General features: G+C 35.5%; 4 protein-coding genes across 6 annotated transcripts; 3 read left to right on the plus strand and 1 right to left on the minus strand.

Moving 5' to 3' along the window:
- The first annotated feature begins 4023 nt into the window (after window positions 1-4023).
- Window positions 4024-45602, plus strand: LOC139687937 (putative fatty acyl-CoA reductase CG8306). The gene is made up of 9 exons (XM_071585296.1): window positions 4024-4298; window positions 28657-28905; window positions 33725-33976; window positions 34233-34378; window positions 35585-35694; window positions 37619-37811; window positions 40309-40548; window positions 41736-41996; window positions 42942-45602. Exons 2-9 carry the CDS (start codon window positions 28675-28677, stop codon window positions 43078-43080), a joined length of 1572 nt encoding a protein of 523 aa, XP_071441397.1. The 5' UTR covers window positions 4024-4298; window positions 28657-28674; the 3' UTR covers window positions 43081-45602.
- A 17000-nt stretch (window positions 45603-62602) lies between these two features.
- Cmtr1 (Cap methyltransferase 1) lies at window positions 62603-99658 on the minus strand. Of its 2 annotated transcripts, XM_071585327.1 has the most exons (17): window positions 99612-99658; window positions 94723-95033; window positions 93330-93485; window positions 93021-93188; window positions 89326-89493; window positions 87718-87907; window positions 86802-86920; window positions 84871-84967; window positions 81441-81573; window positions 78942-79121; window positions 78229-78419; window positions 74893-75021; window positions 73172-73403; window positions 70688-70804; window positions 68596-68714; window positions 64009-64114; window positions 62603-63244 (listed from the first exon to the last, which is right to left on the minus strand). In XM_071585327.1, exons 1-17 carry the CDS (start codon window positions 99622-99624, stop codon window positions 63013-63015), a joined length of 2661 nt encoding a protein of 886 aa, XP_071441428.1. In that variant the 5' UTR covers window positions 99625-99658; the 3' UTR covers window positions 62603-63012. The 2 variants fall into 2 exon arrangements, 1 of the variants encoding a protein (XP_071441428.1); XR_011700707.1 differs by lacking the exon at window positions 62603-63244 and having other exon boundaries at window positions 64011-64114; window positions 68596-68755.
- A 2446-nt stretch (window positions 99659-102104) lies between these two features.
- LOC139687693 (cytochrome b-c1 complex subunit 7-like) lies at window positions 102105-102798 on the plus strand. The gene is made up of 4 exons (XM_071584941.1): window positions 102105-102168; window positions 102263-102319; window positions 102397-102563; window positions 102638-102798. Exons 1-4 carry the CDS (start codon window positions 102135-102137, stop codon window positions 102713-102715), a joined length of 336 nt encoding a protein of 111 aa, XP_071441042.1. The 5' UTR covers window positions 102105-102134; the 3' UTR covers window positions 102716-102798.
- Window positions 102799-110280: 7482 nt separating this feature from the next.
- On the plus strand, window positions 110281-128145 carry Snx17 (sorting nexin 17). 2 transcript variants are annotated; one of them, XM_071585070.1, is made up of 9 exons: window positions 110281-110542; window positions 110619-110811; window positions 110904-111109; window positions 111328-111418; window positions 115398-115482; window positions 117164-117575; window positions 120820-121116; window positions 122028-122171; window positions 126532-128145. In XM_071585070.1, exons 1-9 carry the CDS (start codon window positions 110483-110485, stop codon window positions 126730-126732), a joined length of 1689 nt encoding a protein of 562 aa, XP_071441171.1. In that variant the 5' UTR covers window positions 110281-110482; the 3' UTR covers window positions 126733-128145. The 2 variants fall into 2 exon arrangements, with proteins under 2 accessions (XP_071441171.1, XP_071441173.1); XM_071585072.1 differs by lacking the exon at window positions 120820-121116.
- The last annotated feature ends 8089 nt before the right edge of the window (window positions 128146-136234 follow it).

Here is a 136234-nt window from a genome sequence, read left to right on the forward strand (position 1 = left end):
TGGGATCCTCAAGAAGTTGGATTGATTGCCGAGTTGTATCGCGTGCAGCGTAGAGGAGCTAGATTTGTAAAACGAGTCCACGTATTCAGAGCCTAATACCCAGTATCTAATCCTGTTGCTTGAGGTGAATATTTACTTTCAAAACTCCAGATTCTCCTAATGAGCCAGAAATGTATGTACGTTGTCAAAAGAAAAATTTGCCGTAAAAACTGTCCAAAAGCTCAGCGATATGTTTAAAAGATAATGAAAAATCGTGATGGCGCATAAAATTAAATATGAATATTGGAGGATAAGGCTTACTTCCACCCTTACCCATTTTGCATTCAGACACGCACATGAGCGCCAGAATATTCTATGGTGAACGTGTAGTTAGCCAATTTATGAAATGACACTGTGAAATCCAAACCATTTTAAAAATGTCTCGCACTGAAGTGACCAGAAGGAAGTCCAATTATGGATTCTTAAAATTCGCTTAGTTTTTTAATTACGTATTATACGAGTAAAGAACACTTTTTCCCCTTTCGTCATGGCTGCATTAAAAAAACTAATCTTTCGGCCTCCTTCAAAATGTTGGAATGATAAAATACAGGTATACCGAATTTATGATTTGTCAAGCAAATGCAAACAAGCTCCATTCACCAATTTGCCGGCAACTCATCTAAATTCAAGTAATTGTAACGCCGATTGGAAAACATTTTTCGAATATTGTGAGAACTGGATAGACTTTTGAGAACTCTTCGAGCAGTAAGTGGCTACAACAAGGCAATTGGCTGGTAGAAAGTTTTAAAATCGGTCAGAGAATACGAGGTCTGTTCAAAAAGTATCGCGACTTTTGTGTTTGTTTTAAAATTATTTATTTATCCATGAATATCTATTTTTCCTCTTCAAAGTAATCCCCATTAGATATTATACACTTGTGCCAATGTTTTTCCTAACACTCGAAGCACTTTGAAAAAATCATTTTTTGTGATCTTGTTCAGCTCCTCCTACGATGCAGTATTTATCTCGTCAATCGTAGCGTAGTGCCGTCCTTTCATGGGCCTCTTCAGTTTCGGGAACAAGAAAAAGTCACTGGGGGCCAGATCTGGGGAATACGGTGGCTGCGGCATCATTAATGTGTTGTTTTGGGCCATAAATTCGCGCACAAGTAACGATGTGTGAGTAGGGGCGTTGTCATGGTGCATAAGCCAATTTTTGTTCTTCCACAAATCCGGGCGTTTGTGGCGGATTGCTACGGGCCAAATGCGCAAAACTTGCAGGTAATATTCCTTATATACCGTTCTACCCTGTGGCAAGAACTCATGATACACCCCGATGCACCCCTGCAATTGAAGACAACTGTAAGCAAAACGTTCTCATTCGACCGAACTTGGCGCGCTTTTTTCGGTCTTGGCTCGTGCTGCAGCTTCCATTGGGATGATTGAGCTTTAGTTTCCACGTCATAAAAATAAACCTATGATTCGTCACCAGTTATGACCTTTTGGAGCAAATTTGCGTCGTCGCGGACAGAGTCCAACACCTCACCAGCAATGCTAATGCGTTGCTGTTTTTGGTCGAAATTGAGCAATTTTGGTACGAATTTCGCGGCGACCCGTGTCACGCCCAAATCATCGATAAAAAATCAAAGTGCACGAGCCAATCGATATGTTTAGGTCCTCAGCAACCTCTCTATTGGTGATTCGACTCCCTATTTTCTTCACTTCATCAATGTGTTCGTCTGTTGTTGACGTGCTCGGCCGTCCGGCACGCTCTTCGTCCTTCAAATCTTCTAGACCCTCTGAGAACATTTTGTACCAACGATAAACGTTACTTCGATCCAAGGTAGCTTCTCCATATGCCACAGTCAACATTTGGAATGCGCCCGCGCACTTAATTACGTTTTCACACAAAATTTTATACAGATTCTTTGATCCATTTTTTGGAACAGGCAAAAATCGAAGACAAGCCAAAACACGTCCAAGCAAAACAGCTATCAACAATTAACTGAACATTCAAAATGACCGAACTTTTCGGCTTACGTGAGAGACATAAGTACCAATATAACACCACAAAAAAATCGAAAATCAAATATACGCAACCCGCGAAAATTCAAAATTCGCGATACTTTTTAACAGACCTCGTATTTGGACGCAATAGTGACCAAATGAAAAGAAGGACAAAGAGCACACAAGTGAGCCATCATCCAATGTTCATGCTCTTTAACATCTCGGAACATCAAACTCCCGGAACATGCGATAAAGATGCACCTGACTTATCCAAGGTATTTGATCAACTCAAGAAGTGTATTTATTTGAAATCCCCAGCATTAAGACTTTCCATTTGGTTGACCTGTCTCTGGTAAAACCAGCTCCATACAAATTTTATTACGTAACATTGCGGAAGCACCAGAAGCATTTAAAGCCATTGATGTGCTGGCTAAGTCTTCTACTCTCAAAACTCTGGAAGTGAATTTTTTTTGAAAGTTTTCCCGTTTTGTGATAATACCGTTGGATCGGAGTCTGGTAAGATCGAATTTCTCATTTAGTTGCATCAGCTGACTCTTTAAGACGTGTATGTATGAAATAGTCAACTGTTGAATATCGATACGAACACGAAGTTAAAACTATAGTAGATTTAGGAGAAGAAAACTAAAACATTATGCACATTATTGGAGTCCTTAAAATTGTAAGTAAAGTAAAAAAGTAGATAATTTAATGAATGAGTTTTTTGCACTCTACAAATTTAATACAAACTACAAGAATTTATTCGTATACTACATCCGTCAGTTTTCCATTTTGTATCAGCGAGAAAACTTTCATGATGACCTTGAAGATTACGACGTGTGTCTCACTATTAAGTACTTTATAGAGAATATTTGCAACAAGTTCGCCATCAAATATTGCTCTGGGCATTGGTGGTGCTATTTAAAGTAAATCGCTCCAAATAAAGTTAAGGCTGATATCAGCAATAAAAATGTGGAAAAAATATTTTATATCATATTACTTAAATTAGTGAGTTAGTTTACTGGTTGTGCGTATTTACTTTTAGGATCTGCTCAAGCAAATTATTTAGCGCACAATAGTTCTCACTTATATGTAGCATCCAATTCATCCGTACACTATGGACCAAAAATTACAATAAATTGTAAAATGTATCAAACGGTACATTAGCACAGAGTATTTCATAAGCCGTCACATAAGAAAAAAATACATAAATAGTAAAAAGCACAAGAAATTTCATAAATCCCAGGCAGATAAAAAGCACTTTTAATGATTGGAACAAATTATTAAATCTCGCTTCACTCTCTAAATATATGTTTCAAGAAATATAACTCGTATCACCTTACTATTGACTTGGCTAAATTTTTTGTTTCCTATTTCCGCATTTTTACTGAATTTTTTTATTAATTAAGCTTCTTCTGCTTACAATTATCTATATTTAAAAATAATGACTACTTTTATTTAAATAATGGAGCTAAATAGGTCACTCTAATAAATCCCTGTAAGTATTCCGTAAGAGGCGATCCGTGTTATTCTGTAATCATATCGCTAAACTTTATTAAATTAATCGTCTTATAATTATTATTGATTGTTGCAGGACCCAAAAAACATTTCCAATGTAAAAATATGCATTGAAGAACAACTACAGGAAGGGGCGCGTTATTCCTGCGGTCAGAGCGCTCGGCGATCAATCGGAGAGCCCAGATTCGATTCCGAGGGACTCCTCTGAACATCCTCACCTTAACCCGTGCTATGTGATTTGCGGAAATTGCTATTTATTAAAGGTCGTTTTCCACTCGCATAGTCGATATTAAATTCGCATTCGCATCGAATGAAAGGTCGAAGAAAGACGATTTACGGCTCGTCTCGTCTTGGGCGACGTAGGTCGCTCATCGATGAATGGAGAGAAATACGTGGCGTAGTTGATCGTTCAAGCCGTCGGAGGCGCCCACATCGCCCCATGGTGCCTAACGCGAGAGGGAGGGAGGGTGGACTGGGATCCCGTCTCGCTGAGAGGGTCTGAGTTAGTCGGAGCAGAGAAAGCTCTGTGGAGAGCCAGTTCGGTAAACGGGAGCGGCGGGAAGTGATTGGTTTGTCCCGAGGCTTAAGACGGGAGTGCGCGCGAGTGAGTGAGTTTTCACGCGGTTCGTCGACGGCGACATTCCCTTCCATCCGCGGATCGACCCGCCCTGATCCTGAGGAGAGAGACTTCGAGAGAAGAAATCTCTTACACGCACCTTTTTTTCCCCTCGAAGCGGCCCAGCAGACGAAGGGGCGCAGCCGCGGACCTGGAGGCATCGTCGAAGTCTCCCTGCACATGTGAGTGTTTATTTTTTTGGAAATCTCTGCAGCAGTTGATACAGAAGTTAATTTATTCCTCGGAAAATACGACCTTGTGCATTGATTTTCTGGAAAAGATTCGTGGAATTCAACTAACCCGCAATACACGCCCTTTTGTTGGGAGACAACAAAATTCCGACGACCCCTTGGATTTTGGGGTTGATTCTGTATACATGGCAATTATTTCGCGTTGAAATGTTAGAAATTCGCTTCATCTGATGAATATTTGTGGATTCGCTTGAATATCTGGGGACTTAAATCGAGGCTATGAAGAGTATGAACGTTAGTTATACCAGTAATGGGTATCCAACTTAAAACTGTTGATAAGAGCATGTTCATGGGGAAAACAAGTATTGTATAAAAAGAATAGATACTAAAATCAGTATTTTTAGGGATCATCTTTTCTTCGAAAAATACGTGATAGCATTAATATTAAGGTTCTTACTTACAATTCCTAAAGCCCTGTTCCATTCACTATCCCGTTAAAATTAGTTTTTGTTCCATCTATCTAATTACGCTGGGCAACAGGTGGAATGCGCATAAAAGGAGCTACTAAGTAATCGCTGTTCTTACTATGATTGAAATATTCACGAAAATATTGTTCACTCGGAGAAGCAATGAACCAAATTATTGGACATGACTCTAAAATTCTATTGCATTTGGAGCCACTTGCTTTGGTTGAATCATAATTAAATGCATTCAAACATTAATGGAAACATGATAGCTTTTCTAATCTAGTCCTATGTTTTTTTTATCAACCTTGAAATTTTATGATGACAAACAGATCAAGTTACCAATTTAGTGGATTAAAAGTAGAAACAGACACTGTGTACTCTAAAAATAAAAACTTTAGACGTATTTAATATTTTTGCTGACATAAAGTACTTACTCCAAAGAAACTGTGGGAGATGCCGCAACAGTAACTTTAAATTAACAGTAGCAGTAACTCTAATTGTTGCATTTAAGTACTTACGTATAAATTTCTTTTTTATAGATTCTAGGGTGAACACTTGTTGATATATGCGCTCAAGAACGGTGCATTTACATTCACTCGAATGAAGGGAAACAGTTTTTTCCCTCAACTGGAATATATAGTGGTTTGCTTATTCTTCGTGTTCCACCTTACATTCAGTGAATCTATTTCTTTTCTAGCCAAGAGATTCCGCAACTTGAGAAAGTGCTAATAACCCTGAGATGGTGAGGAAATTGCATAGAGAGTATGAAACTTGAAACGAAATGTAAAGTTATGCTGGAAACTTGATATAGCTATTAAAACTGCTGACGCTATTTTTTTAATAGTCCTCCACGAGTTCATTCCCAACGTTCTTTCTTCTAGGCTGAGCACAATTAGTGAAGAGACCACTAAGGACGATTAGCGACCAACATGAGCGTTCTCCCGCGGCAAACGAGAGAGTTCAACGAAATATCAAGTGCTTACCACCGTTTCAAGTAATTTACAACTGGATATTATCATTAGGGGACCAATTTTTCCCAGAAAGGGCTTTCTATATATTCTGGTTAAGAGTATAAATCGTCTTCTTCTGGAAATCCCTGGGAATGTAGTGCACAATAGAGGAAAACCGGCTATCTTGCAATTAATTTAATAGCAGTCGTTAAAAATTCCGTTGTGATGGCATAATTCCCACCAAGTTCCTCATCCAATAGGTATGCTCGCTGTAACTGTAACAGTCAGATTTGGATAGCAACTGTAATTCACGTATACTTCAGACATCTCGTATAAATTGAACTACCATTTTACACCAAGTAACAAAAAATGGTGTAAACAATATAAACCTGATTCTATTACAAAGATAAAACACGTATTCAAACAGCAATTTGAGAGTATAACGGAAGTACTGGCGTCATATCTCGCATTGTCCACAATGGAATTACTCTCATGGCTCAGTTGCTGTGATTGTTTGGGCTGATATTATTCTTACATCTACCGTCTAAATAAAAGAACGTTTGTGAAGGCTTAAGCTAAAATCTAAAAATATAACCTACAACCCACCGTCAGGACGTTGGCGAGGGGTCATGCGTAATTATTGGTTCATAAATGCTGTTCGCAAAACTTCGTGAAAGACGTAAGCAAAAAAGATAAGTCCGGTTATCCCGTAGTCAATTTCGGAAAGATTTTCCTCATGTTTCCCTGTAAATCACTGCCATGCTGTGTGGCAGGGGATGATTACACAGCAGATATACATTATCATAAATTATAATTTTCCCTTTTTTTAGCTACAGTGCGTGTGAGTGTATTTATACGCGCACGTATAAATATACACACGTGTCCGAGTTCTCTACGGGTATGAGGGATACTACAGGGTCGCACCCAAAAGTGGTAGGACTGATTTTTTTACAAGAATTTTATAGATGATATACTTACATCGACTTAATAATCTTCAAAGTATGCTCCTTGAGCTGCTACACAATTATTATAACGTTGCTCCCATTCCCCGTACGCCCGCTGGAAATTTTCTTTGGGGATGCCGTTGATGACCCTCGTCGAAGCCTCTTGAACGGCCTTTATCGAGTCAAAACGTCGTCCCTTGAGCTGTCTTTTCATCAGGGGGAAGAAGAAGAAGTCCGGTGGTGCCAGATCGGGAGAATAGGGCGGGTGCGGCAACGTGGCAACGCCGTATTTGGCCGTTGCCTGTTGGTCGACACTCAGAATTTTCGGCACCATCTTGGCGCACACCTTGCGCATGGCCAAATCCTGTGAAATAATGCGTTGGACGTTGGATGCAGACAGACCCAACTGGTCTGCGATTTATTCACTGGTTAAGCGTCGGTCTGTGTTCAGCAGTGTCCTCACTCTGTCCACATTCGTGTCGGTTCTTGCCATCGACGGCCGTCCGGAGCGATGGTAATCTTCAACGAGCTCCATACCGTCTTTAAACAACTTGTGCCACTCAAATACTGTGGAACGGCTTAAGGCTGTGTCCCCATAAGCCTGCTTGATCATATCGAGGGTCTCAGTTGCCGTCTTCCCGAGTTTCGCACAAAACTTCACGGAATAACGTTGCTCTAAATTCAGATTCATTTTGTTTTTCGACGCGGACAAAAAACTCCCTTCCCTAAAAACGGTGTCCTCACTCAACGACAGCCCGCAGGCGACTGAAGTTGGTGTCGGTCTGTTGCTAAGAGCCCCCTCCACCTTACCCTGCAAGGCAGACCCCCCTCCACCGCTCGCGCCAGAGAAAATCAGTCCTACCAGTTTTGGGTGCGACCCTGTACTAGCAACAAGAAGGACAGTAACTAAAGTTAGATGAGATAATAACAACACACCAGACTATTTAAAAGGAAAAAATACGTTTTCAAACTTAATTAAGACACTTCTTTCCTCAATGGTCGAGGCAATATTCCCGTGGCTGCGCCACGACGCATCATACTATCGCGGCCTAGATAGTACATACCTAATTACAATGGAAAAAAGGTCTGGAATAATAAAACATCACACTTAGGTGTGTAGGCCTTTTTTCCACTTCTCCTAGTAACACTTGTTATTTCCGTAACAGATGCCTACGTACTTTATGGGATAACTGGTATTACTCAGATATTGCTAGAATAACTCGTGTATTCCGTCTCGTAGTTCAATACTACAGTTCAAAAAATCAGTATTGATTGTAACTAATTGTAATATATTGTCCGTAGACCTGTTACATATTTCATTATATATCAAATTCAAATTCTAAGAGTTTCATGACTTAAGGGTTTTAATATCCATAAAAATATTTTTGCTATTAAGACAAAGCTCCTCCAGTAGGTATTAATTTACTACCTAAAAATATTTGTTTATTTAATGCGATGAAAATGTGGGACATCTACATTAAAGTTTTTATAATTTCTCAGTTTTTAAATTTGTGAGTGCGAAATTTTTACGACCTTTATGATAATACAGTGTAGACATTTGATACTTAAGTAATAACTAATCAATATTAAGATCTAATTTATTTATTGTCCTTGCTACTAACAGCTCCTCTCGAATACATATAGAAGTGTGTCTTACTTAGACACCGTATTAGGAATGATCAAGAAAACTACACTAACTGTACTTAGTGTAGTTGATCTTCCATATTTGTATTAATTAACATAAATATATTCCAACTAAAAATTAAGAAAAACTTAATTTTTTTTGTTATATACCTGGCGTGTAGTCACCTCATGTCACAATCCCCAGTGGTGACTAGCAGGGTACCACGTAAAATAGAATAGATATTCGCGTAGTTCCGCCGAGTATTTTAGCTGTTATTCCTTTCCTATGAAATGATTGATTATGAAATAGTTCAGAAAAAAACCCTGCCACATATAAGTATAATGCATTGTTCTCGTCCTCTATTAATACTATAGGCTTTAGAAAATTTTGACTCATCAATTTATCATCAGACATCATTTATTGACTATTGAAACCTTTTACGTAAAGTAGTGTGCACACTTCCGCAACGTAACCTTGGATGAATTAATGACATAATAATTCGTAAAACACACGAGAGCGAGCGAACAATGTGAAAGTTCGGCGAAGGCCGGTGACTTGTCTCAGCAGTTGATCCCTTTGCGTGACGTCACTAGGTGCCGGTGTAATTATCAGCTGAGCCCGTGAGCACTGAGGCGTCCATTGACCTGAGCAAAGATCGTGCCGACTGGAAAAAAACGCTTCGATTTTATTTAAAGATATTATTAGATATCGCTTAGGCAACAGAAGCAGCAAGCTATATTCAATTATTTTTCTCGATTACTCCGTCATTTTAATGTGTTTACAGGCAGCCTACGCAGTACTTTTTATTATAAAGGAAAGGAAAAATAAAGGAAAAATATTAGAGATCATAGATATTAGTGAGGGTTTGCATTTTCATGGACAAGAACATTATTTTACCATTAATATCTGTTTTTACCATTTCTCAAAATAAGATATAGGAATATAATAACATTGTCCGACTTTGGTAGGGGTAAAAATATTCGGGTCAAAATTATTCTGGTGTGTCATCACTCTCTTCCATACACCCTAGCAGTGGCTTTGCAGAGTACTAAAAAATACAAACACATTCCGATAGAGGCTTCCAAGTTGAAACCCATTCGTGTCGCATCTAAGTAAAAGCGCGGACAACATTGTCACACTTGAACTTGACCAAATTGAATTAGTGACGAGTTTTATAGAGTTAAATTTGACATATCCAATGGCGACGATGAATCTTTGAATAATGAATTGGTGATATGCACCATTTTACTCGCGAATACTTTTGGAATAACACATTTTTAAAACTTGTATATTTTTCTACCACATATTATGTCATAAAAATGTCATTACATGCGGATTGAACCTTCCATTAATCGACCCTACAAAACTCTATTTCACTTACCTAACTAATAAAATCAGTAAATAAGGAAGAAAACGGAGTTTTCTCATGGTAAAAATTAAATGAAGTATAGCCAAATGAATATTTTGAAATAAAAGTAATCAGGATGAGCTTTTTTAGGATCATAAACATGTTTACACCAGGAAAAATAATGGTTTATTGTTCAAAGGTAAGAGTATAAACCCTTCTCAATATTGCAATTCGTCCCATTGTATTTATTGAGAAGATTCTACTCATGTTATCCATTGTGAGTATGAGTTATGACTGCATTTAAAAACATTTCTAATTCCACTTCTTTACATTATAGATACTGACGATACAATAAATCACGCCAAGCTCACAAAAATGTTCATTATAAATGTCATCAGGCACATTTGAAAATATGGTCAATTTTTTATGCATTGAGGCAGCATTTTGCAATTTCATGGTCTTCAACTCAAGTTCTTTACGCGTATTGGCGTGTGTGCTCATAGATGAGGTCATCGGTGGGAATGACAGGCATATTTCTTTAACTGCCTAGACTCTTAACTCTTTTGACCTTCTTTTATGTCACGGCAATAGATAGTATGATTATAATGTTTTTATTTGGTTTCCATCCGAGCACTGGCACTATTCTGCACCGTTAGGGTAATTGCGCAATCAATGGTAATCACCGCAGCACACCATCGCGCAGGAAAACACTTCCGAATCTTGGATGACTGGGTTTTCTGTCAAGGTTACATATTGAATTCGATGGTTTCAGGCTCTACTTCGTGAATATTCATGATCACTGAATACGTACATTTTGTATTTTTTCACAGAAATTTTATAACACTTCTCCCGGTTTCAACGAAAAGGCAATACCTGATGACCATCATAGGTAAGATCATACCTGATGATGTCGCCTATACGCAGAAACTGGCAGTAATGTAATCAAGTTTTTGTGATAAGGTTTAAAGTTTACTGATTCAGTGAGGGTTATATATCTATCGGAAAAAACACAATATAATCTTAAAAATCAGAAAGACGTTTAATGGACTAATTTTCCTGTGAAGGATTACTTTCTGATATTTTCAGTAAAAAAATTGAATTCACAATTAGCTGAAAGTATTTTCATAATATCAGGCATTTCTAAAAATATCTAATGCTTAATTCTGGGTATATTGTTGACCCTCTTAGTCGATTGGCTGGTGCTTAACCGGCTATAATGGTTTTGATGGACTATATTCCATGAATTCGATATCCTCACTCTTATTGGATGTTTTCGTTCAACTGAAAGCAATGAGTCAATCATAGGCGATCATGGTACAATATTTGATAATAGTTTCATCTACCTTAAATATTATATAACCATAACTCTCTTAAAAGTAATACATATAAAATACAGGTTATTTAAAATCAATATGCAAAATGGGGTACATAGAAGTATACATTACATTTCCGTTTATGCCAGTTCTAGATATATATCTGCGTGGTACCCTGGAAGCCACCGCTATAGTTTATGTTAGGAGTTATTATTACATAACAGACATGCAAAATCAAAAATTAAGTTTTTCTTTATTGTTAGCCGCTTACTGCATTGCAAGTCAATTACTCAAATAAGATAGCTCATGATTACTAAAAGAACATATATTACAGTACCTATGGTAAGTGAGCCATACTTGTCTACGCATACGGAACGAGCAGTAGGTAACAAAGACAATGACTAAAGCTAGATTAGATATTCGTAAAGGCAATACACAAGGCCACTTGGAGTGAAAAAAGAAAAATACTCCTAGCGCGGTCGTATGGAGTTATTCTCATCCCTTATCGTTCGTTCAGCGTACATATTAAAATAGGCAAATTTAATGAATGTTAAATCTAATTCTTCGTCTACTCTAGCAATATATCTAAGATCACATTAGGAGAGACGAAAAAGATTCCGAATTAATCCGCACCAGGTAGGACAACAATAACAGAAAATATCTAGAGCCTATAAGGTATGCGGTATGTCTTCTAGGCAATCTTTGAGACACCCCTCAAACGTATTGGTAAAACAAAACATTCGATGTGCCACCAAATTGTTTTAAGGTCTTAAAACGTTTTAATCGCATCGGATACACCATCATAATCATACCTAATTATCAGCCATAAAGTTTGAAGTACTTGTACATCTACATCCACACAGTAGCCCACAATCCCTGGTAAGGACTTGTGGTAGGGTCATTACGGCACCGACCTTACATGCATTTTAATATACATGTACGAGTATACTAGCTAATATACAAAAAGCTTGTATTCAAGCACCATTAAAATATAATCTTTTGAAAGTAATTGGTGGAAAGATTGTAAAACGTGAGGCGGAGGCTAATTTATTGGCATTTATAGTTGAAATCTAGGTTTAAAGTGCACACAGAACGCATGACCAGTGCAACTAGTAGTACAGCATTTTATAATATGTACTCCCTGTCTTAATTTTCACCTTGACTTTTTTGTATCACTAGTCCAGTGTTTCCAGCTAAGCAGATTTGGAGAATAACATTTCGACGTCACTGAAAATATTATGCTGTGGTTGCAAATATATCCGCAAGCCAAGAGTACCCTTTCTCCTTATAGCCTCAGACAAAAAGAGACGTATTTCGCTCTCACGGGTTAAATATGTTTGCAAATATGGACATGCGCATTTTGTGGTGAGCCACTAGCTTCATTTAAGGTTAACTTTGCCGCACAAGTATCCATAGAGCATTTTATGCACACATTATTATTTCAATATGACTACGCTCCCTTACTTTTGAGATAGAGTCCTTCGGAGACCTTTATGGCTTGAATTTATCTATCTGCATGGTACCCTGCAAACCACCGTTTGAGTGTGTGGTAAGGGTTGATTACACATTCGGCAATCAGCATCAAGAACTAATTTTTCTTAATTGATAGCCACAATGTATGCATATGTGTGAATAAAAAACAGATATAATATGTATTTCAATTATTCAAATAATATAGCAAATGATCAGTACAGGTTCATAACGGTATAGCTGTAGGTGAGAAAAGTTTGAAAATATATTTTTATCCCCATCGCACTACGGTAGAAGAGATCATGTTAATAAAATTCGAGAGATGAAGTGTATAACGGATAAATTAAAATTTAATTTTTCCCTAAGATAAGGGATGAGAATAATGTGGTCCGACCGCACTGAGAGAAGGTTTTACGAGTCGAAAGTAATGTTGTATCGTGTAATCACGCCTTGCCAAATACCCTAGCGATGGCTTGCAGGGTACATTGTAATAATAAAAATAAAAAAAGAAGTACACCAACTAAAGGTAGATGAGATGAATACCTCATGCTGGGAATGAAAAAAGAAAAATACTTTTCCCCCATAAGGCGGTCGGATAGTGCTATCCCTCTTGTCTTGGAGTAGAATTGTTTACTGCAGACTATTGGCATAAAATATATGGCAAAGAGTTGGTGATTTCTTTTCGTTTTTCATGCAAGCACGCCTGTAACAAAGCGTATTAAAGGATACATTTGGAAACATAGAAGATGTGGGGTAGTTGAGTATAGCTGTCAATATCGATTCGGATGTGAAACATTGTAAATTATAAAGAAGCTTATGTACAGCCTATATAATTAATTCGGTAAGAGATTCGTGGAAAAACGTATCATGAAATGGTAAGGGAGGGATGTAGAAAATAGGAAGCATTAAGCAGATATGTCCGAATAGTCGCGCCATTTAACGAGGCCGTCGGAATAACACCAGCAGAATCTCTTATTTGTGGTATAAATTTTCGGATCGATTTATTTCTTTGGTAAATATCCTGCAATCCATCGCTAGTGTGTGTGGCAGGGAGTGATTACACACCAGGCTACTATTGACGCAAGATAATTTTCCCCGTCACGCGGTAGGATAATGTTATTCTGACCCCTTATCGTCCATGAGAAAAATGACACCTTAAATCTATCTGTTTTACAATTAATCTATCTAATTTTTATTTACATGGTCTCTCCTACCGCAGGGCGATGGGGCTAATAATACATTTTCAAAATCATAGCTAAAGAGACATCCTTCCAATTTATGCAAGAGGATTAATCTGTAATATAGCCTTCACTGCGTGAGTAATTCTCCACCCACCTTAGTATTTTCCTATTATCAAGGAATCTCATTATGTTACTGTCAATAATAAGTATTTTGGAACAACGTAAGAGAAGCAGAAGGTATACAGAACTAAAGAAAGAGTTATTTTTTTCGTACCTCCAAGCCACCACTAGGGTGTGTGGCAGGTGTGAATGCACACCAAACTAATTTTTAACCAAATACTTTTACCTCTACCACGGTCGAAAAATTTTATTCGGAGCCCTTATCGTTCAAGGAAAAATGGCATCTTCTATTTTTTCTACACTTAATTTCTCGAATTGTATTGACGTGATCTCTCCTACCGTAGTATGTTTACGGCAATAATACATATTCAATATCATTGCTAAAGACACTTCCTTCCGATTCATGCAAGAGATTTAATCTTTAATTTAACCTTCGCTCTGCGAGCGATTCCCAGGTTAGCTCCTCTTATATTTTGGTCTCGCCACTCATTTTATCACGGCAATGTTTTACAAATCTAGCTCCTCTACGCTGCACGCGATACAATTCGGCAATCAATCCAACTTCGTGAGGATCCCATATACTTGCAGCATATTCTAAATGAGGCCTAACCAGCGAAATAAAATATTTCTCTTCAACCTTTTCATCACATTTACCCAGTAGTCTTCTGATAAATTTGAATTTTTTCTCATCTTATCCGCATATTCCCCGTACGTGTTTCTCCAAGGAGAGGTCGTTGAAGAGGTGTTCCTGATACAGTAGGCGTTCAGGGGGATATCGCTCTTCAGCCAAAAATTCATCACTACGCCCCTTTTAAGTTTAATTCTAATTGCCATGTGTTACACCAGAGTTGTATAGCCATTAGGTTAAAGAGCGCTAAAGCTGCTTTATCCTCAGGGTTACGGATAGCTCTGTATACAACTGCATCATTGGCAAATAAACGTATCTTACTGGCGGAGTTAACGTCGTTAACGTAAAGTAGGAATAAAAGAGGTCCGATAACACTTCCCTGGGGAACACCTGAAGTGACCCTTACTGCTTCTGAGCTAATTCCATCTTTGACTAATCTTTCAACCCGACAATTCAAAAAGTCTTTTATCCAACCCCAGATATTTGTATATATGCCATGTGCTTCTAGTTTCGTGAGTAGTTTACTGTGGGGTACTTTTTCGAAAGCTTTTTTTAACTGGAAAAACTGCGTACACTGGAACATAGCTCTCTCCCGTACTAAGGATATCATGAACAAAAAGCGCAAGTTGTCTCTCGCAGGATTACCCTTTCGACCTTGCATGAAGTGAATGTGGGGGAAATAGGTATGTGATTGCTCGGTTCCTCCTTGTCTCCAATTTTAAATATTGCTTTTACGTTAGCCGTTTTCCAAACCCTGGGAACCTTGCGATCCGCTAGTGGTTTCTTAAATATTATTTGAAGATACGGTGAATTTTCCGAAGCTAGATCATTAAATATACGAGCGGGTATTACATCGAGCCCCGGAGGATTTATCAGGCTCAATATTTTTCAGATCTTATTATATAACGTGGAAAGGATTTGAGGATATATTGTGCCACCTTAGTCGGATTTAAGGAGTAAATTAGTGGTTAGTGCCAGGGTTCATGGAAAACCTACCCTAACTTGGTAGACCACGACTCGTGCTGCCAAAAATAATAACAGGTTATTTTTCCGCGGATGTTTATAACATGTTGCTATCGGGCTTTTATTTTAGTGTCCTAAATTTGATTTCTAAAACCATAAAAGAATTTTTGCCCTCCTAATTCTTGCCAGCGAGCATTTAGTTTATAACATTATTCGAGGGATGTATCCTTACGTGCCTAGTAACGCCATTTGGCAGGCTGGTGATTATATGAGCACAACCAGGATTGGAATGGCGGATATTAGCCGGTGATGATTTCCGGGATATTATGGAAATCTTCTGAGAGTGCACCTCTCTTTGTGGTGAAAGAATACGTACTTACATCTGTTTGCTACTTGTAGCCACGCTATGCCGCTTTCACTCCCAGGTTGAACGTTGGCTCTTATACGATAGAAATCACTTCGCCGAGCTCAGACTGGAAAACACGAAAATTACAGGGATAAACGAGAAACATCCGGTTGCCACTTTCCGTGAGTAAAATGTCCCTTCTCACATATACACTCACACACGATTTCCTTCTTTTAATTCTTCCGCCTTATCCGGTAAAAATCGTTTATCAATCATTTGATGTATTCTAGACCTTAAGCTCTTCATTATTAGGTTGCCCCGTATTCAACATACCTACCCAATTAGATTTCGCTGGTTGCAAACAAAACTGTTTTTTATGGAAGGGGCTGGGAAAAGAAAGAATTTTCAGCTCAGACTACTTTACATAGGATATTTATCATCTGTGACGCAGGTCTTTTCAGAGCTCGGCGCATAAAAACTTAGCCAAACAGCCCATGCTTGCTAAGTTTTAGAGTTCAGTTATCGCAATTTACGAGTATTATCGTTTCGAAGACATTCAAAACTCCTTTCTTACCCATTCCGTTCCAGAGGCGACTCTACACGCCCCTATATGCCACACTTATTTCCTCATTTGCGTATGACTTCGTGTTCATACATTTTACTTGATTTTTCCTATTTGTTCCTTTGCGTTCCCTTAGATTTTCAATTTTTTTTCCTTCAAACTACGAGTAAAATCATGAAATATATCACAGGTTATATTTTCCGTCTGTTTTTTCGCGGGATGTCCTATTATGAGTGCATATGAATTTACACTAAAGATACAGCCATGAAATAAGGGATAGTAACATACAGTACCCGAATGAAAAAGAGAATAATGAGCGTCACTTTCGCGCTACTTGGACCTTGTCATGAATTTGACTTTACCATTAGTGACCGCTTGGCGAAAGTTTCGCTTTTTAATATAGGAATGCAAAATGCAAATGTAAGCTGCTAGTGCCATTAAAACGTCTCAGCGCCGGGTAAGAAAGCGTTAAGCGATTATTAGAAACCCTAGCGTCGGAGCCACATGAACGGAAAAATTGCAAGCAGTTAACTTGAAAAAAAATAAATCTCAAACAGTTTAAACGCTGATATGACAGTTTTAAGGGAAGAAGGCGAGGAAATATTAATTCTTTGACAAAAGGTGATGAATTTTGTGAACTTGTCCTGGGAACAAATCCTGTGAACCTTTCAGAGGAAATACATGAGTCTTAAATTGTATTTTCAATCGTTATTACCTTAACGAATTTGTAACTTTTCCCGTTCTTCCAATTTATCTATAACAGGAGAAAAACTTGCCTCACATTCCAATGCTTGCCTCAAATTACACCATATTTATCTCTTCATCCACCTTCTTAATTTTAAGCCTGCGTGGAAAATTCGAATTTGGCGAGTTTCACACTGAAACTAACAAAATAATGCCGGTCTCAAATCAATATTAGAAGATGAGATCACGAGACGTTTAGCACCGACGATGAAGGCATTTCTTTTTCCCCACACAAGTATCCAAGCTCCGTCCGGGCCCGATACGGCTTAACTGCGGTGATATTCAATCAATATGGCTTCACTGCCGTAATACTTACTTAACAAACCAACCAGAGGTTGGTTCTATGAGTATCTCAAATTTTAGTTTCTGCCACGTTAAACTTTATCGTACGCAAACTGATAGAATCATAACGTGAAAAAATATTAAAGACTTTATTTTGCACGATTCATCGAGTCATTAAAACATTGTTTTCTTACCTTTTCCATGGTGATTGGCTAAGTAAACAACCAGAAAGGAGAAGAGAACTTATTTAAAAAATAGTACAAGGGGGAAATTCACTCGCGCAGTCGAGGAAAGAGGAGTTTGATGGGAAAATGCCCTTTGGTAAAACATGCTCTCCGTAAGGAAATTGGTGCATAATAAGTAGTTGTCGTCAAGTCTCTCCTTTTGTGCTTTTCCTGTGCACTTCAACTTATGTACTTCATTTCCATTACCTTCTTCTCAGCAACCCGCACGTTACAGCATTGATAAGGAGCTTTTCCTAGCACTATAAAAGCTGCTAATGTATTATGTACAAGTACACTATCTAGAAATCGGGAACTAGTGCCGCCCTAGGGTGTATTCCTATCCAAGTTTTCTGAACACGTCATTTCCTTCCTTCTAAAACTCTTCCAGCAACCATGGAAATTTGTTTTTAAATCAAAAAAATAATGAATGATATCGACAAAAACGGAGAATATTCTCATTTACTTGAATATTCTACATACCTGGGTTAACGGTTATTTCCGACGATTGTCGGACTATAAAACTGAAACAGTAGAATGATATTAAGAGGCGATTCTGAAAACGGCTTCTGCATTGCTCATTATCTGACGTGGAATTTGAAACCTGAAATTATATTTACGTTGATGGTAATCACAAAGATCATTTGCATTTAAAGTATTCTCCAACTCCACACAATGCTGAGTCGCATAGCCGCAGTCACATAGGCCGACTGTAGATATCACTAACTGACTACGATCATCGGCTGAAATAAATAGCAGAATTGAATGAAATGAGTTAATTCTACTATCCCAATAAGAATGAATGTCTAAAGAGCAAAGGAATCTTACAAATGCAAAAATATTGAATTTGAAATTTTGCAATGTCATATACGCAACAATTGAATCATGATGGTCAGTCTTAAATAATCAGTAGCCTTTTCACGTCCGAGATGGAAAATCATCCATTAATATAATTCAGTCCCACGATAAGTTGGAACTATAAAAGCTTCCGAAGGGCCCCATGCTAGCAATTAGTGTGGTCATATTGATATTGTCACGTGAGCATAAAATGCAATAGGAATGCCTGTGCTGGCAAAGTTAACCAAAGATGAATCATGTGAACCAACCCAAATGAGCATGTCCATGTTAGCAAAGTCCATGTTTTCAAACATATTTAAACCGTTAGAGAGAAGTACGACTCTTTTTTCCCGAGGTCATTATCGAAAGGGCACACTCTTGGCTTGTCGATAAACTCGCATCGATAGTGATGTTTAGTTGTTATTTTCAAGGTCTGTTTTACCGGAAATTCTTGATTTTTTTATCACGGAAAGTTCAGGAGATAATAAAAACACGGCGTATATATTATAAAATACCGTAGAATTAGTTGCACTGACCAAGTTATCGGCGTGCACTTTAAACGCAGATTCAAACAATAAAAGTCTCTCACCAATTTCACCTCCCGTCTATTATTTTGAAATGATACCGACCTAGAGCACAGACTACTCCTTTAAAAGTATGACTGTATTTAATGACACTTTATCCGTCAGGTGTGCCACCATTGCGATAAGATTAAAAAAAGGTTACTGATTGTTATATCATCACAAGCTCCTACATTTTATCTCCCTTTAAAGTTAAATTTAAATACTAGACCCATTTCTCTCTGTGAACTATCTGGTATATAGAAGAAGTTTAAACGTCATTTAAATGGATCACCTCCGAAAAATAGTCTTAATATCTCATTTTCCATCAATCCTCCACTGCTTCGCTTAACGTTAAATTTGAAAATATTGTCTCCCTTTGATGTGACCTGGTTGGACACACCTGGTTATGATTGGATGAATAATTCAATCGTCAAATCTAATAACTATGCAGATTTTGACAAAATGTCCAAAACCTTTGGATTAGCCGGAAAGGTAAGTTATCCATTGCAATTATCCGATAAAATTGTAAAAATAGTATATGGATTTAATTAATAACGAGAGAATCGCTGTTCTATAAAGGAGTCTTTAGATAAGTCAAAACTGCGCCACAAAAACTCATAGCTGAAGACTCGGCAGGCCTTTCAACGTTTTAACATTCACTTTTATACAGAGATAGGTATTATTACTGACCTGGTTAGCCCGTTGAGTAGCTACATCGCCGAGGTCACTGGAACAGATTCAGTAGCAATGAATCATGTTTTAATATAATCCCACACTCGTTTTCATTCCTCGATTGAATCAGGAAGCTTATATTAAACCATATCTGTTCTCGATATATTTTTGTACGTATCAATGAAAATTTTCTCTTCAACTTACGTCTCGCCCAAACATTATTACAGAAAAGAGTATACACACACCCATATATGTGTAAATTATCGTAAAACATTAGCAATAAAACATCCGCTTTTAGATAGCCTAAAAAAATAATGACTTTCTAACAACGCCACTCCCTTGTTGGAAAAACATGGGCTAATAGAGATAATACTCTTTACGTGTAAAAAAATATGCCTATCATTCCAAATGGTGGCCTCAATTCTGATCATACCTCGTCATTAATATGCTTGGAGGCAAAAGTGTTTTTTCTATCTGAAAGCTGTAAACAAAGAGCAAGTAATTGTATCAGTTGTGAGTCCTATCAGAACTGTATGCAGTAAAATTTTACCTGATTTCATAATGCTTGTTGGTTATAATTCTTTATGTCAGCTATTATCTTTTATGGGTAAAAGGGGCATTATGTCATTATGTAAGTTGGTACTTTTGCCATCAAACAATGAGACTTCCCCGATTTTTTCATTGGATCATAAATACAATTTTTATTTGGACATTTCCTTTGTAAGTGGCCAAGGATTGCATAATTTTGTTGTTTTATTCCCTAATGCCTTTTTCCAACAAATATAATTATGCTTTTTCAATATAATTTGAATTGTATCAAAAGAAGCATATACAGGTATGTCCCTTATGTATATACCTGTATGTCCCTTATGGAGGGAGGAGTATTTTGGATCAAAGGTAGTCTTATATTGTGTAATTACCCCCTGCCACATACCATAGCGATGGCTTATTGGGTGCGATGTAAAAAAGCAAAAATTAAAAAAATCGCATTTGGGCAACATTCAAGATTCTTTTAGCACAAATTATTTTGTAAAAATTGTAATTTTTTCTAGTGCTATCAACAATGCGTGGAATTTCGATCAAAGTTTAAAACGATATGTGGGGAGACTTAACGAGAACCTGAGCGAATGTGACTTGTTTCCAATGGCTACCTGTCATTAATTCTTTATGTCTAGTTGCCCGTGAATATCTTACGAGCTTGAAAAATAAATATTTTTCATGAGCATCAATAGTTCCGCGTCACCTCGATCAGTTGTAGGGTTACAAACAAATTTGTTAAAGTGCCATGAGAAGTGAGTAAGCTTGTCTAGTATGTTGGAAGAATTAGATTGGAAACCACTTGATTCACGAAAAGAGCAGGCAAGAGAGTTTTAAAACGTATGGGATACATGAGTTTTCTTGAAGCACTAAGGGAATTATTTTGGTCCCTAATTTTAATGGTAGATTCAACCACCATGATAAAATAAGAGAGATAGGTGGCGTTACCGACAGATGACAGTACTCATTCTTCCCTCGTACGACACAGTTATTGCAAAATTGAACCCAAGTGCCCGTATTTTTTTACTTAAAGACAAAAAATAATTTAGTCATACACGTCCTTATGTCATGGTGTAAATAGGTATATATGTGTGCGTGTGTACGAGTGTTTGTGTATATGAGCAAGTACGGGTATATATTAGGATGCATGTTAAAACTAATATTTTTGCATGCTTGACTGGCGTCCTAATATGCCCTTATGGCGATTTAAGTGATATCGAGTAGATTCAGATGTCGATTTAGGTTCTCTCGCCTTGCTAAACTCCGAGAGAGAATGTATATTGTGGAGATTAAGGAAATGGCAACGAATTGGGTTGAAGTGAACTATATTCAGCATTAAAGCCTAGAGGTTTGCTAGGTCGAACATATTTCCGTTTGGAAGTTTTCGGAAAAACTCGGAAACGCTTGATTTCATACCATAGAAGAGTACATGTCCTAAGACTATGCGATTGCGTTCTTCATGCCAAAATTTCCTCACCCTGGCTCTCACGAAGAGTTCACAGATAATTGTTATCACCACATCTTAATATGTTCGTTCTCCCACATCCCACCTAACTCATCAAATCTCGGGTTTTTGACCGGAGGAAAGAAATCTTTCATCTGAAATTGCACAATGCCCTTGAAGCATTGATCTCCTTGACCTGTAAATGTCTTTTCCTTGAGTGTGTATGCCGTGTAACAGGTGGGTGAAAACTACGTCACCAAACATAAATGACGTGAATTGTATTCAATGTTCTCGGGTGTCCGACTACGTTTAATGCATTGTTTAGCGCATCATCCACATGTAGTGACATTCCTTTTCACTGTTATTCTATGATTTTTGGATTTATTCTTTAAAAATGTTGAAAACTATATGGCGTTATTTGTTAACACTAGATTTCCTATGAAACGCTGATTTCCTATCCGCAACCTTGAGTCTAAATTCGACCAATGGAACTTTTTTGGGGTCGTATGTTGTAATATAAATTTCAAAGAGTTTAGGTGAACAACCTAGAGTTTTTTCGATGTTTTAGATGCCTCACATCCTTCATATGCTTTATCCAAATACATTGCACAGAGACGATAATACTACTCCTTCGTTCTTATAACCTAATGAGTTCAGTGATAAAAATACGCATTATGTGCATACACTCAAGTTAATCGAGATCAGCGTCAAATACTAATTACACTATTGTGATGACAACTCCAATGTGTCAAAAATCAAATTTAAATTTAACAGTTAATGCAAAACTATCCAATGATCATATTTAGTTCAGGTAGGAACATTCCTATACTAGATTCTGTTACAGAAGAATCAATTCAAGGAAATAAAATTCCAGAATCTTGTTGTAAGGAAAAACAATATTTTGCACTCGACACTGGCGCAACAGCAGGATGGTAAAATAGTATCGTCGGTGTCCAATTTTCAGCAACTGAGCCACCTGCATTACCATATCTTGGGATATTTAATTACTCGGTATGAGTATGATCAATCCGTAACAAAAATTTTGAAATTCCTATACTATCTTCTCTTGTGTGTGACGCCGTGTTCTCTTTTACCGCATAAAAGACGTTTTCATTTCCTCTCCTGGTGTATTTGTGCCACCTGAGGCCTACATCCAGATTTCCCCCCGCCCCCCTCCCCCATCCCGCTCGATACTCCCTGGGAGGAGACGAGCACACGAAGCAACTTTCCTCTTCCACCACGAAACCGGTTGCACAGCGACTCTTTCTCGAGCGGGGTCTTTTAAGAGCAGTTAACCTGTAGGTGGCTTCCAAGTGAAGAAGCCCTGAGGTTAGTTCGTTTTATTGCGATATCTAATCCGAAGCACGAGTTTTAACTCCATTCATTCCAAGGACTATCTCAGGCTAGTTATGAGCGATAATGGCTCCTGCGACAATAGCCGCGCGACCCTCCTGCGTTCACGGCTTCACTCGCGATTTAAAAAAAAGGGCCATTAACAAAAATACGAACTTTCGATTTAATAGTAACTGAGTACTTGGATTCCACTTTTGATTCACATGATTTCTATTCAACAATTTTATTCCGCTGAATATGGCTTCCTAGCATTGGTTCCCCTTCCTAAATTAACCAATAATATTGTTAAATTCCAAAGAAACTGCGGGAGATGCCGCAACAGTAACTTTTAACGGAGTCATCCGCTAATGTGCATTTCAATGCAACAATTTCAAGGCGAATGATTTTTACACTCTGAAATTGTTGCATTGAAATGCACATTAGCGGATGACTCCGTTAAAAGTTACTGTTGCGGCATCTCCCGCAGTTTCTTTGGAATTTGTCAAAGTATTAACACCATAAGTGTTTAAAGTTGGCTTTAACCTCGTGGACAGTGGCGCCTCGCGCACGACTACGAATGCATGTGACATTGTATGTACGGTATATCGTCACAACATCTAGTTACTTTAAAAGCCCCAAAATTTCAGAGTTTAAGAGGACGCCTCGGTAGCTTAAGTGGCTAAAGCACTCGACCGGATATTGAGGGATCTGGGTTCGAGTCCCAGTCAAGGCGAATGATTTTTACACTCTGAAATTGTTGCATTGGAATAATATTGTTGTTGAATTCAATGGCTTTAGACTCAACTATGTGAATATTCATGATTACTGAATGAGTAAAACTTCGTATATTTTCACGTATTTAAAAATATACAAATTTTAATTATTCGGTGAATATGGCTGCTAATCAGCGATTAAATTATACGACATACGGGTAAAATAATACGCAGGAAACTTTCTACTGCCGACCGCTTCTTAAACATTCATATTACAGCCGCATGACCAAAATGTTAGAATACTGTTGTAAATCACACCTCAGGGTTCATTCAGGTCTCCGGATGAAGTTTGCGTAGCGGTAAAAATGGTCTTTCTTGCGAATTCCTAATATAATTGATATCCCTATGCGTCGATTGGGATGCGGGACAAAAATCTGAGGAGCAGTTACCCAACAGATGGATAACTCCAACATTTTTGGTTTGTGAAAAGGAGAGATTATGCTAAATTCAAGGTTTTTAGTTGGTAGAATCGGAGGAAGAAACTCCTGGATTCATATTTCGATCAATAGAGTTCACCATTAACGGGGAAAAATTTCTTTAGAGCTTGACACCTGGAAGACACCATTGCAATGTCCACTTCCATTCGGATTTGATTTGAGATTTTGGGGTCAGAAGACAGTTTTCATGATGGTCTCGGAGCTGTTTGTCCATTTCTAAAATAGTTACATGTTTACAGTTCCTTCCAGTTGTACCTAGAGTAATGGCAGCAACTGCTCAAACATTCTCAATGAACAAGATGGCGTGTTACAGGATCGGCATTTTCTATATGCACATCGTAGAGGGTGACTGGTAGGCTTGTTGCGCCACATTTAACGAAAGTGACTGAAGTCATTTCCAGCAATATATAAAGAAAGCCAGTATTCTGTGATTTGGTGGATAGTGAGAACAACTTCACATGATCCCAGTTAATCATGAATAATTTTGTCTCCGAGAATGCCATTGGTATTCATTAAGCACACGTGAATATGTTATTTCAAAGTACTGCTTCAAATATAAAGACCGGAAATCGACCTGGCCCGATGATCCACTTGGAGAATTTCTCGATGCGATTCAAATTTTGGTTTCGTTCTGTTGAGTCACGTCCATATGCCTCGCAGCATGGAGCTCGATTCACTTATAGCTAGACCGTAATTTATGACCCGTGGGCGGGGTTCACACTTTTATACATAAGTGTCGAAAAGAACATCTATTGAAATTTGCCTCGGGCGCAGCAAAAAAAAGCGTAAATGTATGGAGAGAGGTCATAATAAGCCGACTTGAATCAGTGGTCTGACGGTGACGAGAAATAAACTCAATAAAGGAAAATAGCAAGCACCGAAACATAAAATCGGTGATGATGAAAATCTTTTTTTTCATAGTTCCACTATTCTTCTCGTTAAACTTGGGAAAAAAACCCCTTGCACTCCGGTGTACGACACTCCGTCGAAATCGGGGACTCTTTCATGTTGGAGAATACTTGATGATATTAGTGACGCCTGCACGACTCGCACCTTAGACATGCTCTACTAGTGTCCGACTGTCTGGTAATGGTTGCCTTTTAGAAAGGCAGATGTGATCAAATTAGAGAGAGAGTATGCTGACTTTTTACCGAGATAGGGAGGAGAAGTTGAACTTCGAAGATATAATTTTTCCGCGATAATTTTCTGGTTTTTACAACGCGTAGGATGACACAGCATAATGCGGAAACCCGTAAACGAAGAAGTAATTACGCGCGCTAAGCTAATTTATTTTTAAAGCTGATTAATATGCACAGTGCTGTTGGTGAGCCTCTATAGTTCCCTTTTTTCTGTTTATAGTAGAAAAAATTAATCACTAATTAGCAATAAATGATCACAAATTAGTTTTACCATTTGCTTTACCATTTGGAAATGTTTATTGAGAGGATATGTTTTTTTCTTGGCTATTTCTTAATCTTTTTTTAATTTTCTTCAATGCTATTGTTCGATTATTATTCGGGTTAAATTTTTTTTAAACTGTTGTTGTCAATTTGATTTTTAGTTTAGCAACTGGCAACTGACATACGTATGCTCTTATATATTATTTGTGGCATATATATAATGGGAAATGTACAACAGCTCATTTATACGATTTTCACTATATTATATTTGTATTGGCACCTATGCATTTTTCATTTTGGAAAAAAGGGCAGTGGCCCGTTAATAAACATTATTATTATTTTAAAATAACAGAAAAAAGATACGTATCCTTACGCCACCGTTCTCATTTCCTTATCAAAGGAAACACGCTCATATGCTTTGTGATCTAACATTATTATATCCAAATGCGTAGTATGACGCAGGGTAAAAAGTATTTTATGCAAAACTTTGACGGACATATTCCCTAAGGCAATATATTTCTCTATGTCCTCAGAAAATTTTTAAACTATTATAAATTTATTTTGCAGTTTCGCGTATTTATAAAGCTGTCTTGTAGGCATTTCAATTCAATTGGAAAGTGCATGATCAATTTAGTTCCTAATGAGATAGTTGGATAGATCCCTTCTTCGACGCATAATTAGTATCAATCCTAACATTAGTAGCGGAGCTAGTATTGGCCTACAAAGGTGAACTGGCGCCATTTGGATGAATTTTATGATTATGAATCATATTTTAAAACGAAATTCTGTAACAGTAAATTTTAGGGAACTTTGGCGCCATTTCGATCGTGAATTAGGGCACACCTTAGTCCACCACCTAATAGATATCCGAGGTTCTGTAAACTCCTCGAGTGCTTCAAATATCCTCAACACCCAGCGCTATTTCCGAAGGCCATTTCAGCTCGACTGTTTAATTCCATTCAAGATCTATTTGTTTATATTGCGAAGGCTTTTAACCGTGTCACGGCGAGCTGGGTTATCTGGAATCTCTTTGCGATGGCACGCACTATTTCTATACATGAAGAGCTCATCCGTGAACAACGTGACTCACTTCGGAGTAGAGGATGGAGTTATTATGAGAGTGGCTGAAAGTCACAAGGCGGAAATTTTGACAGGAGAAAATGAAGAAAGTTGATGTACTGCTCACCAATGCTTTATAGAAACTCTTGGTTTCATTTTCTTCGTCCCCTTTATCAAAATGTCACAAAACCCTCAGTGCCGGCATGTGCAATTAATTTGATCTCCTCCGGGTAGATGAGAGGTGTGCTTGAACATCCTTCACATATCACCCACTTTTTCTCAGTAAAATTTCTTAGTCTCTTAAAGAAGCATCTGGGATTTGTTTTCGGGGGAGGGGAAAGGTATGTTTTTGTCACCCCTCTCCTAACTGCTTCATCCACACTCTCTACCGCAGATGCAAAGCCAGCCTTAGTTATGCCATTTTTTATTCTTGTTGCAAGGTTTTTTGCCTGGGAAAAATTTCGAAGAAATATTTGGCAAATGCTTTCCTAATGAAAACACATTTCCACATAATAAGATTAAATATTCCCCTTTGCTTCTGGAGGTGCCTGGTGGATATGTTTGCAACCCTGCATTTATTATGAGCATGTAATCGTATTCGTCAATAACCAAGAATGAATCACAGCAAAAGGTACATAAAGTAATTTGAGTGTCATGTGTTGAATGAGGTCGGAAGGAGAGTTTAATAAATTCTGATGAAATAGTATTTTTGGGCTACATTAACGCTTAACCATTACAGTATGGCTTTATGTATATTATCAAAATTTTAAATTTAAGAAAAACGTCTTTTTTCCCAAAAATATTTCAGAAACAATGTGAGTATAGAAATAATTTATTCCATAATTAGTTGACTTTGGAAACATGGTAGCCCAGTGGGTAGAGCGTTGGTCTCCTGGCTAGTGGGCCCAGGTTTGATTTGTCACACATCTGTGATTGTAGTGTGCTAACATAATCACACAGGTGTATTCATTTTTGGGTACCAGCAGTGTGGGCCACCCAACCCAGATGTGTGAATGTCACACACCATTGGGCCTAATACTAGTTGAGCTCTACCCTCACTCTTTAACTTCGGGTTGATTGTGGTTACATACGAGGGTCATCCGGAAAGTAGTACCCGTTCGTGAAATAAAGACACAAAAGTAAATATTAACAAACATAAAAAATTTTATTTGAAAGAGGATACTTTAAACTACTTCTCAACATAATCTCCAAGCAAATTAAGGCATTTGTCATAACGTGTGACAAGTTTCTGTATTCCTGCTGCATAGTCCTTCGCCGCCAGCTCATTGAGATACGCGAGGGACCCATCTTGCACAAATTTTTGCATAATGCAGATGGTGTTTAACAATTTCATGAACAATTGTTCGAGAAACATTGGGAAAATGCTCACAGATGTCATCAATTGTGACGCGCCGATCGTTCCTCACGAATTCGTCAACTGAGCTCACCAGTTGGTCTGTAATGACAGACGGTCTCTCCGAACGCTCATCGTCGTGTGTGTTCCCCCTCCCCATGTTGAAGTTGCGACACCACCGCCGAACAGACGACTCGTCCATTACATTGTCTCCATACACCTCCTTTAATTGGCGATGAATATCACATGGGCGAACGTTTCTTGCATTGAGGAATTTAATCACTGCCCTCACTTCACAACTGGCGGCGTTCTCAATTTTTTTAAACATTGTAAACAATCACAGAAACAACACAGGCAATGCTAGCGTCACGCAACTTGGCTCAGAGAAGGCAGACAAGCCACTGAAGCTATCTGACCTCGTCCAGCGGCTACTCGCGTCGTCAGCACTTCATGCGGCACGAACGGGTACTACTTTCCGGATGACCCTCGTACATAGTTAATATTTATATATAAAATTTTACATTAAATTTAGAGATGTATTTTACTTGAATTACATCTACCAATAAAATTTCACACATATGCAATTATCTAATAAATTGTTTACATCTTTTTTTCATATACATTACTTGTGAAGGGCTTGAATAGTTGTTTAGTTAGATTATTCCAGTCAATGATTGTTTTGTTCAGAAATGCAAACTTTATATTAAATTTTAGCTAAAATTGTTACATTTCTTTTAGTTGAGCTTTTTCTTAATGACTTGGTATCTCAAATTTTCAGAACTCGCCTGGCCCAGAAATGGCTACAGAAATGATCAGCCCGATCCAGAAATTCATGGCGGGCATTGGAGATGAGGATGAAAGAGGAGGAAGAAATATACTAATTACAGGAGCAACTGGATTTCTTGGCATGGCCCTTATAGAAAAGCTCCTCCGAACATGCCCAGGGATCGGCACTATTTACATTTTGGTTCGGCAGAAGAAAGGAAAGGAACCAAAGACGCGGGCAGAAGAACTATCAAAAAACCTGGTAAATCATTCTTAAATTTGATTCACTTTCAAAAATATTAACATTTGGTTATTAGGTATACTTCATGTGAAGGTGTTTGTTACCTGCACAAACCTTTCCCTATGAAACAATGAATCTTTTGTAGATAAGCTTATGGTTTTAGTTATATAATTTCATTCAGTTAAACCAGAGTCAATAGCAAGAATAGAAGGAAGAATAGTGACTACGCAATAGTTCCAGAAGGAAAAATATCTCCATATTAAGCTGGCTAAATCAATTGGTATTGATTTTATAGTAAAAATAAAATAAAAAATTATTACCATTTTTTACTAGTAAATAATTTTCCTCTTAAAGGTTAATCACAGTTTAGAAAAGGAAGAAAGTAATTTCAAATAAAATGGGCAATGAAATACAGGCGTTTGTTGAATGATAAAAAAATTCATAGCCAGAAATAAACTACTCAATAAAAATTTTTGTTTCAAAGTTTTCTTTACACAAAAATTTTCAGTACAAGAAAAACTCAATTCAAAAATATATCCTAATTGATACTAACAACATTTGAAAAAATATATATTAACACATAATAATCACCTCTTGAACAGACTCTTACTATCACACCACACACTCGCTCAAATGGCACTCACTCACTTCTATCCCTAGAGTTATTGAGAGGCATTTGTGATGTGCTGAAAGTGGCCGAATCTTAAATTAAACATCTTAAATAGGGTCAAAAGAGATTTTTTACAACACTATTAATTAATGAACCTTCATTCAGCAAGAGTTTTATTTGAAAATCGTTGCACTCAGCGGGAGAAGGAAGATTTAGCTCATAAAAGGTAATACAGGGTTGTACCCAAAAGTGGTAGGGCTGATTTTCTCTGGCGCGAACGGAGTGGTGGAGGGGGGTCTGCCTTGCAGGGTAAGGTGGAGGGGGCTCTTAGCAACAGACCGACACCAACTTCAGTCGCCTGCGGGCTGTCGTTGAGTGAGGACACCGTTTTTAATGAAGGGAGTTTTTTGTCCGCGTCGAAAAACAAAATGAATATGAATTTAGAGCAACATTATTCCGTGAAGTTTTGTGCGAAACTCGGGAAGACGGCAACTGAGACCCTCGATATGATCAAGCAGGCTTATGGGGACACTGCCTTAAGCCGTTCCACAGTATTTGAGTGGCACAAGTTGTTTAAAGAGGGTAGGGAGCTCGTTGAAGACGCCCATCGCTCCGGACGGCCGTCGACGGCAAGAACCGACACGAATGTGGACAGAGTGAGGACACTGCTGAACACAGACCGACGCTTAACCAGTGAATAAATCGCAGACCAGTTGGGTCTGTCTGCATCCAACGTCCAACGCATTATTTCACAGGATTTGGCCATGCGCAAGGTGTGCGCCAAGATGGTGCCGAAAATTCTGAGTGTCGACCAACAGGCAACGGCCAAATACGGCGTTGCCACGTTGCCGCACCCGCCCTATTCTCCCGATCTGGCACCACCGGACTTCTTCTTCTTCCCCCTGATAAAAAGACAGCTCAAGGGACGACGTTTTGACTCGATAAAGGCCGTTCAAGAGGCTTCGACGAGGGTCATCAACGGCATCCCCAAAGAAAATTTCCAGCGGGCGTACGGGGAATGGGAGCAACGTTATACTAAGTGTGTAGCAGCTCAAGGAGCATACTTTGAAGATTAATAAGTCGATGTAAGTATATCGTCAATAAAATTCTTGTAAAAAAATCAGTCCTACCACTTTTGGGTGCGTCCCTGTACTTTTTTATCACTAATTAGTTGCCTTATTGAGAGAGGGCAGGAGAGACTCAAAATCAAGATTTGGACCACAGTTTCCACCTTTAGCTTGCTGCTGTGGGAGAGAAAGTAGAAAATAAATAATTAAATACTACTTTAAAATTTATTGTGGATTCTTGAAGGTTATGCATGTACACCAGTTTAATGTCTGGGACTTTTTTAATAACTTTCTTTTAAGTGAGCCTTATGTGGCTTATAGCTTCATTCCCCAGAATTAAGAATGCCTTGCAAAATGGACAGGTTAATCAAATTTTTTTAGGTAATACATATCTTTTGATACTTGATCTGTGAAAATATACATTCAAAATTGCAAAATAAATAGTAAAATAAATAAACATAGAAAAATAGAGTGATAAATGTGCCACTCATTTTTTTGCTTGGTGTCCCAGGCGACTATAAATATGCAAAATGAAATAAATCAAGAAAGAGTAGAGTTCAAAATATTTGTCAATGAAGTAGAGAGATTACGTAGTATTTGATAACACATAAAAGCCTGTTGTCTATAATAATTCAAAGCCCTATTTCAAGGCCGGCTGAATTACACAGCATATTGTAGTATTGAGACACACACTCTTAGATTATACAGGTATGTGCATACTTATTAACCTAATGAGGGAATCATGGGAGCCCTATTTTGCCTTAGTATCATGAATATTTACATAAGTCCAGGTCGAGTTGACATATTTTCCTTAGTATGCAATAGAGTTTAAAATATGTAGGTACAAACTATATAAGGTCTGTCCAGAAAGGATCCCTTCATGCAATATTTTGAAAACTATAGCCTACGTAGAACAATAAGACCTTAGTCTCTTTCGAAGTACTCCCCTTGGGACCTCTCACACTCATCCCATGAAAAATACAGCGAGGCAGCTGATTACAATGCTGAAAAATAACTTTGCCTATTGTTTTAAAAAGTAGAAGAGATGCTAGTATATGTGTGTGAGGTCCCAAGCAGAGTACTTTGAAAAGGACTAAGAACTCATTGTTCTAGGAAGGCTATTTTCCTCAAAATATTGCATTGCTGGATAGTTTCCAGACAGACCTTGTATAATGCCATAATTCTTGTCCCATCAATGAGTGATCTACATCATTGAATAGGACTAGAACTGGGCAAAACTCAGGTCAACTTTTCCTGAAACAAGAATATTAGTTTTATACCCAAGGCATGCCACCAGAGTCACCTGCCTTTGAGACTGGATTAGAAAAAAGCATAGTATGTGATGATTAAATGGTCCTTACTCACTCATAGTGTTAGTTAATCAATTAAAAACAGTTGTCTGGTGAGTTTTTTTACAAGGAGATGAATAATATGAGCATATACTCCCTGTTAATGGGGTCAAGATGAAATCCAAGGGGTTTGAACAAGTCAGTTCTATGTACTATAGGTATTAAAAAGAGCGCAAAAATAACAATAATGCATTTATTTGTCCAGAGATTTGTTGCATATTCATACATACACAAATATAGGACATGCAAGATTTCATGGGGAACTTAAGCCCATTGCTTCAGGCCCATGAGCATTATTTTGTCTTCTGACAAATGGCTGGTGCAGGTCATTGCAGTACCTTATATAGTGACTATGGTAATTGTAGTTGGAGTTTTACTGAGAAATATTACCCTTTGCATGCAAGACAGCATTAAATATATATATGCAAGGTACTGGAAATAAACCAAGTCATTTGAAGGGAGGTTTACATGGTGCATCACAAGGAGCATTGCTCATAATACATATACTCGTAATCCTCTTTTGGATTTTGAAGATGATGCCCACATGTGGAGAGGAACCCCAGAAAACTATGCTAAAAGTAACACGAGAATAAAGTTCACCATACTAAATAAATATAAGGACTTCTAAATTTACAGAATATCTAATATTTCTAATGAGGAAGCATAGGGAACTTAACTTTCTACGTAATTTGAAAATGTATTCCTCCCAAGACCTGTTTTTATGCAGGATAACTCCTAGGAATTGTGTACTGGAATTTCGGGGAATGCTTACACCTCCTACATCTACTTAGATTGCAGTGGAATAGTGTTCTAAGTGGATTCATAAATAGAATATATGCAGAATATGCCATTGGCTCATGCTAGAGCAACATGGACATATATACATGTACCCTGTGGATTCCAGAGACCATTATAATTATTCAAGGATTATATTTCATGAGCAAAGAAGACACTGCAAATGGTTACATTATATAAAAAGTTATTTATCATCACCAAAAAAAGTATGGGTGCAAAGTACAAAACCTTGTAGCTCTATATATATAGCAATAATGAATTCTAACGTTTTACTATTAACTCATGTCATATGTTTTTGATTGGTGAAATGATAAATTTTAGTCCCACATCCAGAAACCATAGAACTGTAACTTTTCCTTAAAAATGGCATGGTCAACACAATCAAAAGCAGAATATTAGTCACAAAGGGTGAGTAACAGGCTTTCTTTTCAAAAGTCAAGAGAACTTCATTTATAATGTATTCAATTGTATGAGAAGCAGATCTACTGGGATAAAAACCAAACTGATTTGGTACAAAGATATCTAGTTGCAAAACCAAGACTTCGAGTGGGTACAAGGGTTCCAAAAACTTTGGTATATGGAGAAGTTATTTAAATCAGGTAATATTGATAGCAATAACATAGCTTCCCAGGAGGTTGAATTATGATTTCCCTATTTCATGAAGTCACTTGAGATAACTTAAGAGTCACTTTTGTTCAGAAGTTATTGACTATATTTTAACAAACTCTTGGTACCTCTACCTTTTATTAAGTATGCCTTCCATTTAACATAAGACACAGTGAAGTACCTACTTATGTCTATAATTTTTATTATGAATTCACATTTTGTATGATATTTATTCTACACTTATCATAATTGCTAAATCTGCTAAGCATATATCTATTAATACCAAGTGAAATTTAATTTTGCAACAACTCCAGAATTAATCTTTGGGTAAGGATGGCTTAACAAGTAAAATCTTTAAGCATTGAAAGTATCCTATGACTGTTCCTAAAATTATCTATTTCTTCATATTTTAGGTGTTTGAAAGACTGCATGATGAATGTCCAGGGATATATGAAAAAAAAATTAGAGCTATCTATGGTGATGTTGGTGAGGATAATCTAGGATTATCCACAAATGACCGTGAAATTCTTTGCCGGGAGGTTTCTGTTGTCTTTCACTCAGCTGCAACACTTGATTTCGAGTCTGGTTTAAAATTGACTATTGATGTAAATCTCCTAGGAACTCGAAGAATTATTGAGCTATGCAAAAATATGCCAAAACTCAAGGTAGATATATACATTTATCAATACTTCTACAAACGTTCTTGTGAATTTTGCCAGAATTATAAATTTTATTAACTTAAAATTATTCAATTAACATTGGATATATTCTTACCACCAACACATGACATTGTTTCTCTACTAAATGATCCTTGCAAGTAATAATTCATAATTTTAATAAGAATTCCACGAAGCAATAAAATTTCTGAATGACAGGTAAATTCTGGTAATAGGAAATCAAAGTGTAAAAATGTCATTGCAGGTTTTAGTCCATGTTTCCAGTGCATTTGTAAATTGTACCAGAAAGAGTGCTGAAGAAAAATTATATCCTGTTGGACAGACTGCTGATAAGCTAATTGGACTGTCACAATCCATGCCTGCTGAGGCTTTTGAGAAACTAGCTCCTACGTAAGTGAATTCATGCAAATTAATTTTTTAGCATCAAGGTATCATACAATGGTAAAACTAAGCAATAGTCCATACTACTCATAGCAAAAGTATTATCATTTTCATAATTGTACCTACAAAATGTGTTATGAGTACAATTTAAAAATATTCTTAGAAACATTGTTCAAATCTCAAAATATCTAGGTAATCAACTTAAAGGATACTGAAAGAGTTGAAGTTTGACTTCATAAGAATAGAAATGACTCAGAATATATTTGACTTTTTTCAACTCCAAGAATTTTGTAGAGGCCTTTAGGAACACTTTGCTCGACTGTCATAAGTATTTTAAAAGGATGGACATTACAGTTTAGCTGATTTTTAGCTTATTTACTATGACCAGGATTTAATAAATTATTCTTCTGATTCTAATGCCTATGGAGTCCTCACTGTATCCTTATGTACACAACACATATGACATAGGCAAATATTGTCCTCATTCTCAGTAAATTAAAGTAGGTGCCTACCCTTATTGGACACAAATGACAAATTTTGATCGCTACATCCCATCAGATTTTACCAAATATGTTGTTCTATTTGTCAGTAGTTTTGCCTCTATTCTTCGTAGCAATTTTAGATCTTTGTAATGGTATTTTTCAGCATGTGCTATTTCAGTTAGCATTTTCAACAGTAATCTAGATGGTATCTCCAAGCTGAAGGAACCAGCAGGAAGACTTAGGGTGTCAGAGAACCTGTTTGGCCTAAAAATACCAGCTGGCATGCCACAAAACTGTTGATAATCAAACCATTATATGCAAATAAATCTGGTAGAATAAAATGAATACTGCCTACCTGCAACAGAAGCCATTGCACAGACTTGTAAATTTCGTTTTAAATTGATTCTGCTTTAATTATTGATGACATTTGGGTGAAAAAATGTCGTGCTTCCAAATGTATAGCAAATCAGTATCATCAGTATACATAGATGTGACCACTGAAAATTAAAGTTCAATGTACACCATTTATGTCAAATCTTCCAGGAGTATATTTTCAATCTAAATTGAGGATTTTCCATATTATCAGTAGGTACTGTAATAATAATGTACTCACTAGAAAAATAATTACAGTTCAGATACGATGTGGGAAACAAATTCTCTTTACGTATATATTTAATTTATTTTGCCCCACCAATTCTATATTTTACTAGATTCTCTTCACAATCTATTGCAGATTGATGGGGGGTCACCCCAACACTTATACATTAACCAAGGCTTTAGCAGAATATGAAGTGGATGCAGCAGCTGCTTTCTTCCCCGCTGTAATTGTTCGTCCTTCAATGAGTGAGTCAACAATGATAAATTTGAAGGTTAAATATCAAAGGAAATGCTTTGTACATGGAAATTCACTTCAAATGCTATTTTGATTTCATCAGAATCCATAAACTGGATCTTCCAATTGCTATTTAGGGATGCCAAGCAGTTGCTTGGCCATTAAGTCATCTTATTTCAAAATGAATTTTCAAGAAAATTTATGAAAACTCAAGCGTGCCACTTGCAATAAACTATTGAGTACCTAGTCGTAAGTAAGGCTGGGTAAAAAACGTTTATGCAGAAGAAAAAACAATGAAAATTCTCACATTAATCAATTAAACAATAATCTTAAGGAGAATAGATATCATAGTATTCATAATAGGTATAAAATAAGGATAGATGACTGGTAATATTTTTCAAGGAGTGATATTTTTGCCCATAACTATTTAAAAAGTACTTAAAGCTTCATATGAACACAACATGATTATTTCTACCAAAATTTGTTTTTCCACTCTTTATTGAAGCATTCTTATAATTACAGTTCATGATAGTACTCCTTAGATTATTGGGCAATTACGCTCAGTGTTCAATATGATATAGAATTTCATATACAAGTTTAAGTAATTATATATATATATATATATATATATATATATATATATATATATATATATATATATATATATATATATATATATATATATATATATTTTTTTTTTTCATACCTAATATACGAATTGAGTGGGTGCCTACCCACTCAATGCTCATAGTAGTTTGTTTCATGATGAAACATAGCTTGGAAACATCCAGTTTTTATCAGCTGTATTTCCTGCAAGTTTCCATCTCTCCATTATAAAAATTTTTATTAGAAGCACCTTAAGCTTTTATGTCAATAGATCAATACAATTTATAAATGTCAAATAATAAAAATGAATACATGAAACCACATAGGTGAATATCAATTAACAAATCACAAAATTCCAGTGGAAAATACTTATGCTAATCTGTTGGTCATATTTTAAGGCAACAGAAACAACTAAATAAATTTTGGCTAATTGCCAGAGTGCAATTTTGTATCTACTCTGTTGTAAAGGATTGAAATATAGCTCTTAATTAGATTGCAAGTAATTAAAAAGAACTTTTTTTACTTGATGTAATCATGCCAGATAGTTAATAAAACATTGCTTTTATTTTTATATACTGTAGCAATCAAATTGATATAATCTAGTAGGTATGACCTCAGAATGATGGCCAGCCGTTAGAAGTTATAATATTGCTTATTGTACAATATTCAGGGATTATTGTAAAGATATAGCCAGTCAAATATAACAGCTTGTTGTACTCTCATTATATGAATCTCAAGTTAGTTGACTTTTTGGAAAATATTATTATTATTTATTTTATCCTGTGAATTTGAGCAATATTAGAAAAGTGAAATGTTCTATAATATCTGCTGAATTAAATACATTTATGAGCTATAGTTTTGAATTGATATTTTAGATAGAGGGTGAGAAAATCAGAAGGAATTCCAAGCTCTCCGCTTTTAAAGTGGATATGAACCACATCTGAGTTTTTATTTTAAAAATAAAATAATGAGGGATGAATATTCATAATGAACAGTTTTGTAACTTTATTATTTATAAAAAATACACATACAATAAATTTTTGCATCTTTCATTAATGTGCTGTTGTTCTTCATAATCTTAATACAGAAAAATTCCATATCAGTGAGTAGGTACCTTGAGAAAAAAACTAAATGAATGCAGTCCCTTTCAGTAGAGGGTATTGGATTTGTTGGTATATGCCTCTAAGAGTAGTTTTTCAAAGTTAAAATACTCTATAGCAAATGATTTTGATCTTGCACCAACCTAACACTTGCATTTATGTGCTTCTTCTAAACTTTTATCAGTTCATTTCATGTACTTATTTAATAAAAGACATACTTTATTAATAGTTACTGGTGCATGGAAGGAGCCTAAGCCTGGATGGATAGCTTCAATGAATGGTCCAGCAGGGTTTTTAACAGGTGCAGCCAAAGGGGTATTACGCCGCCTTCCATTAGATCATAATCTTGTTACAGATTACATACCAGTGGATTCTGTAGTTAGTGAAATGATAGCAGCTGCATGGCATACTGCAACGACCAAGTGAGCAACTACTCAAATTATTTGCTTTCATGAAAAACTTAATTTTACATGAAAACTTTTTCGAGTCTTTATTTTAATTCTATCATTTAAATTAATTGAATTAAATGATGAGTTTCTCCAGCATTTTATTTCTATGTCCATTGTAGTAGACATCTTACATATAAGCCAGGCATATTTGTATTCATGCATGTATCATTTTAGAAATAGTTACCTAAGTGTGTAATGCCAATAGAAACACCATTTAGTAGGAATAATGGCCAAATATTGTTTTCAAATTCAAGTGACAGAGAGTTACTTGGAAAACCTTATATAGCATTTGGATAGATAGATAAATAGATAGATTTATTCAACATAAAACAAAAATAGTAATAATAGTAATTGTATGGCCTTCATGATAATATCAAATTTACAAATATATTAGATAACATTGTAATAGCTCTTTTTATATATTCTTAGGCACTATCAAAACATTTTTCCAAGAAAGTCTTTTAACATTTTTTTGAAAATATTTCGTAAATGAATGTTTTACTTTATCTCTTCAGGAAATCAATTAAGTTTTTCATAAACTTCTGGGTTTTTTTTAAACTGCTACTCAGCAATGGCCATCATAGAGAAAAATTTACCGCCCCCGATGTCTTTTGTAAACACCCTATTTCTGACCAAAGAACATATACATACATATATATATATATATATATATATATATATATATATATATATATATATATATATATATATATATATATATATATATATATATATATATATTTATACATATAAGTTGCGTTCCGAAAGTAATGCAAATGAATATCCTGCATTGCTCATATTGGTTGGAGTGGGAATTGAACCACTTGGAGTTAATGAGGGTGGGCTAAGTTTTGCTACAAAACTGGTCGCAGTGCTCCTCAAGTAGTGGAAGGGGCAGGATGTCAGTTATTATAAACCTCTGCATGCCGACCATGTCACGAAAGACCAACCAAGCAGAAATTCCAAGTAAACTTTTGCAATGTGTTGAAAATGAATCTGATTATTTTGACTACGTCATCTCTGGTGTAAAAAAACTAAAGTTTTTTAATGCGACCAAGAAACAAATGCCAAAGTTCTAAGTGGAACATCGACCAGTCCCCCAGCCGAAAAAGGCAAGAATGAGCAAATCAAAAGTGAAAACAATGCTCATTGTCTTTTTCAACTTTAAAGGAGTGGTCCATAAGAAGTTTGTCCATCAAGGACAGCCATTTAACGCTGCCTACTACATGAATGTGCTGGAAAGACTCCAAAATAGGGTCATCAGGATGAGAAAAGACATCTCCACTACCTGGCAATTCCATCAAGACAGTGCGCTAGGAGTCCGCGACTTCATAGCCAAACACCAGGTGCCGATGCTGCTCTATCCCCTTATAGTCCTGACGTCACCCCAGCAGACTTCTATGTGTTCCCTCGGATTAAGGAAGCCCTGAAAGGAATCCGTTTTTCATCCATAGAAGAGATCCTATCAGCAGTGACGATGACCTAGCGAGAAGACCCCGAAGTCCCCTTCACGGGCACGTACCGGCTATGGTAGAGTCACTGGAAAAAATTTATGGAGGCCCAAGGACAGTACTATGAAGAATTTTAAGTGCTTGTGCAAATCTGTACAATAATACTTTTAAAAAAGTTATTGCATTACTTTCGGAACGTACTCTGTACATACACGCACACACAGGGCTGGGAATGGTCATGTTTTTGTGGTAGAAACATTCTTCATGCAAATATATTCTGCCTAGCTTTGTTTGGTATCCATATTTTGGTTACTCATTCCATAATTGTACTAATGCCTAGACTAAGATGATTGGACTGAATTGAAATGCTAATTTTTTTGTTGATATAAATTGATTTTATAGTGTCTCAGAAAAGATTATTTTTGTAATGCTTGAAGAGATCTAGAGCTTTATTCACTAATTTGATTATTGCTTCACCCAGCCATCCTGAGACAGACAAATGTTGTAAATGTCCTCACCCCTCCCTCATTGCTAGTTTTGTTTATGAAAAACCACTTATTAATATAAATTTTGAGCGTTTGATTTTATCTGAGTGATGCTTCTGATTCTGTCCCTCTAAAGTCTTGTAGCTATACCAAGATGAGCCCTAAAAAATTTTAACTAAAATTAGGGAATATTATTCACCAAGAAAAAAAATAGATATTCTTTCCTTCAAACACATCTTCATTAAAACTTTTCTGGCCGAATGATTATTTTGTAAATATTATAGTAGAATATTGGGACCTCATATTTTCATCAAATGAGTATGCTAAACCTTCTGCCACAGAGATCTTGTTGTAAGTGAATAATATGGATACTTAGATATACATACCTAGCAAGGTATTTTTATGTGTGGGTAGCCCATTAAATGTTGCCAGAACAACCTCAGAGCAATGCCATTAATTTCATTTCAATACTGTTATCAAGCATTATTTTAGATTTCATTGCATTTTTATGTTGTTTCTTGTTGTTATTTGCAGGCCTAATACTCTGTCAGTGTATCACTGTACCACCAGCACACAGAATCCATTTAGATGGGCAAGTATAGAGAGAAGAGTTGGATACTATATGCACCTTTACCCACTGAAATCAGCTGTGTGGTATCCCTATCTGAAGTTCCTACCATCACTACTGCTTTTCCAAATCTCTTCAATTTTTGTACACTTTCTGCCAGCAATATTTTTGGATGCATTGACAAAATTATTTGGAGGGCGTCCCATGTAAGTACTGTCATTCACTCATTTGGCCAACTGCTAGATTTAATTTAAAGGTATATTTTTCACTAGCAACTCATAATTCATTATTACATGCATTTTGAGAATATCAGATGAACTTGTCAATGGCAAGTAATAGTTACTGTAATAACACGCCATTTCCCTAGTTATAGTCTCCCCTTTTTCCTCAAAATACTGTTAGAAAAAGCAATGAGGGAGCACTAGTCTTATTAGAAAAGATAAGCAATAAAAATAAAATATACCAGCAGTGGGTACTGGTAACACTTAACTGTTCTTGCTTGATTTTAGTGTTTCACAAGTAATTTATTTAGGTATTGAAACAAGAAAAACTAATTGAAATGAAAATCCTATTTTGTCCAGCTAGATTAAAATTATATTTCACTGGGCAATGGCAACTTAACCGACATTGAGTGAAAAATATTGGGAAAATCAGGATAATATAAGTGTCCAAAAATATTTATCAAAATGGGAGTGACTCAGTAGGGTAAGTATAAATATGATTGCCTTTTCCTTCTTTCATATTATGCAGTGGGCATGACTTAATTGATATACTATATAGTGCTAGTGCATATCTAGTATGCAGTATAGTGCTGTGTGGCTATGGAAAGATAATTTTGATTCATCCAAGTTGGAAGGAGGGTAATATTGGTACTCCAAACACTAGGTATTTTCCAAACACTAAGTATTTTCCAAATACAAGGTGCTCTCCAGACACATGGCACTCATAAAAGCAATACCGGCACATGATGAGTAAGGAAATTAATTATACATACATTAAGTGCAAACAGGATTTTTGGTTAATACTCATGCGAGACATTTCTTTTCTCTACATAGAACAAATTATTGAATCTTTGCTATTTAAATTGAATGACATAGGAGAGGTATTATCACAATGCAAAATCCACTTCAGTTTTATCTTGCTGTCCTGTAATTAGAGTCCTCCTTATATGGACATTGTTTTAATTAATATATGCATGCATGTATTATACTCCCTTTAGAAATAATGCTAATATGAACCAAATGCAACATATTTTATGATTTTCTCACATGAAAAGGGAATGAGTAACTAAATTAAGAAAAAATGTTTAATTCCACTGGTTTAGATTATATGTCTCAATTCTTATTAATTAGGCATATGCTTTATCAATTGTTCTCTTTTATCTTTCTTCTAGATTGATTAAACTTCATTCTCGTGTGAATTCTTCCCTTGGTCGCCTTAAATTCTTTATCTTCAATGAGTGGTTCTTTGATAACAGTCAGACAATACGACTCACCAGTGAATTATCACCATTGGATAGGAAACTATTTGGAGAGATGAATGTTGGGAAGCTCATCTGGGAAACTTATTTTGACAATTTTGTCTATGGAGTTCGAAGGTACAATAATAAAGAAGGGGTTGAAACTCTTGAAGCAGGAAGACGTCATGACAGAAGGTTTGTGAACTTTGCACCTTGCACCTTGAAGATTAACTTTTTAACATTTAATGGTACCAATGCTAATATTGTATGGTGTAAAATGACCAAGTGGCTACCACTGATGAAATACAAATGCACTCAGATAAAAAATTTGCAAGCAGTTCATTTCAGTTAATCATTTAATAAAGTAAAATAGATATGTAAAATATTATAATAGGGAAACCAAATTGACTAAATGATGATATAATGTGTGTGTGCGTGTGAAAGTAAGTACAAATAATCATACATTAAGCTACTTAGTACATCTAAAAATAAGAGCTGGGAGGTACCCATTAATTGTATAGTATATTTATAAATGGCAGGATTAGGTAACAAATTTTCAGAAAAGTATTTGAGACTGAGATTAGTCAGCTGTGCTGTTTTATGTTCTACCTTGTAGTTTATTCTCTGGCAACAAAAATAGGCTACGTGTCATAATCAAATTGTTGCTAATAATTTTACGCTATATTTATTACTTTGAATTATCGTTCACTTGAATCTGGCTCAAGTAGTTTTCTCATTAATTCATTGCCATCAGTCAGCATCATACATATATAGACTCAGTTCAAAAACAGGTGACAATAAGACAAGTTTTCTTGGTGGCATGAATTTTTTTGTAATCTCAACTTTAAAATGAAGCGATATTAGTGTTCTTAATTACAATATTTCCTGTAATAGCAATACTTAGTCAGCAATGCTAAGGGTATCATAAAAATTTCTTATGATAAAGCTCTTTGAGGCAAATAAAGGTAGTAGTTTTTATGGTAGCTACTCACCTTTAGAACATGTTCCTAGCAATACATTACACATTATTAGAACTTTATCAATGCTTATTTTCACCTTTTATAAAAAATATCAGTTCATGCATTTCATTACTGGAAGAGCTGCTAACAAGAAATTAATTAAAATTTGTCCTTATTTCAGGCTTTTTGTAGCCCATATTCTTTTCCAAATTGGAATCCATGTGCTGGTTTGGTGGCTGACAGCAACAATTACTGGGACAGCTATGCTGACATCAGTGTGGATTGTTCCTTGTTTCTATATATTATTTTCATTTTTGTGAATAATAATTCTCTTGTGATATGGCATGTTAAGGGATCACCAGAATTTCACTCAATTCATAATTCACTATTCTTGATGTAGCATCATATATTTAATCGTCCCTTCATCATTGTTATGAATTTCTTGAAGCAATACCATTGAATTTAGTGGTAGGAATAAAAAAAATGCTTTAAACTAAATTGCAACTGGAGTTATATAAAACAAAGCTATTATTAAGCTATAGAAGAATTGAATCAAAAACAGGTGTGATAGATTAGTCGGTAGAGTGAATAATTACTGCCTGCAAAGCTAATTTTCAACCCTAGATCATTCTAGAAAACCCGAACTGTTTTTTTTAGGGTATCAGATCTTCATTGGAAGTTGCAGACAGCACAGGGAAAGAAACTTGCCCTCCTACCACGATATGTTAATTTCATACCCCCATGGCTTATTACAATGTGAGATCTACCTTCATCTGCCAAACAAGTCTTTGTTGATTCCTGTGTAGAGATCTCAAAATGAAACTAATTAAGACTTAAATATTATCCCATTAAACTAACGCAGAGACATCTTTGAACAATTTCTTGCAGTAGGGGAGTTCATTCCAGTCAACCAGAAAAATGCAGATGATTAACTTGCCAAAATTAAAAAAGTTACACATTAAATATTACCCAGTTGGGTTAATCCATTATCTAATACCACCAATTTCTAAACCTTAATTAAAGGAGACCTATTTGGCAATGGAACAAAAAATTAGTAATGAAAAATATGTCAGGAGACACTCATAAGAAAGATGCACAAAAGATATTCTTATACTAGGGGCATTCTTAAGCACTTGATATATTTTTGCTAAAATCCATGTAAAATCATGTTGTCTCACAACAGTTTTCAATTTCCAATTTTTTTAGCATTGAGCTCTTTTGTCACCATGGGAACAATTTTAGATCTTATGAACAACTGTGAACATCCAAGTAGTTCAGGGGGTAGGCTACCGTGAACATACCTTTTCACCCTCTCTGTAGAACGCTATCATACTTTGACATTTTATAAAAACTATGTTCGTCAAAATAAATTAATAAAAATTTTCCAATTAATACACATTGAATCTAGATTATTTTTATTGTTTCCATATTTTTATTATTTAGAATGTTTTATTAACCTGGGAGTAATAAAGCTTACGGAGATACAATACGCATTTTTGCTGCATGTTAGAAGTAAGATTCCAGAGAATGAACTGCAGCAAAATGGATAGGATGCATTTTGATTGGTGCCATTTTTTCCACTAAAATTTTATCAATGTATAGTTAGTTTCAATGCTTAGGCATCATCTTTTGAAATAAAACTTTACAGGAGATAGTGTGCATAGTCCACTCTTATAAAATTGTCTTACCAGTGGAAGCCTCCATCCTGTACCACCTAGACGTCCAAACCCCTCTTCCTCCTCCCTCTTTTCCCTCTACAGAGAAGTAACTATACCTCTGCCAACTAATATAAAATACTACACCTGTATATTGATACAATATCTTCAAAATATGTTGTTGTACCTGAATGCAGGTACAATTACATATTTGTACAATACAGCCAGTTCTATATTTTTCCAGTTGCATTCTTTAAAAAGCATAATAAGATTGAGTGTCATACTGCAACAAATATTTTGTAATCATTCACTATCACTCAACTGACTGCTTTTAAGCAAAATTCACCCTTCATTTTGATATAATTCTTAGATTCTATGTTTTCAGGCTTAACTTCATTTAAGATATATCTTTATGTTTACTTCAGTGATGATTCTTAGAGTTTGTCCCTAAAACTTTTTAAATTTTCTAAAACAATATGGATGCCCTTTCAAACTAGATGAAATTACAACATTTTCTGTTTCTTTGAGAAAAGACTTTATAGACTGAATTATGTGAAAAGCTTTGGATTTGCAATGCATTCACATCCACCCTTTGCCCGATCTTGCCTAAAAAGGTTAGGTTTTTGCTACAGTATGCAAAATATGATTTCAAAAGTAAATTTGTCCATATTTATGAAGCTATTTATTTGAATGGTGGGTGGCATGTTTCTCTAAATATGTTGTTACTCCCATGTTTGACTCTAATCACACGAGTGATATACCACTAATTTATTTTAAAATGTGAATTATACATTTAAAATCTTTCATAGATGTCCTATATAGAGATATGATCTTTGCCCTTCGTTCTCCAGAATTTATTTGCACTAAGCCTTAGATTCTAAGATTTATTTAGCTAGGCCTCAATGGAAAGCCCATGAAATATAAAGGGAAAGATATAAACAATTTTTGTGGAGTGCATATGGATTTAATCATCAAGATTAGGACAGAGTGAGTTCATTTTTTACTGCATTTCTTGTGAGATTTGTTCACTCAGAGCTAAGTTTTAGTCATTTAACTACTGAATTCCTGTATTAATAAGCCAAACTTCTTGCAGTGTTCTTTTTTCATACTATGTTAACTCTCATTTCTTCTATCCTAAAACATCTACATGCCTGTTTCTAATTGCTTGTGTGATTATGTTTACCTAAATTTTGATAATTTATGTGATATAAAATTTGTTTTTAACTGTCAATAAAAATATCAAATCATGATTGCATATTTTTCTTCTGAAATGCCCTCAAAGATTATAGGTAATTAATAATGAAATTTCATAAAATTTGGTAGACATACATATTTACATCTCCAATGGTCATGAACACCAAATTTTAAAAATTCTTTTGATGGAAGGATAAAAATGTACAAAATAACCAAAACCACACCAAAACTCATGTTTAGAAGGTATGTAAATGTTACAGAACATTAGCTGATAATATTTCAGTTCATCAATAGGATATTAGGAAAAATATGGAATTGAGAATTACTTATATGTACCTTTTGTGTTACATATTAGCCTATAGGGCAGTGTTGTTAAGCTACCCAGCTTAGGGTCCTAGGTTCAAACACCAAGTAATCTCAGGTGGCCCATCTGAATATTGGCAAAATTCAGGAAATAATACTATACTATAGTAAGTAGGTACTCCATGGAAAACCAAAGTATTTAATACATGGAGTTAACGTTAACTTTTAATAGTTAATAAATAAAACAATCAGTACAGACACTGGGAAAAACTATTTACAATATGTGAAATGCCCAATGCGCAGAACTGGAATGAAGAAATAATATTTTTTAACGTGGGTGTGGTAGGAGTCTGAGGGTGCAAATACAAAAGGCTATGGCTATTCTAGGAGATTAGAACCTAAGTTGCAAGGAGCCATGAAGGAAAGAAGATAAGAGAATATGAAGTAAGGAAACCTAATGAAAGCAATTTTTTACAACTGATAACTCAACACCAAATATCATTGGAACACTTTAAAAAATATTGTAATTAAGTAAACATTTGAAGTGATCCCGTATAGTGTCTCACTTATAATTTCATTGCACTCCATGAGCTAAAGTTTGCTTATTTCCTTAAAGCTACTCATTCGTTTTTTTGTTTTTGACATAATTTCTACCTCTTGAAATGGCCATCTCACCATGGCTGATGTTTCTACATTAACAGTTGTAAATTGTACACCATTGTAGTGATGTATTATTACTTGAATAGCACTAAAAAAGAAAATTATACACACATATTTTTGGTGTAATGTATTCATTGCAGCCTAGTGCATCTATGATGTTTTATTTTACAGAATTAATTGGAAGCCTACTGTACCAACCTTAAGGTAAGGTATGCATTGTCTAAGTGGCAACCCTTCCAATCATCTAGAGTGTACTAAATCTAGCAAATTATTTTGCTCCATACAAAAACTAATGCATAGGTGGGCCTAGATCAATACTTTTTCTACTGATCAAGCTGGGAATGCTTAATATTTAATGAAGTGTTTCTTCATGCAGTAAATAATAGCATTATGTGACATGTCTCATCAAAGTTAAAGATTATTTTGTGCAGTGAATATGCTGTTTTACATATTATTTGAACATTTTTATGGCATTATCAGATAGAATAAAATATATAAGATGGCTTGGGAATCAAATGTGAAGTTGTAGACAGTGAAGATGATTCAAAATTAATATCCTACACAGGTTCCCAAGGTGTTTCCCTGTTTTATCAATTGAAACTTATGTCATATGCTGAAAGTGCTTCAGCATCTGTTCAAATAATATAAGAGACCTTCAGGAAGTTATTTCTCTCCCTGTAAAAAGGTGTACGCTTTGTGAACATTATGGCTTCAAAGTTTGAAAAATATATAAATAGGTTGGTAACATCATTTAGTATGAATAATTGTTAAATAATGCAGTTTCTGCTTTTATAGGCGGATTTTCATCTACTGGAAATATGGACATAGTATGGGTTGCTACAAAAATACACTTCAACATCATTGTGATTTTTATGAACATTAAATGTATATTATATATGGTGTGTTGATAGCTATCACAGGGAACTTTAAGAGTTCTGAGGATATCTATCAAATGTTTGTCAAAAATTTGGGATATTTTGACAGAATTCTCTAATTGCTATCTACTGAGAGAAATTCGAACAGTATATTGGGTAAAATAAACACCTAATGATCAAAATGTGCACCAAAAGAATATCTATTCACAAAACTATAGAAACCAGCTCTTGCTTGACAGGCTACATAGAGTAAAGCAGCCAGAGAGTTCATTAAACACTAAATTTTGCTTTTGACAGTCTAAAACCATGCCAAGTGGATGTTGTTATGTTAAGAGCAATTCAATACCCCCTTACTTCTAACCTATGTTCCCTTTTGCAAAACTGTAATATGAAATGTCTGCAAGAATTCATTTGTGAATGCCATCCACATAGGAGCTTGCAATATCACCCCAACTTGGATTTAATGACAAATAACAAATTTTGTAACTCATCATGTCGAAAGATGATTTGATTTATAAATGCTAATTACACACAGGGCAAAGGAACAACTATTATGGGTTTTTAAAATAGACCATGAGATCCTTTGAGGACACTCATCCTGAGCGGTAAAATTAAAGTTGCTGAATAATACCTTCTTTAACTAGAGAATACTGCAAAGTTGAGTAACAGTGTGAAATTCAGTATAGCACAAGTATTAATATGCATACTATTTGTTGTGTGGGAAAAAAACTGGTACACTGAATATTTATATAATTTATTATCTAATTTCCTGAAAAGATGAAGTACAACCCTTTTGCACTATTAGAAACAAAGAAATTAGACAATTAAATCATAGGGAGTTCTATCCAAAGGAACACCATCATGCAAATTTGGCAACTAAAGAAAATATAATATCAAGGAGACTAAACTCCCACTTCTCATTTTTTTCATTGTGACTTTCAGGAAGTGGGGTCTTCTTAACCATGATGATTCAGATTAGGTTGAGCAGGCATAACTGGAATGTTAAGAGAACTTTTCCTTCAAGTAAAGAACCTAATTAGTAGATGAAGGTAGGACAGCTCATGGGACAATTTTATCATGCATAATTGGTATGGAATAAATCTGATCTCTTGTTTAGTGGTCTACCTGGAACACTACCCAGGGAGTAAGGCCCTCTGTAAGGAAAACCTCAGGTTCTTCAGAAGAGGGAGTGCTAGGAATATCTAAGAACCTGAAAAAATCTTTTGAATAATTATTGATTCAATAATAGCATTTACATATGAGAAAATCCACAGATTAACATCCTCCCACCATTTTTTCAGGAAGGTCTGGTGCCTCTTCTCATCCACACCTCACTTGTTTTTATTTTACAGTCCCTCATCCCCTCTACATGAATTACATCTTATACCTTGATTCCTTTCCCAGTAAATATAGGATCTTCCATACAAAGGAAAGACCAAACCTTTTGTTGACTTATGTTCATGAATTTCTCAGGTGATCCCTCAGCAATTGAAAATTGAACTTCACACTGAAATACAGATGGAAATGGGAATCCTGTCAAAGTTGGAAATATCCATTGAGACAGACATTCACATTATACCGGGTGTAGCATCTTCTTAAATGTAAAGGAAATTGCATTCAACTCAAAGGAATCCAAACGAGTGAAATATTATTTTTTATTGAATTAGTTGAATTACAGTATCAAAGCAACAACAATATGCACTATTAACAATTAAAATTCATACGTGCACACATTTTGGAAAAACATCAAAATTGGTAGGGGTATCAATGAATATAATATAAATAAAAAATTAGCAATGTTAACAAAGATAGAATATATGACTTGCAGAGAAATAATTTTGATGATTGTGAATATAGGTTTCTAAGGTGCTCAAATGGTTTGAATCGCATCAGACCTACCACACGCAAGACAGGTACATCCAGTGCTACCCTGGAGAAGCTAGCACTTGTGAAAGTTGGAAAATACAGTGATGGGAAGTGTATTATATGCTATGCTATTTCTCATCAGAGACATCAAACAATGGTTATGTTGCAAGAATTTGGAATCAATCCCAGAGGGCACTGATATGAGAACTGGACATTACAGAGAAAAATGACTTGATTGTCAAGCCTACCAAAGAAAACTTTACATATTTTTCAGAATTACTTACCAAATGTATTAGGGAAACAAAAACTTATCACTGGATAAAATATGTTGTATACATATAATTTCTTTGACATCTATAATGTTATGCAAGGACTTGATGAATAAAAGATATTATTATTATTATTATTATTATTACAAAGGTTTGCATCATAAAAGTGGTCTTACACAGGACTTCCAGAAAATTGTGTCGTACACTATATTATAAGACCCAAATACATTCCTTAAACACACAATCTAACAGATGTTCATGGAAATGTTTTCAGATCTTTAACACCCCCTATTATACCCTTTGGAGTTTATGGATTAGGGTGTACATGGAGATCTGAACACAATAATAGATTTATGTTTTACAGCACGTTAATAATTTTAGCATATGAGTATCACAACAGCAGTCGAGGATATTTGATTGAATACAAGGGTTTGAAGGATAAGGTATTATGGCTTTCAATACAATATAACACATTAAAATTTGTAAAGCACACATAAAAGACTGCTTGCAATAATTTATTTATCATATTATTTAACCCAGAACTGCATTGGAACTAAATGAAATTAAAGCCACACCTGCAAAGAAATAAACAATGTACATACAATCTTATAACTTCTTAGGAAGGCAAATATTATCCTTCAACCCCTATCCATCATGCCCTTCTTAAAACCCTCTCCATTGTCACCTTTGAGATTATCTTCATTTAAGCCTACTTTGAAATCCTCATATTATGCACATGCCTTCGTTGAAGTCCTCTTCACATATATATAAAGAAATATATATATATATATATATATATATATATATATATATATAATTTATTTATATATATTTATATATATATATATATAATTTATTTATATATATTTATATATATATATATATATATAATTTATTTATATATATTTATATATATATATATAAATATATATATATATATAATTTATATATATATATAATAAATATATATATATTTATATATATATTTATATACATTTATATATATATATTTATTTATTTATATACATATATATATTTATATATATCCCTCCCCGGACTACAACCTTGATGTGGTGGAAGGGCTTGTGCATTTCGATGACCCCTAGAGCTGTGCTGGCGGGAGTAATAAAAATTGCTCCTGGTAGGGTCACCCATGCCAGATAGGTCGAAGGTTAGGAGCCAGACAAAAGGTAGTCCACACAGCGTCTGTTCCTCAGTGAGGCGGCTGCAATGGAGTCTGACCACAGTGGGGCGGCCAGTAAGTGATGGTGTCACGTTAAAAACACTATTGAGGAAGGCAACGGGAAAACATCTCAATTATCATTCCCAAGAAAAATATGATGGACAATAGAGATATTTTGACTCCTGGCAACCACGGGGCTCGGCCCAATCGGCCGTGTGTCGTGCCCGGCAGCGGGGGAGGCAAGGCTTCCGCGGTCATCATCCCACAAAACCCTTACAAGGGAAAACCAGCAGCAGCAGGACAGAAGACGCAGGAGAAGAAGACCAGATTAGTTAGAATAGGAACGTGGAATGTTAGGACAATGATGAGGACAGGGAAATTGGAGAATGTTAAGCGAGAGATGGAAAGGGGAAATGTAGATATTTTAGGTCTATGCGAGGTAAGATAGAAAGATAGCGGTGATTACTGGAGTGATAAGTATAGAATAATATACAGCGGTGGGGACAAGAGCCAACGAGGGGTGCCATAGTATTAAATGAAGAGGTAGGAAGAAGCGTAGTCAACATAGAGCAGGTAACGGATAGAATACTACTAGTGGAGATAAAAGCAGAACCGACGAACTTAGTTATTATTCAGGTATACATGCCACCGAGCAACCATAAGGAAGAAGAGGTCGATAGGATATATGATCAGTTAGAGGACATGATCGCGTGTGTTCCTGCAGGGAAACATTTGATAGTGATGGGGGATTGGAATGCGACGGTAGGCGAAGGAAGAGATGGTGATGAGGTGGGGGACTACGGTTTAGGCACGAGGAATGACCGCGGGGAGAAAGCAGTTGAGTTCTGCAGGAGACAGGGCTTAGTCATCACCAACACTTGGTTTAGACACCACAAAAGACGCAGGTATACTAGGAAAATGCCACGTGACTCAGGAAGATATCAGCTAGATTATATCCTGGTTAGACACAGGTTTAGGAACAGTGTGATAAATTCCCACAGCTTCCCGGGAGCGGATGCGGACTCAGACCGCAATTTAGTTGTTGTGAAATGTAGCGTACGTTTCAAAAAGATAAGGCAGGGGCGGCGAGTTAGAAAATGGAATGTAGAAGCATTAAATGGGTTGAAAAGGAAGGAATACAAACAGGCGGTAGAGAAAATCATGGAGGTTGGTAAAGGGCTTAGTACTATCGAAGAAAAATGGGAAATGATCAAGAAAGGGTTGTCTAACTTGTTGTCTATGTATGAATTTATATATATATATATATATATATATATATATATATATATATATATATATATATATATATATATATATATATATATATATATATATATACATACATATATATATGATATATATACATATGCATACTTATTTATATATATATATATATATATATATATAGGGTCACACCTAAAAGTGGTAGGACTGATTTTCTCTGGCGCGAACGGAGTGGTGGAGGGGGGTCTGCCTTGCAGGGTAAGGTGGAGGGGGCTCTTAGCAACAGACCGACACCAACCTCAGTCGCCTGCGGACTGTCGTTGAGTGAGGACACCGTTTTTAGTGAAGCAAGTTTTTTGTCCGCATCGAAAAACAAAATGAATATGAATTTAGAGCAACGTTATTCCGTGAAGTTTTGTGCGAAACTCGGGAAGACGGCAACTGAGACCCTCAATATGATCAAGCAGGCTTATGGGGACACTGCCTTAAGCCGTTCCACAGTATTTGAGTGGCACAAGTTGTTTAAAAAGGGTAGGGAGCTCGTTGAAGACGCCCATCGCTCCGGACGGCTGTCGACGGCAAGAACCGACACGAATGTGGACAGAGTGAGGACACTGCTGAACACAGACCGACGCTTAACCAGTGAAGAAATTGCAGACCAGTTGGGTCTGTCTGCATCCAACGTCCAACGCATTATTTCACAGGATTTGGCCATGCGCAAGGTGTGCGCCAAGATGGTGCCAAAAATTCTGAGTGTCGACCAACAGGCAACGCGTGTGCGCATTTCCGAAGAAGTGTTAGCCAGTTTGCACCGAGATGAAAATTGTTTGGACAATGTGATAACTGGTGATGAAACATGGGTTTTTCAATATGACCCCGAAACGAAAAGACAATCCGTGGAATGGCACTCTTCCGCGTCCCCACGTCCAAAAAAGGCTCGCATGAGCAAATCAAAAATCAAAACGATGTTGATTGTGTTTTTCGACCGTCATGGAGTGGTTCACAAGGAGTTTGTCCCACCAGTGGAGACTGTGAATGCAAACTTTTACGTGCAGGTGCTCACCCGCCTCCGAGAACGCATAAAAAGAGTCCGACCAGCCATCGCAGACTGCTGGGTGATTCATCATGACAACAGGCCGTGCCATGGCGCGCTCATCGTCAGACACCTCCTGGCCAAATATGGCGTTGCCACGTTGCCGCACCCGCCCTATTCCCCCAATCTGGCACCACCAGACATCTTCTTCCCCTTGATGAAAAGACAGCTCAAGGGAAGACATTTTGACTTGATAAAGGCCGTTCAAGAGGCTTTGACGAGGTTCATCAACGGCATCCCCAAAGAAAATTTCCAACGGGCGTACGGGGAATGGGAGCAACGTTATACAAAGTGTGTAGCAGCTCAAGGAGCATACTTTGAAGATTATTAAGTCGATGTAAGTATATCGTCAATAAAATTCTTGTACAAAAATCAGTCCTGCCACTTTTGGGTGCGACCCTGTATATACTACCTTGATCAAAAATTTCCCGGAATTTATTCAGAAAATTAAAAATACAAGTTTATTCATCTAAATCTATATTGTCCCCTTCAAAGTAATCCCCATCGACTGCAACACACTTATGCCAGCGCTTGATCCAATCCTCGAAACATTTTTTATATTTGGTTTTCGGTATGTCCATCAGTGCTTCCTGCGATTTTTCCATTACTTCCTCTCGGCTGCTAAAACGCGTTCCCCGTAATGGTTTTTTAACTCGATTGAACAGAAAGAAGTCACAGGGAGCCAAATCAGGTGAATTCGGTGGCTGTTGGATGGTATTTGTTGCATTTTTCGTCAAAAAATTACGAATAATGATAGCACTGTGCAACGGTGCGTTATCATGGTGCAAAATCCACGAGTTTTCTGCCCACATTTCTGGTCTCTTTCGGCGAATTGCTTCACGCAAACGTCTCATAACGCCCAAATAATACTCTTTGTTTACTGTCTGGCCTTCTGGCAAAAATTCATGATGCACTACACCGTTGTAATCCATGAAAACCGTCAGCATTGCCTTCTTTTTTGACTGAAAACGACGTGGTTTTTTTGGTCTCGGCTCATTTGGTGAACGCCATTCACTTGCCTGATGTCTGGATTGCGTGTCGTACTCATAAACCCACGTCTCGTCTCCAGTAATGATCCTTTTGATGAATGTGGGATCGGATTCAGCCTCGCAAATCATGTCTTTTGCGACGTCAACACGGTCTCTTTTTTGCATGAAATTGAGGTCTTTTGGCTCTGCTACACGACGGAAACCCAAATCATTAACCACAATGTCTTGGGCGGATCCATAGGCAATGTTCAAGTCCTCCGCTATTTCTCTGATGGTTAATTTGCGGTTATTGACCAACATTTCTTTTACTTTATCAATTTTTTCACCGACTTTCGATGTCGATGGTCTGCCACTGCGTTCATCATCTTCGATTGACTCACGACCACTTCTGAACCGCTCGTGCCACTGGTAAACGACCGTTTTTTTTAGAGAATCGTTGCCGAAACACTTTTACAACATTTCCAACGTCCGTGCGCCACTAAATCCGTTTTTTACGCAAAATTTAATACAAATTCGTTGTTGCAAATTTAAATCCATTTCTGCAATTGTAAAAAATCGCCAACACACACAGAGATAGATGTACTCTTGGCTACGTAACTTTTGCAAATGTCAAGTTATGACACTAAGATTTAAAGGGAATATCAACAACAGATGTACCAATTTAACAAAAAAACAGAACTCAAATCGGAACGATGGGAGCGCCACACGGTGGTTATTCCGGGAACTTTTTGATCAAGGTAGTATATCATATATATATATATATATATAAGTATGTATAAATATATATATATATATATATATATATATATATATATATATATATATATATATATATGTATATATATATATATATGTATGTATGTATAAATATATATATATATATATATATATATATATATATATATATATGTATATATATATATATATGTATGTATGTATATATATATATATATATATGTATGTATATATATATATATATATATATATATATATATATATATATATATATATATATATATATGTATGTATATGTCCCCAGATAAGTACTCCCACCTTACTTTCATAGTGATGGTAGATATTTAAATTTGTATAAAGCAAATGATTAACTTGTAACAGTAACTTTCGACATTGGATTACTTTGTACTAAGAAGAAGGCATCACAGCAGCAAGCATTAAAAGAGTCCATATTAAATGAGTTTGCATTTTCCACGGACTTTATTTTAAGGCACAATGCATTTCACCAACTTGCTGCATCATCAGGTAAAAGTTTGGTTCACATGCAGCAGTTGAATATTTACCCTTAGGACAGTGATGAGGGGGTGGCTATGTAGGAGGAGGAGGAGGGTGGAAAGTTGAAGGTGGGGTTTAGGGTTTTTTTCAGTAAGGGAAGGGAAAGGAGGTGGTGCCTTGTTATGACATGGCATTGGGTGTGGTCAGGGGCATGGGACGGGTTATGGATATTAAACAATTCCACTAAGTGAAGCCTGAAAGTATAAAGTATATTAAGGGAGACTTTTAAACAATAAAAATGGAGTTATATATGAATATTAAAATTAATTCAAAGAGCACAGGATTGTGTTGACCATTACTTCAATTGAGTCATCCCATGATGAACACTGAAATTCATAAATTTCAGTTTAAAAATCTTTAACTTTCATAAGAATTCAAACATACTCCTCAATGCCTATCCAAATGGTTTAGCCGGTAAAGCTACCAAGGAATTCTCTTACAATGTAAATTACTAGCGACTTTAAAGGAGCACACTCTTGAATCTATGATGATTTCAGACTGAAGCAAACATGGTAGTATAAAGAAAATCCTATCGCCAGTGCCTAAGATAAGAAGATAAGTGCTGAGGTTATACTCATGTTGGTGAACTTACCGCACATATGTATTATTTACCTTACAGAACAGATAGTTTAGCTGAAATTTGGTCTCTCATTTGTGGAGACTTGCTTTCACTCTAAAATGAAGTGCAGACTTTCTAAGCAACTCAAGCAAAATAATTGTATTCATAAAATTGTCTCACCCTGAATGTTGAAATTTAATCAGCAGCACACCATCAGCCATGCATTATTTGCTTCTTGAATTCAACAGGTATTCTGGAAAATGATAATTGGGAGCATATAAAAAAAGGAAATCTAAAAATGTATACCTTTTTAATTATTCGAGGCACATGAGTAATTAGCTGTAATTTTGTGCACCATGAGGAATATTTCATTTGGTAACACATACTGTCACACAATGATCAGTTTTAGTGAGGCAGGACAGACAAAATATTTTTTCACTGGGATCACTTAAAAAAGTGATAAATTTCCATTTTCATCAAGTGTCCCTCGATGAAATAAATGTTTATACAAAATGCACACCAAAGAAAATAATTTGCACAAATCACACAAGTAACCCTTCAATTAATACAACATTGATCAACTGTTTCATGGGAACACACAAAAACAAATAAAAGGCCAATCACAGTCAGAAAATGAGCATTTATAATGCAGTCTGACAAACCTGGAGAGATGTGTCTATCATTAAGACTAGTGTACACCTTAAAACAAATACTGTTTTCTCTGAAAACTAGGAATATGATACTGGCATTAATTGTTCAACTCAACACAAGCATGCATAAACCTTTTTATTATTTTTTTCTGGATAATGATGAGCTATAGGAACTGCAATTAATCCACTAGTGATTATTTTAATGATCACAAAATTTTAGGAAGATTAATTAATATAAAACAATCACTCAATAAAAATGAGTATAAGATACATAAGTCACTGAGGCCTAGTTTTATAATGGCTAGTTGAGTCCAATCGTTAATGCGACTGTTAACTCAACATGGAGATTACTGACAAGTACAATTTTATAAAGAAATGAGATTGCATTTTGTTGAATGTGGACATTGTAACTCTAATAACATTGTCTGACACATACTGAAATATTTGATGGTCAGTTTTGAACTTAACTAGCGGTCATTTGTTAGAACTGAGGAAGGAACTGAGTTCTGGCCTAAGCCAGGGCTTTAAGTCAACCTTCCATTTAATGAGACCTAATAAAATTTGGCCTAAATATTACAAGGAAGCTTCTCCAGAATTGACCAATTCGAATAAGGCCATAATACCGTGGAATTTCTTATATCATCAATTTTAAATCATTTTCTATCACCCACCACATATAATAAGCACTCTACTATACAAACCAAAATCCATGAATAGCAGTTCACTGAATTTCATGTATGGACTCTAAATCAATGATTAGCTAATAAGGCAGTGGTTTAATGGAAAAATTTCCAGATACAATTTTTTAATTATTTGTAAATCAAGAATCACTCTCTATTCAATTTCTTTCCATACAACTTTAAACATCCACACAAAATATATAGCATACTATTAGACAGTGAGCTTCTTAATAGTTTATGACAAGGTTTCACATTGATATCAACACACTAATGAATAAAAGTTTTACTTCCCAAAAATTAAGGAACTAAGAAATATTGAAACATCACACTTACTTGCTTACCTTCAAATGGTTTGTTTTCTCAACTCCATGGAGTGCAGTGTTAACTTCAGGGGATATTTTTCATACGTGTACATAGTGCTAGCCCATGTATAAAACAATTCCACTAATGAATATGTATGATTTGCCTAAAAATTAAGTCAAATTTCTATTTCAATAAATGATGAATCCAAACATAGTATAGGTGCAAATATTAATTTTCAATTATTTTATATAATGCAAATAGGACACTAAGTAACTTCAGACATTTTATAAAGTCAATTACTCAATTTACCTTTTTGAAGAAATTACAGTTATGTGCTTCCTACCTAAGACATATGAAAGAAAATGGATTCATTCTTTCTATATTTTTGGACCAGCTAGCATGAGCAGATATTCAAGCTGGCTCAGTTTTATAAGTGTATCAGTGAAATTTAGCAAATATTTAGATATAAGTTGGATTATAAACCTTGTGGGCAACAAAACAAGCACTGTTCCTCACCCATTCCAGTGCTCAAACTCAGTTTTTCCTGTCTTCCCCTTTGTAAAAGTAGTGCTGCAGTTGCTTTGAATAAGGGCCCTCCTTAGTGAAGTAGAATGAATCTTAGTTACAATGAACAACACATTATGCATAAACTACTCTTATGTACTTGGGAAAAGGATGGCAAGAAGATTGCAGATTCAATTAATGCAGAACTTGCTCTCGGAAGATTTCATATCCCGCACATGCATATTGACAATTCTTGAAAAATGCCCCAGCAAATACTTCGACCTACTCCTCATCCAGGGATACTTCCTCCCTTTTGTTCCAGCCAGAGAGAATATGGTATTCACCTTTAGCTTCAGGTAACCAATTAGTTTAACATTGTTTCATGAAAATTTGACGGAGAGACTACTGAACAGCTTCCTATGAGATAGTAGTAATTATACAGGTATGAGGGCTTTCAAGAAAGTAACTTGCATTTCAGCCTAGAGTGCCAGTGGGTAGGGCTAGAGCCACCATCTTAGTGTCTAAATGTCCCTACACTCAGTATGTATCCTGCTGTGGCAAGGCACAGAATGTGGTTCTCCTACTTTGATCACTGCAAACTGTTAAAATGTGCGCTGCAATAGGAAATCCTGTGAGTTCTGAAGTGTGATCTGTGAATAGGTTTTTATTGGCAAAAAACCTCAAGCAAATTGAAATTCATAGGTGACTTTGTTAAGTGTAGGGAAACGTTAAGGATGATTTTGTGCAGTGAATATGCTGTTTTACATATTATTTGGACATTTTTATGGCATTATCACCTAGAATAAAATATATAAGATGACTTGGGAATCAAATGTGAAGTTGTAGACAGTGAAGATGATTTAAAATTAGTATCCTACACAGGTGCCCACGGTGTTTCCCTGTTTTATCAATTGAAACTTATGTCATATGCTGAAAGTGCTTCAGCATCTGTTCAAATAATATAAGAGACCTTCAGGAAGTTATTTCTCTCCCTGTAAAAAGGTGTATGCTTTGTGAACATTATTGCTTCAAAGTTTGAAAAATATATAAATAGGTTGGTAATATCATTTAGTATGAATAATTGTTAAATAATGCAGTTTCTGCTTTTATGGGTGGATTTTCATCTACTGGAAATATGGACAGAATAATGAGCAAAGGCAAAGTGAGGCAGTGGTGTGCTCAGTTTGAAAATGGCCGCACAAATGTCAATAACGAGAACCACAGTGGTCGGCCTAGCCTTGTGAAAGATGAAATGATGGATGCCCAGTTCTTGGATATCATGCAAATTTATTCGTCCACTCTTAAATTGTCAACACTACTGATACACAGCACAGACTTCCCTATGAATGTCAGCAGCTTTGTAGTTTACTGCAAATTAAAACCTTATCACCAAATGGATTTAACATTTGATGAATTTCCAATTGTATCGTTCATTTTGACTTGTAACTGTTAACAAACGACAAGTGGTGAGGCCTTCCAAACACTGCAGTTCGAGGCATACTGCCCTGGTGGGTCAATAAAGCAAACATTCTGCTCCCCATACTACTGCCGGCACGAAGTAGAATGGGAAGGTACACGCAAACGAAAGTTACTTTCTTGACAGAACTTAAAGTTACAGGGGATGCAACTGATAGTCACAGTCATTTGGGATAGGTGAGTCATTAAAAATAGGTAGGATGTTCAGGGAATGAGAGAAAGAAGGGGATAGAGAAGCCTGGTGTAAGCATTGGCCTACTCTTAATGAAGGGTGCCATCTATGGATGGCATACACAAATTGAAGTGACATCCAAAGAGCTTCCCAAGTATGGATTAGGATACCACTGAAAAGTCTGCTACCACCAGGACTTGAACCAGGGCCATCTGGATAAAAAGCAAGTATACTAACCATCAGAACAACTAGACCCCTTCCCTAGGAGCAACCCATGGGGTTTCCTGCAGCTAGTATAAACCCCACAGGGAGGGAATCAAATAATAATTATCATGCTACTGTTAATGCATTCAGTGAGAAAAATGCATTAAAAAACTAAGAAATGTAAAAATAGTAATTGGGGGTATGCAAAGTAGAAATCTTTTTCAGTAAATCAAATGAAATGTAACAAGTCTAACAAAATCACTTTTTTTGATTATGGCACATTATTGGATAAATGTGACAACACGGATTGAAAGAGAATATCAATGGATTAAATGGCTAGGACTTCAATGTTTATAAAAAGATAAGTCATATAATCAGCAACTGAAATTGTATGGTAATTTGCATTGGTGATTTTCTACCGCAGAAAGATAATTCTGCCTGAGAGATTACCATATAAAAGAGCCCTACATAATAACTACTGCCAATAAAATGAAATGGCAGCATAGACTATTCGGTATATAGTATACCAAGATCCACCAAGACTCAAGTATGAGTTTAAATTATCAATGTAATCACTATGCAGTTAACTGGGAGAGCAAAGTATCTAACTCCTGGCATTTTAATGTGATCTGATGTTTCCATTAAATTTGTAAATACCATTGGTCACTTAAAAGTCATTTGAATGCTTTAGATCAGTGCTTTTATGCACAGTTTTCAAACCCTTGACACAATTGCTACAACTTTTAAAGTTTGGCACTTAAAGGATTTCCTTTGTTTCGATCCATGTAAATGGAATAAAACCCCCTGAATTACACATACATATGATAGCATGCAAAGAAATCATTTGGATTGCTTGAATTTGTCATTCAATGAAGTGTTACTCTTAACAAAGGATGCCAAGGTCTCCACAATTGAACGCATCAACCAACGGATGGCATACTCTTCTTGAAGTGCTTTCCAAATATCTCCCAATAAAAATATTATATTACACAATATTATTTAGTAACTAATAACTATTTCATTTATATGGAATACTATATCATGGGTCCCTGAATTACTATACTCCATCACTTCTGATAGTTATATTTTATGATAGATAGTGAGGCTGACACAAAAACTGATAATTTCTAAGTCCTCATATTTTTAAAATGCTGATTAGGAATTTTCAAGGTTATTTCACCATTTCACGGTATATATTATGGTATATAAGAATTTAGTTACATCACACATGTAATATTGGTCTCTTAGGTAATACCCACCAAATTAAGATGGTATGAAAATACTTGCACAGGTATATTCCATTAGTTTTATATTTTCTTATAATTTACAGATAAAGGCGTCAACCAGAATAAGTATGTTTAGTAGAAAATACCACCACTGTGTGTGTAAAATGCCCTGTAGCAGATTGTTGGGATGAAACTATGGCGGTGGGTAATATTTTCACTGAGTTTAATGATATTGGCCGGAATAGAAAAAAAAGGAACTGCTTCCAATGACTGTAAACATAAAAAGTGAAAAACCAGATTGAATTTTTTGTTTACAAATAATATAACTTATATTTTTTCACAGTTTGTGCGCATCTCAAAGAAGGGTATGATTGAAGATTTGCAAATCTTATGGTGAATCAAGAAACAGAGGTGGCCAATAGTGATTTCCCCATTTGAATCATGAAATTCTTCAGTAATAAGATATATAGGTCTACACTCAAATGGGGAAAGGTGAAGAAACTGACAAAAAAGTTCATAGGAAAAGATGACAGATGGGGATGTTGGCAAAGAAGTTTACAAGAAAGAGAAATTTCTGAGCACACTACATTATTGTAAATATTGCTAAATGGGACTGGACTGGGTTTATTAATTCAATAAACTATATCAAACAAATGAAAATAAGTGACAGGAGCAGTGACATATTTGTTTTGAGGCAGAAGAGAGAAGACAAAAACCACAGTTTTATTGCTCTTGAAATTAATGAATGAGTGATAATCATAAGTTAAAAATATAAACTAATTGTAATAGATACACAGCATAGTGGACTGCACAATTGCGATTTCCATTGTACTTTTGAACTAATTCTAAAGCAAAATTTTAAAATAAGAGATGATTTAAGCCCCATTCACCAATATTAAAAATAACAAAGGCTCCATTTTTCTCTCAAGACAATCAACATTTGTGCCAAGGACACCTATTATAAGTATCAGCATCCAAAAAAACATGCCCAAGTACTACAGTAAGGTATCTGATTTCTTGCATACAGAATAAGGGTAATATCATTTCGGTGACCCCAATAAACCAACAATCTCAAGAATGCTCGACAAGAAAGATAGGAGTACTATGAGATATAACTAGTGACCATTCACCATAAAAATTCTTTGAAATTTGTGGATTTAGTCAGTCCACAAAAATAGGGATGAACAATAAAAATGGAACACCATATCAAAAGCTCAATAATTCACACTTTTCCTCAGGTGTTGCATTAGTATCCACATCTAGATTTGGTCAACGTCTATGGCATATTGGCTCAATATCAACAATAAGATAAAATTATCTTAATCAGCTTATACTTCGTAGACAAACTACTGTAATTTCATGGAAATAAAAACAAAATATAATAATTCCCACTTTACATTCATTCAAATTAATACAACAATAATTGGAAAAAAAATCCTCATTCTTAAATAAATAATGCACTACAACTTGAATGTGATCACATAGTGCAAACTATATTTAATTCACAAACCATGAATTCATAAAATTCATGATTCTGAGAGACATTGAATGACTTTCAATGCTAACACAGGATATAGTTAAAACAAATTAAAATTAGCCTGAGTAAGGCATATTTTCAAAAAACATTGGCTTAAAATTGTACCTGTCATTTAATGTTTGACCACTCATGCAGACAGGACTAGCGCACAGATGTTTAACAAAAGATGCAACGCAGCCATCACTTTCTGTGTCAATATATGAATTAACTGATGCTGGTGAAAATGAAATAACCTTGTCAATAATAATTCAGTACATTCTTTTGCATCCCAGCATGGGTAACTCTCCTAAGAAAAGAAGAGAAATATTAAAATAAGCAATAATCTTCTTTCAATTCTTCTTCAATGTTTTGCACAGTTGGCTGAAGCTGAACTTCCACTGTAAGATGATGAAGCAATGGGCAATTTACGACGTGGAGGCTGATATTTCCCACTACAACGATCTATGTGTTCAAGGAGGGCGTTATCTGGCAGGTTTTCAGATAAGTTATTCGATTCGTCATTATATTCACTGTATTTAAATTTGTGTATACTATCCCTCCATCTCCACATCAAACGACTTTCAAAACAGCACCTAGAGATAAAAATATTTCCATTAAAAAATCTAAGTGTGAGTAAATTCAAGAAAAATACAACAAAAAGCATTTCCAATGACAAGTGTGAACTCCAACCATAAGCATGTATCACTAAATACATAAATTTAATTACAAAGATATTGTTTATTTCAAGGTATGTATACTAAAAACTAACAGCATTATATAATATGTCCAAATAAACAAACAATTAGAAAATCATTAGGATGAAGGGTATTCTTAAGTTTATTCACAAATTAAATATATTTGCATGAGAAAACACATGAAAAATTCTCCTAATGAAGAACTAATGACTTTAATGCTGGCGGGACTTAAGCAGATGAAGTCTGAAAATATACCCTTCTGTCGAGAAATCTCGAGAGAAAATCAATCAAAAAAAAGAAATAATTGTTTCACATTAAAATCCTATAGCTGGGTAGGAAGCTTAACTTTTAAATAATACGTAAATTTAGAAATTGTAATTCACTGCAATCATCAATCAATTATGATTTTCTATTAAAATTAATTAGGATAAAATAATTATTGATTGATTAAATTAATACAATATGATATGTTATTTGGTGTTTAAATTTCAGATTATCCATGCATAAGGAAGGGACTGTTTGTTTTTAAGACTTGGTGCCCAGGAAACTGTTAAATGGCGGTTCCAGCATAATATTAAACTGTCCTCATATCAAATTATTTATAATTGATAAGTTAATTCAGATTTGGCATTATAAGTATACACCTTTGAAAAACTACTCACTTCAAATCTGCAATTGATTCGGCTGGGAAGTGATCTCGGACTTGATGATCTAAGATATTTAACCAGCAAAAATCAAATCTCTCATTCAATGTCTTTATCCAAGGATCTATGAATAAAATATAATGTTCATTATAAGGTAAATTTAGAACAAGGAAAACATTGGTGCTGACTATAATTTTTGCTACCTAAGGCTAATAAGGCCTTAGAAAAAGCAAGATGTGTCGGGGAGGGGGTAGAAAGAATTAATAAGAGTGAAATGTGCAGATAATCAAGCAGTAATGGCAGAATCAGAAGAGGAACTACAGTATATGATGGAGAGTATTTTAAGAGTGGGGAAAAAATTCAGAATGAACATTAATACTGGAAAGATAAACAAGTTGCTAGTTGCAAATGGGAATGAAGTGATCACATATCATATTTACTGGCACATAGGATGCACTTTATACACTCTAATATCAGCCTGCATTTTACAGGCCGAGGGTATTTGAATATAACTTTGACCTACAAGATGCAGGCCAATTTGCTGGAAAAAATACTTATTATTAAGTATTTTGTTCTGCATCAGGCATAGAAATAGGTTCATTAATAACAAATGTCAATGGTATCATTGTTTTGAGCAGGTAGTAAGCAATACAATTATAATATTTCCTTGGAAAAACATAATTAAAAAAATTACAAATAAATCATACATGCATACAATGTAGTGAATTTAGTTACATCTAATATGAAGTGCTGCCACAAAACTTATAGGTATTGGGCTAATGGGGAAGTTGACCCTCTGCTAATCCATTGCATCTCTCCCTATACACTCTTGAGTCTACAGGTACTCGACCGAAAGCGGTATGAGCACATCATAAAGATATACGAAATGCTTGCCTTTACAACGAATTTCAGTAATACAGGTATCCAACATCAAAAGAATAACATAAAATAACTGTTGCATTAAAAGTTAAAATTAGAATAACATCACGTGATTTACGTAGAGAAGATTGTTATACAGTATTTCATCAAAACATTATAATTGCATTAATTTATAGGTAATAGTTACATCAAATCATGACCCTAATTATCACAAGCATCACCCTTGTAAGGTAGTGGCTATGCACATAAAAAAATTATTTCATCATAACGCTGAGCCACATTTTCACAAAATTTTGCAGCATCTGCAAAAAGATATGTGTCTTGACAGCTTTCCAGTAAAAAGAATAAGGAATTTATCATAAATACAAAACTAATTATTTTGATTCTTTTTTGTTTTCAAAGATCGTTCACTATATCGACGTCAGTTGACATTTATGGTCTTCCAGGAACCTCGTTGTCTTCCACTGATTGCCGGCCCTTTTTGAACTGCATCAACTACTCATAACACACGGTACTTTTCATAGCATTCTCACCATAAGCTTTGGGAATCAACTCAAAAGTTTGTGCGGAGGATTTGCAGAGTTTCACGTAGAATTTCACAGAACACTGCTCCTTTGAAGAGCTCATTTCCACAGTTTGGATTTTTTGCCGCACTTCACAAACACCCCTTCACAAAAATGGCCGTAATTAATCAAAAAAAAAACAAGATATCAACAAAGTGGTTGAAGGCAGTTATTCAGGAAATTTCTGCAGACACAAAGCCTCCAAGCGGATTAAAAATAACTAACTGGAGGCACACTATAAAAAATTTTGGGAACCTTACACAACATTACAATTTGGATTTGAAGAAAATGGCCACTGGTAAATGATTCACAGAGGCCAATTTTACATAAATAATATACTTGCATATTCAAAGAACTGAGATTGATCGGGATTCAAATCCTGATAACAACAATTCCATTATTGGTTGCCATCTTCATGCCTATCTCTTAGATGTATGTCTCTAGTTGTTTTGTGTGTATTTGATCTGTGTTCTTCCTCTGTATTTCCACAAATTCACTAGCTGAATCTCTTCATCAGGCCAAAGAAAATGACTCAAATTGTGTCTTTTCTTCAGAATTTTCATCAAACCTCTTTCTTTTACTATTGTTCTAAGAATCTCTTTGCTAATTACTTGATCTCCCATTTCATCTTCAGCAATCTCAAGTGAAGCATTTATAATGTTTCCAATACTCTCTTTCTGCTGCTGTTTATTTCCCATGCTCTGCCATCATTTTAAAATCCTATTCCATAGGCATGTATTTCAATCGAGCATTTCATTGCTATCAGCCTCATGTTATTACACTTTTCTTCTGGAAGAAAAACTTTTCTAGGTAATGTATCACTAGAGAAACAATGACATAAATCAAAGCTATTGCCTTGTGCACCATTCTAATGAGAAACACTTGAGGACAGATACGTATGCTAAATAGAATACATGTATGACTTCTAATTTTTTTTGGTAAGCCAAACATTGGAACATGATTTTAGTAATCTTGGTTAAGACCTTACTAATTTCACGTATTTTGCTTCAAATTTTTTGGTCACTACTTTCGTATAAGCTCACTTCGCATTATTTGTTCCATATACTCTGATATAATCAGGAACAAATTTTTAAATTGCATGAAAACATACAAATCTGATACAAATTTTTGCATTCATAATGCTGGAGTTTCAGAGAAATGCATTTCAAAGGGCTGCTGGGTTGCCATTGTAACTGTAGATTGGTCAGTATGAGTCAGGAGTCATCCATTCACCAGAATTAGAGCCAAAACCGAGAATCTAAGTTAAAAAATGAACTGACACCGGAATCAAAAAAGAACAAGCAACCCATCACTACTTCAACAATAATTCAACCCAGTAAATTTACATACTACGTTGATCAAAAAGTTCCCGGAATAACCACCGTGTGGCGCTCCCATCGTTCCGATTTGAGTTCTGTTTTTTTTGTTAAATTGGTACATCTGTTGTTGATATTCCCTTTAAATCTTAGTGTCATAACTTGACATTTGCAAAAGTTACGTAGCCAAGAGTACATCTATCTCTGTGTGTGTTGGCGATTTTTTACAATTGCAGAAATGGATTTAAATTTGCAACAACGAACTTGTATTAAATTTTGCGTAAAAAACGGATTTAGTGGCGCACGGACGTTGGAAATGTTGTAAAAGTGTTTCGGCAACGATTCTCTAAAAAAAACGGTCGTTTACCAGTGGCACGAGCGGTTCAGAAGTGGTCGTGAGTCAATCGAAGATGATGAACGCAGTGGCAGACCATCGACATCGAAAGTCGGTGAAAAAATTGATAAAGTAAAAGAAATGTTGGTCAATAACCGCAAATTAACCATCAGAGAAATAGCGGAGGACTTGAACATTGCCTATGGATCCGCCCAAGACATTGTGGTTAATGATTTGCGTTTCCGTCGTGTAGCAGCAAAGTTGGTTCCAAAAGACCTCAATTTCATGCAAAAAAGAGACCGTGTTGACGTCGCAAAAGACATGATTTGCGAGGCTGAATCCGATCCCACATTCATCAAAAGGATCATTACTGGAGACGAGACGTGGGTTTATGAGTACGACACGCAATCCAGACATCAGGCAAGTGAATGGCGTTCACCAAATGAGCCGAGACCAAAAAAACCACGTCGTTTTCAGTCAAAAAAGAAGGCAATGCTGACGGTTTTCATGGATTACAACGGTGTAGTGCATCATGAATTTTTGCCAGAAGGCCAGACAGTAAACAAAGAGTATTATTTGGGCGTTATGAGACGTTTGCGTGAAGCAATTCGCCGAAAGAGACCAGAAATGTGGGCAGAAAACTCGTGGATTTTGCACCATGATAACGCACCGTTGCACAGTGCTATCATTATTCGTAATTTTTTGACGAAAAATGCAACAAATACCATCCAACAGCCACCGAATTCACCTGATTTGGCTCCCTGTGACTTCTTTCTGTTCAATCGAGTTAAAAAACCATTACGGGGAACGCGTTTTAGCAGCCGAGAGGAAGTAATGGAAAAATTGCAGGAAGCTCTGATGGACATACCGAAAACCGACCGTAACTTTTGCAAATGTCAAGTTATGACACTAAGATTTAAAGGGAATATCAACAACAGATGTACCAATTTAACAAAAAAAACAGAACTCAAATCGGAACGATGGGAGCGCCACACAGTGGTTATTCCGGGAACTTTTTGATCAAGGTAGTATGTATTTTTTTTCTATTCTTATTATGTTCAAATTTTCAGGCAACACTTTTATTGACAATCCAAATAATATAATATACAAATTCATTTTTCAGGGCATCGGCCAATCCATTTTTAAATAAACAATCCATAAAAACTGTAAACCAAATATTTTCATTTTATTTTTATTATTTTTTCTTCAAATGCAGTTAGGTTGACCAACTAGAATGAGGGTATTTATACTGAGTATGATTAGTGAAAATTCTGAGTGAATTTCTCAGAGCTGGAATTTCACTATATAAAAATCATTTACCTTGGTGAGGATTCAAACCCCATAAAATGATCATAATTGAGTTTCTATCAGTCCCATGGGTACTGATAGAAAATCAATTATTTTATTGGTTACCCTCTTCATGTCTGTCATGACTTTTTTCCTGTTTATATCTGACATCATAACATCTATATAAGTACACATATACATACAAACAAAGATCTTCTGAGCATACCTTTTGTTTCCTTTATGAATAATATTCCACTAGGAATAATATATTTTGTTTCATCTTCTTCTAGATTATAACCCAATCGTTCTATTCCAGAACTGCTCTTCATGGTCTTTTTCTCCAACCTGAAAAGAAACTTTCCAGGTAAAAGCTTGCTCCACATGTCCTACATCAACAAAAGAATAAAAAAGAACAATAAATACAACATTCCTCCATTTGCCAGTAGTAATGATACTCTATTGATTAGTTATCAGAACTATTAACCATGAGAATATTTGCTTAAGGATTCCTAAAATTATAAATATGTTTTGCTAAAAGGGATGGCCATGATATATAAATCATTAATATGAAAAATTTATCAACGTATTTAAAATACACATATGTCAATAAATATTGCCTTTTTCATTTGATAAACCAGAAATTGTATTGATATAAATATTGCAATGTACCAAATCAACTTTAGCTATTCCGAACAATGCAACAATTTCAGAGTGTAAAAGTTTCTTAGCTTTTATCTGAAGTATGCATGGTAAGCCATGGAATACGGATGGAATGGAGAATGTAGGGTAGGCCATGACTGAGTTCAACAAAATTATTACATAAAGAGAGAACATTTCCTAGTAATCAGTGAAAGTTTAACAATTACAAAATCAATAAATATATGTGTAGATTATGCCAAACCTACTACACATGCATGCTATCCCTGATAAGCACACAGGCTGGTAAGATCTTTACATGAAAAATTAATTCAGACAATCGCCCACACATGCACTTACATCAAAATTTGAAATTGGTTTGGTCCACGGTAGAGACTAAAATCAAGCTTGGTAGTTTGAGCTAATTTGAGTGTTTCTTCTTTGGTATTGCAGCATGAAGTGTCAAAAAGTTTTCGTTATAAAAATCTACTAAGAACTGAAAGAGCTATATTTTTGTTTTTCCACATTGGGCTAATCGTTGGTAAATTTATGCATGAATTATTTAGGCTATCGTTCAGGCACTGTCAGCATTGTCATAACTGTTCATTGTAGGCCAGTGTCTAACAAATGAGAACACTACTGAGTTCAACATACCATTATTTAGATGGAATGGCTATCAATATGTAATGCTTTTGGCATTCTAAATTAAAAAATAATTCATTCTATGCCAACACTGAGTTTATCTCTTCTTTGTTTCCATCCCCCTTTCCCTCTTCTTCCAACCTTATAATCACAGAATTAGCTCAGCTGCCTGCATGTCTTTAAGAAATAATTACTCTTAAACCCCTAAGATGCCATGCCTCTACAGATGAGATTTTTCCATTTTTTAAATTTCTTATCAATTTTAAGTTTATTTCATATTTAAAATGATATTATTTCTAATTAATGATTATTATTTGGTCACAAAATAACGTAAATTCACATAAATGTATGCTCTCTGATTTGAATGGTGTGGGACCACTGCCTTTTGAGTGTTAATATGTCTGCATGGCAACAAGGGAACTGAGGGCAGCATGTAGTGAAGTACATATGGCTTTTACATTAAGCATTTCAATACTTTCAAATGGACACATTACCCTATCTACTGGGCCTATTACCTTATTATTACTTAACCTTATCCACCCAAGAGGCTGCACTTCGTAGAAGCTTTGAATACAGGGTCTGCCCCAAAAATAAGAATGACTATTTCCTGCCAGCACAGATGGCTGAATAATTAGCTAGGTGCTGCAGAAGTTACAAAAGCATACAAAACGAACTGGCAATCATCATAGCGAAATGTGTAGTGACCCCGCAACATGCATCATTTTGTTGAGAAAACAAATTATTTGTATCTTGTAGCACTGGTAATTCATTATTTATAAATCAACTGAAAAACCGATGAATTATTTAAAATTGGTTTCATCTAAGTCAAGACAAACTTCAAAGCAAAACATTTTTCGGCAAAGTACCATAGTACAGTGATCTTTTAACCCCATAAGAAACCACCCACATTATATGGCTGGACTCAGTTCCCATTTAGGGCATATCCAGATTAAGCTGTTCCAGATTAGCAAGGGTTTCCTGTAAGAGTAAACCATAATTTTGAAATAATATTCACAGTCTTGGCTTGAAGTACTACTTACCTCTGTAATATTTTCCGAAGTTCTGATGATCGATAGAAGCTTTTCACCCTTATAGGTGCTAAATCACTACGAAGAGGTCTATTCATGGATTCTGCAAATTTTGCACAGAGAATGTTCCTAGAAAAAAAGGAATGAAATGGCTGTTTACTACAAAAACATTTCTGTACTGCTGCACAACCTAAGAGCATATTACCAAACATATGATACAAAGATTCATAAAAATAATGACTACATAAATGGATGTGAAAATAATACATACCATCTACATAGAATAGGTACATACACAATGATTTGTTGATGCAGATTAAATATTTAATGAAATTACCAGGGGTACTTTTTGATGGCTATATGATTTATCAAGACTTAAATCAAGTTTGTTCATAACTTTTTATTTGCATAATTTATGGTAAAAAATTAATTTTGTCATATTATTAGCTTATTGTGTAATGTAAATGTGGTACATAATTTTAATTTTGTTGTATCAGGCATAACTCTATGGAATTCCAACAAATTAGACAACTTCGCAATTGTAACTAGTGATGATGATGTCCAATGTCGACACCTAGGTTGTGTTTTAATAAATTTTACGTGGAATTAAAAAGTTATCTCTTTTAATTCAACATTTAATTCAATCAATTTGACTTCAGTGTTGCATAAGCTGCAGCCATTGAAAGTCAAAAACCTGTTCAGTCCACCTACAGCAAATATCAAAGTAACATCAATGCTGCATTGAAATTTTGATTTTTCCTGAACAAATTGTCAGCTGAGTCATATGTAATGCTGGAGAAGGCTTATGAAGAGTTTGTTCTTTCCTATAACATAGCTGAAAGATGAGTTAACCTGTTTAAAAAGGGGAGAACATTTCAAAGGAAGGTACACTGCCAGAGCTTCACTCATTGCCTTTACAGAACTATACATTAACACTCTTGAGGCCACTGTGAGAGAGGATCATCAAATAAGAACACTCTAAAACATAAAAAAACTTCATTGTGTAACACCCAAACAGGAAAAAAATGCACGTGAGATATTTTGTGTATGGTCAGTTCCAATAATCAAACTTAAATTACAATTAAGTCACAAAAATCAATGCGAGATTAGTTCATCCTCCCTGCAGTTCAGCTTTGGCCACATGAGACTTCTTTCTGTTCCCCAATGTAAAGAAACACCTAAAGGGAAAGTGTTTTTCACCATCAGAAGCAGGCATAGGTAAACTGAACATGTTTCAACTTGCAAAGGGTGTCATTGACAAAACATTGGAGTTCAATAAACAAAAATTGTACATGTACATTACACATTAAGCAAACAATACAACATAAAATTATTTTTAATCACTCTTAATGAAAAAACCCACATTGATAGAGGCTACAAGGGCACCAACTTTAGCTTACCAGCATTTAAAACATGCTGAAGTAAACAGGACAATGACAGCATTGTTTTGCATTTTTCTGTTATATCTGAGTATGACTGAAAAGCATAGTTGATATTTTGTGTCACAGAAACACAGTGGACTCTTGTTGGCACATAACAAAAGCATTTTAAGTGTAACTGTTTCTCATTTAGTGCAATCATGTACATGGATTGGGACTGAGACCTGAAGGCACAGATATGCTAACAAGAAAAATATATTATCAAGGAATGCTCAAATAACAGTCCACTGTAAATGATAATTTGAAGAAGGCCAATAAAAATTTGGTAGGATGTGTATATATAGTACTTATCCAATGAGTTAAAAAGGTTATTATTACCAGGACCACTTTTTTGAAGGGAAATGCTTTTCATGACACATTTAGTAGATGTATATACAATTCACCAAAATGATATAATAGGATGGCCACTCATTTTCTTGAGGTAAATCCTCAACTTTTAACCTAATTTCCTGATTAAAATTCTGTTTTTCTAAATTTCATTGATGTTTTCTCAAAAGATGTCAACCTTAAACGGCAATTGAATTAATACATACGAAAGTCTAACACATATCACTAGAAACATGATATGAGGCTTTACAAAAATGTTATTTTTAAATCAGAAGCCTGATGCACAAATTTTGTGATTTTAAAATAAAAATGAAAACATATTTCCTTGTGAATCAGAGAATTTACTGAATTTGCAGAAGTTGCATTTACAATAATTTCAATTTTCCCTCCATACCTCACATGTATCACAACAGTTGGTCCTATTATTAATTTGGTTTTTGACACCATCTTTACGCATGATTTCATTAGCTACACTCCAAATTCTACTAATCTTACAAAGAGCATCTTTTCACAGATAATTCCAAAGAATTTTTGCACATTTATGATCTTCATTCCAGATTTTTCCACAGTTTCTTAAGAAATTGAGAAATTTATGACTTTTCCTGAATGTCCAACAGTGACCATTCTGCATTATTTCATAAAATCTACAATATTTTTGAAGTCCTAGTTTACAACTCAAAACAAATAAGTAATTTTAAGTCTCCTAGAAAGTAATTTTTTGTACACCTACCTATCTTTGAGATGTGTTTTCCTCAGGTCTTTTTTTCCAAGGAAAAAAGCATCTATGATGTGTAGTGCTCTGACCCGTTTCTGGCTACGTCCTTCCCCTTGATGTTCCTGCAGTGTCTCCCCAAGAATTAATGTGCCAGGAGAGAGTTCAACTTTCACTTCACTAAGTAGATCCCAACTTTGCTTGCCCATGCCTTTTGGTTGAAGACTGAACACTTTCCCTTGACCTAAGCCTAATGAATAAGATTAAGTTACTGATAAAAAGTGATATTCCACTCATGCTCCAAGCTAAAATCTCCACTAAGAGTGAAACACACTTTTTTGAATATTTGAAATCATAAGCAAGACATGCAAGAACAAGGCAAGACATTTACGAAAACACTCTTTTAATGATATAAAGAAACCAAGCATCAGCTAGCACATGAAAGTTATCTGCATTCCATTAGAAACAATACAGAAAATACTATATTCTGAGGGTCTCAATCCATACCATGTTCAAGCTGATTTATTTTTTTAAGAATAAAATATGGTCCATGACTGAATTTTTCCTGCCATGGACTAAGACGTTGACATAGTGAAAAGGCTTACACATGGTAGCAAAGGGATTTTGGCTGGGGAGTGAGACAGGGTTCCCTGTTACATATTTCCAGTACTTTTTCACACATATGCTGAGGAATATATTGTTAAAGGTGATATGGGAAGGGTTTGAGCTAGGAATAGAAGTGGAAAGCAAGGTGATTAAGTCAGTTAAGTGTAGATGACCAAGCTATAATGAGTCAGACAGCCAAGGGATAGCAGTTATTAATGAGTGCTTTACAGGAAAAATGCAATAGGTATTGGATGATGATTAGCCACAAGAAAAAAATGAGATCCTTGAGACATAAGAACGCTAAATTAAATATTAAATTAGGATTGGAAAAGCTAGAGCAGGTGGAGAAGTTCATGTTTTTGGCAGCATACTAGAGTTTTATGGAAATGAATTTTTCTTCCAACAAAAGAAAACAATGCCCTACCAACATCAATTGTAACTGGTTGAAAATTTACAAGGACACTGACTAGGATGAAGAGGCACAATTGAATTCACAGCGTGTTCTCCTGATTTAACACCTGCAGACTAATATCTTTGGGGGAACATTAAAGATGTTGTTCAATGTACAAAATTGAATACATTGGTGGTCCTTAAAGAGAAGAAATTTAAAATGTATGCGTAGCAATTCCACTGGACACTTAAACCAATGTTGTAAATCAGTAACTTGCATACTAATAAATGTCTGGAATCTATAGTAAAATCCACCAATATGACTACCTCTTAATAGGAGAGGACTAAGGTAAATCATGATGTCAGATTAACTGTAGCAGGAAAGTATGCATAAAAATATTTCATCTCCTGAATGGTGTATGCATTTTTTGGCAGACACTGTTCATCTAGTATATTATAGAAAAAAGCATATAACATGATGCTAAAATGGCATTTTATTTATTTATTTACTCTTAGTCCAAAAACAGCACTATTTGACCTTTTACATTGGACTATTAACAGTGATAACAATGGACATGATTACGAACAACCAAGCCCAAGGTGGAGAAAAACCCACCCAGGCAGGAATCGAACCCATGACCCTTGGATTGGCAGACGAGGATGTTACTCCGCTGCCACCGGGGTCGGCGATATGATAAATTATGTGATATATTTGATAAATAGATTTCAATGTTTCTACTTACCTAGGTAAAATGTTAATTTTGGGTCCTCTTGTCTGTTAGCAACGACATAACATCTCCATTCGTGAGATGATAGCACACATTCTTTCAACACTTTTTCATCAAGAATTTTTTCTGGAGTGGTCATCCAACCTGCAGAAACAGAGATTACTGCAGATTAAAAATAAATATCAGCAGAAAATGATACATAGATTCTCTAGGCATTAAGTATGATAGATTACTAAGTTTAATGAAACCTCAAAATGAGAATACCACAAATAATTCACTTTTCACTGTCTTTATGAACTTTGTAAATGTATAATGCCATGGAAAAATATACAGGAAGGCTATTTCACGGAGGAAAAATCAAAATTTACCATAATACTATACATTGTACTGGGAAACAATTACTCGAAAATGCTTTCTTTGTGCAAAAAAAGTGAAAACCCTCGTTGAAAATAATTTAAATTTCTTTTAAAATGAAAGTTGAAAGTCAAACCTCGCGAAACCAAACCCAAAACCACAGTGATCAACCACAAGGTTGATTTGAAATGCGAGGACAGGGTTCACCAAGTACTATACCCAACAGCATGTTAAATTCACACATCAGGGTGAAGGGACAATATCCTTTCCATGTGTCACCAGTAGTTTCTCAGGAAGGTCTGGTACCCAACACAACCAGATACCTTCAGTGAAGCTGAGGATGCCCAGTTGCATTCTCCAGAAATGTTATGCAACATGGTCATAGTTCGAAGCTTTAATAGTTTCAATGTTTTAAGATCAGCATGATCTTTTGGATTGAAAATTGTAGGCTTGTAACACCCAAAGCCTTCTGATACATTTTGAACTACCAGGTTCCTCCAGAATAACTTCACATGGCATTTTGTACAAATTAAGTGTCAAGAATGCTGAGAGTACCACATACAAATTTTCCCAAAAATGCCGTCATTGCTCTAAGCAACTCTTTTCTCAATGGATATAAATGTAAATAACAATTGAGTAATTTTTATTTTTATATCACATTCTCTTTTTTTGTGACTCATTACAAAAATTTCATGAACTTTTTCTCACATTGATCTAATCTCCTAATTTAAACATTTATTTATATACTCCTATATTAATTCTGCTATGATTTTTCCTATAGTGTATAGTGTAAGAATTTTTTTCGGTCTCTCAGCAGAGTAAGTTCATTGCTCTCACAATGGAAACAGGGCATCTATCTTTGAGACATTTGACACCCTCATCTGGGGAGACAGAAGCCTATTAGAGATATGATATATTTTATGCAGGTCCTTGTATCATCATGCAAAGAGTCTGTTTTTCCCATGAGAAGATATAATTTATTGAGTTAATGCTGATAACTACATGGGCTCTCAGGGTATCTCCTTGTGGGCTGTAAACACAACTAAGTCTCTCTCTCCATTGATGCAGTGTACTAATGTTACACTTATAATTTTTTGTTCACACAGCTGATTTGTTTTCGAGATTGCCATTATTTACAATGGCTATGCCTGGCATGGAACTCAAATCTTCGACACATTTACAAATGAAGATGTTATCCACTAGACTAAAAATCCCTGCCAGATGAGATATGGGGACATTTAAAGGTTAACAAGAAAGAGGTGTCATATTTCTCATAGTGAAAAATGTACTTATGTATATACAGTTTTATCATGGGATACAAAAAAATTATTACAAACAAATTGATCACAGAGCACAGGGAGAGCTAGTTTACTCAGTTGACTAACAATGTTGATGATGCTTGCATGTAAAATTTAATATTCCCATCTTTATAAACACTTTACTGTGTGCTGACATAATCCTCATTCCATGTTGAATACACCAGGATGAAATGACGACATTCCTAAAACCAACTCCAAAAAGTATTAGGGTATCAATGGTGATGAGTTTTTAAGCCATGTCAAGTGATTAAAATAATTAATAGATACTTAGTTTCGTGAAATAAGTGTCCACCTTGTCTTTTGTAGATAACAAATTCCAGATATGCATGCAGTTTAACCAACACGGATTAAATCCACAACCAATATTATATGCACAGTTAAGACATTCCATCAATCACACCCTGTGTTATTTGTCCATGGCTACCTACAGTGAGACCTCTTGCTTGCTAGACACTACTGACTGTTGAGGTTCTTTCGCAGATGGTTGCCAGTTCACACAGAGCTAGGGAAGGCAACTCACACATAGATATAAGGGTATAGCTCATAAGACGCAGGTTGATTTTAAAACACATTTTGGAATAAAAAAAAGTGTCTTATGGGCTGGGAAAAATGGTTGCAATTAAGTTCAACAAGTTGTCACCATATTTAAAACTGACATACCGAGTGAATGTTATAAAATGCTTGAAATGCTCTATCATGCCTGAATGCTGTTGGCATTGAGATTACATGAGGAAGTGGGATAGCAGCTGATATGCTTCAAAATCCATATTAACACTGAATTTGTCTCTTACTCCTTGATACTTGAACTATCAGCAATTATCTACCCTAAACCTCAGATATCATCAAACATCTTTGGCTGACTCTAAAGAAGATTCTTACTGCATGTCAAATTGCAAATTATAGTTAAAATGCTGCAATATGGCCTGAAATTCTTGGTGCTTTCATATTGATAGACAGATGATTAATAGAAAATACAAAGTTGATTTTTTCCTCACCATCTGACATTGAATCATGGCCCACCATCCCTTGTCTTTGTATAGCCATTTGGACTGAACTGACAATAAATTGCAAATGACAATGCACGCCTATTAAGGATGTTGATAATACCTTGGAAATATTTCCATACAAAAACCTTCCTGTCTTGGTACATATTCTGCTGACATGGTGGTGATCTCCAAAGGTTAACAAAAATGGAACTGGCAACTCTGAAGGCAACACATCTAAAAGGCACAAGATGGATATTGCCTGGGCTATATACAAAATTATAGAAGCCTCCAAAAGCAAATTATTGAATTAGGGTGGGACAAGAGGGGATAGCAACAGCCAATATGAGATTGACAGGGGTTATCTTTGCTTTTTTAAGGGGAGACAATAATTATTAATGGTCCTATTCTAACTCTGAAGGACATCTTACAAAAGTTTTAAGCTGAGTCAAAAAAAGGAGTAAATTAGGAGGCAATTAGGTGAAGTAGATATAAACAGTAACAATTTCACTTAAAATAATTCACTGTATCTACTAAAAACTATTGTTACATCCATTTATGAAAACTAAAAAACATAAAGGGAAAATGTGTAATAAAGGGATTAACTTTAATTCCAAAATATAAAATCCTGGTTATTTAAATATAAATGAAAATTTACCACATTTCCAACTTCCTGATCATTACATATCACTCACCAGTATTTCCATTAAGTAATTCGTTGCACTTTTCAGAAGGCTTCAGGGTAGATATTTTCCTTGGTATATCAGGTACATTCCAGAATTTAAGGCAACTTGTTCTCAACTCTGACTGCCTCAGTTCTAATAAATTTGTATCTTTACAGAAGGCAGCTATCTTTACTAGATTGATCACTTGTCTCTCCCCTAGACTAATCAAATAAACCAACAATTTAAAAGGAAATATTAAGCATATTAAAACTGTTCTAAAATATTAGAATGAGTAACTCTAAGGTCTTTTGTTCATAGCACTTTTTGACACACGATTTAAATATAAAAGTACTAAGATGATAATTGACATGCTAAAATTGAGAAGACCCATAGAACCTGACTGCTAATAATTGACTTTAAAAACTAAAAAATAACAAAACATTAATGATGTTAAAACCCCTTTCCCACATAGTTTTATATTAAAGTTAATTTCTCAATAAAAACATATAATAAACAATGAAAAATAATACAAATAGTCATTAGTAATTAAATAATATTATAAATGTAATAACAGTATGGTGAAACCATATTACATGCAAAAGTCAAAGATTTGATTAAGGTAAATGTACAAGAAAATATCTGATGAGGAATAATCATTCATTCAAAAGGTAGCATTCCAAGGTGTGACAAGACAAGGCATGTGTGTGTAGCTTTGAGCAGAATTAATGCATATGAAAATATACCTGTTGTTAGATTTTGTTAAATAATCCAAGAAATTGGAATCTTCTTTCATTATCTCCAGAGGCACAATCTCCAAAACATCCCGATCCCCTTTCTTCAACTGCCACAACCTCTCATTGATGGAAAACATATAATCTTGAATATCATTGCAATCCTCTCGTTTCCACTTGCATATCACATACCTGGAATTAGACTAATTATATAATACTCAGCTTAAATTAAGTATAATATTTTTAAGAAAAGAGATGCACTTAAATATATTTTTAATTCATGTACACATATTTACAGATAAAATTTAAACACACATGTACTACTCTGTCCAATAAATACGTGAACTGAGGCCATAAAAGCTTTATTTTGCAAAATTTAGTCTACATCGAGTTTATCCCCTTCAAAGTACTCTCCATGTATTCCTATGCACTTATTCCATCTCCTTTTCCACTGTTTAAAGCACCCTTGGAAGTCCTCAGCAGTTAGGCCTATTGAGTTTTTCTGTCACTTCTTATTTTATTGTGCCCATACCTTCCCAGGGATGTTCCTTCATCACATTTATGCATTTTGGGAATAGGAAAAAGTCACAGGGGGCGATATCTGGTGAATAAGGAGGATGATCAAGGATAGTGATTGACTATATTGCCAGACACTGGCAAACAATCAATGCTGAATATGCATTTTCATTGTCATGCTGACGGATCCATCCATCATGTTTAGTTAAAATAGTGTGTGCCCTTGATTTTCCTAAATTCAGTTCATTGGCTAGCATTTGAACAGTTTTTGATGATCGGTAAGGACAAGGAATAGCACACGATCAATGCCGTCGTCAAAACGGGATTGACAGTCATTCCAGCCTTGCATCATCCGTGGCATTCACTTGAAAGCGGATGTTTTCTTCAGAGCATTATCACCATAAACAGCATTTCAGTAATTTCCGGATACTTCTTCTGAACTTCACCAAAAAACTTGATAGTGATTTTTTGCTCCGTGATTTCGTAAATTTCCATTTTTGACATGCAGAAAAAAAAAGAACTACAAATGCCTGTGACATTGTATGTACGGTATTTCATCACAACATCTTGTTCCTTTAAAAGCCCCAAAATTTCAGAGTTTAAGAGGACGCTTCCATATCTTAAGTGGCTAAAGCACTCGACCAGATATTGAGGCATCTAGGTTAGATGCTGTAACAGTAGCATTTAAGTGAGTCATTAGCTAATACATACCCATTTAAATGCAACAATTTCAAAGTGTAAAAATCATTTGCCTAGACCACCCACCAAGGCTTTTCAAATCTGGAAACTTCCCCAGCAAGGTACATGTGGATAATGGATACCATAGAATACTGACTTTAGCCAGTTTTTATAGTTTTTTCGGTGATGCAATCTTTTAGATTCAATTACAAGTGAACTTCCAAATAATAAGCCCTATTTGGAGCACTCTGAAAAGATTATCTTGAAGAGTTCTCCTGTGGACCTGGTACACTTTAAGTAGTACGTATTGCCATTTTTCTTCTCTAGATTGCATCCAATTCTTGCTTACACAACATAATACTGTTACAGACTCCCACCAAAAGTTTTAGTAATTTCTGGGCAATTGCAACACAACCTCAATATTTCAATGATTTCACCACAAATTAATATTATCCCACTTTCTTTCTACTTAATTACAACAAAACATTTGCTTTTGAAAAAATTACAAATAATGAAAACATTTGCTTCTCACTAATATTAACATAAACATTACTTGGCAAATATTTTTCAAGACTCGTGTGAGGACATTCCTGAATATTCAATAATCGATTCATTTTTTAAATTACTTTAATTTAATATTTTTTACCCAGAATTTTCGCTCACCATATCCTTTGCCTACCATTAAGAGTACGGCTGGGTTGACCTTCCCCATAATACTCATACGGCTGTAGTTACCGTTCCTGTTTATTCCTTGAAAACTTTGGTGAGATCGATATAATCATTCCATGACATTTGGTAATCTTGCTCATGAAACAAATCTACTCTCAAAGGGTATAAATCAGGCCTGTCCCACAATTATAGACCCAATTACTAACTCGCTGGTTCCACTACATTTGATAAAGTATATCTACATACAAAGTGCTTCTTAAAAACAGACTAGGTGAAGCACTTAGCAATTCCTTTTAAGCAGTATTCAAGGAAGTTCAGCATAAATGCAGTCTAAAACAGTCACTCTCATTGTCAAGAACCCAAATTCAGTATACTACAAGAAAGTATGACACAGGTACCTCTAATTACAGTTAATGGATGTTGACAGATTTGTTTCCAAATGGATAATAACAGTGCTTTGCACACCCATATTATTTATAAATGAATGCATGAGTGTGATTTTCAGACAATAAATCAGCAAAAACACCTTTAAATTGGAATTATTACGATTCTTTCACAACAAAGCCAAGGTATTTGACAATTATTTTATCATGTAATATATGAGAACTTAATATTATAATAAAAGTTGTACATGCAAGAGACACTTACCTTTCTGAATTTGCAGGGCGACTTGTATTGGGTTTGTGAACTGCTACCATCCTGAAGGACTTGTACAGTAGATAGAGGAGTCCAGCAGAAAATGGAGTGAAGAGATCAAACACTTTACAAACAAAGTGCCCATCTGGAAAAACAATTACTCATTACATTGGTGCATGCAATGCGAAAAAGTGAATATGTATTACCCTAATACGTATTAAGTTAAAAATGAACTGCATATTAGATAGAGTTACTAGGGAAAGTAACTTCTAACAATATTTGCACCATTAACCTAACATGGTTAACTTTGGGTATATGTTTGCTGTTAGACATAAAGAACCCATTGCAATAAAATTGGATCCATTTTTATACTGGGCCAATTGTATTTAAGATACTCCCATTTTATATCACTATGCAAACACAATAGGATTACATAAAATTATTAGTCAGCCATTGAAAAACAGTTAAATTATGCAATCTGATTGATAATAAAAGGTATTTGGATGCTATACTGCATAGAGGATGATGCAAGCTTAAGTGATTACACAACAAAAGATAACTGACATATAAGAGAAAATGTAATACGAGGTCTGCTCAAAGAGTATCACGTATTTTGAATTTTCCCGAGTTACATATATTACATTTTTTTTGCGGGATAATGTTGACACTTATATCTCTCACTTATGCCGAAAAGTTCGGCCATTTTGAATGTTCAGTTAATGGTTGACAGCTGTTTTGCTTGGATGTGTTTTGGCTTGTCTTCAATTTTTGCCTGTTCCAATAACTGGATCAAAGAATTTGCATCAAATTTTGCCTGGGAAAAGAAATTAAGTGCGCGGAGGCATTCTGAATGTTGAATGTGGGAGAAGCTACCTTGGACCGAAGCAATGTTTATCGCTGGTACAAAAGTTCTCAGAGGGCCAAGAAGATGTGAACGTCGAAGAGCATGCCAGACATCCGAGCAGATCAACAACAGATGAAAATATTGATGAAGTGAAGAAAATAGTATTGGCCAATCGTCAAATCACCATTAGAGAAGTTGCTGAGGACCTAAACATATCGATTGGCTCGTGCCATTCAATTTTTACCAAAGATTTGGGCATGACACGGGTCCCCGGGCATTAACATTGCCAATGGACTTGCATTGGACTATGTCCACGACAACCCAAATTTGCTCCAGAGGGTCATAACTGGTGACAACTCATGGGTTTATGGTTATGACATGGAAACTCCCAATCATCCCAATGGCAGCTGCAGCATGAGCCAAGACCGTAAAAAGCATGCCAAGTTCGGTCGAATGTGAAAGTTTTGCTGAAAGTTTTCTTCGATTGCAGGGGCGTGGTGCATCATGAGTTCTTGCCACAGGGTAGAACACTAAATAAGAAATATTACCTGCAAGTTACGCGCAACTTGCAGGAAGGAATCCATATCAAACGCTCAGATTTGTGGAAGAACAAAAATAGGCTCTTGCACCATGACAATGCCCCTGTTCACACATCGTTACTTGTGTGTGAATTTTTGGCCAAAAGCAACACACTACTGATGCCGCAGCCACCATATTCCCCAGATCTGGCCCCTAGTGACTTTTCTTGTTCCCAAAACTGAAGAGGCCCATGAAAAGACAATGCTACGCTACGATTGACGAGATAAAGGCTGCATCGAAGAAGGACCTGAACAAGATCACAAAAAATGGTTTTTTGAAGTACTTCGAGGATCGGAAAAAACATTTTTGTATTTTTGTAACATTTGTATAATATCTAAAGTGGACTACTTTGAGGGGGAGAAAATAGATATTCATGAATAAATAAATAATTTTTGAAAAAACACAAAAGTCACGATCATTTTTGAACAGACCTCGTATATCCTTGAAATTGATTGAGCTTTATATTTCCCTCCTTTTTCCTTTCACAGTAGGGTAAAAAAACCCTTTATGGCTTAAGGAAAAATTATTTAATGTACATAGTCAGACTAGTGGGTTGCGGTAGTCCAGGGGTAGAGCATTCGACTACTGACCGGAGGGTCCCAGGTTTGATTCCCGGGTAAGTCTCTGGGCACCTGCAGCTCCAGCGAAGCTATGTGATTTTTCAGGTACCAGATCTTCCAGGGAAACCATAACCACCACAGGGAAAGGAACTGGTCCCCCTACCCTAATGTGTGAATTTCACAACCCATCGGGCTTAATACTGGGTGAACTCTACCATCACCCACCAAACCAACCTTCGGGTTGATTACTGTGTCTATGGTCTATAGTCAGTCTTACGGGAAATATCTACCCCAGCCATAATCTTAATGGTGAGCAAAGGATATTGTGAGGGAAAATTCTGGGTAAAAAATTAAATTAAATTAAAAAATGATAGTGGGGTAGGACGGAACAAACGATTAAACCAACATACGATTACAAAACACACTCTTGCTAAGGTGTACTTGATAGCATTGACCCTCGCCCGTTGCAAGCATTCAAACACACAGGGAGGGAGTTGCCTAGAAACTTCCTCAAGTGCAAGTTACAGGACTAACGTCAGAAGAGATTCAACGGAAGGCCTGTTTGCGTGAGAGAGATTTGCAAGGGTTAAGGTGTTTGCACATACCCAAGCAAGAGAGTGACCAGTATATCCAAACTAGAGAGTGGGTGGTTTATTTATTTTTATTTATGATTAGTGGACCACTGGCAGAGGTAGAAATCTCTCGTAAGCCCTGCATGCATGAATGTTTGATACTAGCGAGGGTCAATACTATTTTGCATATCCATATTAGCTAGAGTAAGTCGTGCTTGTATTTATTTTATTGCAGATGATTGGCTTAATGAGAAATCTCTCGTAAACCGTGTGTGTTTGAGTGCTTGCAATGGCCAAGAGTCAATGCTATCTAGTACACCTAAGCTAGAGTGTGTTCTGTTATCGTATGTTAGTTTCATTGTTTGTTCCGTCCTAACCCACTATCATTTTTAAATTAAATTATTTTTTTTTACCCAGAATATTCCCTCACCATATCCTTTGCCCACCATTAAGAGAACGACTTGTAGTCATTTTCATCACAACTGCACCAATTCATTCATCTCTCAGAACTCATGAGTGTTTAGCCGAAAACAAGACCACTGTGTTTCTTCACCCACCTTACTCACCAGACCTTTTCCCCCATCGACTTTTTCCTTTTCCCAAACTAAAGAAAAACATTTGCCACCAATCCAGAGATGTAGAAAAATTCAATGGAGCAGCATATGATTATTCCAGAAGAATCATTCCAAGACGAAAAAAGTGGAAATACTTTTTGGATAACCCTTTTGGGAGGAGACTACTTTGAAGGGGACCCTGATCAATAATTTTTTAGTGAAGTTTTTTTAATAAATGAAGTTCAAGAACTTTTTGAACAGACCTTGTACAGGTTTTGCCCACATAAAAGTAATGGCAAATGCACATTTAAAAAAATAATTTCAAGCTCTCACCTGTTCTCACGATGCTCAGAGCAACAAGGAACTGGCACAAATACAACTGCTTTGAGAGGATCTCTTGTATATTCTCCTGTGACTCTACAGAGAAGCCCTGAAAAATAATATTACATTTGCTTAGTTCCAATAAGCATGCAATGAAATCTTTTTCTAGATTTTATTACAAAAGGGTCAGACAAAATGAAGGGGGATATTGACTGGCTTTAAGAAACCATGCCAAAATAAATTCCTGTTTAACAATATTTACAAGGGAACTTAAACATGAAACAATTGGGCAAAGACAAATACAGGAATACTTAAGTTTCCTATATAAATTTAATGTATTCAAATAATACCAACCCACTTTTCATTCATGACAAATGCTACCATATGCAAGTCCTTACACATATTTTGTTATTAATATGCAACTGTAAACAAGGATAAGTCAGCAATCTGGTTAATAATGAGAATCTTGAACCAGTTAGTATGGCTTCTCACAAGCAGTAGAGTCACAGACTGCTTAGGTGCTACCCTAGCTGAACTGGAAGTTTGTTTTTAGGGTTTTTCCCCACCCTTTTAGTCACTGCTAATGGCAAACAGGGATATTGCACTAGTATTCTCTATCCCCCTTTCTACTTGGGCCAAAGTAATGGTAAATACATCACTACTTAAATGGTTTAGTTTTATGTCAATTGAAATTTAAAAATACTTTGAAAGACTATATTTCATTTTAGTAAACAGGTTAGCATCTATAATTTTAAAAACTGATGTGTCCACAAATCAGGTTTTTACCAAATTAACCACATTTCTTAAAGTTTTTCTTAGTGCCACAGAAGGGTGAAATGATGGAATATTTTCCATGTAATTTCCTCTTAAAGTGTATTAATTCATAAGCATTCAGTCACTAAGAAGTCTTTTCTTCTAAGGTGCAATACATTTACCATTTGCCCAATTAAGGAGAATGAGCTGGTGACAGCAATGATGTTTCTATGGTGATCACATTAAAAATAACCCAAAAACAGTAAAAATCAGCATCTCAACATTACATTAATGTTTATTGCAAGATATAATATATGGTGAACAATAAATATTCAAACCATCCATATAATAGTTAACTTCCCATGCTAAAAACTCAATTTGTTAATGAGTATAATAAAATGACTCTTAAGAAAATTCATATCTTAAAAAAATTGGTTCTCAGATATTCCATTCTTTTCTAATTGAATTTTGCGGGGGCACCACTGTTGCATGCTGAATACAACTCTAAACAGTCACTTCCTCAGGGTCAATTTTGATTTAAATCTAAACAGTCCATCTATTCTTTTAAAAATAGAATCAAAGCAGTCATGTAAATGTGAACCACTTGGAAATGGAAAAAATAGTCAATGTTGTGGTAGCTGTCGATCTCATAATTCAATCGACCTCAGAGCTACAAGCTGCCAAAATCAGTGTTTGAATATTTATATACATAGTTCATGTCAAGGTTGCTGACTTCTTTTTAGAGAAATTATTAAAGCATGGACCCTTCTCTGGCTCTAAAAATTCTAAACAAAACGTGTGCATTCAGAGAGGATGCAAATGGTGATGAAGGGATGACTGCCTCCTTACAATGAACTAATCTTGAGCACTTCTTCAGGAAAGACTTACAAATTTTCAAGTCTTAACAATATTGCGATTTCGCAGTCTTGAATAAGCCTATCTATATAAATTGTATTTATTCGTTTCATTAGAAAGGGCTATAAAAATCCAACAAACAAAAAATCCAACAAATTTTTAAAAGAAACTTTTTTAATTAAATTCAAAGTCTCTGTGATTATTGTCATGCCCCAAATTCAATTTCTCCATATATATAGCATAATTCTTCAAATCAAGGTCCACCTTGTTATAATAAAACCTAGGTAGTCATAGTAAATAGACCAAAATTTTTCATTGAAGAGTATATTAATTACCCCATCAGCCATCATAAAATGTACGCCATGGCCTCCGGTTCTCTCCTTAACATATCTGGTGAATTCTTTAATATTATCTGATAAAGTGACATCCCCATCACCCTCCAAACCACCAACACCTGAAAAAAGGTTTATCGTACATTAGTAAAAACAACTTTTCTCAGCAAAAATAATACTTCATATGTCAGTTTTCAAATTAAATAAACCACGTACATAACAATGATTTGAATTTTCAATAAAAAGCAACCATGATGATTTGAAATAATGAGGAAATAATTCAACAATGATAGATGATATTCTTGGGAAACCATTCAAAGAACATTGGAAATAATATTTAATCTAGACTCTCAAATACAATAAAACCTTGAATACATATACCAAATTTACATTTTTTTTTTGAATTTGCATAATCTTTATAGTCTTCATAAAAATCATGGCAGTAAAAATGTCAAATTCAATGTCCTGAACTTGGAATTTGAGCATGTAAAATTGTACACTCCCACAGAGATTATAAGCAGTTCAGATTATTGCTCCAACATTTCATTTTTAAGATCAATTAAATTTAACTCTGTAATTAATTTATGAGCAAAAATTTATTTATGTGAGCCAATATTCAAGTGGCAAACACACTAACTTCAAGTTAAGAATGTGATTAAGTCTGGGAAAAAGTCTGATAACAACTGGCTCATCATCTCAATGAGGGGGTGAGGTTTTATATAAATTTAAGGCTTTACAAATTTAAACTAAATCCTTCGATTGCACTGTTTTTTTTATGTTGAGGTCTATCCGAACTGCAAAAAAATGCTAGAGGGTGACATGAATTCAGGATTTATGAATTCAAGGTTTCACAAATGCACTGGAAATGAATATAACGTCTAATGATTATGACTGTTTGGCTCTAATTTTTCACTCTCACCATAATGAGTTTCAAAACTTTCAGGGGATCCAACCAAGAAATCAGACAGGCGGAAATCATTTTCTTTTTTCAAAGTAAATCCAAAGCCTTTAGCTTCCCACCCTTTCCTCCAGAGCACATACTCTGAGAAGCCACCCGGACCAGCACACACATCAGCAAAGAATAGCAGTCCATTTCCAACCATCGACCTCTGAAATTAAAAGGATGAAGTACAATTAATATAACTGTAAATACACTGCAGTTTTTTATAAAATATAAAGAATCTATACATTAACCCCTTAGTTTTCATGTTGATATATTGAATATTGACTGATTGTTACCAATTAATCATGCATGGGTGGCCACAAAAGAGAACAGACAAAATTTGAATGCATTTATTGGTTTTCCAGGCCAAAATTTGAAATTTCCCAAGGTCACCTTTTCTTCTAACTACAATATATTTGGTGTATAAGTTTATATCCGCTGCTTTTTAGCCAGAAAAAAAACATGTTTTTTTCATAGAAAGTGGAAAAATTATTTATTTAAATATTGTCCCTTGCTAGCTACACATTTTTCCCATCTTTTGGGCAATTTGTGGGTACCATGCCAAAAAAATTCCTTCTCTTTCAATGCAAACCATTTGTCAAGCCATTTTCAGACGTCTGCTTAAGTTTCGAAGTGCTGCTCAGCAAGCGCGTGGCCCATCAACAAACACAGTTGGTAGTCCGGGAAGCCAGGTCTGGTGATTAAGCGGCATGGGGTAGCGCCTCCCAGTTGAGTGTTTCCAAATAGTTATGGACCATTATGAAAAATTTATGTTGTTGTATGAAATTGCTGATGATGTGCACCGATTATTTTGTTTACAGATGTCAATTTCATAAAAATAAAAGAATGGCGTGTCCATAGTAACTTAATAGCTTACTATCGCCATCTGAGAGTAAACAGTGGATTTAAGCTTATACACCTGATTTGGAATAATCTACTCAAAAGGCATCCAATTTCACAGGATTGGTTTTTGATCCAACTGACTTATAGTAGTAGTAGCTCTGGGAGAGGCGACTGACAGGTAAGGTTATTTGCACCATTTGGGATAGGTGGGAATGGAGGAAAGACAGAGAGAAACCCAGTGTCAGCATTAGCCTACTCTTAAAGTAAGGCGCCAAGGGGTCCAACCGCTTAATCTCCCATCTGACAGATGGCGTGCCCACTCTAAGTGTTTTCCAAAAAGAACCTCAAGTAGGGATCGGGATACCACTGTAAATGATCTACTGCCTCTAGGGTTCAATCCTGGGCCCCCTGGGTGAGAAGCCAGGACATCAGCCACCACTCCATCCTGATCCCTTTCAACTGACTTAAACTGCCCCAGTACCCTCTCTGTATCACAGCCATACTATATTTCAACTTCAACGGCAAACATTTGGACTAATATTGCCCATTTCGTTAGCAAGGTGGGTAACTTGCCTTCCTGCCAAACCCTTATGTTCTTATCCCACCTCAGGCACAGATGTTGTGAACTCTGGTGGTTTGGCCCTTGGAACACCTGAGGTCAAGCCAAAAGTGGCTTATTACAATCTAGGGGGCAAACTAGCCAAAAGATGCATTCAAGGAGATAAAGGAATAAAAAAGTACCCCATTTCGATCCTTTGGATTTGTAAACATGAAATCAAAAACAGCATCCATGTTGGCCATTTTCATTGCAGCTCGATTGAGGAAGATTCCCCCACGAATAGTCTCAAATGGGTTGGACCTCATTCTTGCCTTCCTCATCTCAATTGGAGATAGTTGATCAAACATAGTCTGTGAAAAAAATGATACACACATATTATTAGGCAGTGTGTAAGAAAAATTGTAAATTTTCATTTCATGAGCATATTTTGCTTTGGTTTCAAGTTTATGTGGATTAGGTAGAATGACTGATTCAAAATATGCCTGTATTCATTCAGAAGGGAACTGCACAGCTGGGCACATAAATTGCCAATAAGTCCTACAGTAGATTTATATTTTGTGCATATTTAGTGGGGCATCACAGCCCAGTAGGTGGAGGACTGGGCTACTGACTAGAGTGTTAAGATTCCTCAAATATTCTTTTGAAACTACAGGTGGCTCTGTGAAATTGCAAAATTTACACAATAGGGGATTAGTTTTAGGTGAGCTCTATTTTTACCCGTCATATTAACTTTTGGGTTCATTATTGGTTGGTTTGGTCCTTATAGCACTTCCTGCATGTGTATTCTTCTACCACTTCAGTTTCCTTTAGACACCCAATTGGTACATCATCACCACTTTTTGGCAACATTTTAGTTAAATTAATGTAGCATAATCTTTCATTACAAAGGTATAAAATAAATTGGATAAAAAAATTATGACACAGAAGTAACATTCTTAGTAGCAGTAGTTTTTATTGGAGGCGACCGGTAGCTAAGGTCATTTACGCCATTAGGGATGGTTGGGAAAGGAAGGGTGGAGAGAAATTCGATGTCGGCAAAAGCCTTCTCTTGTTGAAAGTCGCTATGGGGTGCACAGTTTAACATCCCATCCAATGGACATCGTATTCTCTCAAAGTAACATTCATGTACGTGACAACTGAAGGAAAAGCAAAAGTGAAGTACCTCCGCAGTGTTGAGTTAGGGTTGAGATCTAGCACTTGTGTCTATGTTTCAATGGAAGATAACATGAAAAAGAAAAAATTTAGAACTACTATGGCAGCCCCATAACCAATGAATGGAGTTACCTTGCGAAATGAGATTTCAACGCAATGCAAATTGTTGCAATTTTCCTCTCACATATCACTGATGAACCAAAAAGACATGATATAGAATTATTTAGTAATGATAATAGTTGTAATACGCTCAAGTTGATCACACAATAGAAATTTGGACAGCAAGCAAGAGCAAGAACATTATTGCCGCCATCAACTAGTATTGGGTTGTACCATATTGGATTCATGAATACAGGGCTTGCTACTTGGTAAACACATAATTTTAAGGAAAATCTGAATTAAATTATAATCTAATTTTGTTTTAGGGTTTACTCTCAAAAATGCTAATTTATATTTTTGCCTTCATTTATCAAAATGTCAGATCCGTAACACACTATGATCCACCCCAGAGGTGTTGACCAGGGGGCTACCTAGGATATCAGCCATGAATGAAGAGAAAGCTGTGAATAGGATATTTATACATTTTGATTTATTTACTTGTTACCTCAATTCATTTTTGATAGTGAATTGTGTGAGGAAAAAACAATTTGTTGGATCTATATGCCTGAAATCGTATTCCGCCAGTTTTATCAAAGCAGTAATTAGTATACACCATAGTAGTGCCCTGTCATTATGCAGTTGAATAGTTTAAGTAATGCTATTACAAAAAATTTTACAATTCATGTAATTTAAACCATGCCGCATCACAATGAATTCATTTTCATTATTCCCTCTCACTTCACTGGAGTCGTCTAACTTCATTATCTAGTGCTCTCTTAACAATTATCCAGTTTCCATATTTATTGCTTTTACCATTTCACTACTGAAAAAGGGTAAAAGTCATCTTAACCATCATCCAGTGACATGGTTACAGGTGAAAAAACTTCAAAAACTCTGACCCCTCCAAGTCACTGTTGAAGATTCCAATGAGACATTTGACTCTCAAAGGGTAATTGAAAGTAAAATTTAAGATACTATTATGAGGTGGATGATTATTATACTATATTGTAGCATGCATTAGCGGATGACTATTTAAACTTCCTGCCACAGCGTCTCCCGTAGTTTCCTTGAAAGAGGCTTCAGGGTCTGTTAGGGTTAGTGGCTGAGGTATATTATCACTGTGCAACTTATGGCATTGTATCTCTTTACTTATTTTTACTAATTCTGTCGTAAATTTGTACATTAATTTCCCTAATTTTGAGTCTTGACATGCAATAAATGGAGCAATTTTGCCATAAAAGCAAATCTCAAGTGTAGCAATATCCATCTAAAACTGTACATAAAATGCATTGAATTCTTCATATCAAACTTTTTCCTTGCTTCCCTGAGCATTCCTCTATATCAAAAGAATATTTTTCATAAAATGAAAACCCAAAGTCTTGTTGATGGTGCCATCTGGTTTGTCGACCAATATGATATGTTTCTGACAAAAATCCCAGCAAGTACATTTAGATATAATCAAGTTTCTCCAATTCTACTATCAGCTCCTATAGATGAGAAATTACTTGCAACATAATCTCGTTTGACTCATACAGGTTCTGGCAAAACAAACTCCATCTTGATTGTACACTCCTTTCCTCCTTCAAGAAATCATCCCACCCTTTCAGCACTTGCTACAGTCATTGCCCAAACTGTGATATCAACTTCTCTGTGTTAACTTTCCCCTTTACCCTTTGCTCCCTCTCAGAGACAGAATATTCCGCACTCTAAAAGTCCAGATTTTAGTACAGTGTGCCCATTCCAGAATACTAAATAATTTTTTCTTAATATAGACTATCCTAGATGCTTCATAAATAAAAGTTCTAACACATTAAATGATGTCATTTATGCATTTCTATGCCTACATTAATTTTATTCCTTTAAATTTCAGTCAATGGATGCTGTTTTGTAAACTGTTTTGCCCTCAAGGTCAGGATAGAAATCTTGATAAATATATGAATAGCTTACACAGGGCCATTTAATTATTATTATTAATTGGCATTAAATATGACATGTATGCATTAAATGAAACTTCCACTTCCACCATCAAAACCCACAGATTCAATCCCTTTTAAGTCATTAATTGAACAGTAGAAACTCATTCAGTTGGATGTGGTATGACCAGACTCAGCCTCACATTACCTCCATTACTGAAATCTGGGGGCTTCATCATGTTCGTATTTGCTTTTCAAATTATATAGAATTCAAAATGTAGACATTGCAGGGTCATATTATTTAATAAGGCATTGAAAAAGAAAACTATTTTATCATTTATTGGCTACAAGAGGACTATTCCAAATAGGATCATTCAATTCAATAAAAAATAGTGAAAATGGTTGCAAAGCGCCAGCTAAATAATGAGGATATTAACTACAGAGTAGATGCTTCCAGGATGTCACTATTTAAGAAACCAAAAATACATGTTACAATACTTAGCATGATGAAAGTGGAATTATGGTGGTCCAATTAAACCCTACTTCAGTTATTTGAATAAGTATTTTATAAATTACACCCAGGAAATGGAAGACAATGAATACAAATTCAAAGTAAATAAGGATCATACAACAAAATTGGGATTGTCCTTATATGTACATATTAACATGTTTAAATTACTTAAATCATGCATAATATCACCCACTGTACTCACCTTGTTGTTAAGAACACCTATCAATATGTCCGGGTCACAGAACTCCGTTTCTTCATCAAGTTCTAGTTTTTTGGTACCTTCTTTCATCCACATGTTTAGATCAGAACTATGAAGCTGAGAGTGATACTTTTCTTCAAGCCAGGAAACATCTTCTTCAACTGTTACAACCTAGTATTAAAAGTATAAAATAGTCTTTCACTTCTAAAACAAAAAAAAACATTTAACTACGTATCAAACAAACTAATATTTTCATGCCAACAGTCATTTTACATCAATGTTTAACAACACAAATCACTAAAAAACACATACCTCCTTTGAAAAATCCCATTCAAGGGTTTCTGCTTCTAAGCCTTTAACACTAAAGCCAAAACCTTGCCGCCCTCTCTGGGTAGATAGTTTCACTGGTGCAACAACGCCTTGGCTGTGTTTTCCTAGACCTTCTCCCTTCTTATGACCCATTTTATCCTGAGTAAAAACATTATTTACACCAATGAGTCATTTTAACTTGGCTTATATCTTGTTTTTACAAAAATAGCTTGGGGCCTTTGCATAGTCCCTAGGTAGGTAGCTACTATGGGTAAAGGGATTGTTGGTGTTCATGCATTTCTGCATGGAAGATTAATTCCACAGTGACCAACTTGTATGTGCTGCTAGAATCATATTCCACAAAATTGGAACTTTACAAAAACATGATCTTCAAATAAATCAGAGCAGATTCATTCTCATCCTGAAGCAATTCACAATAAGATATAATGTATTTGGAGATAAATTACCCTGTGTTTATAAAGTTTTTGAGAAACTTGACCACAAATTGAAAGACTCAAGCAGGATAAAGCTCCCAATAACAACTGCATCGTCACATCAATCAGCAAGATACTATTCCAGAGTAAAAAGTGCTTCCTCAGTTAGTGCCTGCAAGTCACCCATCCTCTTCTTCCTTAACCCAATTATTTTTACCCTTTTATTCATGCTTATTAATGCAATGAGCTTTGGCTGAAACTGCAGCACTCCAATATTGACAACATGTATTACATATGTTTGATCCAGCAATCACATGCAATACAAGCAAGTTATCTTCATTGGACCAGTTTATGGTGCAACCAAGAACATTGGCATATGGGAAACAACTTTGTGTGATAGAAGGTATTCATGTTTCGCACAGAATATAAACTTGTTTCATCACGTTAAACTGGGACCATGCATTGACAGACAGCTAATTTTAATACATTAAGAAACTCAATTTGGCATTTAATTACAATTTATACAAGACAGTAGACAGACAGTAGGCAAATCTTATTATGACTTTGGTACTTTTCACAGTACATACTGCTACTACTCAAAATTATTTCATAGTCTAAAACAGTTTTCTTTTAAATAATTTATGAATCAGTAATTAGATATACATATTTTACTTCAACTTTTACACATTAATACTTCCTTATACACTTAAAACTACTTTAAATGCTTATAGCATGTGTGAATCACATAAAATCATTAAAAGCATTGACATGATGTCTGGATTTACCAACATGACAAAATTAGGCATATACCCAAAAGAGGGCCATGATATTCAACATTTTTCAAAATATACCAAATATTTGGTGAAAAAATACAATTCACAACTTGCATCTTTGGCCAAGAAAGAAAGTAGAAAATACACCTACAACAAATAAAAGATAAATAAAAATTAAAGAAAACCAACCAACATCCGTTGAATTTTGCTATTTTCATATTTTGGCTCAGGTGCTGCCTTCATTAATGTATGCACTTTACTAGAGAACGATGGCTTCTCAGACAAATACTTTTCTTCATCTTCACTGCTAGATGCACTCAATTGTAGAGTATCTTCATCTTTACTCTGTTGATGAAAGGTTCTGGATGATAGAATGTTTTCTGAAAAACCTTCATGATTTCTGTTTGTGCTACTATTCGCAATGGACTCTCGATCATCACTTATTTTAGCTTTTTTATATTTCCTTGAGTTATGTGAATCTTCATCATCACTGCTGCTACCTGCATATATTAAAACAATGGAATTAAAGACAGGGTAATTTGGTCAACACTTATTGTATGGCTGTCATATACAAGTATGACTATTATTTAACTTAAATCTTTTCTCCTAAATTGGATTACCTACAAGAGGGCTATATTATTATTAGTTTTCCACCTATAAGCTTTGCAATACTAGAGGAGAGGAATGATGAGGCAAACATGGGAAGAGCTGGAGGTCGGAATTAAGGTCATTGGGAATTCATCGAATCAGTAATGTTAGTGGATGAGAGGATTGAAAACATTACTGAGCACATTGGAGGTCCAGCATGATAGGTATGGGATGAACATCAGTGCAAAAAAGATAGGGGTTGTGAGGCTCAGGAAGGGGAAGACTGAATTGAACGTTGAAGCGGGAGGGCAAAAATTGGACCAGAAAGAAGTTTACAAGGGAACCTTGCTTAACCAGCACCTTGCACAACATGTAATTCATATTAAGAGTAAAAAATACTTTTTTATAAGACTCAATTAAAAAGTAATATTTTGCATAAGGAGAGTACAGGTTATGGATCAGTCTCCTATCCCTCTAATCTTTTTGTATTTACTGCAATATACTCATTAGTTTTTCCCAATTCACTCTATCAAACGCTTCTTTGGAAATCTATGAAATGGGCAAATACGCATTGATTGTATTCTATATTCACCTCTATTTTTGATCTCATTACTGCAATGGCATCATCACACATGCTTCTAACCATCCTGAACCCAAACTGATCATCTCCTTAGTAGTAATTTGTCCTGCTCTTTAACCCCTTCTTGATGATCCTGAGAACCACTTAAGCTCCATGCGAAATCAGACATCATTCTGTACTCCTCACATATTGCAGAATTCACCTTTTTTTCTAATAGGAACTAATATTGACCAGATGAAGTCTTCCAGCCAAGTTCCTCACTTGCAAATGCTACCATAAATAACATCCTCTAACATTTTCCTTAATGTTTAAGTTTAGAAAAATGTGAGAGGAAAACCACCTTGGATAGACCACAGGAATATTCTCTAACCCCATGGCCTTATTTGATTCCTCTTAATGCACTTTCTACCTCATCATTGAGTGTGGCTGGACCTAAGCTAACTTCATCAACATCATACACTCTTTCTATGTCTAACCTTGTCGAGCTAAGTTCTGTACCACACACTACATATTCCTTCCACCTCTCTTGGATCTTTTCTGTTCCAACTATTATCTCATCCAACTTATCTCTAACTATTAACCCTGATCTTCCCTTCTCACCTCCTGATAGTGTTTTAACCTTCTTGTACAGTGCAATAATTTTACCCTTCCTCTTCAAACTTTCCATATCCTCTCACGGCATCTTCTACTACACTTCTTTGGCTCTATTTGTTACCATCTCAATTTATAATTTAAATCTTCTAAATTGTGATCAGAGTCTACATCCGCTTCAGGGACACTGTGCGCATTGATCAGACAGTTCCCAAATCTGTGCCGAACGATAATATACTCTGATACCTTTCTGAGTCATCTGGCTTTTTCCATGTAAACCTACACCCTTTGTGATGTTTAAACAAAGTGTCGGTAACAATTAATCCCTTTCTCCTGCAGAGCTCAATTGCTTTCTCCACTTAGCCATTCCTACCATTTAAACCATTATCTCCCACCTCATCACCATCCTTTCCTTTGCCAACCATTGGATTCCAATCCCAATTCACTATCAAATGTTTCCCTGCAAGAATACAGGTCATTATGTCCTACAACAGATCATATAACCTATTAATTTCTTCCTCCTTAAGCTTGCTTGGTGTCATGTATACCTGAGCTAAGACCAAGTTCAAGGGTTCTGCTTTTTCTTCTTCTAGCAATATGCTATCAGTTGCTTGCTCTATGTTGCCTACACTTCTTCCTACCTTTTTATTCAATATTATTGCCACCCCTTGATGGCTGTCATCCCCTCCACTGTATATCACACTATAATTATCACTCCAGTAATACCCACTATCCCAATATTTCACCTCAGATCTAAAATATCTATATTTTCTCTTTCAATTTCTCGCTTAATATTCTTTAATTTTCCTCTCCTCAACATTGTCCTCACATTTCCTAAAGTTCCTATTCTAACTACTTTGGTCTTCTTCTTCTGTGCCTTCTGTGCTGCTGCTATTGACTTTGCTTTTCAAGAATTACGTGAGTTGACGATCTCCAAAGCCTTGCATCTCCTGCTGCTGGGAACAACACATGGTGATTGGGCCAAGTGCCGTAGTTACGAGGACTCATTTTCTCTATAATATCCATCACAATAATCCTGGATTTAATAATTGAGGTAGTTTCCTGTTACCTTCCCCAATAGTGGTTTTAACATAACACCATCACTCAATGGTCACTCAACTGGGGTCAGATGCCTTTGCAGTTGCCTCATTGAGGAACATATGCTGAGCAGACCTTCCAACTAGATCCTAAATTTCCTTGGCTGACTAGCTAAAGTTTGATCAAACTCAAACCAAACTGATTTGATGGATTCCTCTCCCACTTTTATTCCATTTCCTGTTCATCCCATGACTTTTTTTACTATTTCCTTCAAATATACACCGAAAAGCACAGGTGATAATGGACAGCCCAGTCTTAATCCTCTTCGTAACACTGCCCATCCTGACAGTCCATCCGCCATATGCACCTGAACAGCCTGTGACATGTACAGGTTGCAGATAGGTCTCCTATCACTCCTACTCCTATTTTCTACAATACATTCATTTATTCCACCTAATTTTCCACTTCAAATGCTTTCTCATATTCTAATAAATACATTCCGATTGTATTCAATGTTCCTCTCAATTAGTGACTTCATTACTGCTATTGCATCACGCTTGCCTCTCCACTTCTTGAACCCAAAGAGATCATCCCATAAGTAACTATTTGCCCTGTTCCTCCTGTTGATGATACTGAGAACCACTTTGGCTGCATGCAAAATCAAATTTATTGTACTGCAGCCCTCCATTTCCCTTTTTTGGGACAAGACTGAAAACTTATACAACAAAATATGACAAAATCTTCCAGCCAAGTTCCTTCCACATGAATGCTACAGTTTAACCATATTCTTTTTCTATGCACAAGCTTGCCGGCCAACTATCTCTACCATATAGTTCCATATATTCCTTCCATTTCTCTTGAATTTTCCCTAGTTCAATTAATAATGGCTGATATTTAATTGTTTGGACGGACTTTCCCTTCTTACTTCCATACATTGTTTTCACATTCTAGTACAATGAGCCAATTTTACTATTCCTTATAAACTTTCTGCATCCTCGCTCTGCTTCTCTCATTCTTATTTCACCCTATTAGTTTCCCCCATCAGTTTAATATTCATCTCTTCGTAATTTTCTCTACCTGATTTTAATTACACTATTTTATTTCTTTCTGTAGCCAGTATCTCATTAGTAACCCATTGCTACTTATGAAATGGATTTTATCATTTCAGTCCTTGCCCTTTAATACACCCCAGTCTATATTGACCCGGTTAGCCTTGTTTTTCTATCCCCATGAGGATGCCATCCACCGCTTTGCCGCAAGATGGACAATGTTTTTTAAAACGCTGACAGTCATAAACCTATGTTTTTAAATAATAAAATGGGAATTCATTGCACGTTCACACTCATCTGGTACAAGGTATTCTGCAGTTCCCCTCAGTTAAGGCGTACCTTTCAAGAGCTGACCGCCGAGATCTTGGATTACCTATCCTAAAAGCTTAATCCAGGGCACAAAGTTTCTTAGTGTAAGAAAATTTCCATTAGTCAGCAGTGGTATTCTAATGAGGGGCCCTTTCCACTTCTACAGAATTCTGATAAACATTCAACGCTGATTTCACCATCAGATATTGCTTTCATGAGTTGGTTTACTCTTTTGTAATTTTCCTCAATGAAAAATAATTTCAATAACCGGCATTAACAGAGAAATTAAATGTGCCATCTCAAGTTACTGGCAAAAATCTTCAATTCCATTATCTTCGGTAGCACATTGTCACTCGCTGGTTTAAGGCATAACAAAATTATAAGAACGTTACAAATTATTGAAACTAACAATAATGAATAAAACACCATCTAAACAAATTATAAACAAACGCAGGAGGGGAAGACGATATTATCGTTTTTCACTTTTTATGTTTCCTCAGAGTCTAACAAAGGATAGGCATAAGGATTTTAATTATATGGCTAATGGATCAGACAAAAATTACACTACACGAAAAACGCCGACTGCCTTTCTTACGCAAGAATCGAATTTTTAGTATGTAATCACCATTATCAGATTTTCAAGCATGTTTCAAGCACTGTGCCTCTAAATTATGAAGCCAACAGAAATCAAATGAAATAAACAGCAGTCGATTCCGAAATACGATAATGCTCATCTAAAATTAAATAACTTTCTTTTTATAAACCGAGAAAATGGAGATAACACGTATGATTCACTACCCAAAAGTTAAATTTGCCGAACAACATCGCACCATTAAAACATCTGATATTAAACACAATGCATTTTAACTTTCGCCATTAAACAGCGAATGTAATAATGGGAAATAAATAAAATAAATGCTTACCTTTGCGGTACATCTCAGATTTCACGTAGCACTGTACCCGAAATATACCGATACCGCCCCGCGTTCTTCTGTTTCATTATTTGTCCAGGACGTCTCCTTGACTTTCCTATAGCTGTCACTAGGTGCACAAATGGCATAGCTAGAACCTGCACTCGACGTGTTGTTCTAATTACTAGCGGTCTCAATGGGGTGTCAGATGAGAGACCTAGACTTTGCTCGTTAGGGTTTTCGGATCATTTTAGGTGACAGCACAACGAAAAAATTGCTCCTTATTTTGATAAAATTTTAATATACCATTCAAATTAAGAATTTTTTATATCACCAGTGAATACCTCTATTGTTGCTAATGTTATTTATTCAGATTTAACGTGTTCTATCCTAAAAGTGTAATTCTCCTTTACACGATCTGGTCCTGGAGCATATAAATTATTATTAAGTTTATTTCATGCCCTGTGCGAAGCATAGAAATTCACAAAGTATGAATCCCAAACCGAATGCAACAATAGGCTGGCGTAAACTGTTTGCCGCTCTGTGATAGATTTTAATTAAATATTGTTTCTTCGCAAATTCACATTGTTCGTTCACAGAACCAAATGTTGAAAACATAAAATAACTGTCAAAATAGAAAATTGGCATATTCCATGTGCAAATAAATTAAAATATGCGTAAAATATTTAAAAACAAAGCACAGCTATAAAATGGAAGTCATTATTACTTATTTTCTCCATTTGAAATGTTACTCCTACAAGTCATATTGAATATCAACCGCATTTATGGTTGTAATCCAGGCTGCTCCATTGTCCCATAAAATTGTGTATTATGACACACCGTCTCTGTATCTTCATCTTATCTCATTATACCAACTTGCATATCATTGTCGTGCGCCTTAAGGAAGTATTGGTACAAAGAGGCAAGCTTAAGTTCCACATGATAGATAGGGTCTGATTTGGATTTACTTATTCTTAGTAAACGGTTAAAACAATTATAAACTGCCTTAAAGGCCTTCCCCTACCCCCTAAGTATCATCAACCTTACCGAGTACCAATAAATCTATCATTAGTTTTACTATACACAAGGTCTGTTCAAAAAGTATCGCGACTTTAGTGTTTTTTTTAATTATTCATTCATTCATGAATATCTATTTTGTCTCCTTATAAGTAATCCCCATTAGATATTATACACTTGTTTCAACGTTTTTTCCAATCCTCGAAGCACTTCAAAAAATCATTTTTTGGGATCTTCTTCAGCTCCTCCCTCGATGCAGCCTTTATCTCGTCAATCGTAGCGTAGCGTTGTCTTTTCATGGGCCTCTTCAGTTTCGGGCACAAGAAAAGTCATTGGGGGCCAGATCTGGGGAATATGGTGGCTGCGGCATCAGTAGTGTGATGCTTTTGGCCAAAAATTCACGCCCAAGTAACGATGTGTGAGCAGGGGCGTTGTCATTGTGCAAAAGCCAAATTTTTTTCTTCCACAAATCCGGGTGTTTGTGGTGAAATCGTTCGCGCATATTGTGCATTTCTTGCAGGTAATATTCCTTTCTTTCCGTTTTACCCTGTAACAAGAACTCATGATGCATCACGCCCCTGCAATCGAAGAAAACTGTAAGCAAAACTTTCACATTCGGCCGAACTTGGCGCGCTTTTTTCGGTCTTGGCTGGAGCTGCAGCTTCCATTGGGATGATTGGGAGTTTCCATGTCATAACCATAAACCCATGATTTGTCACCAGTTATGACCCTCTGGAGCAAATTTGGGTCGTCGCGGACGGAGTCCAACACCTCATCAGCAATGCTAATGCGTTGCTGTTTTTGGTCGGATTTGAACAATTTTGGTACGAATTTCGCGGCGACCCGTGTCACGCCCAAATCATTGGTAAAAATCGAAGTGCACGAGCCAATTGATATGTTTAGGTCCTCAGCAACTTCTCTACCAGTGATTCGACGATTGGCCAACACTATTTTCTTCACTTCATCAATGTTTTCGTCTGTTGTTGATGTGCTCGGGTGTCCGGCACGCTCTTCGTCCTTGCGTCCGCGTACTTCACGAATCCATACCTATGACATATATTCTACTTTGGCAAAAAATGGATTTATTTTACGAAATATTACAAATATTGTAGAATCAACTAAACTGTACGTTTGTTTTATCTCTCTTTTGCTGTGCATAATAAGAGTCCCTTTCATCTGGCCATCAGAATTGTCAACTATCACCAGGCAAAAAATCTCCTCCTTCTAGGGGTACATTTTAGAAATGTCTTAAGGGTTTTCCGATAAATAAATGCTATTATGGTGTAGAAGAGTTACTGAAGTCTTCAGAGTACTGAAGCAGCTGATTGCTTGTTTTCTGACTTGATCTATGTTTTACTTTGTAAATTCCTGGAACCAATAAACATTATTATTATCAATGATCACGCAGCCCATCTTCAGCAGCCTTTCAAACTTTACCACTCTTTCGATATCTGCCTATCGAGAATCCACTCTCGACAACAACCTATATCGACTAGTATCTCTTCGATCTACAGGAAAATGGCCGTTTCTGGGAGGTCGTCTGGTTTCTTCGGTAGGTATACTGTAAGATTTTCAGATTTAAAGAAGTTGAGATTGAGATGTTAATATGGTCACTGTGTAAAAGAGGGCAATTTCTGTCATTTTAGCTAATTTCCCAGCTTTAAGGAGATGGGCTTACAATCTATCCGGTTTTAACAAATACGGTAGGGATCAATCTTATATTAATTTTAATTAGTTCTGCTTAAACAGAATTTTATTTACGTAATCGTTTGTCATCTAGGATTGCACCACGATGATTGCCTTGACGAAACCGAGGATGTGAAGGAAGCTCTAAGGAGATTGCCTTTGAAAGTATTAGATGAAAGAAATTTCCGTATTCAACGAGCACTCCAGCTGTCCCTAACAAAAGATATACTCCCCAAGGAGGAATGGACTAAGTTTGAGCAGGTAAGGTAATATATATCTTTATTAGCATTTGTAAACTGCGAATTATATTTTTAACAAAATGGTTTATTTTGCAGGATAACAGGTACCTCCAACCTTACCTGGAAGAAGTGAAAAAGGAACGTGAAGAACGTGAGCAGTGGAATAAGAATTGAAATGTAGAAATAAAATGCTAATATGTAGATAGGGATTAAGTTTTGTTCGAGACTAAAATATAGAATAAATTTGTAAATACTAATGGCTGCAAATTATTTACTCCCTGATCATACATAAGCACTGAACAATAGATGTTTACTTTCGTGATAGCCCTTTTGAAGATGGTTGACAACTTGTTGAAATTTCAATAATTAAGGTCTTGCGAATCAGTGAAGTAGGGAATAGAGTAAACGCACGATTATTTAGATTTTACGAATATTTATCTCATGCGCACTACCGGAGTAAAATGCTATTTTTTTGTCGAGTTAAATCGATTAAGTGCGCAGTCGCTGACCCTAAATATAGTATATTATTTACTATTATTTTTGGTTACAATGATAATTGCTATTTTCTGGCAGAAATCTGACCAGTCTGCTAACTGCAGGTGCTTATGAATTAAAATGGAACTGCATTAGAGTCTTGTTATAAGAAGTCATAATTGCTTTAATGATCACAGTGCTTTACTTACTTTCTAGCTGTTGTACACTAAAACTAACATTCCATATCGAGTGATCAAATGTTTGCTCTTCAGGAATGCCCTCAAATCTCCAGATTTAAGTCGAAGAAGCAGAACCTGTTCAGGAGGTTTGACTGGTGTTTGTATTTAATCCAACTAATAAAATCGGGGTAGCGGCAAAGGTTTTTTTAAATTGGTGATAAGGGAACTCTTGGAGGTTCGACCCTCCATTTAGATGAAATAGCAGGAAACCTAGATATTTTGAATGTGCCAAAGAGTCTGATTTTAACAGAAGCTGACATTCAACAGGCTGATCTGTTGCTGAAGAAGGTCTGCTTTTTCCAAAACTTGATGTGCAAAGCAAGGATATTTAGTATTAAATATGCGCAAATTTATTAATATATCGAGGCTTGAGCGAATTGCAACAAATGTGGGGGGGCTACTTAAGTGTATTTTTCTTCTTACTGTAATTTTGATACAAAAATGCAAATCATTGTGCAAATTAATTGAATTTGTGGATTTAAAATATATGATACCATTAAGTTGACCAACATAACCCCACATCCATGATTGAATTTAATATTCAGAAAGGTTGTAGTTTGTCATATTTTTCTCTTGCTTGACTTATTGGTACAAAAATATTTCGAGTAAAGCAGCAATGTTCTTTAAGTCAAAAATGATTATCTCCAAAAATGCTTTTTAAGTATGTAAGTTTCGAAATAATTGGTATGAAATATTCCCAAAACAGTTGCATACTGGATACAAAACGATTAAGCTGGAAAGGAGAAGTACTTGGAAGTTATGATCCCAACATGATTAGTCATAAATAAATCCCAAATGAATATGCATGATCGATTGAGATTTCCCTGACATCTCTGATATGTACCCCAGGTGCAGACAGCCCGACAAGCTTGGTTGTATTTTCAGTATTTCATAGGGCCTAAGGATAATAGTGGCTCAGCCTTATGAGACAAATTTTATCGTGCATTCTTGGAATGGATTAAATCTTATGTCTGCATAGTAGACACCAGTTTCAACCCTTCCTGGGTGAAACATATATGGGGAATATGCAGACAAGCAAAAAAATTTGGATTTATGTGTTGGGAAATGTGATGAAAAGGTCAAAGATAAACGCTATCTTTTGCTTATTAGGCCTCATTTAGAATATGTGATCCTCATGAAGTTGAATTGATTGCCAAATTGGATTGCGTGCAGCATAGAGGAGCTAAATGGAGCTTAGAGAAGCATTGTTATGTATTATAGGATCTGGTTTGGTAGTCTCTTACGGAGCCAAGGCTAACTTACATATTAAATCTAGTGCATAAATTGGAAGGACGTCTCTTTAACAATGATGTTGAAAAGGAGTCATTAGCCCCATTGTATTACCATAGGAGAAATCATGTCAATGAAATTCAAGAGATTAAGTGCGGAGCAGATAGATTTAAGATATTTTTCCCAAGAACAATGAGAGATCAGAATTGAAAAATATTTGTCCAACCACGCTAGGAGAGAAATTTGTTTTAGGCCAAGGGTAGTATGGTGAGTAATCACACCCTAGTGGTGGCCTGCAGGGTACTAAATAAAACTATAACTAGTCTCTCTGCAATCTGGGGTGAAGATCTTTTGCAGGGAAATCATCTGGCTCTTCATAATGAGGAAGAGAGATGAAAAAATCTTGTGAATTACTAGAATGTTCATTTATAATATTTAACGCACTTGGGGAAAGGCTCCTAGGAACTTTCTCCTCCCAACAATTTCTCAGCAAGGTCTGTGCCTTCTTACAACCATATTCTCTTTGGTTTTAATTTTATAATCCATCATTCCATTCTTATCAATTTAATTCGCAGCCTCCATAATGTTTGTTCATCCTATTGCCCTATTCCTGTAAAAGATGAAATATTCTATAAAAAAGAAGGATCTAAAACCTTTTGTTGATTTTTGTGAACATTTCATTCAGTCCTTGAGCAACCAAGAGCAAAGACTTAATTTTTTGCTAACCAGTGGATCAGTGAATACAACTACTCGTTTATTTTTAATTATTAATGTCCAAAATAATCAACCTTACATCCATCATCAAATTTGCAGGTTTAGCATATCATTGCTCACAACAGTGTAAATGGCTGAGAGATGGAGACTCCTATGAGGAAACTACAGTTTATGACACAAAGTCCATGTAAATACCTTTACTTCATTAACTGCAAAAATATTGGGGAACTTAATCCAGCACAAATGAGATAGAAAGATAATCCAGGGAAACTACCAGTGTTCCCTACTTTTTAAGTAAATTTTACCGCGGGACTGATTAATATGGGACTTCTCACGAAGTTGGGAATATCCATTGAGACTACAATTCACATTAACCACGGTAAATATTCTGTAATATTTTTATTATTATTACAAAAGATAGTATCATTCAAAAATGTTTACTTGAAACTCTAAGGAAATTGTCCCAATTTATGATGTGAAGTCATAATATAAAATGCATTAACCTGACAGTGAAATGGGGAAATTCAAGCTATTAGATATTGAAACCACTTCCTTTAATTCTTTATGGTCGTAGGTTATTTTATAGATGGAGATGGTCCTTTCAACATTACTAGATGTGTTATTAACAATATGTAAGCAGTTTCACTGTAAATGTATAATATCAGCAGCTGAGACAATTACATTGAGCATGTATGGTTTTGAAGCCAAAGCAATAAGACATCCATTAAGGACCAGTAAAGTACCTTGTATATGCTTGCAGACCTGCCCGTTATCATTTAATTTGCTCTTTATTTGCTCTTAATTTGCTCCAGCTTTAACACAGAATAAACAATATCACACCTCTATGTGAGAAAAAAAATTACCACATCTTATAGCTTTTAAGAAAGTTCAATACTAATTTTTAAAAGCACTGTTAACTTAAATGTTGATGTGGAATTAAAAATTGCATAGTACAATGAAAAAACATAAGTAATAAAACTGGCTGTCATGAATACATATGAATAAAGTATGGATACATTTTTTTGCCCTAGAGGAATTTTTTAGCTCTAATGTTAGTAAAACACTTTGATTGGTTAGTAATTTTGAATAATGTTGATTATGGGTAAAATACTTAAGTACAATAATTCTTCCCCCCACATTGCTGTGTGAATTTCACGCACTCTCATGCTCATTACTGGGTGAACTAAACCATTACCTACCAAACAGACCTATGGGTTGACTGCTGTGTTTATGGTATGATTCTTTCATAGGCTCTCGCATTGAATGGCTGATAAAATTTGAGTTATGAGGGGCTGTTAAATATTCTCCCACATTGGACACTGAAGTCCAGTGGTAGAGCGTGGGAATACTGACTAGACGGCCCAGGTTCAATTCCCGGGCAAGCCTCTCTGGGCAACTACAGCTCAACCCAAGCTATGGGAAACCATAGGCAGCTCAGGGAAAAGGACTGGCTTCCCTACCCTGATGTGTGAATTTGATACGCTGTATAGGGCTTAGTATTGGGGGAACCCTGCCATCACCTACCAAACCGACCTTCAGGTTAATTGCTGTGTTTATGGTTTTTTTAAACAATGCATTTGATAGGTTTAGCCATAACATAAATATTAAATGAAACATTTCAATGCAACAATTTCAGAGTGTAAAAATCATTCGCCTTGACTGGGACTCGAACCCAGATCCCTCAATATCCGGTCGAGAGCTTTAGCCACTTAAGCTATCGAGGCGTCCTCTTAAACTCTGAAATTTTGGGGCTTTTAAAGTAACTAGATGTTGTGACGATATACCGTACATACAATGTCACATGCATTCGTAGTCGTGCGCAAGGCGCCACTGTCCACGAGGTTAAAGCCAACTTTAAACACTTATGGTGTTAATACTTTGACAAATTCCAAAGAAACTGCGGGAGATGCCGCAATTACTGTTGCGGCATCTCCCGCAGTTTCTTTGGAATTTGTCAAAGTATTAACACCATAAGTGTTTAAAGTTGGCTTTAACCTCGTGGACAGTGGCGCCTTGCGCACGACTACGAATGCATGTGACATTGTATGTACGGTATATCGTCACAACATCTAGTTACTTTAAAAGCCCCAAAATTTCAGAGTTTAAGAGGACGCCTCGATAGCTTAAGTGGCTAAAGCTCTCGACCGGATATTGAGGGATCTGGGTTCGAGTCCCAGTCAAGGCGAATGATTTTTACACTTTGAAATTGTTGCATTGAAATGCACATTAGCAGATGACTCCGTTAAAAGTTACTGTTGCGGCATCTCCCGCAGTTTCTTTGGAATTTATTAAATGAAACCCTCAATAAAAGTGTAAAGATGGAATGTATTAGGTCTTTAAAATTAGATATGCATATGCTCCTTATTCAGGGTATCCCTCTTCATATGCTCTTTATTCAGATTATATATAAATGTGGCTTCTTATAGATCCTCTTCATGTGTGCCTTATTTGAGATCTTCATGTGAGTCATATTTGACATTCTCTTCATGTATGCATTATTTCAATTCCTCTTCAAAAATACAAGGTATTTACAGCCATGCAATATTTTGAGAAAAATAACTTACCTTTGAAGAACACACACTTATCCCAGCATCTCTTCCGCTTTTCATAACAATCACCAAAGTCCTTTTTTGGAATGGTCTTTAGCTGCCTCGATGCTTTCTCTTTTATCTGGTAGTAGTAGTTCTGGAGGAGGCTACCAACAGCTGAGGTCATTTGCACCATTAGGAATGAACAGGAAAGGGTGGAGAGACACCCAGTATTGGCATTAGCCTACTCTTAATAAAAGGCATCCGCAGCTAGGGGTCCGCGGTTAAATGTCCCACCTGACTAAAATAGGAAACAGTTCTTTAAGAAAGGTTTTCAGTCTGTGTGATCTGGGGAAATAGGAGGTACAAAGGTTGAGTCTTGCATCAGATGTGGGCTTCTTTTTATGTGCTGAGTGTGGTCGGGTGGAATGGTGGATTATATTTTGTTGGAGCTTTTCTGGGTAACCATATTTGTGGAATACAAGGTGTAGATTGTCAAGGTATTATTTGAGAGTGGCTGTGGTGTTGCAATTTTGCGGATAGAAAAAGAGAGTCTTGTATATGTGTGTGTGTGTATATATATATATATATATATATATATATATATATATATATATATATATATATATATATATATATATATATATATATATATATATATATATATATACACACACACACATATACAAGACTATATATATATATATATATATATATATATATATATATATATATATATATATATATATATATATATATATAACCACCCAGTACTAAGCCCTCGACAGCATGTGAATATTCACACATCAGGATAGGGGGGCCAGTTCCCTTCCCTGTGCCAGTTCCTTTCCCTGTGCCAGTTATGGTTTCCCAGGAAGACCTGATGCCCGAAAAATCACATAGCTTGGCTGGAGCTGCAGGTGCCCAGAGTGCCTTGCCTTTGAATCGAACCCGGGACCCTCCGGTCAGCAGTCCAACGCTCTACCCAGTGGACTACCGCGACCCACTTATATATGTATATATATATTATATATATGTATATGTGTGTGTGTGTGTATATATATATATATATATATATATATATATATATATATATATATATATATATATATGTATGTGTATATATATATATATATATATATATGTAAATGTACCCATTCTCATCTCCACGATACCCTGAAAATGACTGACATTATGTGTTACTGGGGGTGCATCCTCTTTAGGAATGTAAAGTAGATGAGAATTAGAGTTTTATTCAAAAATAAGGCAGTATTGTTGGCTGAGAGCCTATAAGATGAATACAAAGCTTTGTACACCTTAATTATGTAACAGAGAACAAAATTAGGGTAAATGACCCAAAATAATAACATGAAGCATTGCTTGAAAATGGGAATGGGAAGAATGATTGCAGAGTGAGGGTAAAAATTTAAACCCCTAAAAAAAGGCAGCATAAAGAGATTGAAAGGCATGTGAAAGCTAAAAACAAGGTCGTTGTAGTATGTGGGATGTATGAAATAAATGTTTGTATTAAATAACTAAAATGGCAGCATACAAAAATGTTCTCCTCATACTACATGCATAAGGAGTGAATATAAGATATAGAGGTGTAAGCAGAAACGCCAGTTTATTGCAGTGAGTATAGGGCATCGTAGGAATGTTTGCATTTAAAATTGGAGATATTAACGTGATAGATGATTGTGTTTCTCTCATTCAGGATAGGTTTTTGATTGACCCTGCTCCAATACACCATGTACTTGAAAGCTGCCACTAGCATGACAAATACCCTTAAACCCCATACTATGTGAACTCATTCTTTAGCTCTGCAAAGTCACTACCTCCCTTAATTCCATCCAGAATGCCCATGCTACTCCTCCCACTTCCTCGCTTCCCCGACAATCTCCTCCTACCCATCGCAGTCTGCATTATTCCATTTCCCTCATGTCCTGCCACCTTCAAATTTCTCACGGCACCGATCAAGTAGGCATTTAGGTGCATTCTGTCTAACTTAAGTAGCGGGGGACAGAATGTCTTAAACAGGACTCAAATGCCGAAGGCGAATGATTTTTACAATTTTAAATTGGTGCATCGTAATGCGCATTAGCCAGCGAGTCCGTTAAAGTTACTGTCGCGGAATTTCCAGCAGTTTATTTGTATTTCAGAAAATTTTATGTAATTAATGCCGACATATGAACTACAATATGAGCCTAAATTAGCATAAATTAATTTAATTTTACTAGAATCGGTTTTTTTTGTTAAAAAGAAATTACTATGATTTTTTCAAGGCTAGCATATAACTTTATATAGTACAGTGATGGTGTGAATGATGTACCGGAACAATCGCTTTTTAGGAATAATTTTAGTTTATATCCACCTGATTATTAAGTATAAATAATGCTATCATTCACAACTATGGATACACAACTTCGTTGCTTACTATTTAATCACCCCGCCCAAAGATACTTATAATTTCTCATACTTGTCTACCCTTAAAACAAGAGAACTCCTCGGGGCGATAGTAAATTCCGAAACAAAAGAATTGACAAATGATGTCGACAGATTAAGATGGATTGAGATTGCTTTCACTGTTGTTTAGGGATTGAGTTATTGGTGAAAGGCTTTTTATGAAGTGACTCTTTGCTTAATAACTCCACAAATATTCTATTAGGCCTTTGCTTGTGATTGTCAAGCTTTTTAGATACTTGTATTGTTAGCTAACTATAATATCTTAAATGGGAGTATAACACATTAAGTAAACAATGCATTTCTCAATACCCGATACTGAAGAATTCAGTGATGATAGCGGATCCACTTATATGGTATTTGAAATGAATCTAACTGAATTTGATTTTCAGGAGATGTTTTTATATCAGGTGTGAAAACATTTTCTTGCAGGGATATAATTTACACATAAATGGTGCTTTTCACTGCACGTTAAGGTATCGACAACTTCATCATTTGCATGAACAGCTGAAGCGAGAATTTAATACAAATACGCTGCCTTATTTTCCTTCCAAGAAAATTCTTCCACTGACACCAAATCAGTTGGAGGAAAGACGAGCTCAACTTGAAAAGTACATTCAATTAGGTACAAATATTAACTTTATGCGGACTAAAGCGTCTTAAAGTGTGTGACATTGGCAGGAACTTCTCACGATCAGATGATTGTATTTATTTCAGTTGGTCAAGATAGTAGTATTATTCTCTCGGAGCTCTTTAACGGGTTCCTGTTGTGTGCTCAGCATGAAACTCGGAAAATGTTTGAGTGCAGAGTAGTTGGAAGCTGGGAAGGAGGTGAAGAAGTTGAATTGGAGGTGTTTCTTATGAATGGATTCAGGGTACCGTTGCGGATTAACTCAAATGAATGCTCAAGTGAAGTACTGGAGGTGAGTACATTGAAATATAAGAAGTTAAAATTGCGGGTGTATGCCTGCTTTCGCGTTAGTCTGGAAGAAAAATTTGCTTGCAGTAATTATTTAATTAGAAGTTGTCTGGCTTTGTTTAATGACAAGGGTTATTGGTGTGGATTATTAAGTGCCATTTGACGTTTTATCCATTTTTAAGATAAAATAAAGTTCATGAATATTTTCCATTGGAATTACAGAAAGTTTGCCGACAGATACAACTGCCTACTGAGCTCATTTACTACTTTTCCCTATTCCTTATTAAGAGAGAGGACGATGGCCATATAACGAGTAAGTTCATCTGTGTATCTCAAAATGTGTCCCTGAAATGAAACCTCATTTATTCTTAATAATCAAGAGGAGGCTTCATATATATGTATCCAGATTTGTTAATCATTAGAACTTTTGAAATTACTTGTTTAGACACTAATATCCGTGAGGAGTCCGCTAGTTTTAGGTGCAATGTGCGTATCAAAGTGAATAAGATTTTTAAGTTGAACTGCTACATGATGTGTGTGTGCATCAATTAGGGACGTGGTAGTCCAGTTGGTAGAGCGTTGGACTACTAATCTGTTTCGATTACCGAGCACGCCTCTTGGCACCCTCAGTTTCACCCAAGATGTGTGATTTTTTGGTTACCAGATCTTCCTGGGAAACCATGGGTGTTACAGGAAAAGTAACTGTCCCCCCCCTCCTACCCTGATATGTGAATTTCAGACGCTGTGGGGCTTAATATTAGGTCAACCCCGGCCTATCACACAGACCTTCGGGTTGATAAATTTGGTGGTACATCTATTGGGAGTAGTTACAAGCACATAAGCCTATCCGCTCGACCCAGATTAACAGCTGTAATAAATGCATGCTGTTCATTGAGGTGAACTGTAATATTTTTGTAACTTTGATATGACATTCTGTTAGTTCAACCTGTTTAAATATTGTCAATATGTAAATGTTACATTCATACCCTTAACATTTCCATTTCCAGATAGACATCATAAAGCATGATTTTTAATTTATTCATTAACCTACACCCTGTGGTAATTATCTCAATAATGACCTTTCCTTGCATAATTTTTCACCCCTTTATCATTCATAGATTGTTTTATGTGTATCCTCCTGTTCCCAAGACAAAATGTATAAAATATATTTGTTTGATTAAAAATTAATTCTATTTAAGTTGTGCTTAGACACATGTATATTTAATATGGTAATTTTCCTGTGACATGGAATACAACCTTAATGTGTGGAAAGGACTAGTATGTTTTGATAATCTCCAATGGTGTAAAGCCAGAACCAGTTGAATTACTCTGAGTAAAGGAGAATTTCATAAAATCACTCACAGAGTCATTACTTTTTTGTTGATTGTTGTTTTCTGTACTCCACAGCATTGCAAAAGTTAGACATAATAAGCAGAGTAGTGTTTATGCTCATAATAATTTGTCCTTAAAGGTTTTGGTAGCGAATTTATTAAAATAAATTTTGTTTTCATAGTTCCTACAATTATGCAAATTAAATAAAACGTTATTCACCTTTATTCTATCATTGATTTTTATCTGAAGGTAATGACCTAGTAGTATACTAATTTAAAATAATTTAGCTGAATAAAAAAGTTCATTCACTGTAAATTCATAAGTTAGCCTCTATTTAATGAGCAAAGCTTTCTTCCTGGTATTAAAAATTTAAGCATTTTCCGTTGAATATCCTGTCATGGCTCTCAACTTTTGTCGCCCTTTGTTCTGCTTGCCCTGTCTGCTTAATCTATGTAGCTCTCATCAGTGTCATTAAATTCTTCAAATCTGGATGACCTAAATGTGTCTCTACCACAAAAATTCCATTGACTTCTTAATTGGCCTCGGTCTGCTTTCGTAAACTTATCTTGATCTATGCCTTGTTCATCCTCCTCAGTGTAAGTTTATTTATGTATTTCCAGGGATGGTATGAAAGAGACCTCATTTAGATAAATTGGAAGTCTTCCCAATTCAATACTATTTCCTGCTGCCTCATGTACTCCCTAAGTTTCATCATAATTCATCTAATTCCCATACTTAATACTGTATTGTACTCTGTTACGCCTCTTAATACTGGGTTCTACCTCTAAAATAACTTCTTTATCTTCAAGAATATACTGCTGTGGAAATGACAAATGATTTCCTGTAATTAATAGTCCTCTTCTCTTTAATTTGCTCATTATGTCCTTCTTTGTTAAATTTAAGAAACTTTACATTTCTATAGAGGGTTAAATAACCCTTGTCATGGTTGCGAATTGCAGTGATGAATCGCCAAATTGAATATTTCTGTGGTTCTTTTTAAATTGTTTATTCTCTCTCTTTCCTTTTCAATCTCATTATAATCAAAAGTTATGCACAAATCTGGCAAAGTTATAGTGCAATCTACCTCATGATAAATTCAATGCATGACAGGTTGGAGTACAGTTCATGAACAAGGAACAGGGATGAGAGGAAAACAGTCAAGTTATGTAGGATAAAGGGCTAAATTATAGAGAACACCTAAAGCAGCACAACAGTTATAGGTACATACTACTTTAATTGTATTTGACTTAACATCTTGGAACAAAGTGAGATTTCAAAAAGCTTTTCTAAGAAAGATACTAATCATAAATGTTGTTTTGCACATGCCCCCACTTCTCCCTCATAAGCATTGTGAAAAACATTTGACCAGAATATGGTGGAACATGATCCCTGCAGTGAGCCCCTACTATCCATTCTCTCTTTTTCTCCTTCGAAACAACTCTTAGCTGTTTTCAAGGACACTGAAATTACATAACCTTTACTCCCTATATTCACAGACTGATTTCCACCCTCTCCTGCACAAAACCCTATATTCCTGGTTCCTCTGGTATTTTGTTCACCTGATGATGTATTACAGTGAAACCTAGATTGCAGAACAAATATATGCGTGAAAATATTAAGTGAATGGGTTATTTCATGATAGGTTCATGTGGAAAATACTGTAAGGTGGGCTAATTTCAGTTAAATTATTATACTTTGGTTAGTAATAGGTTTAGGAATATCAATTTCCATACTAAGGAGTGGATGCTGATTTTGATCATAAATTAGGCTCATGAAATGTTAAATCAAATTCATGGGGGAAAAAGGGAACAATTTTATGAAAGTGGGATGTAAAAGAATTACACACTGTACAGGAATGCAAAGGAACTATCAAGAGTCAATAAAGTGAAATCTAAACTCCCTGTTAGAGACATCACTGGTAATATAATTTTGACTGAGGAGATGTTTGAGCAGCATGAAGAGAATTAGGATTAATGGTATACGAGTAGATATTTGCCAGTAAGAATGCATTTAGAAAGGAAATATGATAATGATGAAGATATACATGTAGGTCCAGGCTTATTTTATTGCATGATGTAAAAACACAGTAATCAACCATCCAATAAAGGATGTCGGTTTCAGGAGTTAATGGCAGAGTTCACCCAATACTGAGCCACTCGGCATGTAAAATGCACACATCAGGGTGGGGGGGCATGTTCATTTCCCTGTGTCAGATATGGTTTGCTATTATTTTTTCATTACTTTAAGCATCTATATTCTGGGTCTGTACTTTCATTTATTTCAATCTCTTTGATATTGAAAGTAAATATGTCTGAGCTGTTTTTTACATTATGAGATAAAAAACACTGAAATTAGTATGCAAATATATGCCTAGTATCACCAAAACAAAATTCATGAACTTCCATTCTCCATCAACTATTGTCTTATTTGTAAAGTGAGGTGATATCATTGTGTACTAATTTTGATTAGTTCTTTCCGTGTAATATTCTTTAAAACTAGCAGGCTTTGGCATTCTAGCCAAAAACTATATTATTTGCATATGAGCATTCTATGACTTACAGCTTCAGCTGCGGCAAAGCATTTCAAATTGGCGCATGTGTGTTGCTTCCATCAGATTAACTGAATGTTTCAACTTGCAATGGCCGCCACTGTTGCAATAAAAGTCTAATCAATGAAACTTATACCTTATGTTCATTACACTTTAAGCTAACATAATGACATAAAATTGAATTTTTGTACAATAAATTATACAAATAAAAATTTATGATCAATATATACATGCATACTGAATAATCCTTTAAGTATGGAGGAAGAGGTAATTTTCAAGGCGCCAGAGATTAGTATGAAATGAATTAGCAAAATACTCTAAATCCACCGGTTAAATGAAAAATATGTTTACATCTACGTGTATTTAATATATTTTTTCTTTTATACATATTTTTAATGGACATTGTTTTCAGTTCTCAGGAAACTTCAAGATTTTGAATCTCCGTACATATCACAGAAGTCTATGAACTGTGTCACAAGAATTGTTCTTCGAAAGAGGTCAGTTAATGTTTAACTTTTTACAATAGTTGATTCATTGAATAAAAGAAATAATTTTATTTACAGCTGTAATAGTGTGATATTCAGTTGTTACATGGGTTCAGTATGAAAGAAAAATTGAACAGGTTGTTCTGGATTTAATAATATACCGTAAACCTGCACTAATCCAGATCTGTTTAATGCAGTCAGTATTCATATAGTGCAAATGGTTCTTATTGGGTCACTAGATGGCTGCACTGTAATACAGTGGAGTCTAGCTGGACAATCACCTCACACAGCGAATAATTTGCATAACAAGCTAAAATATTGTGCCTGAAAATGAGGGACTTTTTGCATAATGAGTGTCAGAGAGAGGGGAATCCCCAGAATGATTGTGCGCCTACTACTAACTACTTAAGGAATCCATGGATATATGTAATACATACGAAACTCAAGGGCCATTGATAAAATATCTTCAATCGGTATACTTTGATCGACTTTATTTATATTTTATCCATCCCTGTTTATTTCTCATCAAGCAGCCTTCGCTGCTTCCATCAATAATTAAGTGTATTTTTTTCCATTTTTATGTCTTTGTGAGCAATAGTATTTATTGAACTGTAAGTTACAATGTTCTGGTAAGCATAATTCATCTGAACGATAATGAAAAGTTTGGTAGTATTCGCTGGGTTTTTTTATGGCCATTAAGTAAGAATTTAAAAGAAGATTTAAAAAAGCATTTGACTCTTAATGACAGTACAGTCCTGAAATAGGAAAACTCAATTACTAATACTGTAGTCACATATCAATTGGTAACTACTCCTCACAAATGTATGAAAGAATTGGGTGGTTGAGGTCATTAGTGTAATGGATTCCTACCTCAAGGGCCCAAGTTTGAATCCTGGAGGTGGCAGGATTCTCAGTGGCATTTTATCCATACATGGGGTTGGTGCTATGTGGAGATTACTTCAAGTAGAGTACACATTCACCCATATGGAATGTTAAATTATGGACCCCTTTGTACCATTTGTTAAGAGTAGGCTAATGCCGGCATTGGGTTTCTCTGCACCCTTCCTTCATCCATTTCGTGAACACTCTGCTCATAACAAATTACCCACCTGTGGTGTAAAGTATCTTAGCTGTTGGTTACCTCCCCTAATAATTACTGCTGGTACTCTCCTGTATGCCATATATTATCTGTGCACTTGCCTTTATAATTCTAATTGTCCTTGGGGTTGTGGACTAATTTTAAAACTAGCAATCAGAGTACTTTTTTAATAATATTGTTACCTTAATGCATGATAGTAATTAGCTTTCCTCTCAGCCCCAGGTAAATCATCATTTCATTTCTGTTAGACTGAAATGTAATTTTTATTTTATGCCATTATGGAGTAATAATTTATCTGAAACTTAACTACATTACAAAAGTGGCAATGCTGCTTTGAATTATGGACTGAACTGATTTCAAGCTTTTTATCTATATTTCTTTGACATGAGTTATTACTTGACTAATGTGACAAGCCAAAATATATACCCTCCCAAGTATCGCAAACACCACAGGTTGTTTGGATACTTAGGAGGGAATGAAAATTACTGATTTAGAGTGTGTATGATATGTGTAGGGTTGATGTAGGTTTCTTGCATGTATTATACTGCTATTGAAAATGTCATTGAAATTATCCTATTGTATTTATTCTTTTAGCTACTGGGATCCATTATTTGATGAAGATCTAATACAAGATCGAGTAGGTTTGAATCTCTTGTACGTGCAAACAGTTGCAGATGTTGAGCGAGGTGGTTGGCTCATGCGTGAGGATGCCAGTAGCCGCGCAACAGGAGAAGACACTCGTTCCCTCTTAGCATCTCTCCAGGCACGTGGTGCAAAGAAGGAATATCTTGAAGCAGCTCGAAGGAATCTTCATCGATATGGTTTTGTCCATTTTGGGCCATGTGTTTGTGACTATCCTAGACCAGGTACACCTGCTGTGGTCAGTATAGGTCCTCGTGAGATGGTTTTGAGGATAACTGTGCAAGATGAGCATGGAGCAGGTGAAACCCGTGAGGGAGTCTTCAAGGTTACCAGAATGAAATGCTGGAGGATAACAACTCTTCATGTTAGTATCTATTAGTAATTCTTTCAAATTTATTTCATAGCCTACAGTACAGGATCTCAAATCTAGAATTTCTTAGGCCAAATGATTTCCAGAGTTTTTAATGTTATGGAGCTTGGGCCCTCAGATGAAGATATTATAACATTTACAAAATTTATTCATCTTAGGGCAGTGTTTTGAGGACATCCTTAGTAAACTTGGCTTTTAATGGTTTCAATTGTGTTTCAATAATAGTTACGTCTTCATAATTATTGTAACGGTTTCTTTTGAAGAGGTGCATATCGCTTGAAATTGAGCACATAATTTCAAAATCATTATCATCAATACTTATTTTTCTAAATATGTCATGCTAGTTTGCCATGTATTTGATCATATTTCTTGATCTTGAATAAAAAAATTGAAAGGCTCCCCTTTCAAAGTTGAAACATCAATTAAGCCTCATCATAAAGACTTCCAGTTTTCTGAACTTTTGAATTCTGGATATGTATCCTTTACTGTATATATTATGAACTTGGTAATTTTTATTTGATTTTATGCTAATTTTTTGTACTTTCTATTACACAAAATGTGTTTGTGAGAGTGTTGAACAGATTAATGTGGTACAGTTAATTGAGTAATCATTTGGCAGTTGAGTCCAAATTCAATAACTTGCAGTTTATGGTTCTTCTGCATTATGGCTTAAGTAGTCTTCTAATCTACCAGTTGAGAAGTGATTCAAAATTGGATATCAAACCCCATTCTGGGAATTCCAAAAATAGCAGATGTAAAGAAAGGTTAAAATAAGGTACCTAGGTTTGCTTTATTGTGTCTAAAAATTTCATAGTTTTAAAGCATAGGCAACTACCTGATATCTGCCAAATGTGCATTCAGTAGTGGAATGCATATAGAATATATCACCTTTGACATTTTCTTTTTTCTGAAGGGGTGCATTGAAGGCTCATAATTTGATGGTCTCAGGTTTCTTCACAGGATGCTCTCTTTTTGCTGGTGGTAAATTGCCCACATTGTCATGCATGGCATCTTCAATTTTATAGTTGGTGCAGAAATTATATACACTTGATTTTGGTGGTTAATATTGAAAAAATGTCAAACCCAGCAAAAAAATGTCAATTCTGCTTCAATTCTGCATATCAATCCAGTGCAATAGTTAAAGCTGTGAGAGTACTATGAAAATACTATATGACCAGAGTGCACCCTACAGGTTTCTAGTATCCTGCAAAGAATTTTCATTTTGAATCTCACCTAAAAATCACTGACAAATCTGCAATGTACAATTAATTAGAATCAGAAATTGGTGTATTTGTCAATGTCAACCCAATGTGAGCATGAAGGACATTCAACCATCTTTGTGTATAATGTTGAACTGGAAATGCAAGACTTTTTGACATTTAACTGCAGCTTTCAAAACGGGGATCGAAAATTTGAAATCATTTCTGTAATAGTTAAATAGATAAGTCTACATTATATTGAAACTTTAAACTGATTGAGCGACTGCTTCTGTGACATCAAGTGCTAAAAATGAGGCGGCTGCTCAATATGAATCTTAAAAATCACATGCTTTTTTGATGTTCCTCTGCCAATATGGTTATTTTAAAAATTGGGGAAAAACTAAATTTGTAATAGAAATAAATTTGTAGAATAGAGCAATCTAAAAGGAGATTTTATTCATTTTTAATTAGTCATCACATTTTCTTAATATTAAGCACCAAACCCAAGAGTACATCATTTCCACATTAAAAATAGGTTTCACTGGCTAAAAAGATATTCCAAGGAAAATTTCAAAGTTGCTGTAATTTTCAGAACCTATCCCTAGTCTAGTTCACCCTTTGTCATGCTTTCTTTCTTGTCTGTAAATTTGTTAGTTTGAATGGAAGCACCTACCTTGTGGAAACAATTAGCAATAGTCTACACTATAGCATGAAGTCCAAGCAGACATGATGCATTATAATAGATAACATTGTGAGTCATCACCTTGCTCTTATCTTCTTTTTAAATGGTGTTAGTGCATGTAGTTTATGTAGCCCTGACGAATGAGCTTTTGCTACTTATGATTTGGAGCATATATTTCTGCCTCGCTCAGTTGAAATAATTCACATTCGATGTTTTTCTATTAGATTCCTTTCGGAGAGCCAGCCAGTTAAAGGAAGAAAAAGGAAAATCTTTGTTTTCTTCCCACATATTCTATTATAGTTCACCCATCCAAGCTATAAAGTGAACCTGTGCAACATGTCATTGAAAAAATATAGATTTTATTAGACTAGGGCATGTCAAGGCTATCAGTTGATAATCAAAATATGCAGCTAAACCATGTTCACTTTTAATCATATAATGTGTTTATTTTGTGCATTTTGGTTCCCTTTAATATTAAATTAAATAGAATAAAAATTATTGAAAAAATAATAAATAAAAACTTGAAATGTTGTATGCAAGCCATAATAAAAGTTTGCCTACTCTACACTTAATTAGAATTCCATGAAATGCCAAAATATTTATTGTTAAAAGTTAAAAAATTCTGCAAAATTCATCTTACTTTCTTGTCTGCTGAATAATCGCTGAAAAAATGTTTATTGTATCAGTAATTTATATAGATTCAATGACTTTTAATGACCAAATAATTGCACTTTTTTCTGTTAAAAATATACGACGACCTGGTTTCATTGTGCTACATAATCTTCAGGCACAGAATGAGTCCAAGTCCAATCGTGCATTCCCAAATGTATAAATAAGATCAAATTTGTATTCTGTCTGTACCTGAAGATGTTTTAGTGCATGGAAATCTGATCACAATTAATGTTTGGTGGAGGAAAACTGTTATTTTTTAATCATTAATATGCTCCAATTCTACCATATCATGCCTGAAACTATGCAATTTAACCAACGCCTTTTGTTATGATTCCACTATGGGAATAAAATGGAATGATATACAGAGAGTAGAGGTGAGAGAAAAATTTATTTGTAATAATTGAAAAGGAGTTTCATTTAAATAAAATAGGATGACTAAATTTTCACATTTCCGTAAAAAGTTGCCACTTATATAAAAATGTATGAGTAGCCTTCTATTTATTATAATTTATATTTCTGTATGTTGCGTAGTAGCTACGTAGTTGTTTCACAGTATCTTGAGTGTTTTCATTCATTTCTTGACATTTTGTGAAATGCATGTAATAAATATATCTGTCATAAATTTCATGTGATCCCTTCAATAATCATAGATCTCCATAGTTCCAATGAAAAAATTTCATTTTAGAACAAGAGAGAAGCTGGTACCAGGGCTGACTCTCCTCCTTCCACTTCATCATCATCTTCATCATCAACGCCATCTTCTTCATCCTCATCCCCAACTTCAGCTGGCCAAGTTGGTGGAGAGGGAAGGAGCAACTCAACTTGCATTCCACAGTTTGAGCTATCATTTGAATACCTCTTATCCAAAGACAGACTACAGTGGGTTACATTGACCAGTGAGCAGGCCATCCTAATGTCTATTTGTCTTAGAGATGTGGTAGATGAGTTGTTGCTTAAGAGAAATGGAGGGTCTCCAGGATTGGTGAGTTTTTAGTTGAATTTCTTATGGCATGTGGTCCATTTTACATATTTCCTCATTTTATTTAAAGTCTCAGTCATCCGTGTGTGAATTATCAATTTTGTGGAATTATTCATACTTTTCTCTTTCCAGGACTTCAAAAGTTTGATAAAGTTACAAATTTAAAAATAATTAAATGCTTTGAAAATTTGATTAACTTGTAAAAAAAAGAGTTTGGAATACCTTAACTTTCTTTCCGAAAAATCAAAAGTTGTCATTAGTATTTTGTTTTAGTTTAAGCAATTTTGTTCTATCAGTACTATCCCATTGTCATTTCCCTTGCATTCAATAACCCTGAGAATTCCACAAACTCCTTTAAGGCGAGCGAATACATAGTTTCTATGTAATATATAAGTCATGAACTATCTGCACTGCATTATTTTAACCAGTGTCATGTGGCAAATATGAATTCGAATATCAGTGGGCTTTTGTCAATATTCGTCCTTTGCCTGTCATTTTTTTTCTGTATGGCTTTGTGATTGGTTTAGCTTTCTTAGGAAAATATGTTCGGCTATTCACTTGGCTATCTCTATTCTTGTAGCTATTTTTCAATTTTTAAATTGACTCTAAAGAGAAAAAAATTGTGCTTTCCATTGCAAAAAAAACATGAATTAATCACAAGGAGTGATGAGTCTCCTTATATTATCATTTATGTCATGATCATATTTTCTGTGTATTTCAGTTATCTGTGCCTATTGATTATCCATGCTTCATCACGCATCCATTAGCATGGATAATCGAGAGTTCAGTGTATTTATCCGCAGCTTAAGATGTTCTGGGTTAAAACTTATATTTTATGCTAAAAAATCAATTTGCATACTGTAAATATACTGATTAAACTGAGTGTGTCATAGTTCATTTTTTTCTTTCCTTAGGGCCTTGATAAGTTTCCTGTACAACCATCCCTTCATTTGTGGAGTAAAGGATCTGAAAAAAGTGGGAAATGGTCATACATGAGATTGGATGGAAGTATGATGACAACTGGACTGCCAAGCAGGGTGCATGATAATGGAAAATTTGTAAGAAATTATCAATATAAGTAGGAATGTGAAATTTGGAAAGGCACTTCCTTTTCATGCAGATTTCACTGAGAGTACTTATTTATATGGACTCAAAGTGTATTATTTTGGAAGAATTACGATGCAAGCACCCATCATTATGACAGAGATGAGAAAACAACTAACATAAAAATGCTAGACTTATCCAAGTTTCTTTAAAAATCATTGCTTTCATATCCCAGATCTTATTTTTACTTTTAGACTCCAGAATTTTTTTGAGGGTTTGATGTACAAGCAAAGTTTTCAAACTTTCTTGAAAGTGTCTGTTGTCCCAAGCCATATACCATATTTTCCCATTGATAACGCGCACCTCATGTATAACGTGCACCCAGAACTTTGTATGTATCATGAATTTGTATAGATACTGCGCACCCAGGGCTTCATAGTTATCTTGAATGTGTATAGATACCGCTGTCTTTGTCTGTATATACATATATATATGCGCGTAAAAATTATATATAGTGTTTGTTAAAATAAGTCTATATTGGATGTGTGTGTGTGTAAAAATACTTCTATGTTTGGATATTTTCAATTTTCATTGCATAACGCGCATCATCATTTTTTCGATCAACTGAACATTTTTGTATGGATAATGTGTGCGTCATCGATGGGAAAATACGGTAATTCCTATATGCATGAGATGCCCATGGGCATAAGAAAACAGCTGAATGGAAAGATTTTTCACTTTCTTCCATCTTATATGCATAATGCATTCAGAGTATATATTGCAAAAGGCAACCGTTGATTGGGCAGTCTGTAGTATAGGATCAAATAATGTTTAGTATAATCATGCTTTCCAGAATATGACTTCACATAGGCACATAACATACTTTGCCAGACATTAGAGTGCTGTACATGCTCTTCAAATTGATTTAAATTCAGCAGTTATAGGTTAAATTGGGCTAGAAAATGGCAGTCGAGTTCCGGAATGCGCATATAATCTTGATTTTGTGCCTTCATCATTTATCTTCCTGCTATTCCTTATTTAATTTTAAGGGGGGTGGTGTGAAACTTCCTCATTCTCCAGTGTCCAAAAGAAAGTCTCTATTTCTGCACTTACAGACCAACAATATGGAAATAGGCTTGCCAGGAAGGTGAATTAAATGCCCCTCCAGAGTTAGGGTTTTCATTCAATCCTCTGTATTTAATGTGAGCGAATGAAAAGTTAAATCAGAGCAGTCAGCCTAAAGTGTTTGTATGATATAACAATTATTTGTCCGCATAGTGTCAGACGTTAGTGCCAATTGTGAGTCATTGATATATTTGTTGAGTGGTTACATGGTGCATCCAATTTTTCAGGAGCACTTTCATTATTTGATTCCATAAAATATTGTCTCAGTCGGCTGCTCTTGTCAAACTTGACCCTGCTTTGGGACACTTTCTATCTCTACGTATAATTTTATAACTCATCAAATCTTTTTCTCCCCTAATTTGGGGTCCTCTGGGTCACCACTAAGCTTCTATCTAGGTCTCACCAACTGAAGGACCTTATCCCTCCCTGGTTCCCGTGCCACCAAGGCAGTGTGAAACATGTATGAAAGTAGTGGCATAATTTGTAGGGCCTTCTAGATACATGAGACTTTGAATACATTGACTTTTTTTAATCACTGTCTTCATCAATATTATTGCATTCACAATTTTTTCCTGTGTAGTCAATTTTATGTATCCATCATCTGCAAAGTTTACATTATATCAAAATTTATTCTAATTGGCGGTACATGGTATGACGGCAATCATTACAAACACCCTAGGAAATTAGTATTTGTAACCACTGGCAAAATATACCTCCATCTACGTGGTCTGTGCTATAAATGAGCCTGCAGCCATGACACGGACTACATATTGCCCACTAGCGGCACTAGTTGCCTGAGACCCCAATGAGTCATCTGTGCTTGGCAGATCATCGAGCTGTGCATTTGGTGTCAGTTATTTTAGTTTCTGCTGCCCTTGGTTTTACTGTTTGTCGAAAATGAAAATTGACAAAATCACGGAGCAACGAATCAACATCAAGTTTTTTGGTGAAGTCTGGTAAAAGTTATCAAGAAATTACTGAAATGCTGCATACGGTGATAATGCTCTGAAGAAAACATCCGTTTTCAAGTGGACGCCATGGATGATGCAAGGCTGGAATGACCTTCAACCCCCTGTTTTGACGACAACATTGATCGTGTGCGATTCCTTGTCCTTACCAATAATCGAAAACTGTTCGAATGATAGCTGATGAACTGAATTTGGGAAAATCAAGGGCACACACTATTTTTACCAAACAAGATGGATGGATCCTTCAGCATGACAATGCAAATGCACATTCAGCATTGATTGCTTGCCAGTGTCTGGCAATAAATTCAATCACTATCCTTGATCATCCTCCTTATATGCCAGATCTCGCCCCCTGTGACTTTTTCCTATTCCCAAAATGCATAAATGTGATGAAGGAACATCCCTGGGAAGGTGTGGACACAATAAAGTTAGATGACGAGAAAACTAAAAAGCCTAACTGCCGAGGACTTCAGAGGGTGCTTTAAACAGCGGAAAAGAAGATGGAATAAGTGCATAGCAACATGTGGAGAGTACTCTGAATGGGACACATGCGATGTAGACTAAGTTTTGGAAAATAAAGTTTTAATGGCCTCAGTTCGCGTATTTATTGGACAGAGGAGTATTCACATTTAAAAAACAATGGAGAACCTTGATAAACTTTGTTCCTAATATATGATTTATATAAACGAAAGGAAATGATTTTTAGGAATACCATTTTCTAAGATGAAAGAAGGTATGTCAATCATAAAGATGAACAATTGCTATTAATACTGTATGTGCCTTAAAATCAACGAAGGTAACATGATCTGAAATCCCTTCCAATTTGCTTGATGCTGCTGTATGATATTTTATCATATAAGTATTTAACTTACAAATACAATAATCCATTTGAAATATTTTACATGCATATTTTGCAACTCTTGTCAGTTTACAAAATCGTAACTCTAGAAATATGTTTCTATTCCATAATTTTACTATAATATGCAGCTGTTGTGCAGGATTCATATATCCTTCAGAACATAAAGGAAAATCTTATCCAGAGTTGAAGTCATTGTGCTGGTACAATGGCAGTAAACAGGATTATATTTCATGGGAGATTTTCTCATTGCAAGTCATGTTGATTGAACAAAAAATTTATTTAACCTCATTTATTGATTTCTTCAAATGAGATAGAATAATTTTTATGAACTCTGCTAAATCAAACTCAGCTTCATATAGAAACTGCCCAAAAATGCCAGAGTTACGATGTTGATGATGTCATTTTCTGAATCCCAGATGATGTTGCGTTTTGTTACCACTGAGAATGTACTATTTTTAACAAGTAATAACTGTTTAAAACAATGTAACTCTTCAGCACAATTTTTTCTACACATTCTTGCTATTTTATTATCACATCAAAAGAGTTCTTAGTTTTCTCCTTGGTCTTAGGGATACCAAAAAAAGCATGTGTAGAAAGGAAGCCTAATTGCAGAATTCCCTTTTTGAGCTTAAGTAAATAAGGGTCAACACATTTTCGGCAAAAAATAATATCTTAGCTAATGTTACAAGGTTTTCTATCATCAACTTCTATTAGTGCAGATATAGTTACTGTTACCCTAATGAGCAGCAATCAATGTACTACTCTATTTGTCTGCTAAATTGCTGAAATGGCATGTTGACACACTAATTAGTAAAATTTTAAGGTAGATGTATGAAATGAGCAAAATGTTACCTTTTAGCTGTACGTATCTTGGATTATGTTAAATGTCATTTTCTCTTTTTTCCATTTTCATGTCAAAATTAATTGACTGTACTAACCTGTGACCTTCTCTAATCTAGTTTATTCGAGAGACCTACCTCATTCCACTTCTTGGCTGTGAAGATAGTGTAATTAAATGTTTTCCTAAATGAAAAATGTGCATGGAAGGTTTAATTTTTAATATCCAATTTATTTTGAGTTAAAAGATTAGAAAAAGTTACGAGAATACTGCTTCCAAAATCCATTTCCCAGTTTTTTTTTCTTATATGGGAAACTTGAGAATGATTGAATAGTCAGACCCAATTGGGAAATTAAGTGTTTGATGTTCTGTAAATAATGCTTTTTCTTCCCATCTGTAATGAATTTTAACAAAGTACAACTTGAAACATAAGGTTTGGTTGTTAGAAGAAACTGCATTGCAAGAGCTAAAGTGTTAATGTTAACTTTTAAGGCATGTATGTATGTGACATATGAATATTTCTTTAAACTGATATTAGAGTGGTCCATGTAATTTTATTGTGTGAATATATTTTGTTATCACAGGTAGATGGGAGGACAAATCGTCCAACTGCTGTTGATACTACATCTGGAGGAGAAGGAACAGCAGCGACAAAGAACTCATCATCTCCATCTCCGTCCACTCCACTAAGCCCTCCACGTTTTGTGGCAAATACCCTTTCACCTCCACTTGTTGCCCCAGTAGAAAATGATGCTTTTGAAGGGATTGGGGATGAAGATCTATGACACTCTTCAATGTGTAAGATTGTCTAATTTGTTGTTACTGGGTTTATATTTGAAGGGGAGGGTTATTGCCATGTCATCATAACTGAAAGCCATTCCTTACTGTTTGTATAGGGATTTGAAAGCATTTCCATAAAGTTCTCAAAAGATATAAGACTATGGAAATGTATTGGTATGTTGACATTAATTTGTTTCCAGTATATTCATTGCATAGCAGTGAGAAATATATTAGATTGTCAAGAAGAAACTGAAAGGCTATTCTCAAAGTTTTTGGAGCTTCCCAGTGATTGAATAAATTATTTTTAAAAGGTTAAATTTAAGGGTTGAGTTTAAAATTTTCTCTATATTCTCGGTTTTATAACACCAAATTGCAATATGATTCTAATTACCAATCAATAATGCAAGTGCCATACTATGAAGAGGATAACACTTTCGGTTTTCTTTTGAAATATTTTTTGTACATGAAAAATGAGCATGGAAGTTACATAAATATATTTTTTTACAGCAATATATATGAAAGAATGCTTTTCCTGTGTAATTTTTGGAAAATATATCTCTCAATCAACTTGTATATCATTATAAAAGGAAATAATTATCTGAAGTTTGTCAAAACTGTGTACAGTCACTATTTGCGCCTAATGGCAGGAATTAATTAAATGGTTGTTTTGTACAGGTAGAATTATTCCAACTGTGTGATAAAACTGACTCGAGGGTTTTTCATAATGCTAAGGTTTTAAAAAGATGTTTGTGCCAAAACATTAAAAACTTTAAACATTTTAGTCTTTAAGGAAAAGAGAAATGAAATTCTTATTATAGGCCCTCATGTGCATTTTCAGGGTAAAATGAATTTTAGATGACTCCAAAGGAGTTAATCTTTTGCTCTTTGCATTCCTTGTTACCTGATTTATATTAAATTTTATGGTTAATTGCGGCTTTATTCCCATTGGCTTTCACATTTGCCAAGATTATGTCATTGCTAATGGGGTGAACAATTTTACAAACTTTAAAAGTTGTACTCCTTTAAGACTTTTTGCTATGTAGGTTTTAATCAGAACTCATAATCTGCTATAAGACTTATTCTATATAGTCTTTTTATATGTAATAGTGGAGTCTCATTTGTTTTTGTTAAATTTTGGTATCATTTCAATATTTTAAATCTTTATAAATAGTACAATACTCTGGCGTTAATTCAATAAACCCTTGTATGTAATTACACTCTTTATAATGTTGCAATATAAGAAAGCCCAAATGTTCAATGCATAATTAAAAAAAATGAAAGTGTGTTCAGAGTTACAAAATGTATGCAATAAATTGGCAATTCTACGTTATTTTTTAATAACTATGGTGGAATCAGTGTCTAATGTTTTTAAAAAAAATCAAATTTATATTTGTTTTTTGGATTAAACTGTTTCATGGTTGAAATGTTTGTTTCAATGTGCTAACCAAACCTTTATTCAAATTCTATTCCATTATCAAAGATCAGTTGAATTGACTCGGGCTATTGTAACAAAAACAATAGTTGGCGAGTAAGTGCTGACATATAATGTGCCTAAATGTAGCAAATTTAATGTACGTAAATGTACCAAAGGAAAAGCTCCATTTTTGATAACATCAGTTTTGAGGGGCTGCCAGATGGCTGAAAGAATAAGGAATTAATATGAAGATAAAATTTACGTCCATAAATGAAATGTTACCGCTCAAAATCTTCTAAATTTTATTACAGTTCAATTTTCTCTTTTCGCTTAGTTTTATATTTCTCTAATATCATAGTAACTTCTGTCTTTGATAGATCAATTGTGCTGCAAAAATATTTTTGTCTGATCGTCTCAAACAAAAAAACATTGTGTATTATAGCAGAAAAAATACATAGGAAATATGTTACAACTTGTATTGGGAATAGTAATTTGCTGATGACGTTTTTCAAAAATTCACCACCCTTTATTTCTATTGAAGATGGTTACTTAAAATATGTGATTGCTAGATATATCCATCAAACTAGCAGATGGAACTGCCAATAGTACATTACTCAAATATTGTACTATTGAGTAGAAGAAAATTTTCTTGACTTGTGCCCTTCACAATCGGCCACTGAGTTTTCCTTAGCTCTCAGCTTACTAGAATTGTGCCAATTGAGATAAGTATATATTATTAAGTTCCTATTCAAGATAAATTTTTCACAATTATATGTTGCTATTGTTACCCTGAAGTAAACAATATTGAATGGCAATCAATTTTATAGTAATAAAGAAAAACGTCACAGGGAGCAAATAAGTATCTTATGTAAATAACATGAGTTCGATTGTTCTTAATCCTATAAATATTTAAATTATCATATTTTTACAATGATGAAATACACTGTTAAGAATGGACAGTCATTATGAATGAATTAAGAAAATATTTCATAATGGTGCACGGTAGAACCTTGGTTATTCTAAGTAAAGGCTGTGGATGGTTTTCTGGATCATCTGAATGGTGTTGTAAATTAATCTAAATGTTTAAAGGGTGTTAAAATCCTGTTGTCTTGTTTGGTCCCATTATTTCATAATGATGAGCATAGAATTAGTTTGGGTTAAGTCATTATTTTCAAAGATTCCATCTTTGTGATTCAAGCCACTTGAAAGGTAAAATCATTTTGATTTGATCAGCCCTGATTCAGTGACTCTGGTTCCTAGATTCAATCAAAATCACATGAACAAAAATATGATTATCTGACTTGTACAATCTGATGACTCCTAGATCTTCCAGGTGGGGGCATTGGCTCCTGGTAGTGAAACTTATGTATATATAGAGGCCAAAGGCTGGGAGTAAGGCAAGAGGTGCTCCTCTCAGTATCAGTGAGGCAGCTGCAAAGGCATATGACACTAGTGGGACCCATTGTGTGGTATCCATTTTAGTGATGGATTCACATTAAAAATGCTATTGAGGAATGCAATGGCAAACCACCTCAATTATTTATCCCATGAACTTATGTTGGATACAAATAAGAATATGAGGCCTGATTGTCAAATTCTTCATCACCCTTATTATACGAGACATGGGACCTAGGTTATGTGTCATGCCCAGCAGCAGGAGTGACTGGGTCCATGATTGTCATCACAAAAAATCCTTGCAAAACAGAACTGACAGCAGACCAGATGGAATAAGAATTTGTAGGCTAGGACAGGAAAATTCTAAAATCTATAGCGGGAAATGGAGAGAGAAAATATAGATATTTCAGGGCTGTGGAAGGAGAAATGGATGGACTGGGGGTTATATGAGCAATTATTATAGTGTAATATACATTGGAGAGGAAAAGAGTAAGCAAGAGGTGGCAGTAGTATTGAACAAATAAGTGGAAATAAGCGTAGTAAAGTAGGGCAGATGAGTTAAAAAATATTATTTGCAGATGCAAAAACTGAACCAGTGATTTTGGTTGATATAAGATTGAATAGTCTTTTCTTAACCTCCTGATTTATTTCCCCTGTCATCAATGCTCTCCTTATGAAAGCTTTTTTGCCAAATAATATTCTACTTCTTATATCCCAACTACTGTGACTATCTTGGTCCAAAACACTTCAACTGTTCCCTCGCTCTAGTTTTTACCTACCTATGCTAGCATTTAAATTATCTTTCCCTCTATCAAAAACCTCATTACCTTTGTTTAAATTAAATTGATTCTCTCCCCATACGTATCGCACTTATTTTCTAATGCACTCAGCAATGATTGTAACCTCTTGGCTGACTGGCCTACTAAAAATTTAATATCCACAAACCTAACTGGCTTTTGAATTCTTGACTGACTTTCAACTGGTTGTCTCCAGTTTTCCCATGGCATTTTCTTTATGTAAAAAAAACCATAAACACAGTAATCAACCCAAAGATCGGTTTGGTCCACCCAGTAATAAGCCTGACGGTGTGAGAAATTCACACATCAGGGTAGGGGGGGCAGTTCCTTTCCCTATGCCGGTTATGGTTTCCCAGGAATATCTGGTACTCAAAAAATCACATAGCTTGGGTGGAGCTGCAGGTGCCTAGAGAGGCCTGCCTGGGAATCGAACCTGGGCCTTCTGGTCAGTAGTTCAATGCTCTATCCCCTGGACTACCGGGACCCGCTTTCTTCACATATAAGGTAAAAGCATGAGTGATAATGGACCCACCAAACTCCCCTTCCTAACACTACCCATTCTGACTCTCCATCCACCACACCCACCTGAACTGTCTGAGACAAGCAAAGATAGCTTAATACATCATATGCTGGTTTAAGACCCAAGACTTGGTGAAATACATGGGCATCACAGTATTTACTAAACTAGCAGCTTCTGCATATAGCATCAACATTTCAAAATTCAAAACTTAAGTGTATTTTGGCATCAACCAAGCTTTTTACTTTCTGAAGTAAAAATAATAATGTATCTTTCCACTCAATTTTATTCGGTACAACTAGTTTTGACGCATCAGCATCATCCTCAGGTACCATCTTTTTTACTCTGTTAGTGAATTTCTTGCGGCATACTAGTGACTGAATACTTAAGTAAATTATATATAAAAGAAACAAATGTACAAATGGGAACTGTATGTGTAATTGAAGAGGTGCTTATTGAAGCATCAGATTGTCGAGTGTTCTGTGGGAGGCAAGGGAATATATTGATCTACCATTGCGTAAGCTGTATCCATTCAAAGCCTAACTAAACCAGTAGATTACCAAATAATAATATGTAATAGGTACTGTGTTTTTGTGTTTTTAATAATACTGATGATAACTACTGTGGTATGTAACCATCTGATGATTAATAAAGATTTTGATTATTATATGTAAAGGTTAGAGGTAAGTTGCCTATTCTTCCAATCTACTCTTATCATCTGTAATACATTCATTAACTCTACCCAATTTACTATATCAAATGCTTCCTCAAAATTTACTTAATATTCAAATGCAACCTCACACTATTCTTTGTTCCTTTCTATCAGTTATCTGATTAATGTTATGGTATCAGATGCACCTCTCCCTTTTCTGAACCAAAACTGATTATCCCCCAAATTATCATTAGCTCTCCTCTCCAACCTTTTATTGATTATTCTATGAACCAATTTTTCTCCAAATGAAATCAGACAAAATATTCTCTAGTCATCACATATGGCTGCCTATCCCTCTTTGGAATGGGAACAAACACCCACCTAATGAAATATTCTGACCAAATTCCTTCTTTAGATGCTAAAAATTTGTCTATTAAAATTTTCACAAATCTTTAAGCAATTCAATTGGGATTCGATTCTCCAAGGCCTTATTAGATTCAAATTCCTTTAATGCCCTATCTATTTAGCAATCAAGTATATCTTGTCTTAAGCTATCCCCATCTGCGTCATATACTCTAATTAAATCTAAATATACTGGTCTAATATATTTATCATAGAGATCCTATGTGTTTTCTTTCCATCTCTCTTGAATCTTTCCTGTTCAATTGATAATTTTCCTGCCACAACTTTGATAGTGAACACTTATTTTCCCTTCTTACTTCCTGGTAGATTTTTCACCTATCTGTACAGTTTACTCATTGGACCTTTCCTTTATTAACTCTTCATGTCCTCACACTGCATTCCCCACCCTGCATCTTCCGCCTTATTAGTTCCTTTCACAGTTTATTTCTTATCTTTTTCTATTTTCTTATATCCAATTTTGTGTACACCTACACAGATTTCATTTTCTCATCTATATCCTCATCATCCCATTTGAAAACCATGTTTTCCATATGATTTTTGTAATTACATTTGCCGCTTTCGAGAACCCCTCTTTGATATGCTCCCATTTTTCTTCAACTGTACACATCTCCCTGCCCCAAGTCATAATTTTTTCCAGTCTTCTGGTACTCAATTCTTTTTGTCTTTGTTTATGTATCTACAACCTATTTCCTCATCCATCTTTCTTGTTTTATCCTCATGAATTTGAAATTACACTCAATAGTACTGTATCTGAATCTGCTTCAAGGAAACTATACGAGCTGATTATATATTTCCTAAATCTGTGCATAGCTAAAACATAGTCTCTCTCTGAATCCCCGGGAAAATTTCATGAGTATCTAGGTGTAGTGCAGTGTTTAAATCAAGAGCTCCTAATGTTTAAACATTGCCTTATGCAGAACTCTATTACTTACTCTCTACATTCATCCATTGTACCTAAAACCATAGTGCTCTACTACAATCCCATCTCTCCCTCCACCAAGCATTGCATTTCAGTCCCCTATCGCCAGCAAATATTTCCTTCCAGCAACATCCACAATCATTTCCTCCAGTTAGGAGCCTTGTTTTGTTCAGCTTGGAAACTTGGTCAAATAAGATAATAGGTGTAGATTGAAGGTTTTTAATATATTGGTGTGGAGAAGGATGGAAACTTGTTCAACTTATTTCCTTCATTCCATGCCACAGATAATAGGTGTATTGCAAAGGAAACACTTGGTTTTTCCACATAAAAACTTTTATGTGGAAAAACCAAGTGTTTCCTTTGCAATATGTATCGTTTCCACAAAGTGACGCCTGAAGCTATCTCCTTAATAGGTGTAGATTGAAGGTTTTTAATATATTGGTGTGGAGAAGGATGGAAACTTGTTCAACTTATTTCCTTCATTCCATGCCACAGCTGCATCCCAAAATCCTTAAATCTTGCTAATCATTTTGCCTAAAAGATCATGTCTCACAACCATAAAGCACTATGCTCTATACTGATGTGTCAATATGAATTTGTCCACACTGATACCTGGTAATAAAAGCACTATGCTGCATACTCAAGTCCTAAATCTTTTCTTTATATTTTTACCTGGTGTTACCATCAACAATTATCTTCTGCCAATGGAATCAACATGCCTCATGCCATCAACAAATGCCTCTTTTGCCAATGGAATTCTCCATTGCAAGTCCATTGCAATGCCCATTAGCTTCTAAAATACTGCCCGTGTGCATGAACGGTTCCACTTACTCTAATTTATACCCTCCCATGTTAATATTTACTTGAGCTTTCCTACTCCTCAATATTGTTTTTAATGAGACTCCATCACTCAAATTATCTACCCCCCAGGGTCAAATGCCTTTGCAGCCTCTTCACTGACGAACAGATACTGTACAGGTTACTTTTTTCTGGCTCCCACCCTTCTATCTATCACTTGGGTGACCCTAAAAGGAGGAAATATCAATACTCCCAATAGTACTGCTGTAGAGGTCATCAGAATACACAAAACCTTCCACCACATTTAGGTTGTCATCCATAGAAGGGGAGAAAGGGTTATGAGAAAAAATTCAAAGAAGGTAGGAAAGATGAATCCAGAGTATTTTGATTGGGAATGGAATGCCTGAGATTGTGTTGGAAAGACAAAGCAATTTGGATGAAATGAAGGGAGATAGAATGTAGGTGGAATTGAAGAACAGTTTATTTTTATGTGGAGTCTCTCATTAGGTGAGGCTTAGAAATGTAGGCATGTTTTGTCGGTGTCAATTCAAAACTACCTTAAATTGTAGACTACCAAATACTAATACAAAACCCTGTGCATACACCAAAAGAGAATGGATGTGGAATTGAAGAACAGTTTATTGTTATGTGGAGTCTCTTATTAGGCAAGGCTTAGAAATGTAGGCATGTTTTGTCGGTGTCAATTCAAAACTACCTTAAATTGTAGACTACCAAATACTAATACAAAACCCTGTGCATACACCAAAAGAGAATGGATGTGGAATTGAAGAACAGTTTATTGTTATGTGGAGTCTCTTATTAGGCAAGGCTTAGAAATGTAGGCATGTTTTGCCTGTGTCAATTCAAAACTACCTTAAACAGTAGACTACCAAATACTAATACAAAACCCTGTGCATATGCCAAAAAGTCACCATGAGGAAGAAGTAGACTGTTTGTATAATCAATTAGAAGACATAATTGTGAATGTGCCCAGAAGGAAGCATCTATTACCTCGTAGTATTAGGGGATTGGAACACAGTGGTACACAGGCAAAAGGAGGCGTGGGAGAGAGGCAGGAGAGTGCAGTTTAGGAAATAGAAATGATCACAGATTTGATGATACCAATAATGAAAGCAGTCAGGCTCTACAGAAGAAGGAATTAATAATAACCAACAACTGGTTTGAATATTGCTGGCAGCGAGTTTAGAAACAGAATCATTAGCTCAAATACTTCCTGAATTGGATGTAGACTCAGTTCATGAATTAGTTCCCATTATATGCAGTTTAAAATTCAAAAGAAATAGAGCAGGTAAGATAGTGCCAAAGGGAAATCTGGAAGGTTTAATTAGAGTAAAAAGGAAGGAATATGAAGAAAAACTTCATAGATACCTAAATAAGGCCATTAGAAAGGTGGGTGGAACTTAAATACAGGCTAGAGAGAGCGGCAAAAGGAAATGATAGGAATGATAAAGAATAAGACATCAGTGTCAGGATACAGAATAAGAAGCATGAACGTCAGGAGATATGTTTAAGAGGATAGAAGAAAGAAGAAAATGGAATAATGTAGGCACAGTAATGGGGAGAAGGATGCACAGAGAACCAAACAGTACACCAGGCAAGATACTAATAGAGACAAAATGAGACAAAAAAATGTGGTGAAAAGACCAGTGCAATTATATGGAGAGATTGCTGATACAAGGAAAAGTCGAAGTGGTCTTTTAGAATGTAAGAAAAGGCTAATAAAATCTATCTATTTATGTTTTCAAAGCTCCAGTATTCAATTAATGGGATCTCTTCTCTTAAATAGCCTTTGTTCTGATAAAATTTACAAATAGATAGTTTTAGAGAAGTATGCACATGGCTGTGTATGCAAAGTCTATGATACTAATATAATACTGGAACTTAATGAATCATATAATAATATATATATATATATATATATATATATATATATATATATATATATATATATATATATATAACCATAAACACAGTAATCAACCCGAAGGTCGGTTTAGTAGTTGATGGTAGAGTTCACCCAGTACTAAGCCCTATACGGCGTGTGAAAATTCACACATCAGGGTAGGGGGGCCAGTTCCTTTCCTTGTGCCAGTTATGGTTTCCCAGGAAGACCTGGTGCCCAAAAAATCACTTTAGCTTGGGTGGAGCTGCAGGTGCCCAGAGTGCCTTGCCCGGGACCCTCCGGTCAGCAGTCCAACGTTCTACCCACTGGACTACCACGACCCATATATATATATATATATATATATATATATATATATATATATATATATATATATTTAACGATTGTACGGAAAAACTCACACGAGCGGCACAATAATGGGCTGACACAATATAACACAAATAGAAAAGAATAGACACATTTAAAAGAACACTCACACAGTAAATTGTTCGAGCTTTCGGCCCTCTCAGAGGCCTTCTTCAAGAGAGACTCTCTTGAAGAAGGCCTCTGAGAAGAGACTCTCTTGAAGAAGGCCTCTGAGAGGGCCGAAAGCTCGAACAATTTACTGTGTGAGTGTTCTTTTAAATGTGTCTATTCTTTTCTATTTGTGTTATATTGTGTCAGCCCAT

Source organism: Hetaerina americana, unplaced genomic scaffold (genome assembly GCF_022747635.1).
Source record: "Hetaerina americana unplaced genomic scaffold, ioHetAmer1.1.p SCAF_2, whole genome shotgun sequence".
NCBI classification, from domain to species: domain Eukaryota; kingdom Metazoa; phylum Arthropoda; class Insecta; order Odonata; family Calopterygidae; genus Hetaerina; species Hetaerina americana.

Coding starts and splice junctions, on each gene's coding strand:
- LOC139687937 (XM_071585296.1), top strand. CDS start 28,675: ATGGCTACAGAAATGATCAGCCCGATCCAGAAATTCATGGCGGGCATT. Junction 28,906..33,724: donor AAGAACTATCAAAAAACCTG/GTAAATCATTCT, acceptor TTCATATTTTAG/GTGTTTGAAAGACTGCATGA. Junction 37,812..40,308: donor TGGCATACTGCAACGACCAA/GTGAGCAACTAC, acceptor TGTTATTTGCAG/GCCTAATACTCTGTCAGTGT.
- Cmtr1 (XM_071585327.1), bottom strand. Junction 89,494..93,020: donor TAGGTGTTCTTAACAACAAG/GTGAGTACAGTG, acceptor TTTTTTTCACAG/ACTATGTTTGATCAACTATC. Junction 87,908..89,325: donor ATCCAAAGGATCGAAATGGG/GTACTTTTTTAT, acceptor TTTTAATTTCAG/AGGTCGATGGTTGGAAATGG.
- LOC139687693 (XM_071584941.1), top strand. CDS start 102,135: ATGGCCGTTTCTGGGAGGTCGTCTGGTTTCTTCG. Junction 102,169..102,262: donor GAGGTCGTCTGGTTTCTTCG/GTAGGTATACTG, acceptor CTGTCATTTTAG/CTAATTTCCCAGCTTTAAGG. Junction 102,564..102,637: donor AATGGACTAAGTTTGAGCAG/GTAAGGTAATAT, acceptor TTTATTTTGCAG/GATAACAGGTACCTCCAACC.
- Snx17 (XM_071585070.1), top strand. CDS start 110,483: ATGCATTTCTCAATACCCGATACTGAAGAATTCAGTGATGATAGCGGA. Junction 110,543..110,618: donor ATAGCGGATCCACTTATATG/GTATTTGAAATG, acceptor ATTTTCTTGCAG/GGATATAATTTACACATAAA. Junction 110,812..110,903: donor TGAAAAGTACATTCAATTAG/GTACAAATATTA, acceptor TATTTATTTCAG/TTGGTCAAGATAGTAGTATT.